The sequence below is a fragment of the Dendrobates tinctorius genome, unplaced genomic scaffold (genome assembly GCF_039654945.1).
Source record: "Dendrobates tinctorius isolate UK_male_01 unplaced genomic scaffold, ASM3965494v1 ptg000058l, whole genome shotgun sequence".
Taxonomy (NCBI): domain Eukaryota; kingdom Metazoa; phylum Chordata; class Amphibia; order Anura; family Dendrobatidae; genus Dendrobates; species Dendrobates tinctorius.
The window spans coordinates 3,505,122-3,649,300 of NW_027361726.1; positions in this window are offsets into that span (position 1 = coordinate 3,505,122).

Consider the following 144,179-nt stretch of genomic DNA (forward strand, 5'->3'; position numbering starts at 1 on the left):
TGTTATCCGGTGAAACTGTACCCTTTATCAACTTTCTACAATGTTGTTGAATCCATACTGGGCCTGAGAACAGCTGCCAAGCTGTTAAGCAAGCTACAGCACCTGTGGTTTGGACACGTAATTAACTCCGGAATTGCGGTTGACCTGAACTTACTGGGAAATCATCGTTCGCGGGGAATAATCTGAATCCCAGATCCCCATCACTAACGGAGTTCAGCAGGTTATCTGCACCTGTAAGCGACAAAAGCTGGTCCTTTCAGTGTAGCGTGCATGCAGCCCCGGACATGTACTGGAATGCTAGACCTGTTATTGCTCGATCTCACGTGCCACAGCCTCGCGTATCCCTCTAGTAAGCTTGACGCATACCGCGGGGCCATGCCGGAGTCTCGGTCGTTAACGGAATAAAGCTGAGAAATCGCTAGCACAACTACAAACGGACATACCACACCACACACAGACAAAGCTTGCAATCTGTCCATCTTTTCTGTAGCTTGTATGGTATTGGTTTCCCGGGTGCAGTCCAATTAAGCCACAGGCTCCACTCCTGGTGGTGCCCTTTTGGACATTCCTTTAAGGTTCAGCTTTGCAATCATACTGCCCCAGGAAACCAAAAACTTTGCCTTCAGGGACGCTGTTTGGAGGTTCGTGGGAATAACGCCGCCCGATCAGCAGTCGGCATATGTGTCGCCCTCCCAGGGCTGTGGGGTACTCAGTACCGGGCCGGTGTCAGTGGGATGTGTCACAGCAGCGGTGACCCGGACGGTGGCCCTGGGCGCCCATGTAAATGGCGTGGTATAATGGTAAAGAGTTTATATAGATAGTTTGACGCCAACTGTGGTGTTCGGCAACATAGATGTTAGGCCGACGCTGCATGCAGATCCTCTGGGACTGATGGTGTTGTGCAGCAAAGATGGTGAAGCTCCCCACAGGTGGAGCTGGAGTCTCAGGGAAGTGTAGATGTAGTGATGGGGGAAAGGCACAGGCGGTGTAGGTGCTGGTACCCAGATGTAGCGGTGCTGGAATAACTGTAGGACACCAGAGCGTGCAGTTCCAAAGCTTTACTCATAGTCTGCAGGTTACACAGATGCCTGCCTCCGTGCTGTGTCCTCCGGGTCAGGACCTCTGCCAACCTCCGGGACCAGAATGGAAAGCTCCCTTCCAACACTCCGCCAACATGTACCTTCCTGAATGTCTCCTTTCTAGCGCTTGTGGGGAAAGCACTCACAGGACCGTGGTTCACTGAAACGCCTCCTGTCTAACAGATGTTCCTCAGACTTTACTTGTATGGCAGACAGCTGTAGCCTTTTCCTTCTGCCTCGCACACGTCGATGCTGGGGCCTCCGAGCCTTAGTTGGGTACAGAGCATTTATAGCTGCTACTTACCCCGGTTTCTGCTGCAGGAACGTCAGTGTCCCTACAAACTCGGAGACCGGAATCCGGACCATGCGCTCCAGCTAGGAGTGAGCCTTAACTCTGCTCATCCTCCAGCACCCCTTCTCACGTCCACACACTTCCCCTTCCCTGCACAGAGTGCCCTAACTTACCTCCTCCCAACCACAGAGAGCAGCTCCTCAGCAGTCAGGTTCAGAGGTCTCCCTGCTGGCCTGGAGTGGGAAATGTGTTGTGTGTTGGTTTCACTGCTAGAGAGATCCTTCGTTGCTCCCAAGCTTGACAACACACTCCCTAGGAGGAAGGCAATGCCACAGTGGCAACCGTACTCTTGGGGATGCCACAAGTGCACTGAGGCCCAGCCACTGCTGGTTGATGCTGCTGGTACATTGACCCAGACCACTACATTCCCCTCGCACTCTACACAGCCAGAATCTGACCCAGAGGAAACCCAGGCTCCCCTTCCCGCATACTATACCACCTTACACGGTGACAAAGAGGAAGGTGCTGATGAAAGTGCAGGTTTCTTGAGCAGGTGGGGGGGCATACTCATGGGCGATGGCACTGGCACAGGGCACCGCATAGTACGCAAAAGTGTCTCTGCCGGTGGGAGGGCCTAAGCAGCCAAGTGCAGTGAGATGGAAGATGGGGACGACAAGGAGTTCAGAATAGTGCAGGGATTCCCTAGCAAGGAGACTTATGTAATTGTTTTCAATGTTGGGACAGCAATTTTTGGGGAGCACTATACTCTGGTGAATGATATATGGGGCCCACCATACACTGGAGCATTCCAAAGGTGGACATCAGACACTGGAGCAGCATTTACAGGGCCCATTATACACTAGAGCAGTAGAAATGGGGCCCATTATATATGGAGCATTATTTGGGCCCATAAGACAGTGGAGCTTCATCCATTGGGACCAACATATACTGTAGCATTATGTGGAGCTCATCATATACGGTTTGAAACATTATATGGGAATAATGATTCCGTATGGAGAAATATATGGGCCTTATTACTCTGTATAGCGCACTAAGCGCTGGCCATAATACTGTATGGAGTTATATACTGTCCGTTTTTGGAGGTATTGGAGAATTTAAAATGGATATCAGTCATGAGATGTAAGAAGTGAAGTATTTTTCATTGTACTATACTGCTATTTCTCTGCCGTATCGGAGCATCATGAGTTGTGGTATGTGTTAAAGGGGCGCTCTTTGGCCCTGGGCCCACGAAAACCTGGAGCCAGCCCTCCCCCCCACAACTGTAGCCAAATAACCCCCATTTTTCAGTGCATAACTAGTATTATGAAGTTAATTAAGGTTGACAAGCTTCAGTAACAAGAATTTATGCTTTTGGCATTCAAATGGGCACTGTTGGTGTGTTTCCTGTCCTCCTCTCACTGCCGACTTTAATTCTCCATTGACTTACATTGGGTTTCGTGTTTCGGGACGACCCCGACTTTTCCCTATAGTCGGCCAATTTTGCTCGACCCGACTTTTGGAAAAGTCTGGTTTCATGAAACGAAACTCGACCCTAAAAAAACAAAAGTCGCTCAACACTACCAGTGGCATGAGGACTGCAGGGACATAGATTTTGCAAGCAATCTGTCCAGCTTTAGAACTGTGCTTGCAAGTGCGATTATAAAAAGCTTGTAAGCACTATGTAGGCTTGGCCACACTGCTGGACTGTAGAGGTGGCTGGTAGACAACTTGCATTAAATAATGAAATTAAAAATCCCTCTGTTCTTGAGAATTAATTTAAGATTAAAATTGTAAAGTTGCTTGCTTTTACAAATTGTTGGAAATTTTAAAGGGAAACTTCTCATTTTTGCTGTCTGATCAATGGGCAACATGAATCAAAGTTTGGCTCTGTCATTTCAGCCAGATATGTTTTACTCTGAAACACCACATTGTACGAAAGAAAACATCCATGTAAAAGCCAGCTGGGGATTGTGCGGATCACTGTCTAGTCCGAGGGCCAGGGGGTTCTCCTCATCCCGCTTCCCGTGAGTGACAGCTCTTCCCTTAAAGACACATGTAGGGAAAGACTGTTACCCAAAGCTGCATGGTCCCTGGTTGGCTTCAAATTAATGTTATTTCTTATGAAATGCTGCAACGTTTCAGAGTAAAACATACCTGTCTGAAATGACGGAGCGAGTGTTGATTCATGCTGCCTGAATCAGTTGTCAGGTGAACCATCATTGATGCTGAGACAACTTCTTTTAATTTCCATAATTTCTAGAAGTAATGATGAAGAGGTGAAAATGAAGATGTATAATGTTATGAGCATGATACATCATTGTTTCATTCATGGATTTTGGATGTAAACAGTCTCTCAACAGAAGGAAATATGGCCAAAATCACATGCCAGAAAAAACATGTGCAGGATATCTATACATTTATTGGCAAGTTTCATTAAACAGAGATTATTTTCAAATAATCATTAACAACCATCAGCTAAATGTTACATTTTTTACAAGTCCTACACCTGACATGGAAGCCTGGGTGGTCGCGTGAGCTGGCAGTCTTTGGAACATCAAGGCGTGCTATGTTGATACATAGTTTAATGGTGCTTTGCTCTTGTCGTAATCTTGTGCATAAATTTAGCATGTACCGCACCTGAAACTCGGGACAGGACATTTCTTTCTTTGGCCAGCACTCTTGTGAACTCGCCATCAAAGCATTGCTAACGTTTTATTATCAGCCTGTAGTGGTTTGCATACAAGTGGGTGGCAGGGAGCCAGCTCAATAAGTTGCAACTGAATGCCGATAAGACACAGTGGTCTCATGGTTGCTCTATGTATCCTGGAAGAGGCTGATTGCTTTGACAAATGACAAACTACAGTGAGGATGATTTTAACTTGAATTTCACATTCTTTCAAGAGTAACTCCACTTAAAAACAATATCCCCTAATTAAAATCATTTTGCTGGTTACTGCAATAATTCCTTTTGCTTTAAACAGAACCTCAGACTAAAATTGCCTGTGGAAACCTTAGAAACCTGTGGTGTAATAAAAAGGACCTTTCACTGGAGTTTTTCTTTTATTTAATTTGAGTACCTCCTCCAATTACTGCTGCTCTACTGATTCTGGAACAATTTTTAGTTTTTTGTGTCCTTCCACTCCATAGTTATGCCCCCTAGTAATGTTGATGCAAATTTTCGCAAAACCTAACTGGATCTGAACTACAGAACCTCTCCATGGACAAAGCTGGGTTTGGATTTGCCAGCATCAGAAGAGATAAAGAAAAGCCCTCACAGAGGGGGTTGATGGGAAAATTTGCATAATTACTACAAGGGGGTACAACTTTTGCAATGGAGGGGTGCAGAAGAAAAAGAATAACTCTTCTAGAAATTGTGGAGCAGTAACAATTGAAGTTTTAAGGGAAGAAATCCTCTTTAAAGGGAATCTGTCACCTCATTTTTGCCTATGAGATGTGGCCACCTCCATCAGGGGCTTGTCTACAGCATTCTGTAATGCTGTAGACAAGCCTCAGATGTAACCTGAAAGATAAGAAAAACAAGTTAGATTATACTCACCCGGGGGTCTGGTCCGGTCCGATAGGTGTCATGGTCCAGTCTGGCAACTCTCATCTTCTAGCGATGACGTCCTCCTCCTTATTCTGTCGTGGCTCCTGCACAGGCGTATTTTATCTGCCCTGTTGAGGGCAGAGTAAAGTAATGCAGTGCACAGGCGCCGGACCTCTCTGATCTTTCCCAGAGCTTTCACACTGCAGTACTTTATTCTGCCCTCAACAGGGCAGATAAAGTATGCCTGCGCAGGAGCCGCGGCAGAAGTAAGAAGGAGGACGTAATCGCTAGAAGATGGGAGGGGCCAAACCGCACCGTGCCCCTCGGTGAGTATAATCTAACTAATTTTTCTTATCTTTCGGGTTCCATCGGGGGCTTATCTACAGCATTACAGAATGCTGTAGATAAGCTCTTGATGGCGGTGGCTGCATCTCATAGGCCAAAAATGAGGTGACAGATTCCCTTTAAATGCTGTAGAATGAATGTTGCAGAAAACAACATGGACTTAATGATTTTGAAACTTAGGAGCAATTACATAAAAAGATAATAGCAAGTTCAGGTAAATGTGTTTTTTTTTTAGATTTATGCACATATAGCTTAGTAGACTTTGTATTTTATGAATTCCTCACTTTTTGCAAACTTTCTACTTGTGTAGGGAAGGTGACCTGATGGATGGATGGACTTGTCAGTTATGATAGATGGGAAACAGCTGAACAGTGTAGACGAAGTACAGTACCCTGGATTACCACAAGATGGCAGGGGGAGTGCGAGTTCAGGATTTAACAGCAGCCTAGGGCTTTAGAAACCGTTGGTCATGGGGGGCGGAGTTACTGGGCCTTCGGGAAAGTTATAAATTTGACAGGAGGGTTCCAGAAAGTTCCAGTCCCCGGGAGGAGCTCAAGAGACGAGAAGTCTGTGACAAATTGTGTGTTGTGAGGAGAGCTAAACCAGGGGACTGAGGAGGAAAGAAGTGAGGGGGTGGTCCTGACACGGAGTACCGCAGTACAGACGAGGTCCCGAGGGAAGGCATACCAGATTTGATGACGACAGCTGACCAGTAAAATTGCTGTTGGTGTACAGGTCTAAGGCGGCCACAGTGACTAAACTGGCAGGAACGTCACTAAGCTGAAAAAGGGACAGTGTGTGTATCTACATCCCAAGTGAAAGTACGGTGTGTGTGTACCGGGGCCTGTAAATGGAGGGCCGTGAAGGAATTGCGGTGTATTGCTGGGGCCGTCAGATGGACGGCTGGAAATAATCTTGGACCTGTTGTACCCGAAATCGGCCTCTATCTGGTGTCTGTAACATCTTTGCACGGTATAAAGAGGGACCACCCCCAGTCCGGTCCACCATCCTACACTTGCTATCCGTAAGGGTATGTGCACATGGTCAGTAATTGGCAGCACTTTGGACGCAGCAAATGTCTGCTGACGGCTATTGATAGAAGGTGATTCCGCATGTGTTCATTGAATCACGTGGATTCACTGCATCCAATACCTTGCACCGGTGAAATTTATCTTGCGGAGGCTCGCTTCGCTGCAAGATAAACAGACAAGCTGTGATCTGGAAAGACGCACCACATGTACGTCTCCGCGGATGTGCAGCGGGCATCTGTGCACACATACTGGACATGGGATTTCTTGAAAGGACGCTGTGGAAGTATGCAGAGACCAACCGTAGAATTTAATGACCGTGGGAACTGACCCTTAATGGAAATGGTCTTATTTACCAGAACCAGAATGTAGCAACACTTGGCCACCTCAACGATCCTGATAATCAAGAGGCTGAAGTGAAAGAATGGGGCAGTGCTGCAATTCGCCTGCACAATGGGTGGCTGGGGCATTGCTTTAGCATAAAACTTAGAAGCGTAGATGAACACCTCCTTATTTTAAAGGGGTTAACTTTTGGCATAATGATTACGATAGTATTAAAGGCAAGGGTGGGCCTCAAGCTTCTTTTGCACATCATGCCCCCTTTGTAAATCATGACTCTTTTACAGGCTAGGCCCGTTTACACACCCCTTCCTCAGATTAGATCCAGGAATGGAACTGGACAGACATTCTGTGTCTGCATGTGTCATGTAGCTAACAACTGATTCAGGAAAAATAGTCTGAAACTAATGGCCACGTGTCCTTGCCACCATCGTAATAAACTGTATTGGCTAGAGTGTGGCAGACATGTAGTAATTTTTCTGCACAGCATTGAATAGAGGATGATGCCTTGTTCTGAGCAACCTTGGAAGAATATGTTCAAGTCAGAGTAAAAGTAGCAATCCCTCCTGCATGATCTTTATGCAATGCTTCCATCAGAACTCCATACCTGTCTCACCTTACTAATGCCACTGTCACTGAGCCAGAGGAACAACAGCTTGGCATTGTAAAGCGTTATGGCTTTTTTTTTAAACATGATAAGCTGATGATTAATGATTTATTGCATCGTAATGCAAATTTAATTTACAATGAAAAAAAGTAGCATTCTTTTGTAATAGTTTTGGCATGTTATTTTCTGTCACTAAATCCGCTGGTACTTGGATCCAATGCATAAAGTGAATTAGACTGTCATAATTTCCACTGTTCTGTGCTATGTACTTTGTATTAGGAAACACCATTTACTTGTCAGAGGAATCTTCCAAATCATCTGAAAATGATTATCGTGTAGTGGGAAGTATTCAGAACATTTTACAAATATATCCGCACAAATCCCACTCTGTTTATCTTGTGACAGACTTCAGGAACATTTTGGGAAATTACACTATTTTGAACCAACCTAAAATTAGGAGAGCTTTGCTGCTGTATTGTAGTATGTGACAAAGAAAATATGGTGTAATTAAAGCGTTTGTCCACCATTTTTATTTTAATAATGGACCCAAGCTAATCTGAAGATAAAAAAAATGCTTATTTTTCAGACACGGCCATTCCTCTTGCTGCTGTGGTCTTCACGTGATCACTGTAGCCTATAATCAACCTCTAAGAGGTTGCTTCAGTCACATGCCATAAAAACCTGATATGCTTAGCTACTTACCAGTAGCGGTGTTTTTCAGGAGCACACGACAGCACCATGAGAGAGGGGATCCGCCCTTTAGGGACAGGAAACCTACAGACATAAAAAGGGCAGCCCTCTCCCTCGCCTCAGTTGGATTACAGAGCATGAGAGGACCTCTCTGGTTAGTAGCAATTTATATATATACATCCAATTAAATATTCTTCACACCCGTGGCTAAGGCCTAACTCCTGAAATAAAATGAAGAAAGAGATGGAATGGAAAGGTGCTGTCGTGTGCTCCTAAAAAACACCGCTACAGGTAAGTAGCTAAGCATTTATTCAGTCGCCACAACAGCACCACAAGAGAATTACAGAGATGTAAAGAACCTAGGGAGGGACAGCTGCCTCCAGCACCTTTCTCCCAAACGTGAGATCGGAGGAGTCACCCAAATCCAATCTATAGTGTTTAAAAAACATAGATGGAGAGGACCACGTAGCTGCCCTTACAAATGTCCTCGATGGATACTGCCGACGTTTCTGCCCATGATGTCGCCGCAGCTCGAGTGGGGTGTGCTCTTATGCCTTCCGGAATTTCTGCGCCACCTCCCTAATCCACCCGCTAAAGTGTTCTTGGACACCCTAAGCCCTTTCCTAACTCCCTGGAAGGATACGAATAAGGAATTGTCCCTTTTCCAAGAATCTGTGGCCGTAATATAAGTAAGGAGACACCTTCTTATGTCTAAGGAATGAAGTTTTTCCTCTGACTGGTTAGCAGGATTCAGGCAGAAGGAGGGAAGGACTATCTCTTGTAATCTGTGAAACTTTGAAGAAACCTTGGGCAGATACAAGGGGTCTGGTTTTAGTACGACTCTGTCTTCCCTAAACTGAGTATATGGGGAAGTCTAGAGAGAGCCTGCAGATCACTAACCCTCCTGGCAGATGTCAGTGCGACCAGTAAGGCAGTTTTGAAGGATAGGATTCTAATAGGGGCAGAATCAATAGGCTCAAACAGGGGCTTCTGTTAAAGCTGATAGCACCAAGTTCAGATCCCATGGAACTAGCTTCTTCTGGATACCCAGTAATTGCCCGTTAGGTTACAGTTGTATAGTACCCCTAGGGCCGAAACCTGGACTCTGAGCGTGTTCATGGCTAGACCCATCTCTAACCCCTTCTGCAGAAATTCCAAAATCTGGTTAATACGAATTTTCTGACCAAATTCCAAATTCGGACATAGATGTTTGTCGTGGAAGGTTTTCTGCTTTTCAATAGAGTGTTGACTGGGAGAAGTCCTTCCCACTCAGTAGTGCCCCTTCAAATTCCAAGCCGCTAGGGACCCTGGGAGAGGAAATCTGGGAGCTCCGGGAGAATCCATTGCTGGGTCACAGACATCTTCCTCAGCCAAGGAAACCACGGTCTCCTGGGCCAAAATGGAGCTATCAGGATTATGCGAGCCCTGTCTTCTCGAATCTTCCTCAGCACTACAGCACTATCGGTATTAGATTCAGTGGGGGGAAGGCGTAAGCCAGGCTGAAGTTCCACGAGATCAGGAGAGCGTCCACTACGTGCGGGTTTTCTCAGGGATCCAAAGAACAAAACTGATGTAGTTGTCTGTTCTTTCTGTTGGTGACAAGTCTATTTCTGGGGACTCCCACATGTGAATGATCTGCTCCAAGATGGCCCTGTTTAGTACCCACTCTCCTTGTTTGAGCTTGTTGCGGCTAAGGAAATCGACCGTAATATTGTGTTTCCCTTTTATATGGAGGGATGTAAGGGATAGTAGGTGAAACTCAGCTATCTGAAAGATACGATTTGCCACCTCCATTAATGCCCTAGAGCGCGTTCCCCCTTAATGGTTAACGTAGGCTATGGTTACCTGATTGAGAGAAGCCTGACGTGTCGGCCCTGTAGGGACGTAAGGAAACCACTTAGGACCCGCTCCACAGCTAGTAACTCTTTTAGATTACATGAGTAATCTTGCTCAGGTGGTGACCATACCCCCTGGACCCACATATCCCCCATATGCGCCCCACAGCCCTTGAGACTAGCATCTGTGGTTATAACTCGGGAGATATAATTTACCCAGGGAACCCCTCTACGCAGGTTTGGTATGTGAGTCCACCATTGTAGTGATTGTACTGGCTCATAGGATAATGTAAATTTTTTCTCTAGGTGACCTTCTAGCCGACAAGTGTTGTACAACACGTCCCACTGCAGGGCCCAGAGAACCGCAGGTATACATGAAGTGAGTGAGCCCAATAGCGACATTGTCCCCCATAGACCCCCATAGAGTGACCGAAAGGTTATGTATTGCTCTGAGTTTTTGTCGCTGAATACGGTCTACTTTTGACTCTGGTAACCGACATTCTTGTAACTTGGAATCTAGAAGAAGGCCGAGGAACTGCTGCACTTCCAAGGGCTGCAACCGTGATTTTTTTAAATTAATAATCCATCCCAACTCCTGAAGGCTGGATACTACTTTCCCTAATTGTGCGGTGCAATGTGATTCCGAGTGTCCTACAATTAGCAGATCATCTAAATAAGGGATCATGAGAATATCCTGCTCTTGTAAATGTGCCATAACTTCCGCCATTATTTTAGTGAAAACTCGGGGTGCAACAGCAACTCCGAAGGGAAGTGCTCTGAATTGGAAATGGCTTACTATTCCCCTAATGAAAACCGCTACTCTTAGAAACGGCTGGTGGTCTGCGTGTATCGGGATTTGATAATAAGCATCTTTAAGGTCTAAGATCACTATGAAACATCCGTTAAATAACAGCTTTATGGCAGATTTAACTAACTCCATCTTGAAGGTGCAAATTAAAATAAATTTATTGAGGCCTTTGAGATTTATGACAGTATGGAAGGAGCCATCTGGCTTCTTGACCAAGAAGAGGGGGGAGTAGAATCTCTTACCTCTTTGTACCTCTGGAACTTTCACCAGGACTCCCTTCTGCTGAAGTTCCCGGACCTCAGACTCTAGCGCAAGTTGTTCTGTAGATGAAGAACGAATGGGAGTCAAAGAGTCAAAAAAAATCTGTTATTAGGTGTTTTCCAGAACTCAAATTTTAGCCCTGTCTTAATGACGCTCCAGATCCAATGGCTATTTGAAATGCTTGTCTAGGCCGGATAGAAGTGTGAAAGCCTGCCTCCAATCTGGTCCGTCAGTCATTGCGGCTTTCTGCGGTCACGGGAGGAATTGAACATATATCCTCTACCTTTCCTCCTGCTGCTGTCGTATCTTGTTCTCTCTTTATCCGATCTTCTTTGGTCAAACCACCTTCTATTACAGTCCCACCTGTATGGAGGTCTTCCCAAGTAAGGGAACCGTTTTTTGCTGTCGCCCGATTTCTCCAATAACTTGTATAGCACTGAGCCAAATAGATGGCACATGGGCTATTGCACAGTTTTGACCTGGCCTGCGTGTCACCTGGCCAACACTTCAGCCATATGGCTCTGCGGGCAGCATAGACAAGGCCGCTGATCTGGCCGCTAGTTTTACAGAGTCCGCTGACGCGTCTGAAAGAAACGCCGCTGCACCCTGGATCATGGGAAGGGAGGATAGGATCTCTTCTCTAGGGACCTTGTCCTTGAGTTGTTCCTCTAGGCAGTCTAGCCACACCATCAGAGACCGGGCTGTACACGTGGTTGCAATAGCTGGCCTAAGAGATCCTGCCGAAGTCTCCCAAGACCCCTTAAGGAACACATCAGACCTTCTGTCTAGCGGATCTTTTAAACTACCCAAGTCCTCAAATGGTAGGGAGGTTCTTTCACAGGCCTTGGCCACCGCCACGTCAAGTTTTGGGGCTTTATTCCTTGTGGCTGACGCTGTTACCTCGAATGGGTACCTCCTTTTAAATGCTGGCGGTAAGGAACCCTTTCTTTCGGGTTTTTTCACTCCCAAGTAATCAGGGAATTTATCTTATCAATGACTGGGAAGTATCTTCGAGACTTCCTGTCTAGTCCTTTAAACATAAGATCCTGCATGGATCTTTCCAACTGGGGCTCCTCAATCCCCAAAGTGGTGTTTACCGCTTTCACGCGCCAGTTTATCTGGTCAAGCGGGAAACATGAGCAACCTGCACTGGCCTCTGAAGATGATGAGGATGAAGGGGACGAATCTGATTTTAGTTCCCCTGAGTTGCTCCCTGAATCTGAAATTGAGAACCCGGGTTCTACCTCCCTAACCCGTCTTTCCTGTGATAGAGCTTAAACTGAACCCCTGACCTCCTTCCTGACCAACTCCCTCAGAGTGGTGGTCAGGTCTGGAGTCTCTTCTACGTTCTGGATCGCAGGTATGTCTGAAGAGGTTCGCCTGTCAGGGACAGGAAACCAAACTGTGGCGAGTGAGAGGGCCGCCCTTTTTATGTCTGTAGGTTTCCTGTCCCTGAAGGGCGGATCCCCTCTTTCGTGGTGCTGTCGTGGCGACTGAATAAAAGGTCTCATTCACATATCAGCATTTTTGAATAGTACGGAATTTCATCAGTATTTCTTTGCCAAGAACAGAAGTGTCTCCAAAACACAGAACGTGTCAATCTTTCAATTTTAGTTTTTCTCTGTAAGTTCCACTCCTGGCTTTGGCATCCAAACACTGATGTAAAATGCTGACCAAATACTGATGTGTGAATGAGACCTAAGACAGAGAGAAAAAAATGGATTATTCTGACTCATATGGCACTTGATCGCTGTAGCCAATCAGTAGACACACGCAGCAGTGCAGATCAACGGGAATCCAGTGGATGTGTGTATAGTTTTTTTTCCAGAGCATCATGCTTGTTTTTAAAATAGAAAAAGTATACAAGTATACACTACCCCTTCAAAATCTTTACATTCATAGTCTATAGAGATAAGTGAATCGGTTTGCAAGACCATAGTGCAGCGGCCATATCAATATTCCCAGTAGACAGGAGCCCTATGAGTTGCTTCCTAGCTATTGGCATCCCTGATATACCTTCTAATTAGCAGGCCTGGCATGATCTCATGACTTCCATCACAATGAAGACATTGCACCAGGCCCACAAATCACAACATTAATTACAATTTGCCAATGAAGCGAACTAATCCCTAACTAAAGATGGATAATAATAACACAGACTGACTGAAGCTAGTAAAACCTAAAGCCTCCGCAACATGTTTCACTAGGAATCTGGCATCATCAGGGGACAGAATCTTAATTAACCATATTCCTGGTGAAATATGTTGGGCAGGCTTTAGGTTTTACTAGCTTCAGTCAGTCTGTGTTATAGGCAACAATATTAGAGAGCAGTTGGTAGCAGCTGCACCAAGCTAATACTTATCAACTCTCACTAGTGGGGAATATAGGGAGTTACTATATTATGAGCATAGCGAAAAAATGGGGTTACATCCCGATGTCCCCTCATATACACTGACTGTCGTATCTTTTAATCTGATTCTTTAAATAATTTATTAAAAGTTGATTTTTAACCTTCTTCAGTTAGAGATCAGTTGCCTTCATTGGCAAATTGTAATTAATGTTAATTCCCTACGCTGACTGGGTGGTGTAGTGAAATATGTATATGCATGTATAACCAGCAGTAAATTAATATCTGTCCTTACACTGCAGCTCTCTACACAGGTCATGACCTCATGTTATCCTAAGAAGGCAGTCTCCTGTCTCCAATCTCACCAGGGGGCTTTACTGAGAACCACAAGTGGAAACATTTCACACCTCTTAGTGTCTTTGATGAAGAGATGCCAATTGGAAAATGACACTATCTATCTATGAGAAAGGTTACACAAAAGATTCAGAGAAAAATAATGTATTCATTGGTAAAATAGCCATGATCCAGTCACAAACCAGCAACTAGAATATTAACATGAGAGGCTGGTCTAGAATTTGGATTCCCCCTCCCTCGGGGACAGAGAATCAGGATGCAAAGTTCGATATTCCTGTACGTTTTCTCCCTTTTATTTTATCTCTTTTTTGCATATTTGTATGTCACTTTTTATTTCCATTTTTATATCCTTTTTATTGTAAGCACTGTACCTTTTCTATTAAAGCTTAAAACTTTAATAAGTCTGAACCTTGTTGCTCTAAAGAATCCATAGCCTTAGAGTGTGTGCTGCTGGAGATTGGCACATAGTAGTAGTAGCATTTCCGGGACTCATCGCCCATGTGTTCGGTGAGTGGTGGCAGAGTTTGAATGCTGGACTGAGGGAGAGGAGATAGATTAACCCTTGCAGACGCAACCCCAAGTCACGTGCTGAGAAGCGGGTACGTGACAAATTGGTGGCAGCAGTGGGATATACGAATACGGTGTATCCTCCCTGGTAATTCGTGACAGGTGGACAGCAATTTTGTCTGTTTACAAATCAGAAGAGGCACTGAGGATGCCGGTCCAAAGGGTTCTCATCTGGGGGCCATGATATACTGATGTGGCCGCTAAACCAAGGTCCAGTGTATCAATATGCTCATCTTTAACAATGTATTTAACTAATATCAGATTTACAATTCTCTGAAAGCTATTTAGTAGCAGTAAGAAGTGTCTGTAACTTCAGGGCCTTTGTATGGACCCTGACTGTAGGCACAGTCTCTTTGGATGTGTATTATAGAGTCATAAGAACACCTGATATTCCCTTGGTACTGCACTGCCTTTGATAATACAGTATCCAATGTGTCTTTATTAGTTCCATACATAACACTGAAAAAAAACAGTATCTGTATATATCATCCCAAACACACAAGGCAGCCTACGCCAGACAAACCTTCTTAGTCCCTTCAATGTGACAAACAAAGGTGTAGGGAATCGACCTACTGATCCTAAAAACATTGGAACCAAACAATCATAAAGACTTCCTGTAACAGATAGGTATTTTGTGGTGTCCATCTACATCAGAAAGGATGAGGGGACCTTGCCTCGTTTGAAAACCTATGGTATGGACATAGTATTACACATCAGTACAAGGCACATATGTAATAAGCTATTGACATTGGTTGGTCCTTACCAGGCAGTGAGGGAAAACCTGGCTAAAATGCAGTATTTTACTTTTGTACTGAAATATCATCTCTTGTGGAGCAAAGGATCATCCATGCAGAAATCCAACATGGCCAACCCTACTTCACACTTCACAATTTGCCATCAGCTGAGTTGAGAGACCCTGCGCACATTAGATAAGTGGAAAACCCACATAGGCAGCACTAAGTTGCGTCTATAACGTGTGGGTCATAGAACGAAAAACGCCTCCACTAAAGAAATAATGAAATAATATGTAAGTAGTAAACCATCTGCCTTACTTGGTCGCTAATGTGAGATTTCTATATGCGTGTTACCTTAAGGTACTTAATACAGTCAAATTGTAAAATACTTCTGCAGATAGGCTGTGGAATAATGGAATAATCACATCGGAGAAAGATGTCAGATGTAATTATTTGAAATAATGTGGTTCAGAACATTTTCTGTAAGCCCTTCTTAGACTAATTCTAAATGTGCGTAACTGTGGAAGTCCTAATTCCTTAGGTCACTTGCGGTAAGCGTTCACTAAATTCCAGTCCCCTTACAGCATGAGAAAACTTCCTGTTTAGTCGTGATTTTTAGTACAACAGCCCTCGTCATACATCACAATCTACTTTGGTTTATAGCTTGTTTCCTTGTGTAGTGAAAAATACTTTCAACGACCCATCCACAAGTTTCCCTATTCATTGTTTTCCAAGGTTTTTGGTCATGAAAGTGAGGAATTATGGGGAGGTGCAATAATCCTTTGAAATGCTAGATCATGTCCTGGAGAAACAGATTTACTGATTACCTTTAAACTAATTCAAGATTGTATAGGTTATGCAGAATGCATCTTCTAGCCATAACTTCTACCGTAATTGTGATAGCATTTACATCAAGTGCTGGCAAAATACAAAGTCTCCACGGCCTGAAAGAAGAATCCTTACGTCCAACACATTAAAATGATCTCTTCCCCACCAGAGGACTGGAATGTAATGGCTACCAACAGCGTCGGACTGCAGCACCTTGGGCCCACCAGAGAAAATCATTCTTGGGGCCAACTATGTAGTTACATAGAAATATATAGAAGATCACCAATTGTGCAATATAACACGCTAATATCAGGGCGTAACATAAGGTAGTACATGTCTTAATTATATACCAGGGGTTGGTGTCCACATTTTGGTGCAAACTCAATGATAAATGTTCCCTGGTGTTTATTAACCACTAGGCCAATGTGTTTTAGCACCAGGTTTGTGGAGGGGGTTTAATGACATCTCATCTATACTCTGAGAAACTCCACGGCAGGAATTGACCGATGCAGATTTAACATGAACAATGTGTCAATTTATGCTGTGCGTATTCACCACCGATTCATCCTTTGCAATACAAAGAATCAGGTCAGTGGTAAAGGTGCGACATTACATAGTAGTAAATGCAGCAATATCTGCAAAATATCTGCACAATATCTGTGTGGATATTTCCGCTGTTAATTTTTTGTTTGATTTCTGAAGCAAATACATTATGTGAATGTCCCCTCTTATAGTCGTGGGGGTCCTAAATCACTTATGTATGACATTGGAGTAATATTGAAAGAGTTTTCCCTCACATTCCCCCATACACTTTTTGCAAAAATCTCTCTACCACCTATAAGGCAATAACTTTTTATGAAGTGCCTCATTTTGTTAGTATTAGGGAAAGAAAAGTTTTAGTCAGGGGTGATAAAGGGGAGAGGGGCACAGTAGAGGGTGATACAGGGGGAGAGGGGCTCAGTCAGGGGTGACACAGAGGGAGGTGGCATAGCCAAGGATGACACAGGGGGAAGGAACACAGTCAGTCAGGGGTAATACAGGAGTACAGGAGTAGTGGGGATCAGTGAGGGTGATTCCATGGTGAGGGGATTCAGCAGGGATCATACAGGGGGAGGTGTTGTGAATTCCCTGGCTCAGACTTCTGAGCCGAAGCTCCCCCTGCTCCCTCCGGTGGTTACTGGAGGTAGTGGAGCTGGCCAGATTGGCAGAGGTCTGCCACCTGATGATGATCATGATGACGATTGGAGATCTGGGGTTACTGATTGGAGTATTTAAGTCTGCAGACTTCCTTCAATCCCTGCTGGTGATTGCTTTCCTGTGCATTCTGAGGTCTGATGTCTCCTGCCCTGATCCTGCATTGTTCAGCTAAGTGGTTCATTTGCTAATCCTTTGCATCTAATCTGGTTTTGTCTCTCTCTGCTTGTTGTGCGGGTTCAGCTTGCTCCTCTGGGGGCTGTGCTGGACCACCACTCCATATGTTACAGCCTGTGTCTGTTTGTTCAGTCCCCTGTTATATTGGTCTCCTTTGCTTTGCTTCCAGTTCCTACCGGAGTGCTGATATAGTGGGGGAGAAGTCATGTGACTTCAGTATTTTTTTGCACATCAGACATGTTGGATTTTTCAGGGTTTTTGCGTGATTGCAGACAGTGTCTTTTCTTTCCTATCCTATCTAGACAGTTTGGGCCCCATCATTTGCTCAGTCTATTTTTCTGCCTGCGTTTGTGTTTCATCTTGTCTCAACGACAATATATGTATGGGGGCTATCTATTCCTTTTGGGGTCTGCTCCGGGGCAGTTTAGATTTCACCTTTCTTGCTTTAGGCTTAGTTAGCTCTCCGGCTGTGCCGAGGCGTCTAGGGCATCGTAGGTACGCTTCACGGCAACTGCTAGTTGTGTGGATAGGATCAGGGGTCTGCAAAACGCTTAGTTACCAACCTCTCTGGTTTTCTGGTGGCTTAGCTTGCTCCTGCCATCCTCCTCGGTGACCCATTCATAACAGAATCACCAGCCCTACTGTAGACTCTAGGGTACTCCAAAGAAGGAAAGAATTGTAAAAAAAAAGAAAAGTGTCACAATTTTTTTTTTGTATATTTTTTCTTCTTTAATCTCTGGTACCAAAAATACCTGGATGACCAGCCAATGCGGAGCAATGAACTTCAGACATCACTCTCTTCATCCACTGGTCAGGAACATACAATTTTCCCATAGGACAATGCTCAGGTTTGTCCTCCTGGAATTCTTCCAGAGCACGTCTCAAATCGGGCTAGATGGCAGAAAGAACTACCCCCTCACCTAGGATGGTAGTAGGCTTGGTCACAAGAGGAGAATCAGCCAAGAAACTCCTAGAAAGTGCGTCTGCCTTAACATTCTTAGTGCCTGGAAGAAAGGAGACCACAAAATCAAAACGCGTAAAAAACAAGGCCCACCTAGCCTGTCTAGGATTCAAGCATTTGGCCGACTCAAGGTAAATCAAATTCTTGTGGTCAGTGAGGACCACAACTTGATGTCTAGCTCCCTCCAACCAATGTCTCCACTCCTCAAATGCCCATTTCATGGCTAACAATTCCCGATTCCCCACATCATAGTTGCGTTCAGATGGGGAGATGTTATGATGAGTCACCGAAGGAGGAAAAAACAAAATACCAGCTAAGTCCAGAAAAACCAGAGAGGTTGGCAGCTATCGGATTGCAGACCCCTGAACCTATCCACAACAACTAGCAGTAGCCGTGGGGGGTTCCTACGGTGCCCTAGACCCCTCAATCACAGCCGGAGAGCTACACAGCCTAAAGACAGAAAGGGGAAAAACTAAACTGCCCCAGAGCAGACCCCAAAGCAATAGGCAGCCCCCAACATATGACGGTGAAGCAAGATGAAAACACTAACACAGATAGAAAGATAGGTTTGAGCAAATGATGGGGCCCAAGCTAACTACATAGGACAGGATAGGAAAGCTGCTGTCTGCCATCCGCAAAAACCCTATCAAAATGAGCCAACCGACTGATAGGAAAAACAGGCCCTGAAGTCGCTAGGTTTCAAAAGACTATATCAGCACTCAGGTATATTCTGAAGACAGAGCAAAAGATCAACAGATCAGAGACAAAAATGGAATTCAGCTCACCCCCGGCCGGGGATGGCAGAACTCCCAAAAAAACAAGGCAAAACAAAAACAAAACTGAAGAGTACAAAGCAGAGAAGAAAAACTTAGCTTTGAGATGCAGGAATCAGACTGGTCTCCAAGAATCCAGCAGGAAAATCACCAGCCAGGAAGAAGGGCGTCAGCAGCCTTATATCCAGTCCTCAATTCCAGCCACCCAGTCATCATCTAGCTGCCCAGGTGTTTGATAATCAGCCTCACTACCTTCCTTTACCAGAGGAGGGAGTTCATCAGACCTCAATGGTGAAGGGAAAAATGAACTCACAACAGGGAGAACTTTCGGGAAAAGAAGGCACAGAGATTCATTTTAGACGTCACCGAATCTTTTTGGGACAAAACAGCTCCTGCACCAGTCTCTGAAGCGTCTACCTCCACCTGAAAAGGAAGTGAGACATTAGGTTGCCACAAAACCAGAGCAGAAGTGAACCTCCGCTTCAGCTCCTGAAAGGCCGAAACAGCCTCTGAAGACCAATTCAGCACATCAGCACCCTTCTTAGTTAAATCAGTCAGTGGTTTAGCAATACCAGAAGAATTAGCTATAAATTTACGATAAAAATTAGCAAAACCCAAAAACTTCTGGAGAGCCTTCAAAGAAGTGGGTTGAACCCAATCATAAATGACCTGTACCTTGGCCGGGTCCATTTCAACAGTTGACGGAGACAAAATAAATCCCAAAAATGAAATCCTCTGTACACCAAAAAGGCACTTCGATCCCTTAGCATACAAGGAATTCTCCCTCAAAATCTAGAACACAGTCCGAACATGTTCCACATGAGAATCCCAGTCCCTAGAAAAGATCAAAATAACATCCAGATAGATGATCAAAAACTTATCCACAAAGTCCCGGAAAATATCATTCATGAAGGATTGGAAGACAGAAGGGGCATTAGAGAGTCCAAAAGGCATCACCAGTTACTCAAAATGTCCCTCCGGAGTATTAAACGCCGTCTTCCATTCATCCCCATGCTTGATGCGAATAAGATTATATGCCCCCCTGAAATCAAGCTTAGTAAACCAGCAAGCACCTTTAACTCTGGAGAATAAATCAGAAATCAGGGGTAACGGATACTGAAAATTAACCGTAATTTTGTTGAGGGAACGATAGTCAATACAAGGCCTTAATGAACCATCTTCCTTGGCCACGGAAAAAAACCCAGCACCTAAGTGCGAAGAGGATGGTCTAATATGACCCTTCTCCAACGACTCCTTAAAATAAAATCGCATAGCCTCGTGTTCGGGTACAGATAAATTGAAAAGTTGACCCTTGGGAAATTTACACCCAGGTCTCCACTCAATTGCACAGTCATAACTCCTATGAGGAGGCAATGATGCAGACTTGCTCTCACTAAATACATCATAAAAATCAGCCAAATAGTCAGGAACATCATGCGACTGGGGAGAGGTGGAGAAAACAGGAGTGTCACCAAGAGCACACCGACAACCCCAACTCACCACAGACACAGATTTCCAATCCAAAACCAGATTATGGATTTGCAACCAGGGAAAACCCAGAACAATGGTATCATGTAAATTATGCAACACCAAAAATCTGCAATTTTCTTGGTGGTCTGGGGCGACCCGCATTATCACCTGGGTCCAAAACTGAGGTTTATTCTTTGCCAAAGGAGTAGCATCAAATACCCCTCAAAGGAATAGGCGTCCGCAGAGGTGTCATAGGAAAACCACAACGTTTAGCAAAATCCAAGTCCATTAGATTCAAGGCCGCTCCTGAATCCACAAAAGCCTTCGTGGAAAATGTGGATAAGGAGCAGATCAGAGTAATTGCCAAAAGAAACTTAGGTTGTACACCCCCCACAGCAAATGTGTGTGCAAAACGTTTCTCTCGTTTAGGGCAGACAGAAATAACATGAGAGGCATCTCCACAGAAAAAACACAGCTTATTACGCCTTCTAAACTCCTGACGTTGCACCCTAGACAAAACTCCATCACATTGCATAGGTTCAGACATTTGTTCAAAATGTGGCAGCGCCTCCTGTGTAGTCTTGCGTTCACGTAAACGCCGATCAACTTGAATGGCTACTGACATAGAATCATCAAGACCGAGGGAACAGGAAATCCCACCATAGTATCTTTTAAAGTCTCAGACAAACCCTTCCAAAAGAGAGCTGCCAATGCACTATCATTCCATGTAGTAAGGACTGCCCACTTTCGGAATTTCTGACAGTATAACTCTGTAGGATCCAGACCCTGGTTCAATGCCAATAGGGCTCTCTCAGCTTGATCAATAGCATTAGGTTCATCATATAACAACCCCAAGGCTTGAAAAAATGCATCCACATTAGTCAAAACAGGATCTTCAGGTGTCAAAGAAAATGCCCAATCCTGGGGATCGCCGCGCAGCAAGGAGATGACAATTTTAACCTGCTGCGCAGAGCTCCCCGATGAGTTAGCCTTCAAGGCAAGAAATAATTTACAATTATTCTTAAAATTCAAAAATTTAGACCGATCCCCAGAAAACCCATCAGGAGCACGGATCCTTGGTTCAACAGCATGTGAATGAGTGAGATAGGTGGAAATTCCCCGCACTTCAGCAGCGAGCTGCTCCACACGATCAGACAATTGCTTAATCTCCATCAAGGAGAAAAAAAAAAAGAATCCTCCTACGGCCCCAGAAAAAAGAGGAGAAAATATACATATAAAAAAAAAAATTCTGACACTTTTTTTTTTTTACAATTCTCTCCTGCTTTTGAGTACCCTAGAATCTGCGGTATGGCTGATGATTCTGTTATGAATGAGTCACCGAGGAGGAAAAAACAAAAAGCAAGCTGAGCCCAGAAAACCGGAGAGGTTGGTAACTAGCGGATTGCAGACCCCTAATCCTATCCAAAACAACTAGCAGTAGCCGTGGAGCATGCCTACGGTGGTCCTAGATGCCTCATCACGGCTGGAGAACTAAATAAGCCTAAAGAAAGAAAGAGAAAATCTAAACTGCCCCAGAGCAGACCCCAAAGCAATAGACAGCCCCCAACATGTATTGTCGGTGAAACAAGATGAAAACACAGACACAGGTAGAAAGATAGGCTGAGCAAACGATGGGGCCCTTGCTAACTAGAAAGGACAGGAAAGAAAAGCTGCTGTCTGCAATCAAGCAAAAAACCCTGCCAAAAAAATGTCCAACAAGTCTGATAGAAAAAGTGTTGTGAGTTCATTTTCCCCTTCACCATTGAGGTCTGATGAACTCCCTCTTCTGGTGAAGGAAGGTAGTGAGGCTGATTACCAAGCACCTGAGCAGGATGATGATGACTGAGTGACTGGAATTGCTTACTGGATATAAGGCAGCCGACGCCCTTCTGCCTTGCTGGTGATTTCTCAGAGGGATTCTAGGAGACCAGTCTGATTCCTGCTCCTCAAAAGCTAAGTTTTCTGCTCTGCTTTTTGCATTTGTGTTTTGGTTTTGTTTTGCCTTGTTTTTCTGGATTTCTGCCATTCCCTGCTGGGGTGAGCTGAACTCCTTTTTGCTCTGTCTTCAGAAAATACCTGAGTACTGATATAGTCTTTTTGAAGCCTAGCGTCTTCAGGGCTTTTTTCCCTATCAGTCTGTTGGCTCTTGTTTTGATAGGGTTTTGGCGGATTGCAGACAGCAGCTTTCTGTCCTGTCCTATTTAGTTAGCTTGGGCCCCATCATTTGCTCAGCCTATCTTTCTATCTGTGTGAGTGTTTTTTCATCTTGCTTGACCGTCATTATATGTTGGGGGCTGCCTATTGCTTTGGGGTCTGCTCTGAGGCAGTTTAGATTTCCCTTTCTGTCTTTAGGCTATTTAGTTCTCCGGCTGTGATCGAGGGGTCTAGGGCACCGTAGGAACCCCCCACGGCTACTGCTAGTTGTTGTTGATAGGTTCAGGGGTCTGCAATCCGATAGCTGCCAACTTCTCTGGTTTTCTGGACTTAGCTAGTATTTCTGTTTTTGCCTCCTACGGTGACTCATTCATAACAGAATCACCAGCCATACCGCAGATCTTAGCGTACTCAATAGCAGGAAAGAATTGTAAAAAAAAAAAAAGGTGTGTATATTTTTTCCTCTATATCTCTGAGGCCGTAGGGGGAATTTTTTTTTCTCTCAATGGAGATAAAGCAATTGTCTGATCATGTGGAGCAGCTCGCTGCGGAAGTGCGGGGAATTTCCGCCTACCTTGCTCATTCACATGCTGCTGAACCAAGGATCCGTGCTCCTGATGGGTTTTCTGGGGATCGGTCTAAATTTTTGAATTTTAAGAATAATTGTAAATTATTTCTTGCCTTGAAGCCTAACTCATCGGGGAGCTCTGCGCAGCAGGTTAAAATTGTCATCTCCTTGCTGCGCGGCGATCCCCAGGATTGGGCATTTTCTTTGACACCTGAAGATCCTGTTTTGACTAATGTGGATGCATTTTTTCAAGCCTTGGGGTTGTTATATGATGAACCTAATGCTATTGATCAAGCTGAGAGAGCCCTATTGGCATTGAACCAGGGTCTGGATCCTACAGAGTTATACTGTCAGAAATTCCGAAAGTGGGCAGTCCTTACTACATGGAATGATAGTGCATTGGCAGCTCTCTTTTGGAAGGGTTTGTCTGAGACTTTAAAAGATACTATGGTGGGATTTCCTGTTCCCTCGGTCTTGATGATTCTATGTCAGTAGCCATTCAAGTTGATCGGCGTTTACGTGAACGCAAGACTACACAGGAGGCGCTGCCACATTTTGAACAAATGTCTGAACCTATGCAATGTGATAGAGTTTTGTCCAGGGAGCAACGTCAGGAGTTCAGAAGGCGTAATAAGCTGTGTTTTTTTTTGTGGAGATGCCTCGCATATTATTTCTGTCTGTCCTAAACGAGAGAAACGTTTTGCACACACGTTTTCTGTTGGTGGTGTTCAACCTAAGTTTCTTCTGGCAATTACTCTGATCTGCTCCCTGTCCACATTTTCCACCAAGGTTTTTGTGGATTCGGGAGCAGCCCTGAACCTAATGGACTTGGATTTTGCTAAACGTTGTCGATTTCCGATGACACCTCTGCGGACGCCTATCCCTTTGAGGGGAATTGATGCTACTCCTTTGGTGAAAAATAAACCTCAGTTTTGGACTCAGGTGGTAATGCAAAACGCCCCAGACTATCAAGAAAATTGCAGATTTTTGGTGTTGCATAATTTGCATGATACCATTGTTCTGGGGTTTCCCTGGTTGCAAATTCATAATCCAGTTTTGGATTGGAAATCTGTGTCTGTGGTGAGTTGGGGTTGTCAGTGTGCCCTTAGTGAGGCTCCGGTTTTTTCCACCTCTCCTCAGTCGCATGATGTTCCTGACTATTTGGCGGACTTTTATGATGTATTTAGTGAGAATGAGTCTGCGTCTTTGCCTCCTCATAGGAGTTATGACTGTGCAATTGAACTGAGCCCGGAGTGTAAATTTCCCAAGGGTTGGCTATTCAATTTATCTGTACCCGAGCACGAGGCTATGCGATCCTATATTAAGGAGGCGTTGGAGAAGGGTCATATTAGACTATCCTGAATGGGAGGAGACACAGATTAGATATTAGAAAAAACTTTTTGACAGTTAGAGTGATCAATGAGTGGAACAGGCTGCCACGAGAAGTGGTGAGTTCTCCTTCAATGGAAGTCTTCAAACAGAGGCTGGACAGACATCTGACTGGGATGATTTAGCGAATCCTGCTTTGAGCAGGGGGTTGGACCAGATGGCCCAGGAGGTCCCTTCCAACTCTACGATTCTATGATTCTATGATCCTCTTCACCCTTAGGTGCCGGTTTTTTTTCGTGGCCAAAAAGGATGGTTCATTAAGGCCTTGTATTGATCGTGCCCTCAACAAAATTACTATTAAATATCAGTATCCGTTACCCCTGATTTCGGATCTATTCTCCAGAGTTAAAGGTGCTTGCTGGTTTACCAAGCTTGACCTCAGGGGGGCGTATAATCTTATCCGCATTAAGCATGGGGATGAATGGAAGACGGCGTTTAATACTCCGAAGGGACATTTTGAGTACCTGGTGATGCCTTTTGGGCTCACTAATGCCCCTTCTGTCTTCCAGTGCTTCATGAACGACATTTTCCGGGACTTTGTGGATAAATTTTTGATTATCTATCTGGATGATATTTTGATCTTCTCCAAGGATTGGGATTCTCATGTGGAACATGTTCGGACTGTGTTCCGGATCTTGAGGGAGAATTCCCTGTATGTTAAAGGATCGAAATGCCTTTTTGGGGTACAGAGGATTTCATTTTTGGGATTTATTTTGTCTCCGTCAACTATTGAAATGGACCCGGCCAAGGTACAGGCCATTTATGATTAGGTTCAGCCCACTTCTTTGAAGGCCCTCCAGAAGTTTTTGGGTTTTGCTAATTTTTATCGGAAATTTATAGCAAAACTTTCTAGTATTGCCAAGCCATTGACTGATCTGACTAGGAAGGGTGCTGATGTGTTGAATTGGTCTCCGGAGGCTGTTTCTTCCTTTCAGGAGCTGAAGCGAAGATTCACTTCTGCCCCGGTTTTGCGGCAACCTGATGTCTCACTCCCGTTCCAGGTAGAGGTGGACGCTTCTGAGATTGGTGCAGGAGCTGTTTTGTCCCAAAAGGATCCTGTAACATCTAAAATGAATCCCTGTGCTTTCTTTTCCCGTAAGTTCTCTCCATCTGAACGTAACTATGATGTGGGGAATCGGGAACTGTTAGCCATGAAATGGGCATTTGAGGAGTGGAGACATTGGTTGGTGGGAGCTAAACATCAAGTCGTGGTCCTCACTGACCACAAGAATTTGATTTACCTGGAGTCGACCAAACGCTTGATCCCTAGACAGGCTAGGTGGGCCTTGTTTTTTACACGTTTTGATTTTGTGGTCTCTTTTCTTCCTGGCACTAAGAATGTCAAGGCTGACGCTCTCTCTAGGAGCTTCCTTGCTGATTCTCCTGTGGTGACCAAACCTGCTACCATCTTAGGCGAAGGGGTAGTTCTTTCTGCCATCTCGCCCGATTTGAGACGTGCTCTGGAAGAGTTCCAGGAGGACAATCCTGAGCGTTGTCCCAGTGGAAAGTTGTATGTTCCTGACCAGTGGAAGAAGAGAGTGATGTCTGAAGTTCATTGCTCTGCATTGGCTGGTCATCCAGGTATTTTTGGTACTAGAGATCTGGTGAGTCGGTCTTTTTGGTGGCCCGCCTTGTCTCATGATGTCAGGAATTTTGTGCAGTCCTGTGGGACTTGCTCCCGCTCTAAACCTTGTTCTCGCTCTAGTGGGTTGTTGATGCCTTTGCCAGTCCCCAGGAGGCCATGGACCCATATTTCAATGGATTTCATCTCTGATATGCCTGTCTCTCAGAGAATGACTGTTATTTGGGTGATTTGTGATAGGTTCTCTAAGATGGTTCATCTTGTACCACTCCCTAAGTTGCCATCTTCCTCTGAGTTGGTGCCCCTGTTTTTGCAACAGGTGGTTCGCTTGCACGGGATTCCTGAGAACATTGTATCTGACAGAGGAGTTCAGTTTGTGTCTAGATTTTGGAGGACTTTTTGTTCCAAGCTGGGAATTCAGTTGTCCATCTCCTCTGCTTTTCACCCTCAGACCAATGGGCAGACGGAGAGAACAAACCAGACCTTGGAGTCGTGTTTGAGATGTTTTATTTCCGCTGATCAGGATGATTGGGTTTCATTTTTGCCCTTGGCCGAATTTGCTTTAAATTATAGAGCTAGTTCTGCCACTTTGATGTCACCTTTTTTTTGTAGCTTTGGGTTTCATCCTCGATTTTCTTCAGGGCAGGTGGAGCCTTCTGCCTGCCCAGGTGTTGACACTGTGGTGGAGAGAATGCACCAGATCTGGGACCAAGTGGTGGATAAGTTATCTCTCTCCCAGGAAAAGGCCCAGCGGTTTTCCAACCGACATAGGACCATTGGTCCCCAGTTTAAGGTTGTTGATATGGTTTGGTTATCATCAAAAAATATCGCTATGAAGGTGGCTTCTCCTAAGTTTAAGCCTAGATTTATTGGACCTTACAAGATTTTGGAGATTATTAATCCGGTCTCTTTTCGTTTGGCTCTTCCTGTCACATTTAAAATCCTTAATGTGTTTCATAAGTCCTTGTTGAAGAGGTTTGTTGAACCAGTTGTTCCTGGGGTGGCACCTCCGGAACCCTGTATTGGTTGAAGGTAACATGGAATATGAGGTAGAGAAGATACTGAATTCCCGTCTGGCTAGACGGAGACTCCAGTATTTGGTTAAGTGGAAGGGTTATGGTCAGGAGGATAATTCCTGGGTCTCTGCCTCTGATATTCATGCCAAAAGATTGGTGCGTGCCTTTCATCGGGCTCACCCTGATCGCCCTGGTGGAGTGGATGAGGGTTCGGTGACCCCTCCTCAAGGTGGAGGTACTGTTGTGAGTTCATTTTCCCCTTCACCATTGAGGTCTGATGAACTCCCTCTTCTGGTGAAGGAAGGTAGTGAGGCTGATTACCAAGCACCTGAGCAGGATGATGATGACTGGGTGACTGGAATTGCTGACTGGATATAAGGCAGCCGACGCCCTTCTGCCTTGCTGGTGATTTCTCAGAGGGATTCTAGGAGACCAGTCTGATTCCTGCTCCTCAAAAGCTAAGTTTTCTGCTCTGCTTTTTGCATTTGTGTTTTGGTTTTGTTTTGCCTCGTTTTTCTGGATTTCTGCCATTCCCTGCTGGGGTGAGCTGAACTCCTTTTTGCTCTGTCTTCAGAAAATACCTGAGTACTGATATAGTCTTTTTGAAGCCTAGCGTCTTCAGGGCTTTTTTCCCTATCAGTCTGTTGGCTCTTGTTTTGATAGGGTTTTGGCGGATTGCAGACAGCAGCTTTTCTATCCTGTCCTATTTAGTTAGCTTGGGCCCCATCATTTGCTCAGCCTATCTTTCTATCTGTGTGAGTGTTTTTTCATCTTGCTTGACCGTCATTATATGTTGGGGGCTGCCTATTGCTTTGGGGTCTGCTCTGGGGCAGTTTAGATTTCCCTTTCTGTCTTTAGGCTATTTAGTTCTCCGGCTGTGATCGAGGGGTCTAGGGCACAGTAGGACCCCCCCATGGCTACTGCTAGTTGTTGTTGATAGGTTCAGGGGTCTGCAATCCGATAGCTGCCAACTTCTCTGGTTTTCTGGACTTAGCTAGTACTTCTGTTTTTGCCTCCTACGGTGACTCATTCATAACAAAAAGGCCCTGAAGTCGCTAGACTTCAATTCACTATATCAGCACTCAGGTATATTCTGAAGACAGAGCAAAAGAAATCAACTGATCAGAGACAAAATGGGGAATCAGCCCAGTCCCAGCCAGGGCTGGCTGGACACAAAAACTAAGTAAACCAGACAAAAACTCATATGAACAATAGCAGAGAAAACTTAGCTTTAGGAAGGCAGGAACCAAACTGGAAACCAGGAGCCATAGTCAGGAAAAATCACCAGCAAGAAACTAGGGAGTCGGCTGCCTTTAATGCAATCAGAAACTCCTGATGTCCAATCGCAGTCCTCTTCCTCAGGTGGCCGGTCTCTGCAATTTAGATCAGCTTCATTACCTCCCTTCACCAACAGAAGGCGTCCAGATAGAGAACTCACTACTCCTCTGTCAGCACAGCCAGCTCCATAACCCTCACCAGAAGCCAGAGGCCAACCCGAAAATGAGCTCACAACAGGGCCCTCATTCTCCACTAAGTAACTTAGCCCCTCCCCCTCTATTACCCCAGACTAAAGGCCCCCATTTACACTTGCTCACTATTAGGCTGGCAGGTGGACCCTTCTTCAACCTTTTTAGCTGTAGCAGGGAATCATCTACCTCCCTCTGCTGCTTACACTGTGGGTGAGGGGAGCGCGTGCTATGGATGACAGCACAGCTCATTACCTGAGCTGTGCTGTACAGCTGGGGAGAAGTGGCCAGAAACAAAGCTAACACTGATTGGCTGTGTTGTGGCCAGTCGGTGTTAGCCTTACCAAGAGCTGCACCGCTCTCCTTGCTTGTTCAACGCAGGGAAGAGCGGTGACATAAAAAGCCATCAGGTCACAAGAGCGCTCTGTTACTTACCAATCATGAGCCGCAGTCTGCAGCAGGTGAGCATGTCAGCTGTATTATCAGTGACGTCTGCACTGCTCTATGACTAGCTCTGAGCGGAGCCGCAAGGAGTAGTCATGTACACGCTGGGAGGACGTCCTGCTCGCAGCTCCTCTCAGAGTTAGTCAGATAGCAATGCAGGCATCACTGATAACACAACTGACACGATTGCCTGCGGTTGACTGCGGTGCACAATTTGTAAGTAACAGAGCGCTCTTGCATTCTGATGACTTTTTCTGTCACAGCTGGCACACATGACTTATGTTCACTGTGCAGCCTGCGGCAAACACTGCCCTTAATTAAAGTGAAATTAATATTGACCCCTCTCCATGCCCATGGGGGCATGGGGAAGAGTGAATATTATTTTCTCTTTAGAAGTAGGGACGGGCTTTAGCCACAGCAGCCGGCTTCTGCCTCCTGTCAACCGCTGCTGCTCCGCTGGCATCGGGGACCCCCATAGTAGCTGCGTGGTGTGCTGCTATTAGCTACACGCCACTGGCTGGGAGCCCCTGGATTAGTAGGGGCCCTAGGCAGCTGCTGTCCAGTGTGCCTGCAGGTGTCAGTGCATGGGCACACTGGAGAATCTACTGGATGGCCATGGAACAAGGAGGTGTAATAGGATTCTGCAGGTGAACAACTGGCTATGTCGATGGTGCCGTCAGCAAGGATTTGGATTTCTGGGTCACGGCGTGAATTACTTATACGATGGACTACTTCCTAGAGATGGAGTGCACCTTACGAAGACTGGAAAACATGTATTTGGAAGTTGCCTTGCTACACTTATAAGGAGAGTTTTAAACTAGAACAATGTGGGAAGGGAAGCAAAAGGCCAGAAAAAGCCATACAACTGACAAATACTATTGAGAATTCTGCTATTAGAAGTGGAAGGGAAGATCACAAACAAAAAAAATCTAAATAATAAAAATATTGGAGAAAGAGAAACTAATCACAAACTAAAATGTTTCTATACTAATGCACAAAGTATGGGCAACAGACTAGGAGAATTGGAACTACTAACGCAGGAAAAGAAATATGATGTCATTGGAATCACTGAAACTTAGTGGGACGATACACATGATTGGAATACAAGGCTGGAAGGATACAACTTATTTGCAAGAAACAGACTTGATAAACGAGGAGAAGGTGTCGCATTGTATGTTAGAAACGCGTATATCTGCACAGAGGTTGAAGCTTCAGAGACTGGGAGTTCTGTGGAAACTAGGTAAGAATACAAGGACAGAACAATGGAAAGGACATCATTGTAGGCATTTACTGCAGGCCACCTGTGCAAGCTGAAGATATGGATGAACTCTTTATGCATCAAATGGCCAAGTTCTCCAAAAAAATATGGCATAGTTGTCAAGGAAGATTTCAACTATCCAGACATTTGTTGGAAATCTCTCTCATGAAAAACTAACAGGTCAAGGAAATTCTTATCCTCTCTTGCTGACAACTTTATCTTCCAAAAGGTAGTGGAGAAAACAAGGGGATCTGCTACCTTGGATCTAATCCTTATAAAAAGGGAGAAAATGGTTGAGGAGTAAAAGTGGCTAGGACCCTAGGGGGTAGCGACCATGCTATTTTAGAATTTTGGATAACTAGAGGAGGAAGACCTGTGAAGACTCAAACGTCAAGGTTACATTTCAGAAAGGCAGATTTTAAGGGACTCAGAAAGAGAATTGGAAGCATCCAATGGCTGGATATCCTTAAAGACAAATATGGGAAATCTTGAAAAATGAAATTCTCAAAGAACAATCGTTAACAGTTCCGAAAAGAGGGAAGAATAGGAAGCATTTAAGGAAACCAGGATGGATGAACACAGAACTTAAACACATGCTAAAAAGGAAGAAAGAAATTATCAAATGGAAAAAGGGAGGCATATCTAAAGAAGAATATAATGCTGTCTGCAGAACTTGCAGGGCACGAATCAGATTATCTGACAATGAATTAAGGCTTGCAAGAAATGTCAAAAGCAATAAAAAGGATTTTGGGGATATGTCAAAAGTAAAAGAAAAGTCATAGATGCTATAGGATTTTTACAGGATGAAAATGATGAATTAGTAAGACAGGATGTTGAGAAGGCTGAACTTTTAAATTCCTATTTTGCCTCTGTTTACTCTCAGAAAGGAAATGTAACATCAACTGATCTTCACTGTCCTATTGAAGGAATAGAAGAATCCAGGATATCTATAAACAGAAAGATAGTGAGGAAACACTTAGCTAACCTAAATGAATTCAAGTCTTCAGGTTCAGATAAATTACACCCCAGAGTATTGAAGAAGATAGCAGAAGAAATTTTTGAACCACTCTCCATAATCTTTGAAAATTCTTGGAGAACCGGAGAAGTCCCAGAAGACTGGAGAAGAGCAAATGTTGTTCCTATCTTCAAAAAGGGGAAGAAGATGAACTCAGGGAACTATAGGCCGGTGAGCCTGACTTCTATACCATGAAGATTTTTAAACAAATTATTAAACAACATTTATGTAAGTACCTGGATAAGAATGAAGTTATTAAACAGAGTCAGCATGGGTTTGTAACTAATTAGTCATGTCAGACTAAGTTAATTTCCTTCTATGACAGAATCATTGACTGGATGGATCAGGGAAATAATGTAGATATAGTATATCTTGACTTCAGCAAAGCATTTGACAACGTATCTCACCCAGTTGGAAGAATGTCTCAAGTGGGCTACCACAGGGCTCTGTCCTGGGCCCTGTATTATTCAACATCTTTATCAATGATATAGATGAAGGAATTGAGGGAAAACTGATTACATTTGCTGATGACACAAAGCTACAAGGGATAGCTAATACTAGAGAGAGATCATGTGAAATCATTATTGCCCTCTACTCCTCTTTGGTCAGACCTCATCTGGAATACTGTGTCCAGTTTTGGGCACCACATTTTAAAAAATACATCAACAAACTGGAGCAAGTTCAGAGAAGAGTGACCAGAATGGTGACCGGACTGCAAACCATGTCCTATGAGGAACGGTTGCAGGATTTGGGAATGTTTAGCTTGCAAAAGACAAGACTGAGAGACTTAATAGCTGTGTACAAATATCTCAAGGGCTGTCACATTGTAGAAGGATCATCTTTATTCTCATTTGCACAAGGAAAGACTAAAAGCAATGGGATGAAACTGATTGCGAGGAGACACAGATTAGATATTAGAAAAACTTTTTGACAGTGAGGGTGATCAGTGAGTGGAACAGGCTGCCACAAGAGGTGGTGAGTTCTTCTTAAATAGAAGTCTTCAAACAGAGTGTGGACAGTCATCTGTCTGGGATGATTTAGTGAATTCTGCTTTGAGCAGGTGGTTGGACCAGATGGCCAAGGAGGTCCCTTCCAGCTGTACCATTCTATGATTCTATGACACCCATTCTCATGATGGGCTGTTTTCCCAGCAGTTAAAGCGATCGTAGAGTTATCGCCAATCCTATAAATATATTTTAAATGTGTTAAGTGGGAAATCTTCTTTAACAGTAATGGCTGATTCACACATCTGATTTTTCCACGTAAGAGAAAAATAGACCAATCAAAGTTTGATTAAATTGTGTTCTGAGTGTCACCAGTCCTCAGTTTTCTCATATGTGGAGAAGTAAAAAATAAGACAGACCATGTAAATCGCACCACACTCGCATGTCATCCAAGTGCAGTTCGATTTTTCCACCTTCTTACCGACTTGCATTGCCGATTTTGGTCTGACCTTCGAATCAAAAACGGTTTTGTCTCCATGATTTTGTGTGGTCCTCTTGGTCTGTGAAAAATCATGGCCATTTGAATGGCCTCAAACTATCACAGGCACAGGTGCTATCCATGAAAATGAAAACACAGAGAGCCCTCGAAATGTGAAAATCGGACGGATGTGGATACCTTTGGAGCAATTTTTTTGTGTGCTTAAATGCATATACGTTTTGGGCTTAGAAAATGTGGTCATGTAAGGATCGGCCAGGACTATAGTTGTGGCCAGAGACACTAAGGCATCAGTGTCCCGGCCTTCCTTCATGGAAAATTGCAATCCACTGTTCGGCGTACCTGCGACTTCAGGTTCAGGTTCCCCTGGGCACTTCCCAAGCGGCGATGGCCCCACTCCGAGGCGACTCTGTTGTGAACACTCTTGACCTGACTTCAGAGTTTGGGCTCCCTCTGGTGGTTGCTGCGGGTAGTGGAGCTGGTTGGGTTGACAGAAGTCGATCACCTGAAGACGATGCGTGGAAGTCAGGTGTTACAGACTGGGAAGATGTAAGTGAGCAAGCTTCCCTCAGTTGCTGCTGGTGATTTGGTTTTCTTCCTGTGCATCTTGAAGTCCGCTTGTCCCATGCTTGGTCCTGCATCGTTCAGATAAGTTATTTGTTTGCTGGAGTCTTTTTGCATTTGATCCAGTTTTGCCTTTCTTTGCTTTCTGCTTTGCTGTGTAGGTTCAGCATTGTTCCCTGCTGGGACCGGGGCTGGACCCTGTTCCATATACCACAGCTTATGTCAGTCTGTTCAGTATTGCTAATCCCCTGTTATAGCAGTGTCTTTGGTTTTGCTTCCAGTTCACACCAGAATGCTGATCTAGTGGGGAAGATGTCGTGTGGCCTCAGTATTTTTACATATCAGACATGTTGGATTTTTTAGGGTTTTTGCGTGATTGCAGACAGTATCTTTTCTGTTCTGTGCTATCTAGACAGTTTGGGCCCCATCATTTGCTTACTCTATTTTCTGCCTGTCTTTGTGTCTCATCTTGTCTCACCGGAAATATATGTTTGGAGGCTAGCTATCCTTTGGGGTTCTGCTCCGAGGAAGTTTAGCTTTCTTCTTTCTTGCTTTAGGCTTAGTTAACTCTTTGGCTGTGCTGAGGTGTCTAGAGCATCGTAGGTATGTCCCACAACTAATTCTAGTTGTGTTGCTAGGCTTAGGGGTCTGCAATCCGCTAAGTTACCAACCTTTATGGTGTTCTGGTTGCCTAGCTTAGTTCCCGGCTATCCTCCTTGGTGACCTAATCATAACACGACTCCCAGTAACTGAGACACATTCCATGGTAACTTGAACGGTTTCTTTACTCATGACTTCACACAATATATCCACAGTTGGCGCATCATAGGTTACAAATTCGTCTTTACTTGCTTCCTCAGCTTTCCCTACTTTGCTGACGCTTCTATATGGCACATGCCAGGACCGGACCGTCTTAGGCTGGTTTCACATTTGCGTTTTTTAGCGCTGGAAAAAAACGCATACCTGCGCATGCGTTTTTTCCCCTATATTTAACATGGGTGCGCATACCTGCGCGCTGGTAAGCGCATGTATGCGATTTTCATGCGCTGCGTTTTTTTGGGGTGTGCGTTTGGATTTTCCAGACGCAGCATGTTGCATTTTTTGGCCCTGCAAAAAAGCGCATGCGCACATATGCGCACGTTTTGCGATAAAAATGGCCATTATAGCCTATGGATGCGCATACATGCGCACTGGCATGCTCATGTATGCGTTTTTTTGCACATGCGTTTTTTTTTTTTAACCATGGAATTTAGGGGTTTGGGTTAGAGTTAGGGTTAGTTAAGGGGGTTTAGGGTTAGGGTTAGGGTCAGGGTCAGGGTTAGGGTTGGGGTTAGGGTCAGGGTTAGGGTTAAGTATGGTTTGGTTAAGGGTCAGGGTCAGGGTTAGGGTTGGGGTTAGGGTCAGGGTTAGGGTTAAGTATGGTTTGGTTAAGGGTTAGGGTCAGGGTTAGGGTTAGGGTTAGGGTCAGGGTTAAGTATGGTTTGGTTAAGGGTCAGGGTCAGGGTTAGGGTTGGGGTTAGGGTCAGGGTTAGGGTTAAGTATGGTTTGGTTAAGGGTTAGGGTCAGGGTTAGGGTTAGGGTTAGGGTTAAGTATGGTTTGGTTAAGGGTTAGGGTCAGGGTTAGGGTTAGGGTCAGGGTTAGGGTTAGGGTTAGGGTCAGGGTTAGGGTTAGGGTTAGGGTCAGGGTTAGGGTTAGGGTCAGGGTTAGGGTTAGGGTTAGGGTTAGTTAGGGTTTAGGGTTTGGGTTAGGGTTAAGTATGGTTTGGTTAAGGGTTAGGGTCAGGGTTAGGGTTAGGGTTAGAGTCAGGGTTAGGGTTAGGGTTAGGGTCAGGGTTAGGGTTAGTAAAGTCATGGTTTGGGTTAGTGTGAGGGGCCACCTAATGTTGGAAAAACACGCAAACGCGGTAAAAACGCACTAAAAACGCATACAAACGCATAAAAACGCTGCGTTTTTTTCATGCATGCTTATAAAAATGCTTGAAAAAAACGCAGCAGTTGTATGCTTTTGTATGCGTTTTTTCAAAGCGTTTTTTTGCGGGAAAAACGCGCTGCAAAAAAAAGCAAGTGTGAAACTAGCCTTAGACTGCTTCCCAGTCTCTTCCTGCCCTAACCTCGCCATGACGACAATTCCTTCTGCCTGTTTCGCCCCAGACCTGAAATCAACCGCCACCTGGTTTGGTTGCCTCTGGAAAAGCATCTGACTCTTCTGCACCGCTCCCTGTGAAGCTTCAGCATCCTTCTGTTCCTCACTCCATCCAACTCCTGCCCTAAGAGCGTCCGCCCAGGCTACGAGTCGCCATATCTTCTCTGCTGCTTTGGTCCAATAACCCCTTTCTGACATCAGACGTACTATCCCGTCCATGGGACCCGGGCCCCTATGCCCATGGACGGGATAGTATGTCTAGCGCGATCAGCGGCGCCCACGTGATTTTTTAATTGTACCGCTGTACGAAATAAACTTCTGTGAAGCCCTTGTGGGTTCAAAGTTCTCACCACATATCTAGATAAGTTCCTTGGGGGGTCTAGTTTCCAAAATGGGGTCACTTGTTGGGGGTTTCCACTGTTTAGGTACATCAGGGGCTCTCCAAACGTGACATGGCATCCGATCTGATTTCCAGCCAATTTTGCATTGAAAAAGTCATATGGCGCTCCTTCCCTTCTAAGCTCTGCCATGCGCCGAAACAGTGGTTCCCCCCCACATATCAGGTATCAGCGTACTCAGGACAAATTGCACAATAACTTTTCCAGTCCAATTTCTCCTGTTACCCTTGGTAAAATAAAAAAAATTGAACCTGAAGTATTTTTTTTGTGAAAAAAAGTTAGATGTTCATTTTTTTTAAATATTCAAAAAATTCCTGTGATGCACCTAAAGGGTTAATAAACTTCTTGAATGTGGTTTTGAGCACCTTAAGGGGTGCAGTTTTTAGAATGGTGTCACTTTTGGGTATTTTCTATCATATAGACCCCTCAAAGTGGCTTCAAATGTGATGTGGTCCGTAAAAATAAAATGGTGTTGCAAAAATGAGAAATTGCTGGTCAATTTTTAACCCTTATAACTTCCTAACAAAAAAAAATTTTGGTTCCAAAATTGTGCTAATGTAAAGCAAACATGTGGGAAATGTTACTTATCAAGTTTTTTGTGTGCCGTATCTCTGTGATTTAAGGGCATAAAATTTCAAAGTTGGAAAATTGCAACATTTTCAAAATTTTTGCCAAATTTCCGTTTTTTCACAAATAAACGCAAGTTATTTGAATGAAATTTTACCACTATCATGAAGTGCAATATGTCACGAGAAAAGAATGTCAGAATCACCGGATTCCATTGAAGCGTTCCAGAGTTATGACCTCATAAAGGGACAGTGGTCAGAATTGTAAAAATTGGCCAGGTCATGAACATGCAAACCACCCTTGGGGGTGAAGGGGTTAAACTGATGTCCAATGGACGTGGATAAATTTAACTGTCACTGCTTAACGTTGCGTGGCTGCCGAGCCATCCTGTGCCTGTAGCCCATGTGGACACTTCAGGCACCCTGGCCCCATCTGTACTATCTTCCTTCTCATCTAACTCTTACACTTAACCCTATCCAGTTCTATATACTAGAGTGCCCCCCTGTAGTGTCAAAAGGAAGCACTATGCTTTCCCTATTCTGTAAATGGCAAACCTTGCAATGCACTAAACAATATCACAACTAAGTGCAAATAAAAGCAACAATAACAATAAAACATAAAGACAAACAATGGTAATACCCAGAAAGGAGTAGCAGTACCATTCCATCTGTGTGGTAATACATGTGAATATGTAGCAGTACCATTTAGCAATGGATAATAAATACAACATTGAACATCTTACTTAACCCCTTTAGAGTCACACATCAGCTGAGGAGAATTGTGAAAAAGATAGGTAAGAGTTACAAACCCTGGGATGATTGATGAATGTTTTATTTAACTCATTCAGCAAAATGTTAATGAAACTAAACTGCAAAAATTATTTAGCCAAAATTACCAGCACTGAATAACTAGAAAAGGGCCATTCCTTTCTACACAGAACCTGAGTTGTGGCATTGGACCCCGGAGGGTCGTTATTATGTAACTGTTCTGATGTGCTCTCTCTGATAGATAAGATATTATCCCTATAAATAATGCAAGGGTAGAGTACAATGTCAGCCATGCTATGTAAATAATATGTCTGGCATTGGACTATGCCACATTTTTTCTTTTCAATTTCTCACAGAAAGTTTGTTCTTTTCTAAGATGAGAAGCTATGATCAACTATATGGCCTTGTGTTGTGCTGTCCTTATTTTCTATTACGTTCGACACTACAAGTGACCAGAGTAGACTAAAGTTATGGAAGATTTAATATTTCAACACTATGTCCAATAATGCAAGAATGGCACTTCAAAATAAATCAGAAAACACACTGTGGTAGCCACAAACTGAGCTCACCACAAAGAAGCGATCCACAAAGTTATATAAAAAATTATTTTTATTAGCAAAATCATGTACATTAAACGGGCCACATACCCATAATTACAAGAATATCCAAGAAGGGGACTACAGCATTATTTCACTAAATATATTGCTTAGGTAAAAATATATGATGACGTTATGAGGGTACGTCCCATAACAATCCATAGTACAACATCTTATATCCATATATAAAATAAATCCACTAGTGCTAAAAGTTAGCATCTATTACACATAATATTATCATCCTTATTTGCACAATGGAACACCCTCAGAACATCACCATACACGATTAGACCCATAATCTCTCATAACATCAAATTGAATCTATGATGGCAAAAAAGGAGATATAATTAATCAGTGCTAGATGAACCTACAGCATTGTCTCCCATACCCCACTATACAGTGTATGAGTAGAGCGACCCATATGTTAATGGCAACCATCAATGAAAGCTTTTAAGGAGATGGAGACATAATATAGATACCTTATGGTGTGCCAAGTGAAATCCAGCCGCTGTCCCCAGCGCCCCGACGCGCGTTTCACCCTGCTGCTTCTTCCGGAAGAAGCAGCAGGGTGAAACGCACGTCGGGGCGCTGGGGACAGCGGCTGGATTTCACTTGGCACACCATAAGGTATCTATATTATGTCTCCATCTCCTTAAAAGCTTTCATTGATGGTTGCCATTAACATATGGGTCGCTCTACTCATACACTGTATAGTGGGGTATGGGAGACAATGCTGTAGGTTCATCTAGCATTGATTAATTATATCTCCTTTTTTGCCATCATAGATTCAATTTGATGTTATGAGAGATTATGGGTCTAATCGTGTATGGTGATGTTCTGAGGGTGTTCCATTGTGCAAATAAGGATGATAATATTATGTGTAATAGATGCTAACTTTTAGCACTAGTGGATTTATTTTATATATGGATATAAGATGTTGTACTATGGATTGTTATGGGACGTACCCTCATAACGTCATCATATATTTTTACCTAAGCAATATATTTAGTGAAATAATGCTGTAGTCCCCTTCTTGGATATTCTTGTAATTATGGGTATGTGGCCCGTGATTTTGCTAATAAAAATAATTTTTTATATAACTTTGTGGATCGCTTCTTTGTGGTGAGCTCAGTTTGTGGCTACCACAGTGTGTTTTCTAAAGTTATGGAAGGTCAAAAATTAGTTAATGGAAAATGGACAAAAAAAATATATATACCGAATATATACGTACTTTTCCTGTATTACAGGATTCCCAAAGGGAAACACTTTTATTTCTGGGAAATCCTGCTACAGAGCAGAGCACTATTCTGTAAGAGGAGAGGTTTCTGTGCATGGACAAAAATAGAGTAATCTTTCATCAGAAGCGGCAGGGATTCGCTGTTTCCAGACACGAACTACAGAAACATCTATATCTTAATGTAGCTTCCAGCCTACTCCACTTGTCAATGAATCTATCATAACAGACCTATTAATATGTAGGTACCTGATGACAGCCAGGAAGCCATCTGCAGAACAACTTCTGCTAATTGTCTTGGAAGGCAGCTCAACACTAAAGAACTCGCATTAATGACCTTTCCTCGGTGGCAGAATCTGTTTTCAGAGTAGACGAGAGTGGCTGGAATCCAAGTACTAATGGTTAGTGTTGGCACAAAGAAACTAGTGCCGAGTAGTCTTCCTTTGGTGGAAAAAATATTTTAAGAATTTAAAGAATAAATCTTCCTAAGCACCTGCATCCAAAGAGCTTCCAAGATATTTAAGCGAGGAATTGCAAGGAATTCTCAGTGTTAGTTATCTATTTCGGCTCGCTCCTATTATTTTTTCCTAATCTAAAATGTAGCTTTAGATTGAAGAGGTGGATTTGCACTCATGGTAAAACAATTTATAATGTATTTAAGTTGAAGCACATATGTCCGTAGTAACTGTGTATGTACGGACTATTTCCAAAGCTGGAAGTTATGGCTCTTCACAGTCTCTCCTAGCCAATCTTCTAACAGTACTAGCAATAAAAACATCTACCTTTTTAAAAGACACAATCACATAATACTTTACAATCATTAAAAAAGATATTTCTTACACCTGATGTTTTAAAACTTGCAAGTTGCTGTCTAGAAGTTGGGCGGCACGGTGGCTCAGTGATTAGTGTTGCAGCCTTTTCAGTGCTGGGGTCTTGGGTTCAAATCCCACCAAGATCAACATCTGCAAGGAGTTTTTGTGGGTTTCCTCTCACACTCCAAAGACATACTGATAGGGAATTTAGATTGTGAGCCCCATTGGGGACAGTGATGATAATGTATGTAAAGTGCTGTGGAATTAATGGTGTAAAATAAATAAGATGACCCATCAGCTCCCAACATGTCAGTTTGAGCAAACATCTGGACAAGTTTTTTTAATTTAGTGTTGTTACTTTGTTGTTTCACCTAAAATTTATTAATAATTGACTACCTTGCTTGTCTGACTCGGTCGCCACTAATTGGGCAATGGCACACTCTGTAGGGATTTACCTCAAACTGGTAACACTGATATCAATTTATTAATATATTTTTAGGCAGAGGAATAACTTACAAACAGTACAATCCACTGTTAGGCCTCATTCAGAAGTCAGCTTTTTATTATTCATGCACTCGGAAATTTGTTTCATCAGTGATTTTGGTCACGCTTGTATAAGAGTTTGATCAGAGTGTCATCAGTTTTTCCTCATACGTAATAAAAAGAAAAAACTTCTCTATTCTTTTCCTCTCTAACAGTCTGTGAAAATCGGACCGCACTTCGATAGCATTGTTGATTTTGATCTGACACTCGTATCAATATCTGATAAGTCTCCACGATTTTGCTGGGACCACTCAGTCTGCAGGAAATCACGGACATGTGAATGACCCCATTCGCTAGTTTAGGTACAAGTGTGATCTATGAAAAACACAGAGAGCACTTGTACACAAAAAATGAATGAGGACTTACAAGAAAAGACGTCCCAGAATTGGGGCATGTGGAATACAACCGAACAAACATGGTGTGAGATACAACAGATCCTCTGTAAATGCCAATTCATGTAGACCTAAAATAATTGCCGGCCAGATGATGTTTGTCTGAAATGGTTGTTCACCAAAGGTTCCATGCAGACGGCAGCTCAGATTGTAATTCTTTGCTCTTGTTTTGTAATTGCTACTTATTTTACCTTTTTACATGGCAACAAATCCTTGGCTAACATTTTAAACATTAAACTATCTAGTTGGATATGCTTCTAGAAAAGCTGACTTGGATTTCTCAGAACATATGTAGTAGATATATTCATGTTGAAATGCTGATTTCTGTCAGCCATGCCATTACTGTACTGATTAGCGCCATTGTAATTCACTAGAGCAAATCTGCAGCTTTTCAATGCAAATTCTGTAGAAAAAATTAACATGGGGTTCCATATTTACATGCTGATTTTTGTGCACAGCATGAATGGGATATAAAATACACTATTCCAGTTGCACACGTTGCAGAGGTGGCACTCTGAGCCCTCTCTGTGGGCACACTCAACGTCACCCCAGCACTATGACGTTTTCTCTGACAGTTCACTGAGACGGCTTTCATTGCCCAATCCAGAGCCCAGGACTCATCTATTCTGTCACGACGTCTCCAATCGCAACAATGCATGGAATCACGCCCACCAATCACGCGCCCCAATACCGTGTGCTGTTACATTGGAGGTGTGTCCTCTTAACAGTGTGCTGTGACATTGGAGGTGTGTCCTCTTAACGGTGTGCTGTCACATTGGCGGGGTGTCCTCTTAACGGTATGCTGTCACATTGGAGGTGTGTCCTCTTAACGGTGTGCTGTCACATTGGAGGTGTGTCCTCTTAACGGTGTGCTGTCACATTGGAGGTGTGTCCTCTTAACGGCAATCCAATCACAGGCAGTTTAACTATTAACATAGAAAGGCCTCCGATGACCAATCCAGACCGGCATCAGCTTTGGAGGCATGTCTTTAGTGAACAAAATAGTCATTACATCCCTCAGGATCACAACCAGCATGTGTCTGAAGGTATGTATAATTACCACTTCACATTACTGAAGACTGTGACGGGAACCTCAGACTATATAAAAACGAACAGCAATGAAGAATATATCTGCATAAATATTGTAGAATAATGTATTCTATTGTTCTCCCTATGACATGATAATGAGTGAAATAAGATTTAGAATAGTAAATAGATAAACTGTCTCCATGGCCAATCTAGCCATATAAAAATAGTAAATTAGCAATCCTTCTCATTGATTCCAAATTATGTACATAGACAATCACAACTTGCTGTGTTACCTTGCTGTGATTGATGGACCCACAGGAATTGGCCAATTTATGCGCTAAGAACCTTCAATGTAAGTATTTCTTTTTATAAGTATATTTTATTCAGCAACAATGTAGTTTAGATCTCATGTTTGCATATATATTGGTCCTTACAGAGTGCTGCTGTGTCCCCTTTTTTTGTATGCTTTGCTCTCATTGCAGCTTGCACCTGTTCACACTATATGGAGGTGCTGGTCAGGTTTTTTGTTTTTTTGCAATCACAACTAGCTGGTCCCCAAAAATTTTTTTACAACTTAGTTTGGTTCTCGGACTAGAGGGATTTAATGTAAATCATGTATATTCATGGCCAAAGGTGTTGTATTTCTTCCAAAAAAATATTGAAATGACACATGCTCTGTTCTACACATGTCCAATGTGCCTTTTTTGCTCTGTTTTTTTTTTGTGTTGTTTCCATACACACAAAGGAAATAAACGTCTAATTGCAATAATTTTCTGTGAGAAATACTTGATTTTCTGGAACAATTTCAAGGGTATGAACACTTTTGCCCATGACTGTATATGAAGAGTGATATCTTGATTCATAGGATACTGCTTCAATACGATATTCCACTATATAGTGTTTATGAAGAATATAAAGCACAGTTATCAAAAGTGTTCGAGGACAGTGTAAAGAGGGGGCCCAGTATGGAAGAGAAAGGGCAGTGAGTGACAATTATTTATTGAGGGGCAAGATGCGACCATCCAGACTGAAAAAACTATCCCAGATATGGATTACGGCGTGGAACAGAACGTCGGACAGGTGGGGGATATGTTTGGGGTTTTTTTTGTTTTATTACAGGAGACCACGGCTTCAGTGGAATAGGTGATAACGTGAGCATGATTTAATTTAGATTAATTAAAGGAGTCTGTGCCATTATTTCAATTAAAGGACTTTATGCAGCATCTGTTTTCTTATACAATATGACTATAGGGTTAGTAAAGGGGACGTCTTATAGACCCGTCTCCATTACTAACCTCTGGGCTTGATGTCACCTAACAATAAAAATGTGACGTCAACCTGCACGAAACAAGGGTTGGGGCTGCCAGCTGTTGTGGATTCCCACACGTGTTGTGACCTTTTAATTATGCATCTTTTTCATCCCTCCTATTTTTGCAGGAGGCGTTACTCTTGCACTCCACTGCATAGGACTCATTGTTCTTGCCACCTGCTATTTTTTACTTACATACTGCTATTTACTTTATGTTGGGAAATATGACTATGAACGTGTGGTTTATTTTACACAGTGATCAGAGACTTATACACTCTTTTTGTGAGATCTCTGACCCTTCTATTACCCTAATGTACATGTCTCTGTACTGTGGATGCCATATGTTTTGTATATGCATGTATAGGTCTCAGTCCTTATTTGTACCTATTACATCATTGTGGATTTGCAGCATTGCGACATCCTGTGTCATCACTATTAACTGTTTTATTTTATTATTTCTTATCTGTCATTGTTTTTGTAATTTTTTCCATAATAAACTATTTGATAATTTTTTATACATAATTTCTCTGGACTCTAACTCTTAGTCTCTTATAGGTCCATCATTATTTGCCTTATTTGGCTACTGATTGACATATTGTGATTAGATTATAATTTATCCTTAAAATAGGCTTTTGGTTTGGATGATATTGATTATACAATTTAGATCAGATATTGCACTTGGCCTCAAAGATTTCCTGTTATTAGTATTTTAGGAGCAAATTCTTCCTTTCTTTTACTGGAATAGCCAATCTAAAACTGCTCTTTTCTTGGCTCCGGATTAAACCATTAACTAAGCTAAAAGCAGCTGATCAGTGGCTGCCTGCCTAGATACACTGTATACGTTTCTAGCTGCTTATCATGATCGGGGGTTGGATGAAATACTCCCTACATCTATTCAGCTGTAGCCTACACCTCGACATGTTTCAGCCTCTTGTTTTTATGGGTACATCAGAAGGTTTATTCTATTCATATTATTGCACAGGAGCTATTTCTCCCGGCCTCGATGGCGTGCCACTAAAAGAAAGGAAGAATCTGATCCTAAAATACTAATAACAGGAAATCTTTGGGACCAAGTGCAATATAATAAAATTAATAGGCAAAGTGCAATAAACCTCTAATAGTACCTGCAGACTAGACTAAGCTAGTATCTGATAGCCTTGCGGTGCTATTACTATAGGCCAGCGTTCCCCAACCCCAGTCTTCAAGAGCCACCAATGGTTCGTGTTTTCAGGATTTCCTTAGAATCATAGAATCGTAGAGTTGGAAGGGACCTCCTGGGCCATCTGGTCCAACCCCCTGCTCAAAGCAGGATTCGCTAAATCATCCCAGTCAGATGTCTGTCCAGCCTCTGTTTGAAGACTTCCATGGAAGGAGAACTCACCACTTCTCGTGGCAGCCTGTTCCACTCATTGATCACTCTAACTGTCAAAAAGTTTTTTCTAATATCTAATCTGTGTCTCCTCCCATTCAGTTTCATCCCATTGCTTCTAGTCTTTCCTTGTGCAAATGAGAATAAAGTTGATCCTTCTACAATGTGACAGCCCTTTAGATATTTGTAGACAGCTATTAAGTCTCCTCTCAGTCTTCTCTTTTGCAAACTAAACATTCCCAAATCCTGCAACCTTTCCTCATAAGACAGGGTTTGCAGACCGGTCACCATTCTGGTCGCTCTTTTCTGAACTTGCTCCAGTTTGTTGATGTCTTTTTTAAAATGTGGTGCCCAAAACTGGACACAATATTCCAGATGAGGTCTGACCAAAGAGGAGTAGAGGGAAATAATGACTTCACGTGATCTAGACTGTATGCTTCTGTTAATACATCCTAGAATTGCATTTGCCTTTTTTGCTGCTGCATCACACTGTTGACTCATATTCAGTCTGTGATCTATTAGTATACCCAAGTCTTTTTCACATGTGCTGTCACTTAGCCCTATTCCTCCTATTCTATATATGCTTTTTTCATTTTTATTGCTCAGATGTAGTACTTTGCATTTCTCCCTGTTAAAAACCATTCTGTTAGTTTCTGCCCACTTCTCCAGTTTATTTAAATCTTTTTGAATCCTCTCTCTCTCTTCTCTAGTATTAGCTATCCCTCCTAGCTTTGTGTCATCAGCAAATTTAATCAGTTTACCCTCAATTCCTTCATCTAAATAGTTGATAAAGATGTTGAACAATACAGGGCCCAGGACAGAGCCCTGTGGTACCCCACTTGAGACATTCTTCCAACTGGATGTGCAGCCATTTACAACCACTCTTTGGGTCCGATCACTAAGCCAGTTATGAATCCACCTAACAGTTGCCTTGTCCATTCCATACTTAGTCATTTTTTCAATAAGGATTGTATGAGAGACTTTGTCAAATGCTTTGCTGAAGTCAAGATATACTATATCTACAGCATTTCCTTGATCCACCCAATCAGTGATTCTGTCATAGAAGGAAATTAAGTTAGTCTGACATGACTTATTAGTTACAAACCCATGCTGACTCTGTTTAATCACTTCATTCTTATCCAGGTATTGACATACATGTTGTTTAATAATTTGTTCAAAGATCTTTCCTGGTATAGAAGTCAGACTCACCGGCCTATAGTTGCCTGGGTCCACCTTCTTCCCCTTTTTGAAGATAGGAACAACATTTGCTCTTCTCCAGTCTTCTGGCACTTCTCCTGTTCTCCAAGAATTTTCAAAGATTATGGAGAGGGGTTCAAAAATTTCTTCTGCTATCTCCTTCAGTACTCTGGGGTGTAATTCATCTGGACCTAGAGACTTGAATTCATTTAGGTTAGCTAAGTGTTTCCTCACTATCTTTCTGTTTATAGATATCCTGGATTCTTCTATTCCCTTAATAGGACAGTGAATAACAGTTGATGTTACATTTCCTTTCTGAGAGAAAACAGATGCAAAATAGGAATTTAAAAGTTCAGCCTTCTCAACATCCTGTCTTATCATTTCATCATTTTCATCCTGTAAAAATCCTATAGCATCTTTGACTTTTCTTTTACTTTTGACATATCCCCAAAATCCTTTATTATTGCTTTTGACATCTCTTGCAAGCCTCAATTCATTTTCAGCTTTAGATAATCTGATTTGTGCCCTGCAGGTTCTGCAGACAGCATTATATTCTTCTTTAGATATGCCTCCCTCTTTCCATTTTATAAACATTTTTTTCTTTCTTTTTAGCATGTGCTTAAGTTCTGTGTTCATCCATCCTGGTTTCCCTAAATGCTTCCTATTCTTCCCTCTTTTCGGAATTGTTAACAACTGTGCTTTGAGAATTTCATTTTTCAAGATTTCCCATCCTTCCTGGACATTTTTGTCTTTAAGGATATCCAGCTATTGGATCCCTCCAATTCTCTTTCTGAATCCCTTAAAATCTGCCTTTCTGAAATCTAACCTTGACGTCTGAGTCTTCACAGGTCTTCCGCCTCTAGTTATCCAAAATTCTAAAATAGCATGGTCGCTACCTCCTAGGGTCCCAGCCACTTTTACCTCCTCAACCATTTCCTCCCTGTTTATAAGGATTAGATCCAAGGTAGCAGTTCCCCTTGTTTTCTCCCTTACCTTTTGGAAGATAAAGTTGTCAGCAAGAGAGGATAAGAATTTCCTTGACCTGTTAGTTTTGCCTGAGAGAGATTCCCAACAAATGTCTGGATAGTTGAAATCTCCCATGACAACTATGTCATATTTTTTGGAGAACTTGGCCATTTGATGCATAAAGAGTTCATCCAAATCTTCAGCTTGCACAGGCGGCCTGTAGTAAATGCCTACAATGGTGTCCATTCCATTGTTCTGTCCTTGTATTCTTACCCAAACAGTTTCCACAGAACTCCCAGTCTCTGAAGCTTTAATCTCTGTGCAGATATACGCGTTTCTAACATACAATGCGACACCCCCTCCTCGTTTATCAAGTCTGTTTCTTGCAAATAAGTTGTATCCTTCTAATCTTGTATTCCAATCATGTGTATTGTCCCACCAAGTTTCAGTGATTCCAATGACATCATATTTCTTTTCCTGTGTTAGTAGTTCCAATTCTCCTTGTTTGTTGCCCATGCTTTGTGCATTAGTATAGAAACATTTTAGGTTGTGATTGGTTTCTGTTTCTCCAATATTTTTATTAATTAGATTATTTCGTCTTTGTTCTTCCTTTCCACTTCTAATAGCAGAGTTCTCAATAGCATTTTTCAGGTGTATGGCTTTTTCTGGTCTTTTGCTTCCCTTCCCATGTTGTTCTAGTTTAAAGCTCTCCTTACAAGTGTAGCAAGGCGACTTCCAAATACATGCTTTCCAGTCTTCGTAAGGTGCACCCCATCTCTAGCAAGTAGTCCATCGTATAAGTAGTTCACTCCGTGATCCAGAAATCCAAATCGTTGCTGACGGCACCATTGACGTAGCCAGTTGTTCACCTGCAGAATCTTATTCCACCTCCTTGCTCCATGGCCATCCACTGGGAGGATGGAAGAGAAGACCACCTGCGCTCCCAGTTCTTTCACTTTCTTGCCTAAGTCTTCAAAGTCTCTGCAGATGGTTTCCAGGTCGTTTCTTGCGGTGTCATTTGTCCCCACATGTAGTAGAAGGAATGGGTAGTCATCTGTAGGTCTGAAGAGTCCTGATATCCTGTCAGACACATCTTTAATTTTTGCACCTGGAAGACAGCACATTTCTCTTGAAGTTATATCCGGTCTGCAGATAGCGGCCTCTGTTCCTCTCAACAGGGAATCCCCCATGACCACCACTCTCCGTTTCTTCTTCACAACATTTTTCTTTCTCCATCCAGGAGGACTCTGAAGGCGTACAAGGTTGCTGTTTGTTGGAAAAGTCTTATCCTGATGTATTTCTTCATCATTTTCCTGCGTGAGAGCCTGGTACTGGTTTCTGAGCAGTATGGGTGCTGACTGCCTCCTGATCCTCCTGCTTCTCTGGGTCACATGTCTCCATTCCTCTGTTTCTTCAGGTGCACTTCGAATTTCTTCTCTTTCTGTAATATGAAGAGATAATTCTGCTCTGTCCAAGAACTCTTCACCTTCCTTAATGATCTTCAACGTAGCTAACCTCTCTTCGAGATTTTGCAACTTTTCCTCCAACAGAGACACAAGCTTGCATTTGTGGCATGTGAAGTTTGGCTTTTCCACTGGTAAATCTGTGAACATGTAGCAAGAAATGCAACTCACCAAATGGCTCCTGGCCTCTTCCATCTTGAGATTTCTTAAAAACGATGAAAGATGAGCCAAAATCGGCACGCGGTATTTCCGATTTCCTCTTTTCAGATGCAACGGCCAAAACCAAGTGATCGTTGAGCTCGCGGAGACTCTTCACTTATCCCAGAAGGCACTGGGAATATGCAAATGATCTCCTCAAGACTCTTCCCCTGGTTTTCCGATTTCCTCTTTTCAGATGCAACGGCCAAAACCCAGTGATCGTTGAGCTCGCGGAGACTCTTCACTTATCCCAGAAGGCACTGGGAATATGCAAATGATCTCCTCAAGACTCTTCCCCTGGTTTTCCGATTTCCTCTTTTCAGATGCAACGGCCAAAACCCAGTGATCGTTGAGCTCGCGGAGACTCTTCACTTATCCCAGAAGGCACTGGGAATATGCAAATGATCTCCTCAAGACTCTTCCCCTGCAATTATCACCCTTAGTATGGCCCAGGTGATAATTGCAGTACCTGCACAGACAATAATTCCATCACCTGGGAAATACTAAGGAAATCCTGAAAACATGACCTCTTGGTGGCTCTTGAGGAATGGAGTTGGGGAACACTGATATAGGCAATATTAGTGAGCCAATTCTGAGCACCGTCAATATTATTATTTCATTACTAGTATCCACATCTGATCTAAATTAGTCGGATTGGATAAGACTGCCAAGTTAGTATGGTGGAAACAATATTTTTATAGGGTTTATAATAAAATTTATATTTCAGTTTATTTATTCCACCTATGTCAGTGATTTTTAATCTGTACCATCAGCTTGAATAAGGCAATAAGTATGCACTATGCAAAAATTTATAAGATGGCTCTGAAGGTTAAGTTTTTATCTATTAAGAAATGTATATTTTTATTATACACCTTGTATAATTCCATATTGATTGGATATAACTATGCAAATGCAACATGTGGACTTCTATTGCATTTCTCTGTTGAACGTACATGTATTTTATATTGTTCAATTTTTCAAGAAAGTTTAAAGAAATATTTTTTTTAAAGAGACTATATGCACTTATTTTTCTTTGGGTATTCATACTATTGTCTATGTTGCTGTATGTATGTAATATATGTGTATTTATTACTGTTTATTTCCCTTTTTGCAACATTTTTCTCAATCCATCTAAAACAGTGAATAATGTATTCTACACTAAACTAAAATGAAAACAAATCACACTTGTAATATGCATGTAAATAGTTTTGATATATAAAAAGATATATTGATGACAAACATCGCCTAATAGGCAAACATGTAGCATTGAGGCTAATGTATCCAACCAACCTAGGTCATGAAAAAACAGTGGGGAAAATAAAATCACAAACCAAACTGTGACTAAGGGAACCTATATGTGACCCTAAAAACAGTGTTTGAAATATTTTCCAGAGCAGAGCATCTGGGACGTGAAGCAAACAAACTATTTGGAAGGAAGATTGATTTTTGGCCGTATATATGGTCCACCTACAGGCAGTGGGTTAAAAGGGAGAAGTTTGTAAGCTGTCATCAGCAACAGTATGTAGCCAAATTTGTTAGGCCAAGTAATGTGTGAGAACCTCAGCTCTTTAAGAGAGACAGTCACATTATTCTGTTTCATGGACTTTCATTTAGTATCTTTTCATATAGGTTGTGACAATCCAGTTTATGCAACTTAGAAATGAGATTGAAGTTTTAAAAACTTTTGATAAATGTACAAATCCCGTACATTAATTATTTTTACTTTCTGTAGAGAAAAATTGACAATTAGATAAAAATTTCATTTAAAATCCTGTTCAAAAGGGTGTGTGAATATGATTTACAGTTGTTTCGCAGAGACTTCAAGGATTTCTAAGTATAAGGTCTCATGTACTCAGCAATGGGATATGTAGTAGGTAGAGCTAAGATAAAACCTCAAATCAGTACAGTGGCCATAATCCAAACCTGGCTGAGACTGCTCTCAAGGAAGCAGGTTAGGCCTGTTTCACATTTCTGTTTGTTGCCATCAGTCAAAATCCGCCGTTTTGCAAAAATAACGGATTCGCCATTTTTTTTGGCGGATCCGTTTTTTTCCCATTGACTTGCATTAGCGGTGGATTTTGACGGATGGTCATCCGTTGGATCCATTTTTTGATGGATCCGCCAAAATTTTGGCGTCCGCTGACTTCAGTGGATGGACAATGAAACGTTTTTTGTCTGCGTCAAAATAGCGGATAGCAATGGATCCGCCACTATTCGCCATTCGTTATAATGGTTGCCTATGGGCGGCGGATCCGTTGCCAACCATTTTTGACGGAATCCGGCAACAGATCCGCTTTTTGACACTGAGCTTGCCCGGAAGAATTTCCATGCCAATTTCTGGTGGCAGAAAAATCTCTCTCTCTCTCTCTTTTTCCAGGCTCGTGTTCCTTTAAATTTCCACCACTAGCTGATAATGCGGATCTGTCAAAAAAACGGATCCGGTGGCCTCCGTTTGTGCCACAACGGAAACGGATCCGTTTTTTCACATTTTGGCGGCTATACACTGACGTCAAAAAACGGAAATGTGAAAAAGGCCTTAGAGCCTTTCTAGGAATCGTGGGATACTACAGGAGATTCATCCAAAACTTTGTCATGATGGCAGCACCCCTGAGTGACCTCCTTTAAAGGGAATCTGTCACCCTTTTTTTTGGCTTGCAGCTGGCGGCATAGACATCGGGGGCTTATCTACAGCATTCTGTAATGCTGTAGATAAGTCCCCGATGTAACTTGAAAGATAAGAAAAACGACTTAGATTATACTCACTGTGGTGGGCGGTCCGGTCAGGTGGGTGTTGCGGTCCAGTCCGATGCCTCCCTTCTTCATGCGATGACGTCCTCTTCTCCCGTCCTGTAATGGCTGCGGTGCAAGCACACTGCTCTGCCCTGTTGAGGGCAGAGCAGAATTCTGCAGTGCAGAGGCGCCGAAACTCTCCCAAAACTCTCTGGCAGCTGCAAGCCAAAAAAAGGGTGACAGATTCCCTTTAAGGGAACAAAATCAGCTATTGCCGAAAAGACTGCAGAAATGGAGACGGCGTTTCTGGAACTAAAAGTGGCTCTGTGTAAGCAAACGATGCTGGTTGCCCCCGACTTCAAGAAGAACTTTGTACTTTAGACAGACACCTCAGAAATCGGTTTAGGAGCATTTCCTTTCTCAGGAGATACACAGGAAGGAGCACACTGTTCTCTACCTGAGTAGGAAGCTATTTGCATGTGAAAAGAATTATTCTGTTATGGACGGCGGAACGCACCAAATATAAATAATAGGAGGTGCGTTCGCCGCCAGGGGTCCACCGTGCGGTAGGTGACAAGACCGCTGCTGGACAATGGCAGACGAGCTAGGAGGCGGAGCACTACACTCGGGTTAGCATCACCCGAGGTGCTAGGCGCGGCTTTGTTACAGGCACAGAGATGCCCTAGAGGAAATAAGGCGTAAGCGCCGACCTGTTAACCTCACAGGCTGCTGGCGTGTGGCGTCGCAGCCGCGAACACCAAGAGATGCTGCTGACTGCAGCGCGGCGTAAACTGAGGCCGCTTAACGTCAGTGCCGGGGAAGCAGTCACTGACGGACGCTAGTGTATGGTATGGTAGCTCAGTGGCGCATAGCTAGCCACTACCTGGCGCTGACTAAACCAACACTCTGTCACCATTTGTAATATCTAAGGGTAGGGGTTTCAAATAAGTCAGTCACCAGACACACGCATCCATCACCATTCACACATAGCATAATAAGTCTACACTAGCGCATGGCCGAGCCGCCATGCGGGCTTTTTATAGCCATGAGCTTCCGGGACCTTCCAGTACTTTGGGAAGGACCAATCAGATCCGACGCAGGAGCTGAGCATGTGACCCTTGCTCTCCACTGAGAGGTCATCTTGCGGGCATGCCCAGTAGCACGGCGAGAGGACTTAGACTCTGGAGCGGTTCCCTGCAAAGCAGGTTGCGTTACCTTTGCTGCACCAGAGGTGGCAACAACATCCAGACTCACAGAGCGGGTCTGAGCAGGATGCCTGGATCGCCGAGATTGCTGAGCAGAACCCTGAGTGGTCGGAGGGGAATGGGAGACCGCTGGATGTACGGCTCTGGATTCCTGCTGTGCAGAGTCAGAAATCCGACGCCTAACATTACCCTCCCTCCTAGGGCCCCCCCCCCTCTGAGCCTCACTACGCTCAAAGGCCACGATCAGAAGTGGAGCATGGATATTCTCCAGCAGCTCCCAGGTCCGAGCCTCCGGTCCATGACCCTTCCAATCCACCAAATAAAATTTTTTGCCACGGACAATCCTGCGTCCCATGATGGCGCTAACCTCGAATTCGTCAGATGACAAGTCTGACGACCTGGCAGATGACTCGGTGAACAGGGCCATATGAACTGGTTTGAGGGGGACACATGGAAAACGTCCGAAATGGCAAAGTGTGGAGGAAGAGCCAGGCGATAGACCACCGAGCTGATACCCTCGAGAACCTTAAAAGGCCCAATGTATCGCGTCGCGAACTTGGGGGACTCGACTCGTAGTTTGATGTTTCGAGTAGAGAGCCACACCATGTCGCCGGGGGAGAAACTTGGAGTGGGTCGCCGACGTGTGTCGGCAGTCGCCCTCATCCTTTCTTTAGAGGCCCGGATAGCATCCTGAGTGCGATCCCAAATGTCACGAGCCTCCACTGCCCAGTCTGCCACCCTGGAATCAGTGGAGGACACTGGCATCAGGACAGGAATGTATAGATGTTGGCCGTAGTTTAAAAGAAAGGGAGTCTGACCAGTGGAATCGGCCACTGCATTATTCAGGGAAAACTCAGCCCATGGCAGCAAGGATGCCCAGTCATCCTGCCTGGCAGAGACAAAATGCCGCAAGTACGTGACCAAGGTTTGGTTGGCTCTCTCAACCAAGTCGTTCGTCTCGGGATGGTAAGCGGAGGACAGATTTAGTTCGATGCTGAGTAGACTGCAGAGCTCCCTCCAAAACCGAGAAGCGAACTGGGGGCCTCGATCACTAACGATTTTGTCCGGCATGCCATGTAAATGGAATACATGCTTTATGAACAGATTGGCAAGACAACGAGCGGAAGGCAACCGTGCGAGTGGCACAAGATGCACCATTTTGGAAAAATGGTCGGTGACCACCCAGATGACCGTACTGCTGCCAGACTTGGGCAGGCCAACCATGAAGTCCATGCCAACCATCTCCCAAAGTCTATCCACCACTGGCAGAGGATACAAAAGCCCCTCCGGCCTGTCTAGAGGGTGTGTTCCGTGCACACGAGATGCATGCTTGTACGTATTCCTTAACATCTCGAGCCATATGTGGCCACCAATATGACCTTGCCAGGAGTTCAGTGGTCCGCTTATTGCCAAAGTGACCACCTACCCTGGAGGCATGTGCCCAAGCGAGAACCTCCGGGAGGCACCAAGGTCTTGCCCGATGGCACAGACTCGAGAGCAACTGGAGCCACGGTCGTAAAACTCTCCGGCGGGAGAATTAGCCGAGGCTCAGCCTCTCCTTTTTCCGCAGAAACTACCGAGCGTTAGAGAGCATCCGCACGGACGTTCTTTTCCCCTGAGAGATAATGCAGGGTGAAGCGGAAGCGGGAAAAGAAGGGCGACCACCTAGCCTGACGAGAGTTCAGGCGCTGGGCCATCTGTAAATAGACCAGATTTTTATTGTCCGTATATACCTGGAAGGGAAACCAAGCTCCCTCCAGGAGATGTCTCCACTCGGAAAAGGCCAACTTCATGGCTAGCAAACTCCCTGTCACCGATGGAGTAATTCTTCTCCGCCGGTGAGAAGGTCTTTGAGAAAAAGAAGCAGGGATGTTTCCGACCTTGAGCATCCTTCTGGAAAAGGACTGCTCCTGCACCGACGGAAGAGGCATCAACCTCCAGAATAAATGGCTTATCTACATCGGGACGATGTAAGATGGGAGAGCCAGCAAAATGAGATTTTATAGACGTGAAGGCCTTGGAGACCTGTTCAGACCAAGCGTTGGGGTTAGCTCCTTTTTTAGTGAGAGCAACCAAAGGAGCCACCAGTGTGGAAAAGTGCGGTATAAACTGGCGGTAATAATTCACGAACCCTAAAAAGCGCTGCACCGCTTTGAGTGAATGGGGTTCCGGATCCATAGCCAACCCCTGGGCCGAGATGATATAGCCCAGGAACGGCAAGGACTCCTGCTCAAACTGGCACTTCTCCAGCTTGGCAAAGTGGGAGTTCGCCCGCAAACAGTCAAAGACCCTGCAGACGTCTCTCCGGTGGGTGGTCAAATCTGGCGAGAAGATGAATATGTCATCCAGATAGACCACCACCAAGGTAGAGAGCATGTCGTGGAAGACGTCGTTAACGAAATCCTGGAAGACAGCAGGCGCATTACAAAGGCCAAAGGGCATGACCAAATATTTGTAATGGCCATCCCTGGTATTAAAAGCTGTTGTACGTCCCCCGTAGATCTAATATTTTAAAGATCCGGGCCCCTCGCAACCTGTCAAATAACTCAGAGATCAACAGGAGACGGTATTTGTTTTTGACCGTGATAGCGTTGAGACCTCTGTACGAAGAAGAACCCTGCACCTGCCGGCGACACCGATTTTCTGATAAAACCTCTAGCCAGGTTCTCCCGGATATATTGCGACATAGCCTCTGTCTCAGGGAGTGATAGCGGATACATACAGCCTCTAGGAGTTTCTGTGCCTGGCAGGAGATCTATTGGGCAATCGTAAGGACGGTGCGGCGGGAGCGTCTCCGCAGACTTCTTAGAGAAGATGTCCGCGTACTGGTGGTAGGGCTTCGGAAGCATGGAAAGATCCGCAGGCACTTCCGTGGAAGCTATCTGAACACTGCCCCCCAGACACCTTCCCTCACAGTCCTTGCTCCAACCCAGTATACTGCCCGAAGCCCAATCAATATGAGGGGAGTGGCAATGGAGCCAGGGAACCCAGAGAAGCACCTGGTCGATGCCATCAGGCAAGATGAGCAGGGACAGGACCTCACGATGAGAGGGTGAGATAGAGAGCCCGAGTGGTGCTGTCTGGTGGGTCACCTGAGATGGTAAAGGTGCACCGTTAACCACCCTAATGGTCAGAGGTTGAGGCAGTAACACTAGTGGAATAGCATGTTTCTGGGCGAAGGTCGAGGACATAAAGTTCCCTTCGGCCCCGGAATCCACGGTAACCTCTGCCTCCCAGGTGGACGCCCCACTATCTAAAGTACCCCGGAATACCGGTTTTGGGGGAAAAGGGTTGCCTATTGGACTGAACACCACCTATGGCCACTGGACACGGTCGTATTTTCGAGCGCCGTGGACACGTGCTAACCGAATGACCAAACTGTCGGCATTGATAGCAACGTACGGAGCTTCGCATCGGACGTGGCTTGGGGCCGGTGCGAGACACCTCCTTAGGTTCGGATGATGAGAGCTCCAGTGCGAGATCTCTTAGTGGCTCATAGAAGGTGGGAGCCAAATTAACCCTACATCTGGATTATGCACGTTCCAGCCCGTGCTCCGTAAACCAGAGGTCAATGCGAGTGGAGGCGGCAATTAGTTCCTCCAGACTTGTGGGAACCTCTCTGGTAGCTAGAGCATCTTTGACGTACTCATCCAACCCACTCCAAAACACCGGGACTAATGCTTTGTCCGGCCACTCTAATTCGGAAGCCAATGTCCGGAACTGGACGGCATAATGGCTATCCGAGAGCGACCCCTGTGTTAGGGATAATAATTGGAGTGAGGTATCGTGCGTGATCCGTGGTCCCAAAAAGACCTGCTTCAGGGCCGCGAGGAACTGAGCAGCACCCTGAACCACGGGATCATCACGTTCCCACAATGGTGTAGCCCACTGTAATGCCCTGCCAGACAGCAATGAGACGATAAACCCCACCTTAGCCCGCTCTGTAGGGAACCACGCAGCCAGTAACTCAAGCTGAATAGAGCACTGGCTCACGAATCCCCTACAGGTGGCGCTGTCACCCGAGAACTTGTCGGGAAGCGGGAGGCGAGAGATTGTCAGCGTGGGCAAAAGTGCGGGCACACGTGAGACAGCCTCAGCAACTGTGTGGGCAGCAGCTAGCGCAGCATTCGAAGCTGAGTTGGCGCTCTCAATAGCCGCCAACCTGCTCTCCAGCTGCCGAATGTAGCGCTACAGCTGCTGCAGGTCTGCCATTTCCAGCCAGACCCTGGCACTAGTGTAATGTTATGTACGGCGGAACACACCAAATATAAATAATAGGAGGTGCGTTCACCGCCCGGGGTCCACTGTGCGGTAGGTGACAAGACGGCTGCTGGACAATGGCAGACTAGCTAGGAGGCAGAGCACTACACTCGGGTTAGCGTCACCCGAGGTGCTAGGCGCAGCTCTGTTACAGGCACAGAGACGCCCTAGAGGAAATAAGGCGTAAGACCCGAACCTGTTAACCTCACAGGCTTCCGGCGTGTGGCGTCGCAGCCGCGAACACCAAGAGATGCTGCTGACTGCAGCGAGGTGTAAACTGAGGCTGCTTAACGTCAGTGCCGGGGAAGCGGTCACTGACGGACGCTAGTGTATGGTATGGTAGCTCAGTGGCGCATAGCTAGCCACTACCTGGCGCTGACTAAACCAACACTCTGTCACCATTCGTAATATCTGAGGGTAGGGGTTTCAAATAAGTCAGTCACCAGACACATGCATCCATCACCATTCACACATAGCATAATAAGTCTACACTAGCGCATGGCCGAGCCGCCATGCGGGCTTTTTATAGCCATGAGCTTCCGGGACCTTCCAGTACTTTGGGAAAGACCAATCAGATCCGACGCAGGAGCTGAGCATGTGACCCTTGCTCTCCACTGAGAGGTCATCTTGCGGGCATGCCCAGTAGCACGGCGAGAGGACTTAGCCTCTGGAGCGGTTCCCTGCAAAGCAGGTTGCGTTACCTTTGCTGCACCAGAGGTGGCAACAACTTCCAGACTCACAGAGCGGGTCTGAGCAGGACGCCTGGATCACCGAGATTGCTGAGCAGAACCCGGAGGGGAATGGGAGACCGCTGGATGTACAGCTCTGGATTCCTGCTGTGCAGAGTCTGAAATCTGACGCCTAACATATTCCATCATAAAAAAGAAATGTTTGGCCATAAAGTGTGCAGTGGACACATTGCAGCACTATGAGTCAGGGTGAAAATTTAAATTAGAATCAAACCCCCTGAATCAGGTGGATGAGTGAGATAAAAGGGAAAAATTCTAGGGTCACCCACTGGTTTTTAGACCTCCAGGATTTCAGCTTCCATGTGGAACATAGAGCAGGGAAGCTACATGGTAATGCCGATGCCCTCTCAAGAATCCCCTGTCTAGTAGTAGAAGGTGTCAAGCCCCACAGGTTTAGGCAGAGGGGGAGGTATGTAAGGCAGCTACTGGACATATAGTTGATGGGAGGTATGTTTTATAGAAATAGCATCATCTGTGATGTAATCCTGGAGTATTTCTCTAGTGCACTTAGCACTAAGAGGATTGTTTGGTACATCTGGGCAAGGTTTTATGAGCAGCCCATATACCTCACCTCTGGGTGTGGTTAACATGTTACAATGGAGTCTGTTGTTTGGCACATGTCTGTCTGTGGAGGGAGAAGGCCTCCTGTGTGTGATATCCAGACTGAGCCAGGGTACTGGCTGGTACCCAGCCGGTGTGACCAGAACTGGCTGACAAGTGACTTTGTCCAAAGAACTCTTTTCTTTGCTTTGCATGCACTTGCAGTCTGTTTATATTTCCTTTGTTTATGGATCGTTTATCATGCAGCAATAAACCAACATAGACGTTTAAATGGAAACAATTCATGTTTTGCCTCCTGACGCACCCAAGTGAGTAGCAGTCCCTACAAGAGGTTATGAAAAATAGCTGGTGGGAAAAAAATGCATGTTATTACTTTAAAGAGACTCCTGAAGGAAACTTCCCCAAACTAGGCATTGTCCAATGCAAAACCTGCAAAGAACAGATAAGGAAAAAACTCTTCCAAATCCTCATGAATACCGCTTTGGTAAACACGTCATGAAAAGAAAAACATATACTGTTTATGAACCTATTAGCAATTTTATTTGAGAAGATGTCAGGGATGTTTGTGCTGCTGTGTGTTTATATGTTGATATTATGTAGTGTCGAGCTGTATATTACTAAGTGTAAATCTCAGTATGTGTTAGAGTGTGTGTGTATATGTATATACTGTACATATCAGTGCACAGTACCACTTCTACTGTCCTGTAAGGCTAGTTTCACATTTGCGGTTGAATCCGCAGCGTATCTTCCGCAACCTCAAGCGCACAAAAAACCGCATGCAAACGCGTGCAAACACAGCAGTTTTTAGAAGCATCAGCTTACGCATGCGGTCAAAAAAACACAGCGTTTGTATGCTTTTTTATGCGTTTAGCATGCACTTGCTCTTCTTGTGTGCAAGGTGAAAAATTTTCCAAGAGAAAGATCTGGAAAAACAGACTCCACCAATGGGCGTGTCTTATGGGATATCTTTATATAGACCTTTGGACAGCTGAAATCTTCAGATTTTGCTCCTGTATCCTGTGTCACGAAGGATCTTCGCATGGAGAGCTTTTATTTCAACATGGATTTAAGCATAAAGCTGTTTCTTTCCTATGCGTTTGCTTGTGAGCAACAAAGAAATAGAGAAAGATGGAGAAGATGGCGTCAGCGTTATTGGAGACACCCCATTATTGAAGTCCGGGAGAGCCGTGAAGCCTACCACACTCTATACAGCGAGCTCAATGCCAACCCGGAGAAATTTCCAGAATATACCAGGATGTCTCAAGAGACCTTCTGGGATTTGCTTGGTCATGTTCAAGGAGCCATCCGGAGACAGAACACTCAGCTCTGTAGAGCGATTCTCTCGAGTACTGAGAGAGGGTCATAAGCCACATCCAGCTCCCACCCCCTTCAAAGTAGTGTCAACCAAAGCCCCCATTACAGCTATAATGATAACCAATGCTTTTCCACAGAAATCTCTCCAAAGCAGTACACCGAGATCCAGGGTTTCCCACAATACCCCTATTCAGTATTCTCCCATCAAGGACTCCCTACACACTGTCGCATCCAGCTTTGAGCACCTCCTCTGACAGGTAGTATCATCCTCCAGCGTACCATACCTAAAACATCTCTAAACACCTAAGACAAGTAAATGTGCATCCAGATCTGCACTTCTGTGCAGGGCTACTCACAAAATTCACCATTTTGAGATGTAGTCTTCATACCTGTTTGCTAGACCTGGACATAATGCACCAAGCTGGCAGGCAGTCGCGAGCCACAATTCCTGGGACCGCGAGCCACAAGTGGCTTCTGAGCTACAGGTTGGGGACCCCTGCTGCAGAGGAACGTCCAGGCCCGGATTGGCAATATAACCAACTGGGCATTTTCCCGCTGGGCCGCTGTCACGTGGGCCGCTTGCCAGCTGCTGCGGCCACTGTTGCTCCTGCCGCCGGCCCTCTGCGGGCACGGCAGTGATAGTTTCCAAGTTCCTCCCGCACTGCAGGGAGATAAGCCGCCACGCCCCCCCCTCGCACCCCATCCTCGCACCCCATCCTCGCCCCCCCATCCTCGCCTTAGCATGAGACCCCCTCCCCCCCCCGCAGCCACTCACAGCGTCGCACTCGCTTGCCTGCTCGCTCTGTTCGCAGGACCTGTGATGAGGTCACAGGAGAGGAGGAGTCAGGGGGGTCACATGATCAGGAGCCTTTGTCCAGACCCCGATCATGTCACCCCTGACTCCGCCCCTCCTGTGACCTCATCACAGGTGCTGTGCGCACAGCCTTGCCTCTACCGTCTGCAAGACTCTGCTTGTCTGTTGTCATGGTGCTGGTTGAGGTAAGTATGTGTGGGGTCAGGATCTACAGTGTTGATGTAGCAGAGCTGTGTGTGTACGAGGTGTACGGAGCGGAGCCGTGTGTGTACGAGGTGTACGGAGCGGAGCCGTGTGTGTACGAGGTGTACAGAGAGGAGCCATGTGTACGAGGTGTACGGAGCGGAGCCGCGTGTGTACGAGGTGTACGGAGAGGAGCCGCGCGTGTACGAGGTGTACGGAGAGGAGCCGTGCGTGTACGAAGTGTACGGAGAGGAGCCGTGCGTGTACGAGGTGTACGGAGAGGAACCGTGCGTGTACGAGGTGTACGGAGAGGAGCCGTGCGTGTACGAGGTGTACGGAGAGGAGCCGTGCGTGTACGAGGTGTACGGAGAGGAGCCGTGCGTGTACGAGGTGTACGGAGAGGAGCCGTGCGTGTACGAGGTCTACGGAGAGGAGCCGTGCGTGTACGAGGTGTACGGAGAGGAGCCGTGCGTGTACGAGGTGTACGGAGAGGAGCTGTGCGTGTACGAGGTGTACGGAGAGGAGCCGCGCGTGTACGAGGTGTACGGAGAGGAGCCGCGCGTGTACGAGGTGTACGGAGAGGAGCCGTGTGTGTACGAGGTGTACGGAGCGGAGCCGTGTGTACGAGGTGTACGGAGAGGAGCCGTGTGTACGAGGTGTACGGAGAGGAGCCGCGCGTGTGCGAGGTGTACGTAGAGGAGCCGTGTGTACGAGATGTACGGAGCGGAGCCGTGTGTGTGTACGAGGTGTACGGAGAGGAGCCGTGTGTGTACGAGGTGTACGGAGAGGAGCCGTGTGTACGAGGTGGACGGAGTGGAGCCGCGCGTGTACGAGGTTTACGGAGAGGAGCCGCGCGTGTACGAGGTGTACGGAGAGGAGCCGTGCGTGTACGAAGTGTACGGAGAGGAGCCGTGCGTGTACGAGGTGTACGGAGAGGAACCGTGCGTGTACGAGGTGTACGGAGAGGAGCCGTGCGTGTACGAGGTGTACGGAGAGGAGCCGTGCGTGTACGAGGTGTACGGAGAGGAGCCGTGCATGTACGAGGTGTACGGAGAGGAGCCGTGCGTGTACGAGGTCTACGGAGAGGAGCCGTGCGTGTACGAGGTGTACGGAGAGGAGCCGTGCGTGTACGAGGTGTACGGAGAGGAGCTGTGCGTGTACGAGGTGTACGGAGAGGAGCCGCGCGTGTACGAGGTGTACGGAGAGGAGCCGCGCGTGTACGAGGTGTACGGAGAGGAGCCGTGTGTGTACGAGGTGTACGGAGCGGAGCCGTGTGTACGAGGTGTACGGAGAGGAGCCGTGTGTACGAGGTGTACGGAAAGGAGCCGCGCGTGTGCGAGGTGTACGTAGAGGAGCCGTGTGTACGAGATGTACGGAGCGGAGCCGTGTGTGTGTACGAGGTGTACGGAGAGGAGCCGTGCATGTACGAGGTGTACGGAGAGGAGCCGTGCGTGTACGAGGTCTACGGAGAGGAGCCGTGCGTGTACGAGGTGTACGGAGAGGAGCCGCGCGTGTACGAGGTGTACGGAGAGGAGCCGCGCGTGTACGAGGTGTACGGAGAGGAGCCGTGTGTGTACGAGGTGTACGGAGAGGAGCCGTGTGTACGAGGTGTACGGAGAGGAGCCGTGTGTACGAGGTGTACGGAGAGGAGCCGCGCGTGTGCGAGGTGTACGTAGAGGAGCCGTGTGTACGAGATGTACGGAGCGGAGCCGTGTGTGTGTACGAGGTGTACGGAGAGGAGCCGTGTGTGTACGAGGTGTACGGAGAGGAGCCGTGTGTACGAGGTGGACGGAGTGGAGCCGCGCGTGTACGAGGTTTACGGAGCGGAGCCGCGCGTGTACGAGGTGTACGGAGAGGAGCCGCGCGTGTACGAGGTGTACGGAGAGGAGCCGCGCGTGTACGAGGTGTACGGAGAGGAGCCGCGCGTGTACGAGGTGTACGGAGAGGAGCCGCGCGTGTACGAGGTGTACGGAGAGGAGCCGCGCGTGTACGAGGTGGACGGAGCAGAGCCGCACGTGTACGAGGTGGACGGAGTGGAGCCAAGTGTGTACAAAGCATACAAAGCGGGCTTTTCCCACGGACACAGGAGTACATGGCGGAGCCCCGAGGAGCATTTTAAAACACACACATGACGTTCCACCTGAAGTGATGTGCTGGAAGCTGACCGGAAATGAGATAATTTCTTGAGGAGATTGTGACGGAACCAGGAATGCTTCAGATCCATCACCGTGTCCTCATCCGACAGCGCAGTCAGCAGGATCACCTTGGAATCGGGGATGCCGGCCATGTGAGCGGATCATGATAGGTCCTGCACCGGGAGGCTCAGGTGGGCATTACAATGGGAGCCGGGCTACTATAGTATCTTTGTAGAATCTTTCTTTATTTCTTTCTCTCTTTTTCTTTCTTTCTCTGTTGTTTCATTCTCTGTTCTGTCTTTCCCTCATTTTCTTTCTCTCTCTGTTCTTTCTTTCTCTCTCTGTTCTTTCTTTCTCTCTCTAATCTTTCTTTTTTCTCTCTCTGTTCTTTCTTCCCCTCTTTCATTCTTTTTCTTTCCTCTCTTTCTCTCTGTTCTTTCTTTCTTTCCCCTCTTTCTTTCTCTCTGTTCTTTCTCTGTCTCTCACTGTTCTTTCTTTCTTTCCCCTTTCTTTCTCGCTCTCTCTGTTTTCTTTTTTCTCTCTCTCTCTGTTTTCTCTCTTCCTTAGTGCCAGTCAGTGTGCCCATAATGCCAGCCACTGTGCCCTCAGTACCAGTCAGTGTGATCAGCAGTGCTAAATGGGTGCGATTAGGTGTGGACATGGGTGTGACTAGTTGTGAAATGGGTGTGGCTGGGCGTGGCCAAAATTTGCAGCGGCGTCTTTGTCCATCTTTCCCTTCTTCAAAAGTTGGGAGGTATGATAGGGACAGCTATGACCAGGGGGTCTGGTTGCCCAATAGAGAGCAGTTCTGCCAGGAATTCTGTCACCGTGCGTACAAAAGGGGACAGAGATTTGGGAGGAGTACTGCAACTAAAATCAATAAATAGCACTGAGCTGAAATACTGGGCACAGCTATGACTACATGTTATATAGTCGTGTTAATCTCCTCTCACCGTGTGACTAGTGGGCCTGTGTAACTTCAAATGCCAGGGCTGAATTTTAGTCCCAGTCCGGCCCTGGGAACGTCTCCTGGTCATATTAAGGTACGTAATAATTCTAAACAAACGCCTGTCATAATTATTATTGTTCTGCCTTGTATTAATTTTTTTCTCCTTTATCTGTTTAGCTTCTTAATTTTTTCTTTCTCTGTTTGGCAGATTCCTGCTACCGGAGAGACCCTATCATCGCTCCATTTTCAGAACCGGCTAGGAATTTCCACCCTGTCTGGAATTGTTGCGTATTCCTGCCGGGCTTTGTGGAACGTTCTCCGGGATGAATTTATCCCCCTACCCACCTCAGAAATGTGGCTTGAAACTGTCGAAAATTTCTGGCGAGTGTGTAATTTCCCCAACTGTTTGGGAGCAGTGGATGGAAAGCACATACAGATTACCAAACCCACCAGATCTGGATCAGAGTACTTTAACTACAAGAAATATTTTTCTGTAGTGCTCATGACAAAAGCAGATGCGGACTGTCACTTTATTTCCATGGACATTGGAGCTTTTGGCCATGGCAATGACTCCCAGAGTTTTAAAAACTCTGATATGGGCAGACGCTTGTATGGAAAAAATTTTAATTTATCCCTGCCACGACCTCTCCCCAACACTGAAGGCCCACCGATGCCATTTGTTATGGTCGGGGATGAGGCCTTTCAGATGTGTGAAAACCTACTGAAGCCAATGTGTTCTAACTTTGAGCACGGTAAAAAAAAAAAAATGGTTAGACAATGCACTTTTATAATAATCTTTATTTTTATATAGCGCTAACATATTCCGCAGCGCTTTACAGTTTGCACATATTATCATCACTGTCCCCGATGGGGCTCACATTCTAAATTCCCTATCAGTATGTCTTTAGAATGTGGGAGGAAACCGGAGTACCCGGAGGAAACCCACGCAAACACGGGGAGAACATACAAACTCCTTGCAGATGTTGTCCTTGGTGGGTTTCGAACCCAGGACCTCAGCGGTGCAAGGCTGCAGCGCTAACCACTGAGCCACCGTGCTGCCCTTGGCCGGGATCACACAACTGTGTGTGATGGGAGAAACTCTCAGGAGTTTCTCGCATCACACGTAGTCATGTGATCCTGACCAAGGTGACTGCTGCATCACACAGTATTGCAATACTTACGAAGAAATGCCTTGCGGACCCGAGTCGGGGCGTCGTCCCATATATCCATCATCGCTTGGGCCACCTCATTCCATAGTTAACGGATCACCACGCTGTCCGAGTGCTACGGAATCTGGGTGTCCCACCAAGGGACTCGCTCATGGACCAGGGATATGAGGATGTCGTTGTCAATGAGGTCTTCATCCCGTTCTGGAACCTAGAAAAGAAAGAAAGACATTAATGTTGGAGAGATTAAAAAAAGGAAAAGAAAGAAAACAACAGAGACAGAAAACAGGCAAGAATAAGTATAGTCAAGAAAAAAAGAACAACAGTAGTCAAGACCAAAAAGGTAAAGAAATAAGCAAAGCGAAGAAATGAACAGACAAGAATAGTACAGTCAGGATACAATAAACAGTACAATCAGTCAGGTATATTTACACGCCGCCTTGCCACCCGAACTTGTCCTTGCTGCTCCTGCTCGGCCTCTGCTGCAGTTGAAGAACTGTTCTGAAAAAGAAAAAAAAATTTTGCCACATGTGTAGATGTAACAGAGTATACTTACCAATCTGTAGAGGTAAGTACTCACGTCACTTTCCTGTCCAGCATGTTCAGGGCCAGGGCGCTCCTCTGAAGAAGAAGTAGACATTCTGATAAATGCGGCAAGAAAAGAGACAGAAATTATTAGTACATATAAAGAGAGAAAAAAGAAAAGACAGACATTGGCTTTTATACTCACATTGTCCCAAGTGGAGATTCTTCAAATATTCAGAGCTTCTTCTTTTCTTGTTCCCAGTCTGAAGAGTTGTGGACTGCCAATGCCCACTCCCTCTTTTTATCTATCTTTGTGTGGGGGGTGGCTAATTAGTGTCTAGAAAGGTTTATTCAGGAAAAACACATGTTTTCACAAACGCAAACAAACGCATGTGCTTGGGAACGCATGCGTTCTCCCAGACTGCAATGCATTGTTTCAACGCATTCATTCCACAAACAACCACATAAGTTTCTAGGCGGCCAATTGACGGCTCCAAAATTGCAACATGTTGCATTTACCGCGCCCAGCCGCAGACGATGAAACGACGCATGCGTCGTCAAACGCGGCAAAAAGCATACAAACGCATGTAACTGCGTCCCCAATATTAAAGATAGGAAAACACGATGCATGCGGATGTATGCAGCAGAAACGCAAATGTGAAAACAGCCTAATGTAATTGTAAGTATCTCCTCTGGCTCCTGTTCTGGTCATTTTGGGTCGTGGTCTTTAGGGGCATGTCAAATGTCTGTAAAATTTTAGGTCGTCCTTGAATTTGAGTCCAGTTGTCCAGAAAATGTTTTTAGGAGCTTGGCAACCCTGGTTGGAAGCTAAAGGGGGATTTACAAAGTAATAAAAATAAAAATTTTGATTTTTAGGAGCAAAACCGTAACAATGCAGTGACATGACAAGAATCTGCATAACTTATATGCAAAATAATTGCAAGTCGAATTTTTGCATGAGATAGCCAAGAGGATTGTATAGAAAATAATGGCTAGTGTTGAGCATTCCGATATTCGCAGTGTCGGAGTTCCGATACTGAGTTCCGATATTTTTAGAATATCGAATACCGGAATCGGAAGTTCCCATAATGCAATGAGCCAGTTTGATTTTATTCAGCCAAAGAGGAATCCTAAAAAGTGTGGGCACATCCTGTTATGCATGTTAGGCATGTTATCTAATGGCATGGCTGTGATTGGCTGCTGAAATGATGTCATGATGCACTATAAAAGCCGCCGCCGCCATTTTGGGTTCACTCTGCTGTGAATTTACTTAGGGACAGGACGCTGCTGTTCTGACTCTGAGGGACAGTTTGAGCTAGCGATTTGCTTTATTGTGCTTTACCCAGGCTACTTTAGCAACCTTCTGTGTGAGTAGCTTTCTTTTGCCTTGCAGCGCTGTTCACGGCTGTCTGCGAGGTCTCTGTGTGTGAGTGCAGCTCACGCTGTAGTGTGTTCTGCAGCCACCTCCGGTTGTAGTCTGCTCAGCGTGTGTCACTGCCTCATACATTGTCCTTTTTTGCATTAGTGCTGCTAATTTTTCCAGATTTCTCCTATTAGTGTGGTTCCATCCGTATCCAGCTAGATTGCTTGAAAACACTATATAGGAGTAGATAGAGGAGCTTTTCTGCAGCCTTGCAGCGCTGTTCACGGCTATCTGCGAGGTCTCTGTGTGTGAGTGCAGCTCACGCTGTAGTATGTGCTGCAGCCACCTCCGGTTGTAGTCCACTCAGCGTGCGTCACTGCCTCATACATTGTCCTTTTTTGCATTAGTGCTGCACATTTTTCCAGATTTCTCCTATTAGTGTGGTTCCATCCGTATCCAGCTAGAATATTTGCAAACACTATATAGGAGTAGATAGAGGAGCCTTTCTGTTGGCTTGTGCCCTGCAGCCCTAGCCAGATTAGTATTAGCCTATTTTTTGGAGCCTCATCTATTGCATTGTAGGTTACCTTCCTGCATTGTAATAGCTACAAAAAGTTTGTGATACTATCAGCTTTACATCTTTGGGCACATCCAGTGTCTTTTTGTGAAGAAAAAAAGTTAATAAAGTTCACCAAACACTCCACTTTACAGTTGTGTAGGCCACATTAGCTCATATTAAAGTCTAGTCCACACTTTATAAAATTAGAGTTTCTTATACCTGTTAGCAGCTGTTCCGGAATAAGCACACAAAGCCCTTAGTACTTTTCTGCCTATCTTTATCAGTCTACCAAGATGAAGAAGGCATGGAGTAAGGCACGTGGTCGTGGAGTTTCTGCAGGGAGAGGATGTGGGGATTCTGTGCCTGCTGCGGGCACCAGTGACTCAGCATCCCCCAGTTTTGGCAGGGAACAGTCCTTTATGCGCAGCTTTGTAGGAGCTCGCCGTACCCCACTGCTGCGGGACAAACAAATTGAAGCCGTTGTCGGATGGATGACAGCTAACGCATCGACTTCAATTAGTTCCAGATCCTCTCAGGTCCAGAGCACTGAAGAGCACCCATCTGTCTCTTCACCACCTGCCAAATTGCCCAGGCAGTCAGAGAGCCCTGGACAGGAGCCATCTCTACTTCTGTTCTCTGAAACTGTTGGCTTGGAAAGAGGGGGCCAGCCAAGCAGCATTCGAGAATTTGAAGAAGAAGTAGTATGCAGTGATGCGCAACAGCTTTGTCTCTCTGAATCTGAAGAGGCGGGTGGGCCAGTGCCTATGGTCAGCACACCTCAGTACGCATCTGATGATGAGACTCAGGTGCCACTTTCTGGTGCGTACTGTGCTGTCGAGACTACCCAGGAGAAGCAGTCATTTGAAGAGGGTAGTGTAGATGATGAGGTCCTTGACCCATCATGGCGTGAGGTACAGGAAGGTGGTGGGAGCAGCTCTGAGGAAGAGATTCCCCGAACGGCCAAAAAAGGAGGGAGAGGGAGGGGGCAGACTCGGTTGCCTGTAGCCTCCACTTCGGCATCCATTAGGAGCATGCCTCTTCCAAAACCCAAAACAGGTGCTCCCAAGACTTGCAATGCCTGGTCCTTTTTTGACACAGTTGCAGATGACATTTGCTTTGTCAAATGCAAGCTGTGTAATCAGAAAGTTAAAAGCGGAAAAGTGTCAGCAACCTCAATACCACAAATATGTGGAAACGTGCGGACCAAGCACGTGGTGGAGTTACAAAGACACACTGAAGACCTAGGCCAACCTACAGCACCACCTACTTCCTCTTCAGTTCGTGTTGTAGCCTCTTCCTCCAGCTCACACACAGCAGGTTCGGCTTCCTTACAGGATCGCCATGGAAGAACCTCTGGCACTGTTGTACAGAGACACAGTGTCATTCCACCCACAGCCCCATGTTCCCTGTCATCCTCACACTCCCAGGCCAGTCTACAGCCATCGGTAGCACAGGCATGGGAGAAAAGGCGCCCATACTCGGCAAACCACCCCCGAGCACAGGCTCTGAATGCTGGCATTGCAAAACTACTGTCCCTTGAAATGCTCTCATTCAGGCTGGTGGAGACTGACACTGTCATGGTTTGAACAGGGTTCTTGCCCTGCACTCACGGGGTTAAGTGTTCGTGGCCTCTTTTTGGATCTGGGAGGGGTATTTATACTCACTCTTTACCAGGGTTCTCTGTCAGCTATACTGTTTTTCTGGTGTGTCTGACCCCTGGTGTGCGTGTATTCTGCGTTGCTTGTTTGCTTCCTGTGTATGACCCGGTCCGTTCCCTCACTCTGTACTCCGTCTCTCGTTTTGGTACTATTGTTTTTTCTGGTTCTGACCTCCTGGCTTGGCTATCGTTACTCCATTACAGTTTGTCCCTATTGTACTTCTATTGCCCGTTCTGGTTTTCTGATCTATTGCTACATCCTGACTTCCATTCTGTCTAACCCTTTGGTACTGTATTGCTATCTCGTGCTTTGACCCAGCTTGATCTGGTTTCTGTCTCTGTCTATGCCCCTTGGTAACACTGCCCTGTAGTTACCTTTCTAGGAATTTCCCTGCAGCTCCTGGCTCTATGGCGCTGAGGCCACGCCCCCAACAGTCGCGTGCTTCAGGTCCTGTGAGCTTGGAGCATGCATCGTCATCACTGAGACCCCGCTCTGCAGGTATCTTTGTGCACAGTCTTTGTACTCAGGACACGCGCACTGGCCCAGTGAGCAAGTGCAGTGCGGTGCTATTGACAGACACCTTCTGTAACTTCATGGCATTGGCAGTCCCACAATACAACATGCCCAGCCACTTTTATTTCAGCAGGCAAGCCGTCCCTGCCCTGCAAAAGCATGTGGAGGGAAAAATTAAACATGCGCTACTAAGCGCCGTCAGTAGCAAGGTCCACCTGACTACCGATGCGTGGACCAGTAACCATGGACAGGGATGATATCTTTCCCTCACTGCCCATTAGTTAAATGTTGTGGAGCCGGGTACAGATCTTGAGAGTGGCGCTGTACGTGTTCTGCCAACTCCAAGGATTGCAGGAATACAGTCTGTACACATTGACTCCTCCTCATACTCCAGTTCCTCTGAATCAGCGCTGCAGGAGCCTGTTACAACCAATATGAGCACAGCTGTGGCCAAACGTCAACAGGCCGTATTGAAATTAATTTCTTTGGGGAATCGAAGCCACACAGCGCAGGAGCTCTGGAATTCCATCAAGCAGGAGAGTGACGTGTGGTTTGCGCCAGCGAATTTCCAGCCAGACATGGTAGTGTGTGACAATGGCCAAAATCTGGTAGCAACTCTGGGCCTAGGCAACCTCACTTACATCCCATGTAGGCACATGTGCTCATCTTGCTCGTGCAGAGTTTTTTGAGGGACTATCCGGATTCTGATGCACTGCTGCACAAGGTCCGCATAGAGTACGCTCACTTGCGGCGTTCCAGCATGGCAAGATCGTGCATTGCAGCTCTGCAGCGCCGATTCTGCCTTCCGGAACATCCCATCATATGTGACCTACCCAACAGGTGGAATTCAACGTTACATATGTTGGAGAAGTTGTGTGAGCAGCAGGCAGCAGTAATGGAGTACCAGCTGCATCAGGCGCATACAAGTCGCACTGCGCGCCGTTCACACTTCACCACCACTGAGTGGGCCTCTATGAAGGACATCTGCCACGTTTTGCGTGCCTTCGATGATTCCACGTGGATGGCGAGTGCAGGTGATGCACTAGTCAGCATGACTATCCCCCTTATCTGCCTGCTTGAAAAAACACTGCAAGCACTAAGGGAGGAGGTTGTGGAAGAGGTGGAGGATGAGGAGTCACAAATGCCATCTGCTTCTGGACAGTCTGCGCAACGTGGTTCCTCACAAAGGCCTAGGCAGGGGACACTTTGTGAGGAGGATGAGGAGGAGTCAATGGAGGAGGAAGACATCTGTCCAGAGGAGGGAGGTACACAATGCTCTAGTAGTCAGTATGTAGAGCGAGGGTGGGGTGATGCAGAGCAGGCAGAGATGATGCCTCAAGCAGGGGACAGCGTTTCTTGGCCAGTTGGCAGTCTGCAGCACATGGTTGATTTCATGCTGCAGTGCCTGAGAAACGACCGCCGCATCGCCCACATTCTCAACACGGCTGATTATTGGGTGTACACCCTCCTAGATCCTCGCTACCGGGACAACTTACAAAGCCTCATAACACCGTTGAACCGGGAGAGTAAAATGTGGGAGTCCCAAGACACACTGGTGCATTCCATCATGTTCTCCATTCCACCCGAGAGCAGTGCTGCTAGTGCTTTACAAAGCAGCTCAGTGCGTCGAGACAGTGGAGGAAGCTCTGCACAAAGAGGGAGCAGAAGCAGTGCCTCAGCACAAGGCAAGACCAGTATGGCCCACATGTGGCAAAGTTTTGTGTCCCCGCCACAAATGTCTACACCATCACAGACGGCTCCATTCAGCAGGAGGCAACGTTTCAGATGGTGACAGACTACATGTCTTGCCCTCTCAGTGTTCTCCCACATGGCTCTTCCCCATTCAAGTTTTGGGTCTCTAAGCTGGATACATGGCCAGAGCTTAGCCAATATGCATTGGAGGTGCTGGCTTGCCCTGCTGCTAGTGTATTATTGGAACGCGTCTTTAGTGCCGCAGGTGGTGTACTAACAGACCGTCGCATGCGACTATCCTCCGATAACGTTGACCGGCTTACTTTTATGAAAATGAACAAGGCCTGGATCTCGCAGGAATTTGCCAGTCCTCTTCCAGATTAAATAATTGGTTGGCAACAGTATCCAGGTCTCCTATTGTGTTCATGTTTCTACCACCTGAACTGTAATCCCTGGGCTCCAACACCGCCAGTTGCTGCTCAGAAGTGCCGTCTGCACAGTCAACACATGCTCCAGTGCTATTGGGGTTCAGTAACGTCAGCTGATTCCCTGCTGTGTGTCCGGCAATTTCGCCTGCTCTGTCCACATTCACACTACTACAGATATGAAACTTGCTCCAATTAGGCCTCTGGCTACACTCTGTTTCTACTGTAATCCCTGGGCTCCAACAATGCCAGTTGCTGCTCAGAAGTGTCTTTGGCACGGGTACTCCCTCCTGCCCAGCCTGGTTCCAGCACGCCAGCGGGTAGTGTCAACGTCACTTTGCTTCCAATGCGTTGTCCTGTCGTGTTGCGGTCGGGTTAGCCGACTCTATGGTGCCTGCAGTTTAGGTGCTTCCTATGTGGGCTGCGGGATCTGGTAATGAAGGCTGGTTCCGTAGTGCCAATAGGACAAGCTCCCCCTGTAGGACTGTGGGTTTCGGTAACTCTGGCCGGCTCGCGGCCTTGCAGCTTTTTTGTTCATTTGTACCTTCTGCTGCTTAGCTGGTTCTTTGGAAGTCAATCTTGAATATGTCCCCCTGGGTTCCAGTAACGTCAGCTGGTTCCAGGCAGAGCCTTTGGCTTATCATAGAATCATAGATTCATAGAATCATAGAATCGTAGACTTGGAAGGGACCTCCTGGGTCATCTGGTCCAACCCCCTGCTCAAAGCAGGATTCGCTAAATCATCCCAGTCAGATGTCTGTCCAGCCTCTGTTTGAAGACTTCCATTGAAGGAGAACTCACCACTTCACGTGGCAGCTTGTTTCACTCATTGATCACTCTAACTGTCAAAAAGTTTTTTCTAATATCTAATCTGTGTCTCCTCCCATTCAGTTTCATCCCATTGCTTCTAGTCTTTCCTTGTGCAAATGAAAATAAAGTTGATCCTTCTACAATGTGACAGCCCTTTAGATATTTGTAGACAGCTATTAAGTCTCCTCTCAGTCTTCTCTTTTGCAAACTAAACATTCCCAAATCCTGCAACCTTTCCTCATAAGACAGGGTTTGCAGACCGGTCACCATTCTGGTCGCTCTTTTCTGAACTTGCTCCAGTTTGTTGATGTCTTTTTTAAAATGTGGTGCTCAAAACTGGACACAATATTCCAGATGAGGTCTGACCAAAGAGGAGTAGAGGGAAATAATGACTTCACGTGATCTAGACTGTATGCTTCTGTTAACACATCCTAGAATCACATTTGCCTTTTTTGCTGCTGCATCACACTGTTGACTCATATTCAGTCTGTGATCTATTAGTATACCCAAGTCTTTTTCACATGTGCTGTTGCTTAGCCCTATTCCTCCCATTCTGTATATGCTTTTTTCATTTTTATTGCCCAGATGTAGTACTTTGCATTTTTCCCTGTTAAAAACCATTCTGTTAGTTGCTGCCCACTTCTCCAGTTTATTTATATCTTTTTGAATCCTCTCTCTCTCTTCTCTAGTATTAGCTATCCCTCCTAGCTTTGTGTCATCAGCAAATTTAATCAGTTTACCCGCAATTCCTTCATCTAAATCATTGATAAAGATGTTGAACAATACAGGGCCCAGGACAGAGCCCTGTGGTACCCCACTTGAGACATTCATCCAACTGGATGTGCAGCCATTTACGACCACTCTTTGGGTCCGATCACTAAGCCAGTTATGAATCCACCTAACAGTTGCCTTGTCCATTCCATACTTAGTCATTTTTTCAATAAGGATTGTATGAGATACTTTGTCAAATGCTTTGCTGAAGTCAAGATATACTATATCTACAGCATTTCCTTGATCCACCCAATCAGTGATTCCGTCATAAAAGGAAATTAAGTTAGTCTAACATGACTTATTAGTTACAAACCCATGCTGACTCTGTTTAATCACTTCATTCTTATCCAGGTACTGACATACATGTTGTTTAATAATTTGTTCAAAGATCTTTCCTGGTATAGAAGTCAGACTCACCGGCCTGTAGTTGCCTGGGTCCACCTTCTTCCCCTTTTTGAAGATAGGAACAACATTTGCTCTTCTCCAGTCTTCTGGGACTTCTCCTGTTCTCCAAGAATTTTCAAAGATTATGGAGAGGGGTTCAAAAATTTCTTCTGCTATCTCCTTCAGTACTCTGGGGTGTAAATCATCTGGACCTGGAGACTTGAATTCATTTAGGTTAGCTAAGTGTTTCCTCACTATCTTTCTATTTATAGATATCCTGGATTCTTCTATACCCTTAATAGGACAGTGAAGAACAGTTGATGTTACGTTTCCTTTCTGAGAGAAAACAGATGCAAAATAGGAATTTAAAAGTTCAGCCTTCTCAACATCCTGTCTTACCATTTCATCATTTTCATCCTGTAAAAATCCTATAGCATCTTTGACTTTTCTTTTACTTTTGACATATCCCCAAAATCCTTTATTATTGCTTTTGACATCTCTTGCAAGCCTCAATTCATTGTCAGCTTTAGTAATCTGATTTGTGCCCTGCAGGTTCTGCAGACAGCATTATATTCTTCTTTAGATATGCCTCCCTCTTTCCATTTTATAAACATTTTTTTCTTCCTTTTTAGCATGTGCTTAAGTTCTGTGTTCATCCATCCTGGTTTCCTTAAATGCTTCCTATTCTTCCCTCTTTTCGGAATTGTTAACAATTGTGCTTTGAGAATTTCATTTTTCAAGATTTCCCATCCTTCCTGGACATTTTTGTCTTTAAGGATATCCAGCCATTGGATCCCTCCAATTCTCTTTCTGAATCCCTTAAAATCTGCCTTTCTGAAATCTAACCTTGACGTCTGAGTCTTCACAGGTCTTCCTCCTCTAGTTATCCAGAATTCTAAAATAGCATGGTCGCTACCTCCTAGGGTCCCAGCCACTTTTACCTCCTCAACCATTTTCTCCCTGTTTATAAGGATTAGATCCAAGGTAGCAGTTCCCCTTGTTTTCTCCCCTACCTTTTGGAAGATAAAGTTGTCAGCAAGAGAGGATAAGAATTTCCTTGACCTGTTAGTTTTGCCTGAGAGAGATTCCCAACAAATGTCTGGATAGTTGAAATCTCCCATGACAACTATGTCATATTTTTTGGAGAACTTGGCCATTTGATGCATAAAGAGTTCATCCATATCTTCAGCTTGCACAGGCGGCCTGTAGTAAATGCCTACAATGGTGTCCTTTCCATTGTTCTGTCCTTGTATTCTTACCCAAACAGTTTCCACAGAACTCCCAGTCTCTGAAGCTTCAATCTCTGTGCAGATATACGCGTTTCTAACATATAATGCAACACCTCCTCCTCGTTTATCAAGTCTGTTTCTTGCAAATAAGTTGTATCCTTCTAGTCTTGTATTCCAATCATGTGTATCGTCCCACCAAGTTTCAGTGATTCCAATGACATCATATTTCTTTTCCTGTGTTAGTAGTTCCAATTCTCCTTGTTTTTTGCCCATGCTTTGTGCATTAGTATAGAAACATTTTAGTTTGTGATTGGTTTCTCTTTCTCCAATTTTTTTATTAATTAGATTCTTTTGTCTTTGTTCTTCCTTTCCACTTCTAATAGCATAGTTCTCAATAGCATTTGTCAGGTGTATGGCTTTTTCTGGTCTTTTGCTTCCCTTCCCACGTTGTTCTAGTTTAAAGCTCTCCTTACAAGTGTAGCAAGGCGACTTCCAAATACATGTTTTCCAGTCTTCGTAAGGTGCACCCCATCTCTAGCAAGCAGTCCATCGTAAAGGTAATTCACTCCGTGATCCATGAATCCAAATAGTTGCTGACGGCACCATCGACGTAGCCAGTTGTTCACCTGCAGAATCTTATTCCACCTCCTTGTTCCATGGCCATCCACTGGGAGGATGGAAGAGAAGACCACCTGCGCTCCCAGTTCTTTCATTTTCTTGCCTAAGTCTTCAAAGTCTCTGCAGATGGTTTCCAGGTCGTTTCTTGCGGTGTCATTTGTCCCCACATGTAGTAGCAGGAATGGGTAGTCATCTGTAGGTCTGAAGAGTCCTGATATCCTGTCAGACACATCTTTAATTTTTGCACCTGGAAGACAGCACATTTCTCTTGAAGTTATATCCGATCTGCAGATAGCAGCCTCTGTTCCTCTCAACAGGGAATCCCCCATGACCACCACTCTCCGTTTCTTCTTCACAACATTTTTCTTTCTCCATCCAGGAGGACTCTGAAGGCGTACAAGGTTGCTGTTTGTGGGCAAAGTCTTATCCTGATGTATTTCTTTATCGTTTTCCTGCGTGAGAGCCTGGTACTGGTTCCTGAGCAGTATGGGTGCTGACTGCCTCCTGATCCTCCTGCTTCTCTGGGTCACATGTCTCCATTCATCTGTTTCTTCAGGTGCACTTCGAATTTCTTCTCTTTCTGTAGCATGAAGAGATAATTCTGCTCTGTCTAAGAACTCTTCCCCTTCCTTAATGATCTTCAACGTAGCTAACCTCTCTTCGAGATTTTGCAACTTTTCCTCCAACAGGGTCACAAGCTTGCATTTGTGGCATGTGAAGTTTGGCTTTTCCACTGGTAAGTCTGTGAACATGTAGCAAGAAATGCAGCTCACCAAATGGCTCCTGGCCTCTTCCATATTGAGATTTCTTAAAAACGATGAAAGATGAGCCAAAACCCAGTGATCGTTGAGCTCGCGGAGACTCTTCACTTATCCCAGAAGGCACTGGGAATATGCAAATGATCTCCTCAAGACTCTTCCCCTGGTTTTCCGATTTCCTCTTTTCAGCTGCAACAGCCAAAACCCAGTGATCGTTGAGCTCGCGGAGACTCTTCACTTATCCCAGAAGGCACTGGGAATATGCAAATGATCTCCTCAAGACTCTTCCCCTGATTTTAGGCTTAGGTGCCTCCTTCTCGGTATCCGAGTTCCACTAACGTCTGCTAGTCCCTGGTAGTGCTTTCTGGCACAGGTACCTCCTGCTTAGTAACCGAGTTCCAGTACCATTTTCTGGTCCTCGGTAGTTCCATTGGCTAGTACCTTCGGATACACATCCAGGTTCCAGTACCGTCAGCTGGTTCTCAGCAGTTCCTCAGCCTTCTTGTACCTTCTGCTACATTTCCAAGTTCAAGCTTTTTGAAGTGGTTTTTGGTAATCACTCTGGATCTCCCTGACAACGACCCTAAAGATGACGACCCTGAAGACCACCCCGAAGAAGACCAAGAAGATGACCCTGAAGAAGATGACCAAGAGGACAAAGAACAAAAAGACAACCACCAAGATACCGAAGAACAAGAGACAGAAGACCAAGAAGCAGAAGAACAAGAAGCTGCAGAACAAAAAGCAGGAGAACATTAAGCATAAGACTAAAAATCAGAGCTAAAGATATTATCTAAATTCTAAGCAGAAGAAGACTAAGCAGTGTATGGGGGTGAGTCCATTCCTCCTCGTGGTGCCCCTGGAAAATACCTGCTGCTGCAGGCAAAACTGATCGCGGACAAATCCTGTTGTAAATCTTTTGTGACAGGCAGAACGGAAGGTGTAATTTTCAAACTTTTATAGATAACAACTACAGGAATGCCTGTCACAAATAAGAATATGATGAAGAAGAAGAATATGAAGAAGAAGAAGAAGTAGAATATGAAAAAGAATAATAGTTGAATAAGAAGAATATGAAGAATGTAAAAAGAAGAATAATAGGAAGAAGGTGAAGAAGAAGAAGATGAATAAGGTGAAGAAGTTGATGAAAAAGATGCTGCTGCTGAGGATGATGAAGGAGAAAGCGTGGGAGAAGTAAAAAAGAAGGTGAAGAGCATGGAAGTAGTGAAACATAAATATCTGACAAAATATAAAAAAGCTTAACATAGTCAGTATCTTTCTAACTCCGAACGTCTTAAAAAAAAATTAATTCCTGCTATTCCATTTGATTGGGCTAAACCTCTATGCCATTAATGTCTCCTCAACCTCCCCCAATACATTCTACATTATTCTTAGTTGTTTTCCTTCATGTAGAATTAACCTACAAGGAAAGTAAGGGTTTATTTTCATTCCGATATTTGTGTCCCATTGACTTGCATTGGTTTTCAGTATCGGAATCGGCGATATCCGATATTTTTGGGGTATCGGTCCGATCCAATCCGATCCGATATTTCCCGATATCGGAAGGTATCGCTCAACACGTTTCACGTTAGAAGCTGTAGTGGATGGTGAGATAAGGAGCCTGAAAGTTAAAACTTCAACACATTGTTTCCTTTTGCTTATCAGTGTAATAATTATAGCTGCATAGTATGGGGGCTGTGGGTGCTCTATTGGGTGCTAAATGGCCCCTTCCTGTTACCCCACATTCCGCCCTAGGAACAATACATTATATAGCATGCAATACAACATGTCATCATTTTTCATTTTCCTCTGAAATTGGAGAAACTTGTAGGTATAGAATAGTATATAGTTTTTTATGGGCATCGTATTATGTATCCATACAGGTTATATCCATTACACAACCATGCAAACAAGGCCTAAGAGTGATTAGGGAATGTAAAATTTCCAGACATTATTATTTAACTATGGTATAACAAAGTCTCAAGTGACTATCTTCATTATGTCTACTCACTATGAGGCAACATTGGAAGTTAGCACGGATTACCAATAGATAGGACCATCCTGAGTGGGTACATCTTGTTGTGTTGGGATAAGTTTAAGGCTGTATGCACATGTTGCATTCTTGCTGCGTTTTTTCCGTGCGGATTTCTCACAAAACCTGATGCCAGCAAAGTTATTTGTGACTTGCAGATTTAAATCTGCAATGTCAATTCTTTCAGATGCAGATTTTACCCATACTAATGAGTGTGGAAAAATCTGCACCAAAAACGCATGTAAAAAAGCAGCAAACAAGTGGCAAAAACGCGCCTTTTTCCTGCTTCATTATACCTACCAAGTGTGAGGCAATGACTGGTGTTACATGTAAGGGTCATTGTATGTTCCCCCCAGGATGCACACGGAGGCTTATTGAGGCCATGAGAGTGCATTGCAGTAGCTGTGGTTGTAATGCAGACTAAAGTGAGTATAGGTCTTGGACATGCTGGTTGTCCAAGGCAGATTTAGGGAAAACCTGCTCTGGGCTTTTGTACATTGAAACAGACTACAGATGGTAGTGGTGCAGTCCGTTTCATTCCTGGCCTGGCTTTCCATGTGGCTGAAGGCTACAGATTCTAGTTAAAAACCCTGCAGTATAGAGTTTGGGTGTGTCAGGTTCAGAGTCAGTGTCAGTCTGGTGTTTGGTGGAGTACAGAGCAGAAGGCTCTGCAGAGCTCCACCTGTGTGAGGCAACACAGGCCAGCAGAGCCAAACAGCCAAGGCAGCTGAATAGCCTGGCACCCACAGCACACAGAGTAGTGCAGTCACCGACGGCAATGAGTCAGAGGTAAACTTGCGTGTTTAGCTATTGTGAACTGGAGGATATGGTTCCCGGCTGCGATCCGGAGGATATCGTGTACTGTGTAGTGCTGTGAATTGGACTTTAACATGGAAGTGCAGTCGCTCATGGCGACTGGTCAGAGGTGGACTGGTGTGTTTATTGACTGTAATCCAGAAGATATGTGCCCGGCTGTGAACAGGAGGTGGACTGTCTTGTTCCCGGCTGCGATTCAGAGGTGGACTGTCCTGTTTCCCGGCTGCGATATCGTGTGCTGTGTTTTGCTGAGTTGAACATTAAAGAGACATTTTGCTTTGAACTTTGCTGGGTCACTGCCTCATCACTGCATAGTGTGCTACCGCTGCACCACATAAAACATTTATAAATGCTGCAAAAATTTCTGTACCAAACACTTAAAATGTGGTCATAACCTTACTCTTTTTTGATCAAAATAGTGTTAACTACGTACCCTATGTTTTTTACTTGTATTGCTACTATTAACTTGTTTACTTACGGCAGGACATTTGCTTATTTTGTTTTTATCCTAGTTTCTGTCTCTTAAATGGTGACAGTGTGAATGTGCACCTACACGTTGCACTTATACCAACGTGTTCCAGGTCATATCTTTGGTTTTGATTACCAAAAGAGAACTTGCTGAGGCTTTTTGCTTTTGTTAACTACTAGGTGCTGGATTCACAAATGTTTCACCACGTGTAAGGGAGGAAGGAAGTAAAAGTCATCCAAGCCCATGCCTACACAGGCCTCTCATTGGCTCATGATGATTGTGAGTAGCAGTCCTGCTAGCACCCGTGTTCCTCAGACTTCAATGCTTTGTGTGTGTATATATCATTATGGTCAATTCATTGATCCTACAGACTGCTTTCTTGTATTGCGATTAGAAAGCATTGAAAGAGACTAAACAGCTGTTCTATCTTTGGTCTGGTCTAGCTCTCCACATCATTTTATAAATGATATTGGATTGTCCAGAACGATTATGGTCCCGCTTGGAAACACAATCATTTTTCAAGTTGGCTAATTCATTTTACACAATTTGGCAAAAGGTATTCCTGCATATATAATTACACTTCCACCAGATTGTTTCCGCAAAAAACTTTTACTCTTGCATGAAACATTGGTTACTTGGAGGATTGGTATGCCAATATCCTTCCCCTGGTGATCAAGACCGCCTAGCTTCTCACCACTATGAGGATCTCATTACAAACAGTCCCACATTATTAAAACAGTACAAGGATGTTATATATTTGAGCCCTTTATTCCTGACTGTGTTTTCTTCCTGGAAAATGTGATTGAGTGGGATAGAAGGTTGGCTTAATGGAACTCAGAAAGCCAGACAGACAAACATCCCCACCAACTTCCCGTATGTTAAGAACCATGGAAAATCTGTTATTCAAGGGTTCTTAACTTAATCCATATTTCTTTTACCTAATTGTTCCTTTTCACTGTACTTTAAGCCTTACACAATGTTGTTAGTCCATGAACAGCAAACAGATTAAACATCTTCGCCATAATCATCATCTCACTAACTTGTGATTTTCGTTTGTATTAAATTATGTGACAGACAGAGGAAGTGCCTGGCTGAAGCACACATGACTTCCTTGCGATATAAATGCTTTCTATACATGTCAATTAGAATTACCTGCAAAATATTGATATGATTTTAACAGGACTAGCCTATTACATTCATTATTAAAGTCAGTGGGGTCAGAAAAAGTACATATGTTCATCAACATGACCCATTTTCCTTGACGAGAGTGTAAAAGTTCCTTATTGACCCCAACTGACAATCAGAGAATCTGATTTACTCCAGCATGTCTTCATTGCTTAGAAACCAGCGTTTGGGACTAAGTACTTTTACTTTACTGCTGACTTCAATGTTTTAATATTGACTTATTCTAATATTTGAAACGTGACGTTGATATTACTGTTTTCATAAAGACAAAACATTGACGAGAAGAAACAAAGAATAAATACTGCTGCAATCCAAATTACGGTATTCGACCCCCAATGCAAGTTTGGTTTATTAGCAAAACGTGAAATTTTTCTGCGGTTTGCAATTAACAAATCAAACAAAAATTATCTAAATAGATCAATCCATCTAATATAACAAGTGGTTTCTTCCAAATCAACATAAAATGCATAGCTGTGCCAGAGGTGGCAGCAGCAAGCAAACCCATGGAGCTGGTCTGGGCAGAGCGCCGGGACCGACGAGTTTGCTGAGCAACCTCCTCTGCAGCTGGAGAGGAATGGGAGACCGCCGGAAGTAAGGCTCGGGATTCCCGCTGTGCAGCGACAGGAACCCGATGCCTAACACTGCTGTTGAGAATGCTGCACACTGCAGCCAGGGAACTCAGAGCAGAACGACAGGAAGCACACCAGGTGCAAACAGGACCTGAACCATGTGACAGAGTAGGAGGTGGTTGGGGGCAGAGCCAGATGCCAGGTGCAGAGGAGACGATAAACACAGGAGAGTAGTCCAACCAGCTGAGATCAAAACTAGGAAATCACGAGGTGCCAAAGGGGGAAGGCCAAGGATTGTCAGAGGGGAAGCCAGGGGTCAGAAAACCAAGATATCAAACAAGCAGTGTCCTGTACAGACAGCAAGTAAACTGAAACAACCGTACACACACACTCAAGGGTTCAGACACACAGACTAAACAGAAAGTATAGCTGACAGGGATCCTAGTCTGAAGGGAGTATAAATACCCCTCCCAGATCCAAAGAGAGGCCAGCAAAGGTTTAACTCTGAGAGAGCAGGACATTTACATGTCCTGACCATGACATCCAGTGCCCTGTTATTTAGGTGAGCTGTCTGGTTCAGATCATTGCCAGTGAAAAGCTAATGCTTTCTGGTGTGTGTTCGCCTGATTCCTGTGCTGTAAGTTCTGATCTTCTGCTGCTGCTTCTGTAGTCTGAACACGGTCCAATGGTCAGCAACGGAATATCAGATGCAAAGGGGCAATGACAAACGGGCATGGCCACCTGACCAGGCAGCTGCCTAGGGGCCCCCAGCCAGTGTCACATCACACAGCCACTATGGGGCACCTGTGAGGCAGGGGGGCCCGCCTTCCCCCAGCACCGACCCCTGCCGCCACCGCATTGAAGGAGGCAGTGATGGAGGAGAGAGCGTCAGCTGATGCCCGCTCTGCCTCTGACACAGCGGGGGCGTGATGATGTCATCGCGCTCTCACTGTGTGCCAGACAGAGCAGGAGGAGACAGGAGCAGCCAGCAGCGCAGGCACTAGGAGAAGGTGAGGAGTGTTTTTTTTTTTTTAAATCAGTGTTGAGTACTGGACTGTGGGGCCACTCTGGGGGGACTATAAACCATGCTCGGCTGTATCATACCATGCTGGGGGGGGCTATATACTATGCTGGGCTGTATTACATCATTCTGGGGGGCTATATACCATGTTGGGGGGCTATATACCATGCTGGGCTGTATTACACCATTCTGGGGGGGCTATATACCATGCTGGGCTGTATTATACCTTGCTTGGCTGTATCATACCATGCTGGGGGGCTACATACCATGCTGGGCTGTATTATACCATGCTGGGCTGTATTACACCATTCTGGGGGGCTATATACCATGCTGGGCTGTATTATACCATGCTTGGCTGTATCATACCATGCTGGGGGGGCTATATACCATGCTGGGCTGTATTATACCATGCTGGGCTGTATCATACCATGCTGGAGGGGCTATATACCATGCTGGGCTGTATTAAACCTTGTTGGGCTGTATTATACCATTCTGGGGGGGCTATATACCATGCTGGGCTGTATTATAGAATGCTGGGCTGTATTATACCATTCTTGGAGGGCTATATACCATGCTGGGCTGTATTATACCATGCTGGGCTCTATTATACCATTCTGGGGGGCTATATACCGTGCGGGGCTGTATTACACCATGCTGTGCTGTATTATACCGTGCTGGGCTGTATTATACCATGCTGGGGGGGCTATATACCTTGCTGGGCTGTATTATACCATACTGGGCTGTATTATTCAATTCTTGGGGGCTATATATCATGCTGGGCTGTATTATACCATGCTGGGCTGTATTATACCATTCTCGGGGGGGCTATATACCATGCTGGAATGTATTATACCATGCTGGGGTGGGCTATATACCATGCTGGGCTGTATTATACCATGCTGAGCTGTACTATTCCATTCTGGGGGGCTATATACCATGCTGGGCTGTATTATACCATTCTGGGGGCTATATACCATGCTGGGCTGTATTATACCAAGCTGGACTGTATTATTCAACCCACCATGGTATACAGCCCAGCATGGTATACAGCCTGTATACCATGGTGGGCTGTATTATACCATGCTGGGCTGTATTATACCATGGTGGGCTATATACCATGCTGTGCTGTATACCATGGTGGGCTGGGCTGCATACCATGGTGGGCTGGGCTGTATACCATGTGATGCTGGGCTATATACTATGCGACTGTGTTATATACCATGGGGGGTACATTTTACATTATATTCTATAGAGGAGGTGGGCTGTATTATATTCTATTTGGGGCTACATTATATTCAATGGGGGCTGCATTATATCCTATGAGGGGGTTGCCATATATTCTATGGAGGGGCTGCATTATACTATATGGGGGGTGGGACTGCATTATATTCTATGGGGGGTTACATTATATTCTGTGGAATTGCTGCATTATACTCTGGTGTTATGATGAGTCACCGAAGGAGGAAAAAGCAAAATACTAGCTAAGTCCAGAAAAACCAGAGAGGTTGGCAGCTATCGGATTGCAGACCCCTGAACCTATCCACAACAACTAGCAGTAGCCGTGGGGGGTTCCTACGGTGCCCTAGACCCCTCGATCACAGTCGGAGAACTACATAGCCTAAAGACAGAAAGGGGAAAAACTAAACTGCCCCAGAGCAGACCCCAAAGCAATAGGCAGCCCCCAACATATAATGACGGTGAAGCAAGATGAAAACACTAACACAGATAGAAAGATAGGTTGAGCAAATGATGGGGCCCAAGCTAACTAAAATAGGACAGGATAGGAAAGCTGCTGTCTGCCATCCGCAAAAACCCTATCCAAAATGTGCCAACCGACTGATAGGAAAAACAGGCCCTGACGTCGCTAGGCTTCAAAAGACTATATCAGCACTCAGGTATATTCTGAAGACAGAGCAAAAGATCAACAGATCAGAGACAAAAATGGAATTCAGCTCACCCCCGGCCGGGGATGGCCGAACTCCAAAAAAACAAGGCAAAACGAAAACAAAACTGAAGTGTACAAAGCAGAGCAGAAAAACTTTGAGATTCAGGAATCAGACTGGTCTCCAAGAATCCAGCAGGATCACCAGCAAGGCAGAAGGACGTTGGCTGCCTTATATCCAGTCCTCAATTCTAGCCACCCAGTCATCATCTAGCTGCCCAGGTGTTTGGTAATCAGCCTCACTACCTTCCTTCACCAGAGGAGGGAGTTCATCAGACCTCAACGGTGAAGGGAAAAATGAACTCACAACAGAACCTCCCCCTTGAGGAGGGGTCACCGAACCCTCATCCATGCCACCAGGGCGATCCGGGTGAGCCCGATGAAAGGCACGCACCAATCTTTCGGCATGAATATCAGAGGCAGAGACCCAGGAATTATCCTCCTGACTAGAGTTGAGCGACTTTTGGTTTTTTAGGGTCGAGTTTCGTTTCGTGAAACCTGACTTTTCCAAAAGTCGGGTCGAGCAAGATCGTCCGATTATAGGGAAAAGTCGGGGTCGTCCCGAAACACGAAACCCAATGTAAGTCAATGGGGAATAAAAGTCGGCAGTGAGAGGAGGACAGGAAACACACCTACAGTGCCCATTTGAATGCCAAAAGCATCAATTCTTCTTACTTAAGCTTGTCAACCTTAATTAACTTCATAATACAAGTTACGCACTGAAAAATGGGGGTTATTTGGCTAAAGTTGTGGGGGGGGAGGGCTGGCTCCAGGTTTTCATGTGCCCTGAGCGAAAGAGCGCCCCTTTAACACATACCACAACTCATCATGCTCCGATACGGCAGAGAAATAGCGGTATAGTACAATGAAAAATACCTCACTTTTTACATCTCATGACGAGGCCCATCTATTTCTCCATACAGAATCATTGGTCCCATATAATGTTTGAAACAGTATATGATGAGCTCCACATAATGCTACAGTATATGTTGGTCCCCATGGATGAAGCTCCACTGTCTTATGGGCCCAAATAATGCTCCAAACATAATGGGCCCATTTCTAATGCTGTAGTGTATAATGGGCCCTGTAAATGCTGCTCCAGTGTCTGATGTCCACCTTTGGAATGTTCCAGTGTATGGTGGGCCCCATCTATCATTCTCCAGAGTATAGTGCTCCCCAAAAATTGCTGTCCCAACATTGAAAACAATCAAATAAGTCTCCTCGCTAGGGAATCCCTGTACTAGTCTAGACTCCTCGTCGTCCCCATCTTCCATCTCACTGCACAGTATTTCAACTTTGCAAGTGCTGTGATCCTGGGCAAGCAGGGGGGGCCCACTCGTTGGCGACGGCACTGGCACAGGGCCCCTGATAGTACGGTGGTGTGTCTGATGGCGGGTGGGCCGAACCTGCACTTTCATCTGCAGCTTCCTCTTTGTCACCGTGTAAGATGGAACTGTATATGGGAAGGGTAACCTGAGTTTCATCAGGGTTAGATTCAGGCCGGGTAGCGTGCAAGGGGAATGTAGTGGTCTGGGTCAATGTACCAGCAGATTCATCGAGCAGTGGCTGGGTATCAGTGCACTTGTGTCGCCCCCAGGAGTACGGTCGCCACAGTGGCATTACCTTCTTCCTAGGGAGTGTGATGTCATGCTTGGGAGCAACGAAGGATCTCTCTAGCAGGTTAACTGATTGGGCGGCATTATTCCCACGAGTCATGACCCTCCAAACAGCGTTCATGAAGGCAAAGTGTTTCTTTTACGTGGGCAGTATGGTTGCAAAGCTGAACCTTAAAGGAATGTCCAGAAGGGCACCACCAGGAGTGGAGCCTACGGTTAAATTCGACTCCACCTGGGAAACCTCAACCATGCCAGCTACAGAACAGATGCACACATTGCAAGCTTAATTCCGTTAACGAACGAGAATCCGTCATGCCCCGCGGTCCGAGTCCGGCTTACTAGAGGGACACGTGAGGCTCTGGCACATGAGATTGGCCAATAACTGGTGTGTCATGCCCTTACATGTCCGTGGCTGCATGTGCGCTACACTGAAAAGGCCAGCGTTTGTCGCTTACAGGTGCAGATAACCCGCTGAACAACGTTAGTGATGGGGATCACTGATTACAATTATTACCCGCGAACAATGATTTCCCAGTAAGTGCAGGTCAACCGCAGTTCCGGAATTAGGCCTAACCGTCATTCCTGAAAAAATGAAAAACTTACGTGTGCAAACCACAGGTGCTGTAGCTTGCTTAACAGCTCGCCAGCCGTTCTCACGCCCAGTATGGATTACACGTGATTGCACAAAGGTGAGAAAGGGTACCGTATTACCAGATAACATGTATGGATAGCGTACACATTCAAAATATATGTCTATACATCAGGAGGCAGGCTCAGACGGTGTCAGGCCCAGTATGGATTGCACGTGATTGCACAAAGGTTAGAAAGGGTACCGTATCCCCGGATAACATGTATGGATAGCGTACACATTCAAAATATATGTCTATACATCAGGAGGCAGGCTCAGACGGTGTCAGGCACAGTATGGATTGCACGTGATTGCACAAAGGTTAGAAAGGGTACCGTATCCCTGGATAACATGTATGGATAGCGTACACATTCAAAATATATGTCTCAGGAGGCAGGCTCAGACGGTGTTAGGCCCAGTATGGATTGCACGTGATTGCACAAAGGTTAGAAAGGGTACCGTATCCCCAGATAACATTTATGGATAGCGTACACATTCAAAATATATGTCTATACATCAGGAGGCAGGCTCAGACGGTGTCTGGCCCAGTATGGATTGCACGTGATTGCACAAAGGTTAGAAAGGGTACCGTATCCCCGGATAACATGTATGGATAGCGTACACATTCAAAATATATGTCTCAGGAGGCAGGCATAGACGGTGTTAGGCCCAGTATGGATTGCACGTGATTGCACAAAGGTTAGAAAGGGTACCGTTTCCCCGGATAACATGTATGGATAGCGTACACATTCAAAATATATGTCTATACATCAGGAGGCAGGCTCAGACGGTGTCAGGCCCAGTATGGATTGCACGTGATTGCACAAAGGTTAGAAAGGGTACCGTATCCCCGGATAACATGTATGGATAGCATACACATTCAAAATATATGTCTCAGGAGGCAGGCTCAGATGGTGTCAGGCACAGTATGGATTGCACGTGATTGCACAAAGGTTAGAAAGGGTACCGTATCCCTGGATAACATGTATGGATAGCGTACACATTCAAAATATATGTCTCAGGAGGCAGGCTCAGACAGTGTTAGGCCCAGTATGGATTGCACGTGATTGCACAAAGGTTAGAAAGGGTACCGTATCCCCAGATAACATGTATGGATAGCGTACACATTCAAAATATATGTCTATACATCAGGAGGCAGGCTCAGACGGTGTCAGGCCCAGTATGGATTGCACGTGATTGCACAAAGGTTAGAAAGGGTACCGTATCCCCGGATAACATGTATGGATAGCGTACACATTCAAAATATATGTCTATACATCAGGAGGCAGGCTCAGACGGTGTCAGGCACAGTATGGATTGCACGTGATTGCACAAAGGTTAGAAAGGGTACCGTATCCCTGGATAACATGTATGGATAGTGTACACATTTCAAAATATATGTCTCAGGAGGCAGGCTCAGACGGTGTTAGGCCCAGTATGGATTGCACGTGATTGCACAAAGGTTAGAAAGGGTACCGTATCCCCAGATAACATGTATGGATAGCGTACACATTCAAAATATATTTCTATACATCAGGAGGCAGGCTCAGACGGTGTCTGGCCCAGTATGGATTGCACGTGATTGCACAAAGGTTAGAAAGGGTACCGTATCCCCGGATAACATGTATGGATAGCGTACACATTCAAAATATATGTCTCAGGAGGCAGGCTCAGACGGTGTTAGGCCCAGTATGGATTGCACGTGATTGCACAAAGGTTAGAAAGGGTACCGTTTCCCCGGATAACATGTATGGATAGCGTACACATTCAAAATATATGTCTATACATTAGGAGGCAGGCTCAGACGGTGTCAGGCCCAGTATGGATTGCACGTGATTGCACAAAGGTTAGAAAGGGTACCGTATCCCCGGATAACATGTATGGATAGCATACACATTCAAAATATATGTCTCAGGAGGCAGGCTCAGACGGTGTCAGGCACAGTATGGATTGCACGTGATTGCACAAAGGTTAGAAAGGGTACCGTATCCCTGGATAACATGTATGGATAGCGTACACATTCAAAATATATGTCTCAGGAGGCAGGCTCAGACGGTGTTAGGCCCAGTATGGGTTGCGCGTGATTGCACAAAGGTTAGAAAGGGTACCGTATCCCCGGATAACATGTATGGATAGCGTACACATTCAAAATATATGTCTCAGGAGGCAGGCTCAGACGGTGTTAGGCCCAGTATGGATTGCACGTGATTGCACAAAGGTTAGAAAGAGTACCGTATCCCCGGATAACATGTATGGATAGCGTACACATTCAAAATATATGTCTATACATCAGGAGGCAGGCTCAGACGGTGTCAGGCACAGTATGGATTGCACGTGATTGCACAAAAGTTAGAAAGGGTACCGTATCCCTGGATAACATGTATGGATAGCGTACACATTCAAAATATATGTCTCAGGAGGCAGGCTCAGACGGTGTTAGGCCCAGTATGGATTGCACGTGATTGCACAAAGGTTAGAAAGGGTACCGTATCCCTGGATAACATGTATGGATAGCGTACACATTCAAAATATATGTCTCAGGAGGCAGGCTCAGACGGTGTTAGGCCCAGTATGGATTGCACGTGATTGCACAAAGGTTAGAAAGAGTACCGTATCCCCGGATAACATGTATGGATAGCGTACACATTCAAAATATATGTCTATACATCAGGAGGCAGGCTCAGACGGTGTTAGGCCCAGTATGGATTGCACGTGATTGCACAAAGGTTAGAAAGGGTACCGTATCCCTGGATAACATGTATGGATAGCGTACACATTCAAAATATATGTCTCAGGAGGCAAGCTCAGACAGTGTCAGGCCCAGTATGGATTGCACGTGATTGCACAAAGGTTAGAAAGGGTACCGTATTCCCGGATAACATGTATGGATAGCGTACACATTCAAAATATATGTCTATACATCAGGAGGCAGGCTCAGATGGTGTCAGGCCCAGTATGGATTGCACGTGATTGCACAAAGGTTAGAAAGGGTACCGTATCCCCAGATAACATGTATGGATAGCGTACACATTCAAAATATATGTCTATACATCAGGAGGCAGGCTCAGACGGTGTCAGGCCCAGTATGGATTGCACGTGATTGCACAAAGGTTAGAAAGGGTACCGTATCCCCGGATAACATGTATGGATAGCGTACACATTCAAAATATATGTCTCAGGAGGCAGGCTCAGACGGTGTTAGGCCCAGTATGGATTGCACGTGATTGCACAAAGGTTAGAAAGGGTACCGTATCCCCGGATAACATGTATGGATAGCGTACACATTCAAAATATATGTCTCAGGAGGCAGGCTCAGACGGTGTCAGGCACAGTATGGATTGCACGTGATTGCACAAAGGTTAGAAAGGGTACCGTATCCTGGATATCATGCATGGATAGCGTACACATTCAAAATATATGTCTCAGGAGGCAGGCTCAGACGGTGTTAGGCCCAGTATGGATTGCACTTGATTGCACAAAGGTTAGAAAGGGTACCGTTTCCCCGGATAACATGTATGGATAGCGTACACATTCAAAATATATGTCTATACATCAGGAGGCAGGCTCAGACGGTGTCAGGCACAGTATGGATTTGACGGCCCAGATTACACAGCGGAGGAGCAGGGAGAGGTAAAGATTGCAAATGCTGGGGCCCTGCCCAAGCAAGGGGGGCCCACTCGTAGGCGTCGGTACTGGCACTGGGCCCCTCATAGTACAGCGGTGTGTCTGACGGCGGGTGTGCACCACCACCGTCAGAGACACTTGATTGCACTATGAGGGACCCTGTGCCAGTGCCCGCGCCCAAGAGTCGGCCTACCCACCTGTCCAGGGCAACGGCACTCGCACGGTGTCGTGCGCTAGGTGGTGACCCCGGCCATGGGGGGGGGAGGCAGCACAGTTAGGGAGTTTTAGAAAGTGGCATATGTTGATGTTGGACATTCAGCTGATGCAAAAGGCGAAATAGGTGAAGTCCCAGGAAGAGGTGGACCAAAGCAAGCCATTTTTCTGTCACCCTATGTGTCATCAGGGGAAGGTGGGACAAAATCCTTGGAAACCCATGCATGGTTCATTTTAATGAAGGTTAGATCATCCACATTTTGGGTTGACAGACGGATCCTTTTTTCTGTCAGGATTGATCCAGCTGCACTGAAGACTCTTTCCGATAGCACACTTGCAGCTGGGCAAGCGAGCTCCTGTAAGGTATATTGGGCCAATTCAGGCCAGGTGTCCAGTTTAGCGGCCCAATAGTCAAAGGGGAATGACCTGTGTGGGAGAACATCGATATGGGAGGAAAAGTAGTTTGTAACCATAGTTGACAACTGCTGTCTCCTGTCACTTTCCATCGATGCAGTATTACCAGTTGTGTGAGCGGTATTTGGAAAATCAGTCCACAACATTGTCATGAAACCCCTGTCTCCAACGCCACTTCTGCTGTGTGCACCACGAACACCTCTGCCAAGCTGCCCCCGGCCCGTACGGCTCGTGTGAGAACCATCACCGCTGCTGTGTGCTGGGAATGCCTCAAGCAACCGATTTACCAGAGTTGCTTGTTTATTAGCCAATATTAGGTCAAGGTTCTCCTGTGGCATGATGTTTTGTAATTGGCCTTTATAGCGTGGATCCAGGATGCTGGCCAACCAGTAGTCGTCATCGTTCATCATTTTGGCAATGCGGGGGTCCCTTTTTAGGATCTGCAAGGCATAATCTGACATGTGGGCCAATGTTCCCGGTGTCAATGATGCACTGCGAGTGCTGGGTGGAGGAGCACTTTCTGGCAAATCCACATCCCTCCAGTCACGCACAAACCCTGTACCAGACCTTGCCACGCCAACATTTTCACTTGCCCCACGAGATGCATCCTCCTCCCCTAAGTAATCATCCCCATCATCATCCTCCTCCTCCTCTTCTTCCTCCACCTCGTCCAGGAGAGGTCCCTGAGCAGACAATGGCTGAATGTCATCAAGGATTCCCTCCTCCTCTTCCTCCTCATCAACATTGGCTGCAGACGCCTGCTCCTTAAGGTGCGTCAAAGTTTGCATGAGCAGACGCATAAGTGGGATGCTCATGCTTAGGATGGCGTCGTCTGCGCTTACCAGCCGTGTGCATTCCTCAAAACACTGAAGGACTTTACAGAGGTCTTTCAGCTTCGACCACTGCACACCTGTCAACTCCATGTCTGCTCTCAAAGTGCCTGGCCGTGTATCCTCCCACAAATGCATTATGGCCTGCCTCTGCTCGCACAGCCGCTCCACCATGTGCAGGGTGGAGTTCCACCTTGTTGCAATGTCGATAATGAGGCGGTGGTTGGGAAGGTGGAGCAATCGCTGCAGCTTCTGCATACGAACGGAGTGTACAGGCGACCGGCGGATGTGCGCGCACAGTCTTCGCACCTTCCGGAGCAGGGCTGTTAACTCCGGATAATTTTTGAGGAAGCACTGCACCACCAGGTTCAAGGTGTGAGCCAAGCAAGGTATGTGGCTGAGTTTTGAAAGGGCTATGGCTGCCACAAAATTACGGCCGTTATCACTAACTACCTTGCCTGCCTCAAGATGTACACTGCCCAGCCATGACTCAGTTTGTCGCTTCAAGTACTCGGCCAGCACCTCGGCGGTGTGTCTGTTGCCCAAACACATCATCTGCAACACAGCCTGCTGACGCTTTCCACTAGCTGCTCGATAGGGGGACACATCGTGTGCAACAGTGGCAGCTGCAGATGGAGTGCTCGTACGACTGCGCTCTGTGGACGAGCTTTCGCTTCTGGAGGAGGAGGAGAAGGAGGAGGGTCGAACGCCTACAGCCAACTGTTTCCTATACCGTGGGCTAGGCAGCACTGTCCCACCACCGCTGTCCCCTGTGGACCCTGCATCCACCACATTAACCCAGTGCGCAGTGATGGACACGTAACGGCCCTGGCCATGCCGACTGGACCATGCATCAGTTGTGAGGTGCACCTTTCCGCTCACTGACTGCTTGAGTGCATGGACAATGCGGTCTTTCACATGATGGTGGAGGGCTGGGATGGCTTTGCGAGAGAAGAAGTGGCGACTGGGTAGGTCATAGCGTGGTACTGCATAGGCCATGAGTTCGCGGAAAGCTGTGCTTTCCACCAACCGAAAGGGCATCATCTCAAACGAGATTAGTTTGGCAATGTGGGCGTTCAAGCCCAGTGTACGCGGATGAGAGACTGAGTACTTTCTTGACCTTCTCATAGTGTCTGGGAGGGTGAGCTGGACTTGAGAGCTGCATATGGTGGAAGTAGCGGTGGACAGGGCGGACTGAGAGAGGGTTGATGATGGTGATGGAGTTGGTGTTCTTTCTGATGGCCTAGAATCAGTCTTTCGTTGATATAACAGTGGGATTCCCTGACTGCTGTGGCCTTGCAACGACACCTCAACATTTGCTGCTGTGCTAACCGGTGGGCTTACAGTGGGGGAAACAATGTAGCGTTGCTGACTACCTTCGTTGTGATCAGTTGCACATGTGGCACTTGAGGTTTGGTGTTGTGTCCATGCTTGCAAGTGCATGCTGGTTAAATGTCTAAGCATGCAACTGGTATTCAAATTTTTCAGATTTTTCCCTCGGCTAAAGGTCTTTGCGCACTTCTTACAGATAACCTTGGCCTGATCATGAGGATTTTGTTCAAAAAAGTGCCACACTGCACTCTTCCTACTTTGGCAGACATTTTGCGGCCTAGCACGCTGTGATCTTTTGACCCTCTGGACAAGCTGTCCAGCAACTCTTTTGATGTTTGGAACCTGTCTTTGGAGTGCTACGGGCCTGCCAGATAACAGCTGTTGTGATGTCGATGTCTGCTGTGGATGCTCCTCATCTGAGCTATTGGAAGCAGCACCCTCTTCCCCCAATGGATGCCAATCTGGGTCAACAACTGGGTCATCCATCACCTCCTCTTCTATGTCATGTGCACCTTCCTCTGTGTCACCGTGTATGGTGGTATAGTGTGCGGGAAGGGGCACCTTAGTCTCATCAGGGTCAGAATCTGGCTCTGTACACTGCGAGGACAATGTAGTGCTCTGAGTGAATGTACCAGCAGAATCATCCATCAGCGGCTGTGCATCAGTGCACTCCATGTCAGATTCATCTTGGCCTGGGTAATTCACCATTTGACTTGATAATCCAGGCATGGTATGTGAAAACAGCCCCATGGAGTAATCAGTAGTATGGCCTGCGTCATCCTTCAATCTTGGTTGGGGTGAAGGACACAAGGAAAGGTGTGGTTCATGAACATGAGCCTCCAATGACGACTCAGTGCTTTTACTTTTTACAACTGAAGAAGAGGAGGCGATAGAGCTGGAGGCTGAGTCAGCAATGTAAGACAAAACTTTTTCCTGATGCTCTGGCTTTAAAAGCGGTTTGCCAACTCCTAGAAAACTAAGCGTTCGAGGCCTTTTGTAGCCAGACGATGACGCAGGCTCAACACCTCCTGCATTCGGTCCTATTTTGCTCTTGCCAATACCATCAGATCCACCACCAACACCATCATTACCAGCTGCCAACCCCCGCGCAATTCCACGGCCTCTTCCACCAGCCTTACTCATTTTTGGTAGAAATGTAGACAAAATCCAACAAACTATATAGTAATGTAAAACAAGGTACAAGGTGTCTATAGGACAGGGGAGATTTTGAATTTCTGCAGACACTTGTGGACACTGGACACTTTTGGATTGTGTGAGGCCCACTGATATCTGAGCACTATGTGACAGGCTCGATGGCACAGCTGTGACCAAAGTGACTAGAGGATAAGGGAGATTTTGAATCTCTGCACACACTTTTGGACACTGGACACTTTTGTATTGTGTGAGGCCCACTGATATCTGAGCGCTATGTCACAGGCTCGATGGCACAGCTGTGACCAAAGTGACTAGAGGATAAGGGAGATTTTGAATCTCTGCACACACTTTTGGACACTGGACACTTTTGGATTGTGTGAGGCCAAATGATATCTGAGCGCTATGTGACAGGCTCGATGGCACAGCTGTGACCAAAGTGACTAGAGGATAAGGGAGATTTTGAATCTCTGCACACACTTTTGGACACTGGACACTTTTGGATTGTGTGAGGCCCAATGAATATCTGAGCGCTATGTGACAGGCTCGATGGCACAGCTGTGACCAAAGTGACTAGAGGATAAGGGAGATTTTGAATCTCTGCACACACTTTTGGACACTGGACACTTTTGGATTGTGTGAGGCCCAATGAATATCTGAGCGCTATGTGACAGGCTCGATGGCACAGCTGTGACCAAAGTGACTAGAGGATAAGGGAGATTTTGAATCTCTGCACACACTTTTGGACACTGGACACTTTTGGATTGTGTGAGGCCCACTGATATCTGAGCGCTATGTGACAGGCTCGATGGCACAGCTGTGACCAAAGTGACTAGAGGATAAGGGAGATTTTGAATCTCTGCACACACTTTTGGACACTGGACACTTTTGGATTGTGTGAGGCCCACTGATATCTGAGCGCTATGTGACAAGCTCGATGGCACAGCTGTGACCAAAGTGACTAGAGGATAAGGGAGATTTTGAATCTCTGCACACACTTTTGGACACTGGACACTTTTGGATTGTGTGAGGCCCACTGATATCTGAGCGCTATGTCACAGGCTCGATGGCACAGCTGTGACCAAAGTGACTAGAGGATAAGGGAGATTTTGAATCTCTGCACACACTTTTGGACACTGGACACTTTTGGATTGTGTGAGGCCCAATGAACATCAGAGCGCTATGTGACAGGCTCGATGGCACAGCTGTGACCAAAGTGACTAGAGGATAAGGGAGATTTTGAATCTCTGCACACACTTTTGGACACTGGACACTTTTGGATTGTGTGAAGCCCACTGATATCTGAGCGCTATGTCACAGGCTGGATGGCACAGCTGTGACCAAAGTGACTAGAGGATAAGGGAGATTTTGAATCTCTGCACACACTTTTGGACACTGGACACTTTTGGATTGTGTGAAGCCCAATGAATATCTGAGCGCTATGTGACAGGCTCGATGGCACAGCTGTGACCAAAGTGACTAGAGGATAAGGGAGATTTTGAATCTCTGCACACACTTTTGGACACTGGACACTTTTGGATTGTGTGAGGCCCAATGAATATCTGAGCGCTATGTGACAGGCTCGATGGCACAGCTGTGACCAAAGTGACTAGAGGATAAGGGAGATTTTGAATCTCTGCACATACTCTTGGACACTGGACACTTTTGGATTGTGTGAGGCCCACTGATATCTGAGCGCTATGTGACAGGCTCGATGGCACAGCTGTGACCAAAGTGACTAGAGGATAAGGGAGATTTTGAATCTCTGCACATACTTTTGGACACTGGACACTTTTGGATTGTGTGAGGCCCACTGATATCTGAGCGCTATGTGACAGGCTCGATGGCACAGCTGTGACCAAAGTGACTAGAGGATAAGGGAGATTTTGAATCTCTGCACACACTTTTGGACACTGGACACTTTTGGATTGTGTGAGGCCCAATGAATATCTAAGCGCTATGTGACAGGCTCGATGGCACAGCTGTGACCAAAGTGACTAGAGGATAAGGGAGATTTTGAATCTCTGCACACACTTTTGGACACTGGACACTTTTGGATTGTGTGAGGCCCAATGAATATCTGAGCGCTATGTGACAGGCTCGATGGCACAGCTGTGACCAAAGTGACTAGAGGATAAGGGAGATTTTGAATCTCTGCACACACTTTTGGACACTGGACACTTTTGGATTGTGTGAGGCCCACTGATATCTGAGCGCTATGTGACAGGCTCGATGGCACAGCTGTGACCAAAGTGACTAGAGGATAAGGGAGATTGGATTGCTTTTAAAAAAGCAGTTTGCGGAGCAGTGGGTAAACAGCAATGCAGGAATGTCAGGAAGCCTTAGAAGGCAGCCCAACAACCAACACCACTGATACACCACTATATAGCCTCCCCTTGCACTGCATACACAGTGACTGGTGTGTTGTGCAGGCCAAATCGCTAGCAGCAGGAGCAGTTTTTTTGTCTTCTTCCCTGCCTAACGCTCTCCCTACAGAATCAGCAACCTCTCCCTATACTGAGATCGGCAGAAGTAAGATGGCGGTCGGCGTGCACGCCCTTTTATACCCCCTGTGACGCCCACCAAAGCAAGCCAATCACTTGCATGCCCTTCTGAAAGATGGTGGTGACCCCTGCCTATGTCATCACGTTGCCCACAGTGTCCGTGGATCCTGATTGGCTGAAAAAGAGCGCAAAACAAACTTTTGAAACGCGACTTTGGCGCGTAAGTCGCCGACCTCGTGGCCGACCTCATCCTAGGGTCGGGTTTCGTTTCATGAAACCCGACTTTGCCAAAAGTCGGCGACTTTTGAATTTTTTCGACCCGTTTCGCTCAACTCTACTCCTGACCATAGCCCTTCCACTTAACCAAATACTGGAGTCTCCGTCTAGCCAGACGGGAATCCAGTATCTTCTCTACCTCATATTCCATGTTACCTTCAACCAATACAGGGTCAGGAGGTGCCACCACAGGAACTACTGGTTCAACAAACCTTTTCAACAAGGACTTATGAAACTGTCATGTCGGACACTGTTCACACCAGGGTGTCCGGCAGACAGCGGTAATACCCTGTTGGGTATTCTGTTCCAGTCGGGATAGGGTTAACCAGGTTGTCATGCTGGCTGAGGGCTGGGCCACGCCCTTGGTCTTTAAATAGTTCGTCCTGACTATGGGCGTCGCCGACTATAGCTTTAGCCTAGTGCTAGCAATACCGGTCAGCAGTGGTGGTGTTGGAGCGTCTGATATCTGGTGCAGTATATCCCTCAGTGGTTCTTTCTCCAATCTGTTATATATATATTTGGTTGCCCTTGCACATTATTGTATTCCCTTGTGTATTAACTGTGTGGTGTTTCTTTTACCCCTGTCCATACGTATTTGTGGGGTCTGGTGTCTGGTCCCCTCACTGGGTGGAGGGAGGTGGGTTCAGCTTAGGGCTGGACAGGAGACAGGGACAGGGTGGAGGCTCAGGCAGGCACACCTTCAGTGTAAACCCTGGGTAGAGGGACAGACAGGGTTCCCCTAGTCTGAGGGACATCGCAGGGGTCCCGGGGTTTTTGCCTAAAGTAACCTAGGCATACCATGACATTATAGTCGGCCCAAATAATAAAGTGAAAAAAAAAAAAAAAAAAAAAAGTTATAGATAGGGAATATAGGGGTTACTTACTATGGATCCTATACTTTCCCTAACCAAGCAGCTGGAGGCTCTATCCATACAGGTTACTGAACTTAGGGGGGCGGTCCAGCAACAAGGCCTGTCAGCTCCTGCAGTACCTGCTGAGGCTGCAGCCAGGGCAGCTGAGCCCAAGTTTCCCCTTCCTGAACGATTTGCTGGTGATCGTGGTAAGTTCACGGTGTTTCGTGAATCATGCAAATTGTATTTCCGTATGCGTCCACATTCCTCAGGTAATGAGGCTCAACGCGTGGGCTTGGTGATTTCTTTGCTGAGTGGTGACCCACAGGCCTGGGCCTTTTCACTCCCTTCAGACTCACCGGCATTTGAATCTGTAGATTTTTTTTTCTCTGCTCTGGGTTTGATCTATGACGATCCGGATAGATTAAACTTAGCAGAGTCTAAGATACGCTCACTGCTACAGGGTGATCGACCAGCTGAGGATTACTGCACGGAGTTCCGGCACTGGGCGGTGGACACGCAGTGGAATGACCCTGCGCTTAGAAGTCAATTTTTGCATGGGGTTTCTGGAAGGGTTAAACAGACTCTCCTAATGTACGAGACTCCCGCCTCTCTGGAGGCTGCGATGGCACTTGTAGTACGCATAGACCGACGTCTCCGTCAGGGGGCGCTGGTTTCGTTGCCTCCGGGAGGTGGGGGAGTGGTCGGTGAGGTTGCCGCGGGTGAATCCGTGGAACCCATGCAGATCGCTGGTATAGCACAGTCACCGAGTAACAAGCCTAAACGTCCTTGGCACAGAAGGCAGGGGCTCTGTTTTTTTTGTGGCAAAGGAGGACATTTTATTAACGCTTGCCCCCTGGTACCTAAGAAGGGCGCGCCGGCGGAAAACTGATAGGCTCAGAGGGTTTGGAGGAGTCTAGTCTGAGCCTTTGTGTATCCTCTGTCATGGTTTCCCAGTGTATGCTCCCTGCTAGGGTGGTACTTGGGGGGCAAATGCTCTCTATTACAGTATTTATTGATAGTGGCTCAGCTGCCAATCTCATTGATGAGAGGTTCGCGCATACAGCGGGATTTCCGGTGGAGAAATTGCCGAACCCCATCCGGGTGGTTACCATCAATGCTTCCCCGTTGTCTCAAGGGGAGATCACAGAGTGTGTGTTGGATATACAACTCCACATCGGAGTATTACACTCAGAGCGGGTAACTTGTAAGGTGCTTAGTAACTTACCGGCTCAGATGGTTCTGGGCTTTCCATGGTTGTCAATGCATAATCCTGTTATTGATTGGAAGACCCAGGACATCATTCAGTGGAGCAGGGAGTGTCAGGAGAGGTGCCTGGCTACATGTATTTCCGCTTTGACCCCCAGTATCCCGGAGCCGTTGCTGGATTATGCGGATGTATTTTCTGAGAAGGGTTGTTCGGAACTACCACCGCATCGCCCCTATGACTGTGCTATTAGGTTGAAACCAGGGGCCAAGTTACCTAAAGCTAGAATGTTTAATATCTCAGGTCCCGAGAGGCTAGCTCTCAAGGAATACATTGCGGATAGCCTGAGCAAGGGTCATATTAGACCTTCCTCTTCTCCTCTGGCTGCTGGCTTCTTCTTTGTTAAAAAGAAGGATGGCGGTTTACGCCCGTGTCTGGATTTCAGAGAACTCAACCAGATTACGGTCCGTGATCCTTACCCTATGCCACTTATACCCGATTTATTCAACCAAGTGGTTGGTGCCAGGTGGTTCTCCAAACTGGACCTCAGGGGGGCGTACAATCTTATAAGAGTCCGTCAGGGGGATGAGTGGAAGACAGCGTTCAATACCCCTGAGGGTCACTTTGAGAGTTTGGTAATGCCGTTTGGGTTGACTATGGCACCGGCGGTCTTTCAACACTTCATTAATGATGTCTTCTCTCAGTTGTTGGGGAGGTTCGTTATAATTTATCTTGACGACATCCTCATTTTCTCTCGCGACCATGATACACATATAGAGCATGTTAGACAGGTTCTGCAGTTGCTCAGAGAGAACAGGCTCTATGTCAAGCTTGAAAAATGTGTGTTTTTCGTACAGGAGCTACCGTTCTTGGGTTATATAATCTCCGCCTCAGGTTTTAAGATGGACACCGCAAAGGTGCAGGCGGTACTACATTGGGATCGGCCTGATAATCTTAAGGCGCTTCAGCGATTTCTTGGCTTCTCCAATTACTATAGGAAATTTATTAAGAACTTCTCTATGATTGCCAAACCACTGACTGACATGACTAAGAAGGGTACCGACTTTTCTGACTGGTCTGAGCCTGCGGTACAGGCGTTTGAATTCCTCAAGAATAGTTTTGCCTCAGCGCCCATTCTGGTGCAGCCCGATGTCTCCTTACCGTTTGTCGTGGAGGTGGATGCGTCGGAGGTTGGAGTGAGGGCTGTACTGTCTCAGGGCCCTTCTTGGGCCAAGTTGCATCCGTGTGCCTTCTTCTCCAAGAAGCTGTCGCCTGCGGAGCGTAATTATGATATTGGCAACAGGGAACTATTGGCCATCAAATTGGCATTTGAGGAGTGGCGACACTTCTTGGAGGGGGCTGTTCATCAGATTACTGTGATAACTGACCATAAGAATTTGCTTTATTTAGAATCTGCTAAGCGCCTGTCCTCCAGACAGGCTCGCTGGGCATTATTCTTCACCCGGTTCAACTTCATTGTTACCTATCGACCTGGGTCGAAAAATGTTAAGGCAGACGCTTTATCCAGGTGTTTTCCTGGTGGAGAGTTATGTGAAGAGCCGGTGCCTATTCTCCAAAAGGGTGTGGTGGTATCTGCCATCACGACAGAGATTGAGGCAGAGATTGCGGAGGCTCAGGAGGTGGTACCGCCGGGGTTGCCTGCTAATAAATCTTTTGTGCCGCTACATCTACGCTCTAGAGTGTTGGGCGAACATCACGACACGGTACTGGCAGGTCATCCAGGGGTTAAGAGCACTCTGGAACTGGTATCACGTCGTTTTTGGTGGCCTAAAATCCGGCAGGATGTGGCCTCATATGTGGCTGCCTGTACCACGTGCGCACGGGCCAAGACTCCTCGTTCCCGTCCCGCTGGTAGCTTGCAGCCTCTCGGGGTGCCCAGTAAGCCATGGACTGAGATTTCCATGGATTTTATTACTGACTTGCCCGCTTCGGCAGGGAACTCGGTCATTTTGGTAATTGTTGATAGGTTCTCCAAAATGTCACATTTCGTTGCTTTACCGTCTTTGCCCAATGCTAAGACTCTTGCTCAGATATTTATTCGCGAGGTGGTCAGACTTCATGGTGTCCCGTCTGACATTGTGTCTGATCGAGGTACGCAATTTGTGGCAAAGTTTTGGAGAGCTTTTTGTTCTCGCCTTGGAATCAAATTATCTCATTCATCGGCTTTCCACCCTCAGTCGAATGGACAGACTGAGCGGATGAACCAAAACCTAGAGCAATACTTGCGCTGCTTTATTTCCGACAATCAGGAAGAGTGGTCAGCGTTTCTTCCTCTGGCAGAATTCGCAATAAACAACCATTGCCAGGAATCGTCTGGGGAATCTCCTTTTTTTTTGTGTGTATGGTCAACATCCTCAATTTTGCACCTTGCGTCAGGGGTGCTCAGTTGGCGTCCCTGAGGAGGACCAGTTGGGAGCTCAATTGTCGTCTGTTTGGAGGAGAGTCAAGCAGCGCTTGTTGAAGGTGGGTTCCAGGTACAAACGGGTGGCTGACTGCAGACGTGTGCCAGGTCCGGACCTGTGTGTGGGTGATTGGGTGTGGTTATCTACTAGGAACATTAAGCTCAAGATACCGTCACTTAAGTTGGGTCCCAGGTTCATTGGCCCATTTAGAATCTCCGCAGTGATCAACTCTGTGGCATTTCGTTTGGAGTTGCCGGCTGTGTATAAGATTCATAATGTATTTCACAAAGCATTGCTAAAGAAGGTCGTGGGTTTGGTGGATGGTTCCCCCGGGCCACCACCTCCCGTCTTGGTGGATGGCGCGTTGGAATTTGAGGTGTCCAAAGTGGTGGACTCTAGGGTTGTGCGTCGCACTCTACAGTACCTGGTCCACTGGCGTGGCTATGGTCCTGAGGAGAGGACATGGGTGCCGGCCTCTGACATTCATGCTGATCAACTGGTTACTATGTTCCATCGTCGCCATCCGGACAAGCCAGGTCCTCGACATGGTGAGGTTCCGGAGGTCCCTCGTAGAAGGCGGGGTACTGTCATGTCGGACACTGTTCACACCAGGGTGTCCGGCAGACAGCGGTAATACCCTGTTGGGTATTCTGTTCCAGTCGGGATAGGGTTAACCAGGTTGTCATGCTGGCTGAGGGCTGGGCCACGCCCTTGGTCTTTAAATAGTTCGTCCTGACTATGGGCGTCGCCGACTATAGCTTTAGCCTAGTGCTAGCATAGTAATACCGGTCAGCAGTGGTGGTGTTGGAGCGTCTGATATCTGGTTCAGTATATCCCTCAGTGGTTCTTTCTCCAATCTGTTATATATATATTTGGTTGCCCTTGCACATTATTGTATTCCCTTGTGTATTAACTGTGTGGTGTTTCTTTTACCCCTGTCCATACGTATTTGTGGGGTCTGGTGTCTGGTCCCCTCACTGGGTGGAGGGAGGTGGGTTCAGCTTAGGGCTGGACAGGAGACAGGGACAGGGTGGAGGCTCAGGCAGGCACACCTTCAGTGTAAACCCTGGGTAGAGGGACAGACAGGGTTCCCCTAGTCTGAGGGACATCGCAGGGGTCCCGGGGTTTTTGCCTAAAGTAACCTAGGCATACCATGACAGAAACACATTATGAATTTTAAATGTGACAGGAAGAGCCAACTGAAAAGAGACCGGATTAATAATCTCCAAAATCTTGTAAGGTCCAATAAATCTAGGCTTAAACTTAGGAGAAGCCACCTTCATAGCGATATTTTTTGATGACAACCAAACCATATCACCCATTAGAGTTGAGCGACTTTGGTCGGATCGGGTTTCGTGAAACCCGAATGAAACAAAATAAGTTTCAGATGAAACTCGTCCGACTAGAGCAAAACAAAGTCAATGGGAAATAAAAGTCGGACGAAACTCCGACTTTTTTTGCTCTAGTCGGACGAGTTTCATCTGAAACTTATTTTGTTTCATTCGGGTTTCACGAAACCCGATCCGACCAAAGTCGCTCAACTCTATCACCCATCTTAAACTGGGGACTAACGGTCCTACGCCGGTTGGAAAACCGCTGGGCCTTTTCCTGGGAGAGAGACAACTTATCCACCACTTGGTCCCAGATCTGGTGCATTCTCTCCACCACAGTGTCAACACCTGGGCAGGCAGAAGGCTCCACCTGCCCTGAAGAAAATCGAGGGTGAAACCCAAAGTTACAAAAAAAAGGTGACATCAAAGTGGCAGAACTAGCTCTATTATTTAAAGCAAATTCGGCCAAGGGCAAAAATGAAACCCAATCATCCTGATCGGCAGAAATAAAACATCTCAAATACGACTCCAAAGTCTGGTTTGTTCTCTCCGTCTGCCCATTGGTCTGAGGGTGAAACGCAGAGGAGAAGGACAACTGAATTCCCAGCTTGGAACAGAAAGTCCTCCAAAATCTAGACACAAACTGAACTCCTCTGTCAGATACAATGTTCTCAGGAATCCCGTGCAAGCGAACCACCTGTTGCAAAAACAAGGGCACCAACTCAGAGGAAGATGGCAACTTAGGGAGTGGTACAAGATGGACCATCTTAGAGAATCTATCACAAATCACCCAAATAACAGTCATTCTCTGAGAGACAGGCATATCAGAGATAAAATCCATTGAAATATGGGTCCATGGCCTCCTGGGCACCGTCAAAGGCATCAACAAGCCACTAGAGCGAGAACAAGGTTTAGACCGGGAGCAAGTCCCACAGGACTGCACAAAATTCCTGACATCATGAGACAAGGCGGGCCACCAAAAAGACCGACTCACCAGATCTCTAGTACCAAAAATACCTGGATGACCAGCCAATGCAGAGCAATGAACTTCAGACAGCACTCTCTTCCTCCACTGGTCAGGAACATACAACTTTCCACTGGGACAATGCTCAGGTTTGTCCTCCTGAAACTCTTCCAGAGCACATCTCAAATCAGGCGAGATGGCAGAAAGAACTACCCCCTCGCCTAAGATGGTATCAGGCTTAGTCACAACAGGAGAATCAGCAAGGAAACTCCTAGAGAGGGCATCTGCCTTCACATTCTTAGTGCCCGGAAGAAAAGAGACCACAAAATCAAAACGTGTAAAAAACAAGGCCCACCTAGCCTGTCTAGGATTCAAGCGCTTGGCCGACTCCATGTAAATCAAATTCTTGTGGTCAGTAAGGACCACGATTTGGTGTTTGGCTTCCTCCAACCAATGTCTCCACTCCTCAAATGCCCATTTCATGGCCAACAGTTCACGATTCCCCACATCATAGTTACGTTCAGATGGGGAGAACTTTCGGGAAAAGAAAGCACAAGGATTCATTTTAGATGTCACAGGATCTTTTTGGGACAACACCGCTCCTGCACCAATCTCAGAAGCGTCCACCTCCACCTGAAACGGTAGTGAGACATCAGGTTGCCGCAAAACCGGAGCAGAAGTGAATCTTCGCTTCAGCTCCTGAAAGGAAGAAACAGCCTCCGGAGACCAATTCATCACATCAGCACCCTTCCTAGTCAAATCAGTCAATGGCTTGGCAATACCAGTAAAATTAGCTATAAACTTTCGATAAAAATTAGCAAAATCCAAAAACTTCTGGAGAGCCTTCAAAGAAGTGGGCTGAACCCAATCATAAATGGCCTGTACCTTGGCCGGGTCCATTTCAATAGTTGACGGAGACAAAACAAATCCCAAAAATGAAATCCTCTGTACCCCAAAAAGGTATTTCGATCCCTTGACATACAGGGAATTCTCCCTCAAAATCCGGAACACAGTCCGAACATGTTCCACATGAGAGTCCCAATTCTTGGAGAAGATCAAAATATCATCCAGATAATCAAAAATTTATCCACAAAGTCTCGGAATATATCATTCATGAAGCACTGGAAGACAGAAGGGGCATTAGTGAGCCCAAAAGGCATCACCAGGTACTCAAAATGTCCCTCCGGAGTATTAAACGCCGTCTTCCATTCATCCCCATGCTTAATGCGAATAAGATTATACGCCCCCCTGAGGTCAAGCTTGGTAACCCAGCAAGCTCCTTTAACTCTGGAGAATAGATCAGAAATCAGGGGTAACGGATACTGATATTTAACAGTAATTTTGTTGAGGGCACGATAGTCAATACAAGGCCTTAATGAACCATCCTTTTTAGCCACGAAAAAAAACCCAGCTAATATGGGTCTAATATGACCCTTCTCCAACGACTCCTTAATATAGGATCGCATAGCCTCGTGCTCGGGTACAGATAAATTGAAAAGCCGACCCTTGGGGAATTTACACCCCGGGTTCAGCTCAATTGCACAGTCATAACTCCTATGAGGAGGCAAAGACGCAGACTCATTCTCACTAAATACATCATGCGACTGGGGAGAGGTGGAGAAAACAGGAGCAACACTAAGGGCACACCGACAACCCCAACTCACCACAGACAAAGATTTCCAATCCAGAACTGGATTATGGATTTGCAACCAGGGAAACCACAGAACAATGGTATCATGCAAATTATGCAACACCAAAAATCTGCAATTTTCTTGATGGTCTGGGGCGACCCGCATTACCACCTGGGTCCAAAACTGAGGTTTATTCTTCGCCAAAGGAGTAGCATCAATACCCCTCAAAGGGATAGGCGTCCGCAGAGGTGTCATAGGAAATCCACAACGTTTAGCAAAATCCAAGTCCATCAGGTTCAGAGCTGCTCCCGAATCCACAAAAGCCAGACAGAAATAATATGCGAGGCATCTCCACAAAAAAAACACAGCTTATTACACCTTCTGAACTCCTGACGTTGCGCCCTAGACAAAACTCTATCACATTGCATAGGTTCAGACATTTGTTCAACAGGTGGCAACATCTCTTGTGTAGTTTTGCGTTCACATAAACACCGATCCACCTGAATGGCTAATGACATAGAATCGTCAAGACCAGAGGGAACAGGAAATCCCACCATAGTATCTTTTACAGTCTCTAACAAACCCTTCCGAAAGAGGGCTGCCAAGGCACCATCATTCCAAGTAGTAAGGACCGCCCACTTTCGGAATTTTTGACAGTACAACTCTGCCAAATCCCGATCCTGGCTTAATGCCAACAGGGTCTTTTCAGCCTGATCAATAGCATTAGGTTCATCATACAACAACCCCAAGGCTTGAAAAATGCATTCACATTATTCAGAATAGGATCATCAGGTTTCAAAGAAAACGCCCAATCCTGGGGATCGCCGCGCAGCAAAGAGATGACAATTTTAACCTGCTGCACGGAGTTCCCCGACGAGTTAGGCTTCAAGGCAAAAAATAATTTACAATTATTCTTGAAATTCAAGAATTTAGACCGATCCCCAAAAAACACATCAGGAGTAGGAATCTTTGGTTCAGCAGCATGTGAATGAGCAAGATAGGCGGAAATTCCCCGCACCTCAGCAATGAGCTGCTCCACACGATCAGACAATTGCTTCATCTCCATTGAGAGAAAAATTCCCCCTACGGCCTCAGAGATATAGAGGAAAAAATATGCACAAAAAAAAAAATTCTGACACACTTTTTTTTTTTTTTTTTTACAATTCTCTCCTGCTATTGAGTACACCCTAGGATCTGCGGTATGGCTGGTGATTCTGTTATGATGAGTCACCGAAGGAGGAAAAAACAAAGTACTAGCTAAGTCCAGAAAAACCAGAGAGGTTGGCAGCTATCGGATTGCAGACCCCTGAACCTATCCACAACATCTAGCAGTAGCCTTGGGGGGTTCCTATGGTGTCCTAGACCCCTCAATCACAGTCGGAGAACTACATAGCCTAAAGACAGAAAGGGGAAAAACTAAACTGCCCCAGAGCAGACCCCAAAGCAATAGGCAGCCCCCAACATATAATGACGGTGAAGCAAGATGAAAACACTAACACAGATAGAAAGATAGGTTGAGCAAATGATGGGGCCCAAGCTAACTAAAATAGGACAGGATAGGAAAGCTGCTGTCTGCCATCCGCAAAAACCTTATCCAAAATGTGCCAACCGACTGATAGGAAAAACAGGCCCTGAAGTCGCTAGGCTTCAAAAGACTATATCAGCACTCAGGTATATTCTGAAGACAGAGCAAAAGATCAACAGATCAGAGACAAAAATGGAATTCAGCTCACCCCCGGCCGGGGATGGCAGAACTCCCAAAAAAAAAGGCAAAACAAAAACAAAAATGAAGTGTACAAAGCAGAGCAGAAAAACTTAGCTTTGAGATGCAGGAATCAGACTGGTCTCCAAGAATCCAGCAGGATCACCAGCAAGGCAGAAGGGCGTTGGCTGCCTTATATCCAGTCCTCAATTCTAGCCACCCAGTCATCATCTAGCTGCCCAGGTGTTTGGTAATCAGCCTCACTACCTTCCTTTTCCAGAGGAGGGAGTTCATCAGACCTCAACGGTGAAGGGAAAAATGAACTCACAACACTCTGGGGTAGCTGCATTATTCTCTAAGGGGTGGCTGCATTATACTATAAGAGGGGGGCTGCATTATATTCTATGGGGGTTACATTATATTGTATGGCGGGGCTGCATTATGCTCTGTGGGGTGGCTGCATTATGCTCTATGGGGTGGATGCATTATACTATATGTGGACTGCATTATACTGTATCGAGGACTATGGGGAATACATTATATGAAGAACTATGGGGTGCATTATGCTATGGGAAGTGAATTGTACTACATGGGTGACTAGGGCGGTGCATTATACTATATGGAGAACTATGAGGAGTGTATTATACTATATGGAGGACTGAGCAGTGTATTTTAATATATGGAGGGCTATGAGGAGTGTATTATACTATATGGAGGACTATGGGGCAGATTATATTATATGGAGCACTATGTGGTGTAAACTGTAGATGTGCTGCTGATAACATGATACTGTATGGTGATCTGTTAGGGTGTGTGCACACGTTGCGGATTAGTCTGCAGCTTTTTCTGCAGAGAATCCATATCTCTTGGCAGAAACCGCAGGGTTAAACACATGCATTTTTCCTGCGGATTCCTAGCATGTGTACAGCGGACTTGATGCAGGTTCTAGTGCAGTTTGGCAGTGCGGATGAGAGAGAGCGACTGATTGATTTGTATGTCCTGGAACGTACACTGCAGCTGCGGTTCCACAAAAAGAAGTAACATGCTGCGGAAAATAAACCGCAGCAAATCTGCGTGGAATTTTCCGCAGCATGTGCATGGCAGATTTGGTTTTCCATAGGTTTACATGGTACTGTAAACCGCATGGAAACTGCTGCGGATCCGCAGGACCAAATCTGCTGCGGATCCGCAGCAAAAACCACAACGTGTGCACACACCCTTAATGATCCATTAGTGATCGTTCTATTCCCATCATTCTTTCTCAGACGGTGGAAAGAGGCCAGGAAACAAGTGTTGAATGACTTCTTCAATTTTGTCGATCACACTCATTTAGCATCCTGAACTCAGCGCAAGTACAACCGAAAAGCTTCTGTGATGTGCACTATGTTAGCATTTGGGGCCCATTTTAAACTTTACCTAGGGCCCCACTTTGCCTAAAACCGGCCCTGCAAACGGGTAGTCTGAACACGGTCCAAAGGTCAGCAGCAGAATATCAGATGCAAAGGGACAATTACAAACGGGTAGTCTAAACATGGTCCAAAGGTCAGCAACGGAATATCAGATGCAAAGCTGCAATTACAAACGGGTAGTCTGAACACGGTCCAAATGTCAGCAGCAGAAGAAGATCAAAACTTACAGCACAGGGTACAGGCGTTCTGTACACACCAGAGAACACCAGCTTATAACAAGCTTTTGAATGGCAATGATCTGGGCCATACAACTCACATAAATAACAGAGCAAATTCCAAAATTTTACAGCGTCTGTTTAAGTCTCTGCACCTTCCAGTCAGATATGTCAACCAAGCTGTCAATCAAAGCACTGACAGCTCAGCACGCCCCAGCACAGGATAGGATGCCAAAGCTGTACATCAGAGTCCCAGACACTCTGAGCAAGGGATCATGACAGTACCCCCTCTTCAAGGGGGGCACTGGACCCCCAGTTTTTCTAGGAAACCTATGCTGAAAAGCTCTGACCAAACGATCAGCCTTCACCGAATGAGCTGGAACCCAGGCTCTCTCCTAGGCTCCGTATCTCCTCCAGTGAACCAGATATGAGAGGAAATTTCGGACCCTCTGAGAATCCACAATTCTCTGCACTTTGTACTCTAAACCTCCATCAACAGAGACAGGTGGAGGAGGGGAAGAGACAGACAACACAGACGGAACAAACTTCTTTAACAGGGATTTGTGAAAAACATTGGGGACACAAAGGGACTGTGGAAGCTTTAATCTAAAGGCAACAGGATTTACTACCTCCAAAATCTCACACAGGACAATGAATTTCGGGCCCAGCTTTGCCAAAGGTACTTTTAACCTTATATTCTTGGATGATAACCAAACTTTATTCCCAACTTTGAAAGTGAAACCCACCAAAAGTTACGCATTGGCCTAACGTTTTTGTCGAAACTGAGACACCCAAATATTCCTCTGAACCTCCCTCCAAATATTCCCAAATTTCTGAATGGTCACCTCTACTCCAGGGCATCCAGAACTCATCCTAGAGAATTCACCAAGATGAGGATGAAAACCATAGTTACAAAAGAAAGTAGAATCTCCAGTGGACTGATTAACCTGACTGTTAAAGGCGAACTCAGCAAGAGGCAAAAATGAGGACTAGTCCTCCTGCTGAGCAGCCACAAAACATCTTAAAATTTGTTCTAGCGATTGATTTGTCCTCTCTGTCTGACCGTTTGTCTCAGGGTGATAAGCAGAGGAAAAAGACAAACCTATCCCCAACTTCCTACAAAATTCCCTCCAGAATTTAGAGACAAATTTCACCCTTCATTAGATACAATGTTTCAAGAAATGCCATGCAATCTCACCATATGACTGATAAATAACTTGGACAGTGTTTCAGCATTAGGTAACCCTGATAATTGAACAAAATGAGCTGGTTTACTGAATCGGTCAACCACCACCTAAATAACCATTTTTCCACCAGATACAGGCAAATCCGTAATGAAGTCCATGGACAAATGAGTCCATGGTCTTTCAGGAATAGGCAAAGGAGCCCATTCCCCGGCCAGCCGGTTATGACAGACTTTAGCACGTGCGCAAATCTCACATCAGATACAAATTCCTTAACATCGTTAAGCATGGATGGTCATCAAAAGAGTCTAGCAATAGCTTTCTGTGTAGCAGTGACTCCTGGGTGACCACTTAAGACGGAGTCATGAAATTCTTGCTATAGATGTAATCTAAGAAACACAGGCACAAATAATTTAAATTCAGGAGTAGCAGATGCGGCCAACGACTGGACCTCATGAATTTCAGCCTCCAATTCCGAGATAAAACTGGGGAAAGAAAGAGCGCAATAGGGTCTTATCTGGGTAACAGATGAAATAAATTCAAAAGAATCTACTCACCTTTTCCAGGAAGGATAAAAGCATGTAGGTCAATGTCAGCCTGCTGCACGCCCGAGGTTCACGTCCGTGACCACAGAGAGAAATCCTTTTGGATAAATTATTTAGGCTTACTTGTGCGCTGCTGAGACCAGGATAAAGTCACCACATGAGAAACTTTTTAACTCTTTATTCCCAACGCGTTTCGAAGTGGAAAATCACTTCTTCATCAGGGGATGACATATTCCAATTCCGAGGATACCATAGAAATCACAATTCCTAGGGGAAGAATGGAGGATGGAGGTTCTGGAGGAGAGACAGAATCAAGGCTGCGTGACAAAGCGTCATCCCTAACATTCTTAGACCTCGGTCTGAACATGATGGAAAAATTGAATCTAGAGAAAAATAAGGACCATTTGGCCTGTCTAGGGGTTAAACGTTTAGCAGATTCAATATAGGCTAAATTTTTATGATCTGTCACCACAGTAACAGGATGAATAGCTCCCTCCAATAAATGTCTCCATTCTTCAAAAGCTTATTTGACTGCGAGCAACTCTCGATTCCCCACATCATAATTTCTTTCAGCAGATGAAAATTTCCTGGAGAAGAATGCACATGGACACAAGTTGGTCAGAGTTTTGGAACCTTGAGACAAAACAGCTCCTACCCCAACTTCTGAGGCATCCACCTCTACAATGAACGGTTTCTGGAGATCAGGTTGAATCAACACTGGAGCGGATATGAAGCACTCCTTTAATTTATTAAAGTCGCCAACAGCATCCAACGACCAAACCTTTCGCGTGAGGTCAGTAAGGGGTTTCACTATCTGAGAAAAACCCTTAATAAACTTTCTGTAGTAATTAGCGAACCCTAAGAATCATTGCAATGCTTTCAGATCACGAGGTTGAACACAATCAATTATTGTCTGCACCTTCCAGGGTCCATTTTAAACCCTTCAGCAGACACAATGAACCCCAGAAACGATATTTCCTGAACAGAAAAAGTTCATTTCTCCAATTTAGCAAGCAAAGAATTTTCCCTTAGTTTCTGTAAAACAAATCGAACGTGCTCACAGTGAGAATTCAGATCAGGCAAAAAAATTAGAATGTCATCCAGGTATACCACAACAAACTGTCCAATAATATCAGAGAAAATGTCATTCATAAAGTTCTGAAAGACAGCAGATGCATTGGTTAACCCAAAAGGCATGACAAGATTTTCAAATAAACTCTCCGACGTTAAAAACACCGTTTTCCACTCATCACTCTCTCGGATATGTGTTAGATTATATGCCACTCTAAGGTCAAGTTTAGAAAACCATTTAGCCCCAATAAGCTGATTATATAGGTTTGGGATAAGTGGAAGCGGGTAAGTGTTCTAAACTATAATTTTGTTCAGTTCACGAAAATCGAGGCAAGGACAGAGGCCACCATCTTTCTTTTTCACAAAAAAACGCTGCAGCTACAGGCAAGGAGGAAGGACAGATATGACCCTTCCATAAACTTTCATTAATATATTCCTTCATAGCAGTCCATTCAGGTCCCGACAAATTATACAGCCGAGCGTTAGGAAATTTGGCATTAGGAATAAGATACAATCATAATTATAAGGAAGATGGGGCGGTAATATCTCATCCCAGCCTCTTTCTCCGAGAACACATCTCCGAAGTCTATCAGGTAACCTGGCAGACCCTCCAGACTAGCGGAGCAAATTTGTACAGAGCTAAGACATTTCTTATGAAAGTAGGAACTCCATTTAACAATATCCTTCCGACACCAATCAATAACAGGATTATGGATTTGCAGCCATGGAAATCCCAACACCAACCCAGCAGGTAAAGAATCCAACACATAGCAGGAGATGGACTCAGAGTGAAGAGTTCCCATTCTCTAACTATGACTTCCACCATTACCAGCTGGACTAAGTTCTGAAGTAATGGTGTCCTGTCAATGGCGACAAATTGAATAGGTCTTTCCAATATAACTGTCCCTAATCCTAATTTAGCAGCCAGTCCAGAATCAATTAAATTGGCGGCAGAGCCACAGTCAATGAAAGCAAGAGCAGATAACAACAGGTTCTGAAAATAAAGTTCCACATTCAGCAATACTTTATCTGAGGAGTAAATGGGTACCTGGAAATCTGGGTGATCTCCCCGAACATCACCCAGACTTAGACGTTTCCCGACGGCTTGCTGGGTTCACACTAACCGACGATAAATACGGTCCATACTTTCCATGCGTAATACGGAGAAATGTCCCCTAAATAGTGATCCATATGTCATCCGTAATCAAGGTGTGGTCGCGTATTTTGCGCATGTAAGCATCCGTATGCAATCCGTATGTAATCCGTATTGCATCCGTATGGCGAGATTTTCTCGCGACCTTGCAAAATGGACATTTAATGGTTTAAAGGCCTGCAAATTTTTTAAGTCATCAGCCTACACTCTATTTATTGGCTCAGTAACAGGTGCCTGCCTCCAATCTGGCCGTTTTTTACCTTGCCTTGTCTTGGTGTGTTGTGGTTGTGTGTCGAACATGACAAACACACTTAGTTTCAACCCTACTGAGCAGGTTCTCTTCAACTGGCTTTTGTCACGCCGCTTTGGGCATCCATACCCTGTGATTGTGGATCCGAGGAGGAGGAGATGAATGCGGGTCCATCCGCTTTTGAGGCAACGCCTCACAAAAGGTCATTTCCACCTGCTCTATTCTTCTCTGCGGACTCATCCGGAAAAATTCTTCCAATATTGTCGCGTGAGCCTGGACACCTTTGATCTATTGTTGGAGACAGTGCGCCCTGGAATCACCTTTCAGGACACCAGGATGCGCAAAGCTATATCTGCTGAGGAGCGACTTCTACTTACATTACAGTATGTATTCCTCAACCACATTCTCTATATTCATGATGTATAGCTCAAAGTATGTTTCTTTTCTTCTTTGTTTTACATTTGCTGCCCTCATCTTTGGCCAGATATCTTGTACATTTCATACCCGATTAATATGTGTAGTATTAAATGTCTGGCAAATAGGCCTTATTATTTAAAAAGGTGTGTTTTTTAACAGATTTAAAGTGATACTGTGTTCTATTGATATATCTTGAATGTATCTTTTTTTATATTAATTTTGTTCACCTTTTGTGGTTATCCAGCTTCCTGTCCACAAGCCTGTCGTATGCCGCATCCATCATGAGTTTCTCATTGGAAGATCAACCATTTTGGGCGTAGTGAGGTCTACATGTAGAGAAATATGGTCAAGACTCCATCAAGTCGTCATGCCCGAGCCCAGGATGGAAGACTGGTTGAGGATCTCAAGGGACTTTGAGGAGCAATGCCAGTTTCCAAATTGAATTGGGGCTCTGGATGGGAAACGTATCTGGGTGAGTAAGCCGCCAAACTCAGGCTCACAATTCTACAATTATAAGCAATACTATTCTGTTGTTTTGTTGGCTCTGGCAGACAGTGAATACAAGTTTATTATTGTAGACATTGGGGCCTATGGAAGGACGGGAGACTCTAAGGTCTTCAATACTTCCATTAGGGGTCGCGTCTACGCACCAACCAGTTGGATCTACCCCCACCATGGCAGCTACCTGGTTTAAATCAACAATCTGTCCCTTATGTCCTTGTGGCCGATGAGGCCTTTCAATTATCGAGCCATGTAATGAGGCCATATCCCCGGCGCAACCTGGACCACTGGCGCAGGATCTTTAACTTGCGTCTCTCCTGTGCCCGGCGAGTGGTGTAGTGTGCCTTTGGCATTCTTTGTGCCAAATGGCGTGTTCTCTAGTCAGCCATTCAGCTGAGTGAACAAAATGTCAATGAGGTAATCAAAGCCTGTATGGTCCTACATAATTTCACCAGGATCCATAATTGCTCTGCCTCTGATGGTGTGGTGCGTGTGATGGACAATGTGCGCAGGGCGAGACCACATGTCAACCCTACCCATCGTCCACTCTCTGCTATCAAAGTGCGTGATATTTACACAAATTATTTTATGTCACCTGAGGGGGAAATTTCATGGCAAGAGCATGCTGTTTCTATGTTATAAATTTTTAGTTTTTGCCTTTGTGAAAATATATATATTACAACCCCTTATGTCTTTTCACTGTTTCTAAATCACTGTGTAAGCATATGGCAGCATGTCATGATGTAAGTACATAATTGATAAAGACAACAACTATTGAAAGTTTAAACTTTTTATGTATATTTTTTTTTAAGGCCTTGTGATACCATATTCTAGCCATATGGTATTTTGCAAAATGGCCTTAATTGGCCTTTGAACACCAAAAAAATGGTAAACTGTTACATTCCAGCATTAACCACCAAAAAAACTCGCAAACTTATAAACTGTGGTATGTGGGGCGGGGGAGGCGGCAGCCCAGCCTGTGTTGCCTGCTGGTTAGTTTGGCCAACTTGTCCCTCGACCTGTGTGGGGGCATACTCTTGCCCATGATGGAGGTAGTGGGCCGATTCACGGGATTGAGGTGGATACTGGGCACTATGATATTGGAGACGACTTTCCTGTTGAGGCTGGTAGGGCCGTGACTCTAAACAACCAAAATCGCCATGTCGTCCCCAACCAGATTGGGACCAGCCTCCAACACTGGCTGGGAACAAGTGGCCATATTGGTGTGCTGGGTTATACCCTGACATTTGGGAATGATATTGCCAATGTTGGGTAGGGGGGGGGAAGGGGGTGAGGTGTAGGCCTATGTGTAGGAGGATCCTCAGACCCTGATAGAGCAAGCACTTGGGGTTGGGGGTTAAGACATATGAGATTCCTGGGTGACAGCTGCCACCTCTCCAGAAACGCAAACACCTCATAAGGGGTATTGGGGGATGTGCTTGTGTCAGTTAGGATCTGAATGGATCCTCGCATACGTAGCCGCACCTCACAGGGAAGGGAACGAAGATAACGGGTGAGGCTGTGTGAGTACGCCTCCTCCCCATCATCAGTGGCAACTCTGGAAAGATAATTTAGGACCCCTATGTCCACATTGGTCCTGGTATCAGTGGCAGGGATATGGTGCCTTCGCCTACCTCGCCGGGATGCCACAGCAGGCTGCAGGGCCCTCTAGCTTAACAGTTGGGCTGCTGCTGTTGCCCTGTTCATCCTGGATGTCGGGTAGTGCTGCAGCTGACGGTCCTTGTAGTAGCTCTGTTCGTGGTGGTGTTTCTGGTGGCAGGCCAGGTTCTAGAGCAGGCTCAGGTCAAGCAGGAGAAGTCACTTGGGCCTGGCTCCTTGGAGGGTCACAAGATGGGCCAGACACCTCAACACCTCCACCCCCAGGATCGAGGATGGCCTCTGAATCAGACCCTGTCTCCCTTTCAGTGAGGTTAGACTGAGTTCTGTTACTAAATGTAAAATGGAGAAAAAAGAAAATTTGGATCGGGCCCTATAAAGCATTTGTGTCATGTGGTGTTTTTGGTATAATTGCGGTCTGAGATCCATAATTGGATGTATGTATGTATGTATGTAGTATGTATGCATGTTGTATGAATGTAGTATATATGAAGTATGTATGTAGTATGTAGTATGTATGTATGTTGTATAAATGTAGTATACACTCACTGGCCACTTTATTAGGTACACCTGTCCAACTGTGTGTTAAGACTTAATTTCTAATCAGCCAATCACATGGCGGCAACTCAGTGCATTTAGGCATGTAGACATGGTCAAGACAATCTCCTGCAGTTCAAACCGAGCATCAGTATGGGGAAGAAAGGTGATTTGAGTGCCTTTGAACGTGGCATGATTGTTGGTGCCAGAAGGGCTGGTCTGAGAATTTCAGAAACTGCTGATCTACTGGGATTTTCACGCACAACCATCTCTAGGGTTTACAGAGAATGGTCCGAAAAAGAAAAAAAATCCAGAGAGCGGCAGTTCTGTGGCCGGAAATGCCATGTTGATGCCAGAGGTCAGAGGAGAATGGGCAGACTGGTTCGAGCTGATAGAAAGGCAACAGTGACTCAAATTGCCACCCGTTACAACCAAGGTAGGCAGAAGAGCATCTCTGAACGCACAGTGCGTCGAACTTTGAGGCAGATGGGCTACAGCAGCAGAAGACCACACTGGGTACCACTCCTCTCAGCTAAGAACAGGAAACTGAGGCTACAATTTGCACAAGCTCATCGAAATTGGACAGTAGAAGATTGGAAAAACGTTGCCTGGTCTGATGAGTCTCGATTTCTGCTGCGACATTCGGATGGTAGGGTCAGAATTTGGCGTAAACAACATGAAAGCATGGATCCATCCTGCCTTGTATCAACGGTTCAGGCTGGTGGTGGTGGTGTCATGGTGTGGGGAATTTTTTCTGGGCACTCTTTGGGCCCCTTGGTACCAATTGAGCATCGTTGCAACGCCACAGCCTACCTGAGTATTGTTGCTGACCATGTCCATCCCTTTATGACCACAATGTACCCAACATCTGATGGCTACTTTCAGCAGGATAATGCGCCATGTCATAAAGCTCGAATCATCTCAGATTGGTTTCTTGAACATGACAATGAGTTTACTGTACTCAAATGGCCTCCTCAGTCACCAGATCTCAATCCAATAGAGCATCTTTGGGATGTGGTGGAGCGGGAGATTCGCATCAGGGATGTGCAGCCGACAAATCTGCGCCAACTGTGTGATGCCATCATGTCAATATGGTCCAAAATCTCTGAGGAATGCTTCCAGCACCTTGTTGAATCTCTGCCACGAAGAATTGAGGCAGTTCTGAAGGCAAAAGGGGGTCCAACCCCTTACTAGCATGGTGTACCTAATAAAGTGGCCAGTGAGTGTATATGTAGTATGTATGTAGTATATGTTTTTTTTTTTTTACATTCAACACATTAGCCGGATGATGGGACTACTACTGTCCCATCATTGGCTAATGTGCGAATCACTGTCATTGTAGCAGGCATAACCCGATGGGACTTGTAGTCCCATCGGACGATGCCTGCACACACACACACAACCCCCGGCAGGCCCCCACAGACCCCCGGCAGCCCGCACAGACCACCGGCAGGCCCGTACAGACCCCCGACAGGCCCGCACAGACCCCCGGCAGGCCCGCACAGACTCCCGGCAGGCCCGCACAGACTCCCGGCAGGCCCGCACAGACTCCCGGCAGGCCCGCACAGACCCCCGGCAGCCCGCACAGACCCCCGGCAGGCCCGTACAGACCCCCGGCAGGTCCGCACAGACCCCCGGCAGCCCGCACAGACCCCCGGCAGGCCCGCATAGACGCCCGGCAGCCCGCACAGACCCGAGGTAGGCCCGCACAGACCCCCGGCAGGCTCGCGCATCATGATGCGCACAGACCGCGCTTCATGATGACATCATTTCAGCAGCCAATCACAGCCACAACACTGGCTCATGGCATTATGGGAACTTCCGATTCCGGTATCCGATATTGTAAAAATATCGGTACTCTGTATCGGAATAACGATACAGCGAATATCGGCCGATACCCGATGTTTGCAGTATCAGAATGCTCAACACTAGTCAGGAAGTGAAACTACAGATTCAGGAGAGACCAACTGCACATCAGAAGGTAAAGGAGTCATTGCTACAGTTGATGGTGAGGAGCTTTGGGAAGCATCCATAGCTCTAGAAAACTGACCCTGCAGCTGGGACTGTGTAGATTCTAGTTTCAGGTGTTCCCTTGTGAGATCCTGAACCATCTGGGTCAAATTCGCCACCTGATCACAGAGTGTATGAATAGGATCCATTGGTGAAGGGGAAAAAAGAAAATAAGTACTTTTAAGGCAACTCAAAATGTGACGCTAGTCACAACCCACAGCTTGGAAGTGAATAAGTGCAGTCAGACGTTTCAAAGTCAATACCAAGAGATCATGCAGTAAACCAAGGGAAAATACGAAGCCGCAAGTCAGGTCACAAGCCAAGGTCAGAAAGCCAGAGAAACAGCGGATAAGCAAAGGGGCAATAACAAACGGGTAGTCTGAACACGGTCCAAAGGTCAGCAACGGAATATCAGATGCAAAGGGGCAATGACAAACGGGTGTCTGAACACGCTCCAAAAGTCAGCAGCAGAATATCAGACGCAAAGGGGAAAGGGGCAATGCCAAATGTGTAGTCTGAACACGGTCCAAAGGTCAGCAGCAGGAGAAGATCAGAACTTACAGCACAGGGTACAGGCGAACACACCAATGAGCACCAGGTTAGAACAAGCTTTTGACTGGCAATGATCTGGGCCCGACAGCTCACCTAAATAACAGGAATATGAAGCACCTGTGGAAGCCTCTGCACCTTCCAGATAGGTCAACCAAGCTGTCAAACAAAGCACCGACAGCTCAGCATACCCCAGCACAGGATAGGATGCTAGAGTTGTCTATCACAGAGTCCCAGACACTCTGAGCAGAGGAATAATGACAAAACCTAAATTTGCAATAGGAGACGAATCATTTTTATTGTAATTGTACAATAACATTAATAAAACATCAATATGAGTAAAAAAGAATCAAAGAGAGGATACAGGCAGCTATGGCTTCTGTAGAGCTTTTACATTGGCCTTTCCTCCACAAAATTTGACAGTAAGGTACTTTTCACAATAGAAAACACAGAGTGGGAAATGGCTATTTTTATTTTTTAACAATAAATTTCAACAAGTGTTGAAAGTCAGCATCCACAAATTCTTGCAAGCAAATTGCTATATTCTTAGTAATTAATAGATAGCAATACCTGGTTCCCTCATCTAATAGTGAATATACCCTTAGCTCCCATGTCAATATGCTCTTAGGGTGGCTGCAGTCTTTAATAGGTGGTATGTGGGCGCATTGGACACTGGGCAAAGAAAGCGGGGTAATGCAACAAAAGTTAAAGGGAATATGTTTAAATCAGGGGTTGTGTACATACAGTTTTGAACATTTTGGCAATTATTTTTTTCTCATATCACAATCTTTATTGAAAAAAAAACCAAAATTAGTAGTCTTGCAACTTTACCACTGATCACTGGACTATTTTAGACTCATACTGTTGTTTCAGGAAACTTTTACATGAGTTTCTATATCAGCAAAGGCAGGATTACAATGATAGGTAATACCTCTATACATGACTGATAACACAAAATCCACCAATCACATTAGGTGATCACAGCTGACTCTGCACCTCCTCCCTTGACCTTTGCACACCCACATTGGATGCTTCAATATGAGAGGTAACATCAGAGATGCTCATTGCTGCTAATGCACAATCATAGCCAAAAGTTTTGAGACTGACAAATTTTGGTTTTCACAAGCTTGCTGTGTCAACATTTTTAGAGATTTATAATGGTTGTTGAAGTACAGTTATCAGGATATCATCAGTTTTAAACTCTCATTGAGCATTAGATCAAGTTTAGGTAAAAAGTAAGACTCAATATTTGCAGTGCTGATGCTTATATTTTGAGACTTCTGTAAACCGCCCTGGCATGCTGGATGTCAGCTTCTTGTCCAAATCCTGGTTGATGGCAAGCCATGCTTGCCTAATCAGTCTTGGAGTTTACCACAATTTCTGTGTTTTGTTTGTCCTGCCACTTTTTGAGGATTGACCGTGGGTTCTCAATGTGATTGAGATCTGGGAAGTTTCCTGGCCAGGGACCCAAAATTGTACTATTTTGTTCCGTGAGCTACTTAGTTATCACTTTTACCTTGTAACATGCTGGAAAAAGCATTGTGAAGGTATGAGGTTGTGTGTTGTAATAATCACCCAGGCAGGTTAATGATACAACTATTTTTTATTGCTTACATCCAAAGTTTTACAACAACTCCTGGTAGATGGCCAAAATACATTGCTCCTAGTCCAAAAGATCCCCTCCCTGGGGCCGGTAGTCCCATTGCCCCCATACCAAGCGATACTCACTGTCTCCCAACTTTTGGCTGGCCCACAGATTTCGTATCTCCTGCCAGTTTAGTCTGTAGTCACTGTCCACGCTCCTCCAGACAATAGATAATACAGCCAAAGCCCATGTATCCAGTAGCAACGGTCCTTAAGAAAGTTTCTTAAATCCAGGCAACAGATACCTCAACCATAGCAGCGGTAACCAGCCCAGCCAGCAACTGATCTCCAAACTCCATAGGCCATCCATGGATGGGTTCCAGGAACTCAGCCTAGATCCTTGCCCCTTGACATCCCTATAGCAACTCCCTGACTAAATATGTGCCTTCTTGTTCTCCCTCCTAGGGATCAGCCCCCTGGATGGGCAGAAGTGTTCACACCCTACCCCTTAAACATTTAATTTTAGCTCAAAGAATGCTTCAGATGCCGATAACCTGGGACTGCATGTGAGACCCTCTGTGGTGATCATCCATTGGGTCTACTATCCCCATCCATATGGGCTTAGTGTCTGAGAGTACAATGGGATGAGTGTGTTCCTTGATTACTACTATTGGGTCTGGCCTTATATATGCATAAGATCCAGCCTGCTTATCTTCTTTTGCTTACTGTCACTGAATGGAAACACTGATTATTGAGGCTGAACTGATGATCAAGCAAATCTTTAATAAAACACAACAATAAGATTGATGTAACTGGTGCTCTATGCAGAAAAAAAGTCTGCATCTCTTAAAGTTACAGATTTCGCCCTAGGTCCATTGGTACAATAGTCTTTGAACAAGGTCAGCTCCTCACAAGCGTCATCACCAGATTGATACTGGATCGTTGGGAGAAGATGATTTTGGAGGATGTTTAGAAACCACTGTTTCTGATCTGGACAGTCATTCTTCTAGGAGCCCCAAACAGTTTGAATGGGGCTTCATCAAAGAAAATAACTTTATCCCAGTCCTATGGTGTCCAATCCCTGTATTTCCTACCGAATATCATTGAGAGCGTAATGTTTTTCTTGGATAGAAGTGGCTTCTTGACAATAGGCCAAACTTCAATAGCCTTCGCCTCTCTGTGCATACAGATGCACTGCTACTTGCTGCCATTCTTGAACAAGATTTAGATCTGCACTGATCCCACTTGCTTGCTGCCATTCTTGAACAAGATTTAGATCTGCACTGATCCCATAGCAACATTTTCTATAAGAGATGGTCCTGGCACTTGCAGGGCTTTTTTGAGCACCCCAAGTCCTTCTTCACAGCAAATGAACCTCTCTCTTTGAAGTTCTTGATGATCTTATAAATGGTTGATTTAGTTGCAATCTCACAAACATCAATGTTCTCGTCTATAGAACACTTGATGCAAAGCAATGTTGACTGCATGTGTTTGCTTTGAGGTATTCATGGTTAACAGAAGTAGAGAATAATTTAAAGTAATCAGTCTGCGCTTATAAAACAATCGTTGTAGCAGAATGGTATCAGCTGCCTTGTCCTAGTTAACACTTTCTCCTGAGCTAATGAGAAGATCCCTGAATTAATGTTAGGAGATGATTTTGTGGCAGGGCTAAAATTCAGTATAAATGGGCTTTTTGTGATTAAATTAATTTTCATGGCAAGGGAGAATAACTTTGCAATTGTTACGATCTCCACTCTGTTCCTGCGTGATATGTTACTTTGTGTAGGGGTTGTGCTGGGTTTGTGCTGCATCATCTGTGTTCACCTTCCTTGATTAGTCTTCTACTTAAGCGTGCTAGCGCCTTCACTCTGTGTCAATTGCACACTTGCTGTTGCCTGTGTAAGTCTGATCACTCTGTGCTCTGCGCCTGACCCAGCCTGACTTTATTCCCTTCATGTACTTAGACTATTTGCTTGTGACCTGACTTTTCTTTTGCCTGCTCCCTGTAAACTATATTGCCTTACTGGTTTTCTTGACCCCGGCTCGTGAATTGGATTTCGTCTCTGACTACCCCTTGTTGTACTGCTCCAGTTCCTGAACCTGACCCCTGATCGTTTGACCTCCCTTTACTTATCCAGTAAGTAGTATTACATTACTATCTGTTATAGTAGTCTTTCTCTCCATTTTTTGGACTTATTATTACTATAGTGACTTGCGTCACAGCAATATTTTGTAATTAATCTGATCGCCTTTCATAACAATCTAGAGTTAATGCAAAATTATCACTATAAAAATTTAAGCAACCAAGTTTGTGAAAACTAAAATTTGTGTCAGTCTCAAATGTTTTCACCATGACTGTACAACATGTTGATTCCCTGAAACAGAAAGTTAAAATCTAAGAAAGAGCCAGTGTGAAAATTTCTAATTTTTATTCTTAAAAATATTGTGATATGGAGGAAAAAAAACATTGCCAATCAAAAAATAAATATATAACACTAAAAACAGATTTAAATTAAATAGTTCAGTCTAAAGTGGACTTACACAGTGCAACCTTCATTTACCCTGCTAAAGTACATGTTGCCCCAAGGCTCATACTCATAATTTGGGAGGCAATTCATTTGGTACAACTAGAATTTACCCATTCAGATCACCTCAAATGAAAGCAGATTGGGGCAGGTCTAGATGTTGAAACCAATGAAAATCTGTTGACATCGCCAGGAAAATGGCGCTGTATAATAAATATAGAATCAAATATGTGGGTGGCCAGTTAATGGCTACAGTAAGTTATAAACAACTCTGGATTTTTGTAGATGGAGGGACCTCATTTATGAAATTCTTATGCTCAATTATTGCATATGAAAATGCAAATTACTGCCTGTAGTTAATATAGAACCAACATCTTATAAATGTAGATATACTGTATGTGCATATAGGCACCTGAATCCTATGAAGTAACCCACAGGATAAAAGTATTGTAGATGAAAAAAAATCTTTTCTGCAGTCCCTTTAAGAGACTTCGTTTTTAGACTTTGCATTACATAAAAGAAGTTAACCCCAGGTAAATGTTGATATATGTGGGAAGGTTCAGATCTTAAATAATTTTGCTTTTGGTAAGACTATCACTTCTGCCAGAGCAAGATTTCAATTGCGGGTTCAAAAGTGAAGCAAATAAGACATAACCTTTCCTTTACTTTATTAATAAAGCAACATTGTGCCGAAATGAATTTGGAATCTATTCATTACGTGGCTGTCGAAAAGGATTAAAATGACAAGCTCAACTTCTGTCATGGCTTCACCTGGTGGCTTTCATTTTCTTCGACATTAAGTCAGGATAAGGTAATAGTGAAATCGAAAACATCTTTTGGAGGAAAAGGAGATTGCAGCTGTGTAAGCGGAGCACAACCCATAAATCAGAATGTCAAATCTAAAACACATGCTTTTATGCAAGTTCTCCATGTGCTCTATAATGTGATTACAGCCTGGTTACTATTATGATTTAAAACAAAGTCTTTCATGCAGAGAACAAAATGCTCAGTGTGACCAGCCGAGGGAAAGGAGGCTGATGTGAGCCGCACACTCGACATCCCGGAGATGGACTACAGTCAGGTGTGAGGGGGACCGCTGTGAGTTGCTATGGCTGGGTTCTACATGAATTTCACATATTGGACCTGTTAGCTAGCTTGTGTTGCTAGACATTGCATGACAATCAAAAATTAGTTCCCTTTTTCTCCCTTCAAGAATCTTAAAGCCAAAAGAGCAAAGATTACAGAAGTAATTTTTTTCCTGTCCATCACATAAACAAATAGCCCAGCTGTTCTTGCTAAGATTCCAGTTTTAAACTTGGACTTTGTAGTATAAACTTAGTTGTAATGGTATTTAGAGTGTCATAGGCAATAAGCATCTAAGACTAGTCGATACATTGTCGACTGGTTACATGTATTTCTAAAGCTTGTTAAAGACAGCTGTGCTTTTCTAGCAGCTTAAATCATTTCTGGAACCGGGCAGCTGTCCAGGTATATTTTCAGACAAACAGCTAGAGAGACAGGGGGTTTATCAAAACGTTAAAGTCATATTTGCACACTGGCAGCTGTTTTGATAATGGAAACCAAGTTCTATTCAAGTTAAGCTGGAGGAGAAATATAAAAAAAATAAAAAATCTGATTGTGCAATTGTAATTATAAACCCAAAGTAATGTCTTTTTTCTCTTATTCACCAGACAAATAAAAACATGTGTTGATCTGACATCAGTAAAACAGTGATTGAATAAAGGAGGCCTAGGGTTTATTTTTAGTACAAAGAGATTTGTGAGATCTGAGAAAAAAATGTTTTAATGCGTGTTCTACGCAAAAATATTTACGTGGGACTCTCTTGATAGCCTTGGTGTCACAGAGGACTTATTTACACTGCGCCTATTTAAGAAGCATCTGAAATATACAAACCCTGTGTGATCCTCCACAGTGGCGTTCTCAGACATCTCAACTGACAAACTAGAAGCTCTTTATAAATAGATAATACATTCTTGTCTCTTTTCTGTTGGTTTAGGGCATAAAGGGTAAATCATTTTGACTAGGTCTTGCTGACTCTCTCAAAATAGTCCCAAACCAGACATTTATATCTATTATATATGAAAGTGTTGTCTCCGCTCCCTAGGACACATACAACAGCACCACAATTTTCCATGGCGGTGTCTGGTAGTGCACTATAATCTCATATAAGGAGAATGGGCTGAGCTGCAACCGAAAACCATGCCCAGAAATGGTGCAATTTCAGAAACAAAAGCAGATCCTCACTTTTAATCCCAGACAACACATTAAAAGGGTGTTTAACTACAAAACAACAATGCAATTCCACAAGAAGATGCAATCACTGTCACATTTTTAAGTAATATACCAACCTCTTTCAGAGATTATTCAAGAGAGAAACTGGAGAGGAGATAAAGCACAAGAAGGGTGTTATCTGGGTAACAATATACAGTAGAAGGATAGGCACGACTGCGCTCACCTGGATGGGTTGTGTTCACACAACCATTTATAAGGCTTAAGTCTTCTGCAGACTCATGAAGAGATAAATGCACAGAACTGGAGAAACAAACGGGTTATTCTGTGCTGCCGTGGGGAAAAAAATGAAGGATGCCAATCCAAATTCAGGTGGTTTTATTCGTCATCGCGTTTCCAAGGTTTGTCCTGATGAAGAAGTTACATACTTCGGAACGTCTTGACAAATAAAACCACCTGAAATTGGATTGGCATCCTTCATTATTTTTCCCACGGCAACACAGAATAACCCGTTTCTCCAGTTCCGTGTATTTCAGAGATTATTGACATACCAGGTGGTGCTCAACTTAAAAATACGCATAAACAAGTTAAAAGTGGAAATGGGTACTCTCCACTGACAAAACCAATATTATTTATTCATCATGTATGGTCATAAGATGGGATACCTAGACAAACAGACAGATGGGTGATGCCATCCATGTCATGTTTCATGCGTATAGTATGGTATAATCGTGAGAAGAAACATGACAACAATATGTCCCATCTGGGACCTCCAGGGGCGAAGACATCCTGAAAGTTGGAAATCTTATAAACTTCTGAAAGTCCCAGCACATCTCATAACCAGCCCCCCATATGAGCTCATCAAGGGGAGGTATATGGGTATAACCTTGGTCTAACAAAAACCAGAGTTTGGGCTTTTGTATTTTGTCAGTCCTGCAAGGTACAGCTTGCTGTGGCTCTGCCAATTTTCCTAAAAAGGAGTACCTCCCTCCGCTAAGCTCTAAAGGCCCTTTTACATTTAGCGATGCACCAGCGATCCAACCAGCGATCCCACCCGGTCAGGATCGCTGGTGCATCGCTAAATGATCGCTAGTGAGCTTTCATACAGAAAGATCTCACAGCGATGCAGCAGCGATGCAGCGCACGATACTTACCATTCACACACAGCGATCCTGCGTCCTCCGGCCCGCCTCCACGCGTCGCTGGACGTCACAGCAGGAAGTCTCAGCAGGAAGCGCCCGACGAGAAATGGAGCCAGACATTCTCGCGCGATCAGCGATGGACAGCGGGGGAGCCGGTCGTTGGTATCACACATAGCGATATCGCTAGCAATATCGCTATAACGTCACAAAACCAGTGACGTTTTAGCGATATTGCTAGCGATATCGCTTAGTGTAAAACCCCCTTTAGTCACTTCTGTAACACAGGTTTAGTACTTCTTTTGTTAACTCTTTTATGCTATGTGATTGTTTACACCATATTGTTTTGTTCTCACTTTGTAACATCTTTGTATATTTTTTAAAAACACTACCTACCTGTCATGGGTTTACTGCAACAGAGAGGAGCCAAAAGACCACAGTGTCTGATTTCTCCTTCTCCAGCACTGATTAGAAGCACTTCATCTTTATATTAAACGGTGTCAATTTCTTTTAGCAGTGCAGGGGTTAATCAACTCAGTTGAGAGCTCCTAGAAGCTTATGCTGCATGGCTGGAGGTTGTTGGTGGTTGTTGTTGGAGTAGGCGTTTGGTGGATTTATCGGTGACTGTTGCTAGGTTTTAACTGTGTGATAATTCCCTTTCTTCTCCTACTCTGGTTTAACCCCACCCTCCATTCTTTGGTGTTTACCTTTATTGTTTATGTGTGCTTATTTGTATGATTGGTATTTTTCTTTATCCCTGATCGTATTACCTTGTTAGGCTACTTTCACATTTGCGTTTTTTTGCACTGCGCTTTTTGCGCACACAAGCGCATTAAAAAAACGGATACAAACGCTGCGTTTTTTTTGCAGCATTTTCGTGTGCATGAAGCAAAAAAAGCAGCGTTTGTATGCGTTTGCATGCGTTTGCGTTTTTTTGCACATTGTTTGTCTTCACCAAAAAAAAATAGATAACAATCTTGCAACACACACCACCAATGGGACATCAGTGGCGGTGTGGTATGGTAATATATAGACCCTGTCTTTTGCCGTATTCTTCACATTTGCTTGATTTTTCTCATGTCAACATGGATCTGCGCTGGAAGAGTTTTCACTTCAACTTGGATTTGGACATCGCGATGGCTAGGGCATATGCAGTTGCTTGCCATGAACAAAGGAAGAGAGAGAGACAGTGAAGACGGCAGCGGCGGCGTTTGTGGATACATCCAATTGTTGAACTCCGGGAGAGCCGTGGGGCGTACCACACCCTCTACAGCGAGCTACAGGCAAACCCGGATAAATTTACAGATTATATCCGGATTCCCAAGAAAGCTTCAGGGATTTGCTTGCTTGTGTCCAAGAATCCATCCAGAGCCAGGACATACAGCTCCTTCATGCGATTCCTCCTGAGGAACGGCTCCTAGTGACATTACGGTACGTAATATTTAAAAACCAAGGGGGGGTGTCTGCTTTTTTTTTTGTGACATGTACTATTCAAAACCTGGCCTAATTATTTTTTGTGAATGTACTAATTTTTTATTTTATTGTTTTAAAAAACCATATACCGAAATATTAATTTTACTTCTTTGTCTGTTTCGCAGATTCCTGGCGACTGGAGAGACCCTATCTTCACTACACTTCCAGTACCGTATTCGAATCTCCACCTTGTCTGGAATTGTTGCAGACACCTGCCGGGCTCTCTGGAATGTTCTTTGTCCAGAATTTATGCCCCTGTCCACCCCTGAAAAGTGGATAGAAATTGCTGACAAATTCTGGACAGTCTGCAATTTCCCCAACTGTTTGGGAGCTGTTGATGGTAAACACATACGGATCATCAAACCCAAAATAACTGGATCGGAGTACTATAATTGCAAAAAGTACTTTTCAACAGTACTCGGATGCCAGATGTATGTTTGTAGCAGTGGACATTGGAGCATTTGGCCGTGGTAATGACTCCCAGGCTTTTAAAAACTCAGACATGGGCCGGAGGTTGTATGGCAACCAATTTAATTTCCCTATGCCACGGCCTCTTCCCCACACCGAAGCTCCACCACTGCCCTTTGTAATGGTTGGGGATGAGGCTTTTCAAATGTGCACAAACCTACTGAAACCCTACTCCAGCCGTGACTTGGACCACACCAAAAAAATCTTTAATTACAAGCTGACCAGGGCCAGAAGAACTGTAGAGTGTGCTTTTGGGATTCTTGTCTCCAGATGTCGAATTCTCGGCACAGCCATTAATCTTAAACTTGAAACAGTGGATGAGGTGGTGAAGGCGTGTGTGGTTCTTCATAATTTTGTGATGGCTAAAGAGCACCCGACCTTTGAACTCGATGATGCTGCTCCTAACCTATTGCCTGAATTCACTCAGCACCCTCTCCGGTCATCCGTTGAAGTTGGACAAATGAGGGACCAATTTGCGGCCTACTTTATCTCAGATGTAGGACGGGTGCACTGGCAAGATGAAATAGTGTAAAAATGTTTTTGTGTGTGTGTGTTAATAAAAAACCTGTTTTGATACCTGTACTGAGTGCACTATGTCTTTTTACACTCCAATAAAATAAACAACTTCCCATGTATACCTGTGAATTCATGATGTTCTCACACCTGGGCAGGTAAATACACATACGAGTTAAACTGCAGCATCGCTAGTCTGCGTGAAATATATTGGTACGTAAGCGACGCTGCAGGTTAAACATCATATGTGTATTCACCTGCCCATGATTGATAAATAGTTCTGATACTAGGACTGGGTATTGGCCATAGGCCTGGTTATTGGCCATATGACGTGTATTTTACCCATCAGTTGATTCAACACACACTTAGTAAGAGTATGTTGTTAATTACAAGGTATATCTATAATCCAGGATACAAATCCAGCTCACCAGACATAGCATTCCAACATCGGAGCACGAGACCACTGTGTCAAAGCGCACAATCCGAGGCAATGAGAAAAAACTTTGTCCAGCTCCACGATGTAGTGAAAAATATTCTTTATTCACTCAATAGAAATGAGGTTTAAAAGCCAGCATGAGTTACAAGGCATGCGATCGATCTACGCGTTTCGAGTGGCTAAGCACTCTTAATCATCATGAGTGAATAAAGAATATTTTTCACTACATCGTGGAGCTGGACAAAGTTTTTTCTCATATCTATAATCCCCCTGGCCTAGTATCACAATATGTGAAATTAGGATGGTAAAAATAGCCCATCCTCAAAACACTTTTTATGACACCTTGCAAAGTTTAAGGCGCATTGTGTGTACGGCGCAGTGTGTGTAGGTGGCGCAAAAAATATTAATCAAACTTTGCTATGTTAAACCAGAAATTTAAACCAAAAAAATTATAAAAAACTTTATTTTTTTCTGTGTTTGGTGGCAGATGGTTGCAAGTTGGGGGTGTGCAGTGAAGATGAACAGCTTATAGTAAAGGTGTTCTAGGGGAAGGGGCAACAAAACTTGTGGGGGAAGGGAGGCCAGTGATGGGAATGGAGCTAGACACACTAGGAGGAGAGGACAGAGGTTCAGCGACAGTGGTTCTAACTGTTTTTTTGTCTCCTTAAACTGTTCTGCCTGGAGCTCCTTGGGCCCAATGCCCGCCTTGATTGTTGGCCCCGCCTGGAACTTGGGGCAAATAAGGAATGTGGGTCCCCCGTCTGCTGCTGTGGCTGCTGCTGCTGTGCCTGCTGCTGTTGCTGTGGCTGCTGCTGCTGTGCCTGCTGCTGTTGCTGTGGCTGCTGCTGATGCTCTGTGGTGGCGGTGGCAGTGCTCGTCCTTGCAGGAGGACTGGTGGTGGCAGTGATGGTCCAGGTTTGCGGAGGGGTGGTGGCAGGGCTAGTACATGCTATAGTGTTGGCAGCAGGGCTGTTCCACGTTTGAGGAGTGGTCACGGTGGCTGTGCTCCAAGCATTCATGGGGGGTGGCGGTGGTGCTCCAGACAGGAGGAGCGCTTGCCATGGTGGTGTCGGTGAAGTGACCAGCAGCACTCAGACTTGTGGTGGTGTAACGGTGGGTGTCCTGGCTTTGAATAGAGGTGTCCGTGCAGTGGTATGCAGCACAAGTCGGTAGTGAGGTGAAGCGAGTCAATGGTGGCACAGTTGGAAATGACACCACTGACTGCTGCCCGTACCGATTCTGCTGCATAGCCTGCAAGAAAGCATTGTTGCAGGCCTGCAGCACACTCAGCTGTTGCTCAGGACTAAGGTGTTCGGCTGGTCCTGTTGAGGTCGGCCTCCAGACAGTCAAGGCACTGTTCGACAAAGTGGAAGCGGTGTTCCATGTGGTTAAAACCACGTTCCATGAGTGAAAAACCGCTTTCCTCTCTGTCTGACAGCGACTTGAGGTTGGCATTAAAGGCCTCGCTCAAGTGCATAAACTCGGGCAAGACATTCCTGTCCAAGGCCCTCTGCCGCTGGCGGGTAGTGCCCGCATAACCAGTGGCAGAGACCTGGGACAGGGAAACACCTGATTGACCAGCTTCCTGGTCAGCAGCTGTCCGTGTTGCAGACGTGCAAGGTGCTTCCTGGCTGTCGGATGACTGAGACGGGTCCGAGGTTGTCTGATGAAGGACCGCTCCAGGGCCAGGTTGCAGGGTGCTGCTCCAGGTGCTGTGGAAGAAAGGAAAAACATTACTATCATGCATTTACAAGAAGAATCAGCTGTGGAATAGAAAAACACAGATTAATAAAAATAAAAACCAAAAAATTATAATACTCTCTGGTGGCAAGGACTGGTCTTAGGAACTGCAAAGCTTGATAGTACCAGTATTTTGTTCTGGTCCTTAACGCTGAACCACTGCAAACCTGCCCCTCAGCACGAACATCAGTGTTGAAGTGGTCCTTGATCGAGCGCCAACGTGTTCGGACTTTGTTCACTGTTGGAAAAGCAAACAAACAACATTTAACAATTGTGCATGATGCACGATATATGCTATCATTAAACCCAACAGTGCCATCAGGAACAAGAGTCAATGCGGCACAATACAGCAATACAATACCCAAAGCAGTCACTGTTGAGCCAGATGATACTGTTGGGTTTCCTGCTAGAATATATCTAGCAGGAAACACAATAGTGCCATCAAGGACAATAGTCCCCCGGCATAACAGAGCAGGGAAATACTTACTAAACGCCTTTTTGGAGGTTGCAGGGGCGCTGTCCCAGCCATCCATCAATGCTGCGGCCACCTCATTCCATAGTCACCGGGTCACCACATTGTCCTTGTACAGCTGGTCACGGCTGTCCCACAACGGGGCACGCTCCTGGACCAGGCGGATAAGGTGCTCATTATCCAGGTAGACGTCTTCATCCCGTTGTGGAACCTAGTGAAAAAACATTCATTAGAATATTTGAATTTTGTGTGAATAAAAAGTTTAAAAAAATCCAGAAAAGAGGAAAGATAGAAGATAAAAAATAAAGGACATTACAAATCATTTGATACTTACATTCTGTATCACCACCGGGACTTGGCTTAGCTGCTCATGCTGTTCGCCCTCACTAGTCGCATCCAATGCGCACATATGCACACCCATAGACTATAATGTTAATTTTTTGCGCAAAACGTGCGCATATGTGCGCATGCGTTTTTTTTTTTTAAGCGGTTGGGCGGACCAAAAAATGCAACATGCAGCGTCTGGAAATTATGGACGCACACTGGAAAAAAACGCAGCGCACATAAAACACATACAAATGCATACCAATGCGCACCCATGTTAAATATAGGAAAAAAACGCATACATGCGCAAAAATGCAGCGCAAAAAAACGAAAGTGTGAAACCAGCCTTAGTCTGGTTTGTGTATTACGGCACACTACTACTCCCCTCTTCCCTGGGTGGGGGAAGGGTATAGACTGAGGGTCGATTCAGGAGCTAAGGCAAGGTACGTTGCCCCACCCAATCATCTTCACCATCAGTAGTAATCCGGGGAACAGGGTGAGTTAGAGTGCCTCAAGTGTTAGGGACAGGAAAGAAGCTGTGGTCCTGGGACACCCGACAACAGAGTCATGACACTACCTTCCTGGAATAAATATATAAAATATAATAGCTCCATTCCTCTTGCTCTGTAAACCGCATCGCTGAAGCCAAACGCTACCTGTAGCGGGTGTCCAATTTGCCTGTATAAGTGATTTGTAGTTGCAGCTAGTAGTTCCTTTTGCAAATGTGGAGTTGGCAGCGACCAATCCTGGGTATATATGTATATCACATGCATTGGAATCGGAGGTGTATATACCATACATCACTGTGACTTCCCCAATAACCAATAACTGGCCTAGTAGGAGAAACAGCAGCTGATTCGTCCATCAGTCAGTCAACTGCGTAATTGTCCTGCCAATTGGAAGGAGCAGAGTTGCATCCTCTGACAAATTGGTGGCAGTTGTGGGATACAAATTATCTTTCTGGTGTTCTCCATGACAAATTGATGGCACGTGGTGGGATCACTGAGTATTTGTGATCTAGGGTGAGTAATCATCCCTGTCACTGAAAACTTCAACGGTCCCTGCTAGGATTCTGTGCAGAGTTTTGAGGATCGGACACAGTGTGTAGTTACACCAGGGACAATACTATACGTGTAGCAATTACATCCCTCCCCCTCTCTTGTTTTTCTTTTCTAACTTTTATTTGACAAGTGAGTTCTAAGATGGCAACTGTTTATAAAAAGAACAATAAATATGTGCTGACACTTTTCTGTGAGGCATAAGGTGTCAATGGGTAAGGCAAAACCAAAGAAATGATGATCCGTGTCTTGAGGATGAGACCAGGCACCAACACAATGTGAAAACAGAGCTCTGGATCAGTGGAGCACCAGTGCGACAAGCCGAGCAAGAGGTTGACAGAGAGCACCAGCTGAAGTTAATCCAACTCCAGGAGTAGCAATCTACTTCACTGAACAGTGATTCCAGTAATGTCAACACCTTTAAACCCTATCCCGAGCATTTTCCGGTCATAGACAAGGACGCGATTTGGACACATTTTTAGAGGGTTTGAAACTGCCTGCAGCTAGTACCAGGTGCCTGATGACCAGTGGGCTCAATACTTAACACCAGGGCTACTAGCAAAGTTCTGGAGGTTTTTTCCGCTCTACTTTGCAAACAAGATGGAAACTTTGAGGCCATCAAACAATCCCTGATAAGGGAATATCAGCTGACTCCTGAAGTGTACCAAAAAAGTTCGGATCCTCCACCGTAGACCTGACAAGAGATACGGTGATGTGATGGAGGGGCTCATAGCTAACTTTGAGCTGTGGGTCCAGGGACTATCAGTGACCATCAAGAAGTTGAAGGATCTGATGGTGAAGGACGAATTTCTTTATCTCTGCACTGTGTAGGTACAGCAATTTGTGATGGACCAACAGCCAAAGGAGCCAGCCCAGGTTGCACAGATTGCAGATACCTATGAGGCCTAACCTACACCTGAGTTGCAGAAGTCAGACATTGCCAGCCAGAAAGGGGGTAAGTGGACACCCAATGCCCCTGCCTGCCGGTCCTTGGGGTGTTTCGCTCCATCTTCCATGACCCGACCTGCATCTGACTTCCACCAGTGCTCTTCCGGCAAACAGACTGGCCACATCAGCATCACCTGATTTGAGAGGCAGAAGAAGAACCCCACATCCGAGGCCCAGGGGCCTAATGCAGCAGTCCTTTTTCTGAATGGGCTGGTTGGGAGGGCCTGTGGAAATTTGGAACCGGTTACTCTAGGCAACACCGTCACTGTGAGGATCAAGGGCAATGGTGAAGAATGAACTCTTATCCAATCTAAATTTGTGTTCCCTGAAGAACTTATCCCTGGGAAGACGTTCACTGTAACCGGCATTGAGGGACTTCACCGACTTTTACCAATGGCCTGGATTTTTCTGGACCGGAGTGGAGGGACGGGAATAAGGGAAGTGTGGGTATTGAAGAACCTATCCACAAATGTTTTATTGGGGACCGATCTGGGACAGTTGGTTGCTCAATACGTTCCCAACAACCCTCCCAGATCTTGTAGTTTCTGTGATTCAAATATCGATGATAACTTGAATATCAATGTTATACATGATGATAATGTGTTTCATTGTACAGGAGAACTCAGCCTAAAAGGAGCGAGCATCGGTGCTAAGAGTGATGGGAACAGGCATGTGGATCATAAAGAAAGTGTTCGCGTGCAGCTGGCCAGTGTCATCGTACTGTGACATGGCCAGTGATAGCGGCCCCATGATCAGTACTGCTCTTGAGGTATTAGGGAAGGATGGAGACGGGCAAAGGGATGATAAAGAAGATGGTTGTATGCAGCTGACCACTGGATGGATGGACTGTTATATGGCAGGTCGTAGCTGCCCAATGATTAACACTGCTCCTGAGGTATCAGAGGAGTTGAGGAAAGTTTTATCCCCAGCTTGTCAGGATGGTGAGGAAGTGTGTCCCACAGCTTGTCAGGGTGAGGGAAAAGTGTTAACCACAGCCTGTCAAGTTGATAGTAAAGCAGTCCCCTTAGCCTATCAGGGTTATGGGAAAGGATTATCCACAGACTGACAGGATGGTGGAAAAGTGTGTTCCAAAGTCTGTAAGTGTGGTGGGAGAGTGTTACCCACAGCCTGTCAGGATGGTGGGAAAGCAGTACCCAGAAAGTAGTATCCCCAGTCTGTCAGGCTGAGGTGAAAGGGCTACTTACAGCCTATCAGGCTGATGGGAAAGTGTTACTATCCCCCAGGGAGACAGCAGGTAATGTTCTGCCTTCTGGACCCTCATAATCAAGCAGGATAACAGAAACCGTTACTGAACTACAGCAGGTTCCAGATGGTCCCTGTGAGGTTGGGGCTGCAAGATAAATAGACATGCTGCGGTCTGGAGAGACGCGCCGCATGTCCGTCTCTGCGGGTGAGGTGCGGGCGTCTGTGGATGCATAGTGGACATTGATTTCCTGAAATCCCATACACTATGCTGTAACATCTGGATGCTGCACAGGTATGCAGCGTCCAACCCACAGTGTTACTGATTGTCTGCACATACATTCATAAAGGCTGGGTTTACATTTTTAGTTGTGTCCATAGCGTTTCTGACGCATACATCCGCATGAGACGTGTTTTCCTATCTTTAATGTTGTGGACACAGGTACATGCGTTTGTATGCGTTCGACCGCATTTGCTTACGCATGTGTCATTTCGTGTTGTGCGGTGTGGCGTGGCTAACGCAACATGTTGCAATTTTGGAGGTGGCAAATTGCCGCCTCCAAACGCATGCGGACTCTTGCGGAAGGAATGTGTCTAAATAGCGCATTACAGTCTAAGGGAACACATGCGTACGCAAGCACATGCGTACGCTTTGCGTTTGCATATGCAAGAATTTCCATAAGAATTTCCATTGGGTGTGGCTTGTGTACATTCAAAAATTCGCCAGGAAAATAGCACTTGCCAATCGTCCGCAAACGCATGCAAACCGCGTTTTTGCATGCGTTTGCAGACGCTAGGCTGCGTACTCAACCGCAAATGTGAACCAAGCCTTACCAATGCAGATGATCCTCTTTAATAGGCGGTCGCTAACAGTATAGGCATAATACACATCATTTGGTTGATAGCTATGGAGATATGCTGTATTAAAAGGAAATGCGAGGAAGACTATGAGCAATTACTGAATGATGGTGCAGAATCTATCGGCTTTAATTTATCTATTTACGCCAGTAATCTGCAATGCATCACTTGCTCTTGGATTTAGGAAGCGGCTTATTGTCAATGTAAATAAGTAGCTTGCTGCTCGATATAACAGCACAGAAATATCATGGACCACTGGAGGTCAATGCACTGAAACACAAAAGCAAACAATCTCTTCTTCCCAATTGTTTGTCCTCACATACTCATCTCTGCATTTTGCAATAAAAGCTGTGATTTGGTCCATGCAATACCTGAAAAAAAAAATGTCCCCATCTCCTTCCCCATGAGAGAATGCATGTGTTGTAAGGATACTTTGTTTATCAGGACATTATTTTGGTGGAGATTTTGTACTTGATACCGAAAACCACCTGCTTACTTTGTCTTAGTTCTTTAGAAAAATATTAGTTGGTATGTACCTGGAACGCACTTTCAAGTAATTTCTTGCAGACTTGTTTTTTTTGGAGGATAAATACACTCAGGAGAATAGAATACATCTGGTTGAATGAGAGAAAAAGATTTAGACGCTGTTGGTTAGTTATTAGCATTTAAGTGTCCAAAATCCAACAAAACTCAAAAAAACACCCAAGGCACACCTGCAGATGCATCTCTTCTATTATCATCACAACTATTGAAATACAGTAGCTTGTTTTCCATCCCAAGTGTGTGTGTGTGTTTTTTTATTTTATTTTTGCCATCTGTCAATTTTGCATATATCAAATATCCTCTTCAATGTCAGTGGTGTGAAGAAAACTGGCAGTACTTAATGAAAATGGAAAATCCAGTACTTAAACATGCTGTTGGAGGACCTCAGAGCATCATGGGTGGTGGTGGTGTCTTAGTAGTGACCAGGAGACACACAGATGAAGATTAAAAAAAAAAATAACAAATGACTTTCTGAAAGGAAAGGAAATCTGCTTTTTCCCTAATAACACTGGGATGGTTTGTGCGCTCCCTGCTACGGATTGGAACATGGCTTTGGAATTGCGTCTAATCCTGAAATTGAAACATAACCACAATCTGACCTCCAGTTAAAAAAAAAAAAAAAAACTTAAAAAAATAATAAAGTTTATAAACTACTTTTGGGATGGTCCTTTACTTTTGGATTGTCTCTCTGATGAACAAAAGCTCTGAGTTAAGGCAAGAAAATTCACAAAGAGAACAAGCGGTAAAACTTCTTCCAAGCACATGAGATAGAACTAGTGTAGCCTTATTATACAGAGTTATACAGAGCATTGACGCTAAAATCACATCCGTGCACATTGACTATCAACAGTCTCTTTCTCTGACCCCGGTCAGTATCACACAGTTTTCACGACCGTTACCTGATGGCCACACAGGTTCTCAGATCCCTCTACCGCAGAGGTAACCTGTACACATTTCTCTCACTGACCCCGGTCAGCATAACTCACGGTTTTCAAGACCGTCTGCTCTCCTGGCTCAGAGTCGCCAGCACTGCAACATGTGCTTCTTAGAACCGTTGCTACTAGCAACCGAATTTGTAGACATCGTCCGTTGCCCCTAGCAACAAGGCTACAACAGTGCCTGCATTCTTCACTAATTGTAAGGTAGCGCTTACTGAGTGTATTGGGGGATACTCGCTTGGCAGCCGATTAACCAGGTCCGGCACTGGTTTTTCAACATAAACAATCCATGCGGTTTATTAATCAGCATAAACCATATACTGCAACAGGCTTAAATCCAGCAACAGAAAGTTCATAATAAAGCTCTGCTCTCTCAGATCTTTGGTCACACAGGTTGTGCAATGTCCAGCAATCAGGCTTTATAGCCTCACCATTATTTCCCCCTATCCAGGGTTACCTCTTAGCTGCTTCTCATTCAGGATGTCTGTTCCCTCCTGGGGACTGTCCCACACACACAGGCCAATATACAGAGACCTCCCTGGGTCAGCGGCCTCCGCACGTGCTCTTCAGAAAGGCAGCACCTCTTCCAGCACGTCAGCCTTCCGGGACCTTCCACATGGATCAATCAGATCCAGACACTCTCTCTCATGTGACCTACCCTGGTCACCTTATATGGTCCATAGCAACGCCTACCAGATCACATGGCTATGACCTCATTGCAGGTCCTATTTCAGACACCCAGCCATACACACATATATACAGGCTTGCTATGGGCGTTTAGACACACGTCCCTGGGTGGGTTTGTAGGTGACTGGTTCCACCTGTCTCACCAGACACCTGGAAGCTCTCCCTTATACACTGTAACAAAAACCTCAGCAGTACCTCTGCTGATCAACACACGTTCAAGCTTTCATCCCAGGGTCACACCCACCCTGGGATACATAACGGTCATTTACCATCCTATCTCCATTACCACAATGGATGTGCATGACCCATACACCGCCCCCTAGCTGTCACAACAGTCACTGCACCACAAGGCATACATTATTTTTGATCAAAAAAGTGTAAAAGCCATCGCACAGAAACAAGGTATGCCGCAATTGGAATGGTCGTTCCTATGGCCAAGCTTCAACCTTAAAGGGAATCTGTCACCCTTTTTTTCAACTATGAGCTGCCGGCACCGACATCAGGGGCTTATCTACAGCATTCTGTAATGCTGTAGATAAGCCCCCGATGTAACCTGAAAGATAAGAAAAAAGAGTTAGATTATACTCACCCCGGTGTTCGGTCCGGTCCGATTGGTGTCGCAGTCCGGTCCGGCACCTCACATCTTCAAACGATGCCATCCTCTTGTTTCCTTCCCGTCGCGGCTGCTGCGCAGGCGCACTGCTCTGCCCTGTTGAGGGCAGAGCAGAGTCCTGCAGTGCGCAGGTGCTGGGAGAGGTCCGGCGCCTGCGCACTGCAGTATTCTGCTCTGCCCTCAACAGGGCAGAGCAGTGCGCCTGCGCCTGCGCCACGACAGGAAGGAAAGAAGAGGACGTCACCATTAGAAGATGGAAGGCGCCAGAACGCAACACCCATTGGACCAAGACCGGACCGCCCCACGGTAAGTATAAACTAACTTTTTTCTTATCTTTCAGGTTACATCGAGGGCTTATCTACAGCATTACAGAATGCTGTAGATAAGCCCCTGATGTCAGTGGCGGCAGCTCATAGTCGAAAAAAAGGGTGACAGATTCCCTTTAATAGAGTATTGTCAAATGCCAGCTACTTTTTGCTCAAACATATACCAGTGCCACCATAGCAGCACCCATACAGTTATATCAGCCACCTATATAAAGCAGGAAAACAAAGTTTTTATTCAATGTATAACATTTTCCCCTGAATTTACGGCATTTGAACCTGCTCAGTGTGAACTCATGCAACCTCTAGACTGGCAGAACGTCCACATATACCAGAAATATAAACCGCAGCTTTCATTCATCATGTCAGGTCAGACCTCATATGTCTGAATACTCGATATATTCTGAAAAGGTACATGAGCCATCAGTAAACCTATGGGAATAGGAAAGCACAGTGCTGGGAAATAAATAATCCTAAGGGCAAGTTAAGAACATTTCTTTTGCAAGCAATAAAGTTTAGCAAGTCCCATTCCTTTGCATTTGTTCTCCCAGGGAATGGAAAATACATCACATAAAACACCATATTTCAGTTTGTGAACGTCCTTTGAAAACTTGTCATGACCAGGAATGACCGCCTCAGGACTGATAAAAAAGAACAGTGGCAGGGGAGCGACCTTAGAAATAAACAATTGGCTACCTTCTGATAAATTGTAGCATGCTGTTTTCCATCAATATTTGCATTTACGTTGGAAACCAGCGTGCACGCTGGTATCTAGGGTAAACAGTGGGTATCCAAGAGCCGTGCAGCTCTAAGATACCCGCTGTTTACATTGGAAACCAGCTTGCTCGCTGGTCCTGATCGCTGGAGGGGCTGTCTATGTGACAACTAACCAGCGATCAGCCTAACGATGTCCCAGCGATCCCATCCATGTCGGATCGTTGGTGGGATCGCTGGGACATTGCTATGTCTAACGGGGCCTTTAGGCAGTAGAATACTGCTGTTACAGAAAGTGTGGTGGGTATCTATATTTAGAGTGTCTAGCACTTTAATTTTATCTTTTGGACACATTTTATATATAATGTATACAGCTCTGGCAAAAATTAAGAGACCACTGCAACATTTTCAATTTGTCTGATTTTTTCTCTTTACAGGTATATTTTTGAGTAAAATGTAAATTGCTATTTTATTCTATAAACTACTGACAACATGTCTTCAAATTTCCAAGCACTAAATTTTGTATTTATTTTCATAAAATGAGGAATGGTCAAAATAACAAAAAAAATGCAGTGCTTGCAGACCTCAAATAATGCTAAGAAAACAAGTTCATAATCATTTAGAAACAATACTAATGTTTTAACTCAGGAAGAGTTCAGAAATCAATATTTTGTGGACTAACCATGATTTTTATTTACAGCTTTCATGCGTCTAGGCATGCTTTCCACCAGTTTTTCCACGCTGCTTTGGGTGACCTTATGCCACTCCTGGTACAAAAATTTAAGCAGTTCTTGTTTGTTTGATGGCTTGTGACTATCCATCTTCCTCTTGATTACATTCCAGAGGTTTTCAATGGGGTTCAGGTCTGGAGATTGGGCTGCCCATGACAGGGATTTGATGTGGTGGTCCTTCATCCACACATTGATTGGCCTAGCTGTGTGGCATGGGGCATTGTCCTGCTGGAAAAACCAGTCCTCAAGAGTTGGGGAACATTGCCTGAGCAGAAGGAATCAACTCTTTTTCCAGGATAGCCTTGTATGCAGCTTGATTCATACGTCCTTCGCAAAGATTAACCTGCCAAATTCCAGCCTTGCTGAAGCATCCCCAGAACATCACTGATCCTCCACCAAATTTCATAGTGGGTGCAAGACACTGTGGCTTGTACGCCTCTCCAGGTCTCCGTCTAACCATTAGATGACCAGGTGTTGGGCAAACTGAAAATTAGACTCATCAGAGAAGATTACCTTATTCCAGTCCTCTATGGTCCAATCCTTATGGTCTTTGGCAAACTTCATCCTGGCTCTCCTTTGCTTCTCATTGATGAAAGGTTTTTTATCTAGCTTTACATGACTTGAGCCCTGCCTCTAGGAGCCTGATATGAACTGTTCTTGCCGTGCACTTTACCCCAGATTTCATTTGCCATTCCTTTTGTAGGTCACCTGATGTTATCCTGTGGCTGCTGAGTGACATTTGAATAAGATGACGATCATCCCGGTCAGTGAAGAGTTGTTGTTTTCGCCCTCTGCTGGTCTGTAGCTTTGTTGTCCCCAATGTCTGCTGCTTGACCTTGTTGTAATGGACTGCCATCTTAGAAATTTTAAGGATGAAGGCAACATGATGCTCACTGTAACCCTCTGCTAGTAAAGCCAGAATTGAGCCCTTCTTTTCCTCACTCAAGACTTTTCTTTTCAACTCATTTGGCATGCTTAACCCCTTCACCCCCAAGGCTGGTTTGCACGTTCATGACCAGGCCAATTTTTACAATTCTGACCACTGGTACAGTGGTCATAACTCTGGAACGCTTCCATGGATCCCGGTGATTCTGACATTGTTTTATCGTGACATATTGTACTTCATGATAGTGGTAAAATTTCATTCAAATAACTTGCATTTATATGTGAGAAAAACGGAAATTTGGCGAAAATTTTGAAAATTTCACAATTTTCCAACTTTTAATTTTTATGCCCTTAAATCACAGAGATACGGCACACAAAAAACTTGATAACTAACAATTCCCACATGTTTACTTTACATCAGCACAATTTTGGAACCAAAATTTTTTTTGTTAGGAAATTATAAGGGTTAAAAGTTGACCAGCGATTTCTCATTTTTACAACACCATTTTATTTTTACGGACCACATCACATTTGAAGCCACTTTGAGGGGTCTATATGATAGAAAATACCCAAAAGTGACACCATTCTAAAAACTGCATCCCTTAAGGTGCTCAAAACCACATTCAAGAAGTTTATTAACCCTTTAGGTGCGTTACAGGAATTTTTTTGAATATTTAAAAAAAAAATGAACATCTAACTTTTTTTCACAAAAAAAATATTTCAGGTTCAATTTTTTTTATTTTACCAAGGGTAACAGGATAAAAGGGACTGCAAAAGTTATTGTGCAATTTGTCCTGAGTACGCTGATACCTGATATGTGGGGGGGAACGACTGTTTCGACGCATGGCAGAGCTCAGAATGGAAGGAGCGCCGTTTGACTTTTTCAATGCAAAATTGGCTGGAATTCAGATCGGACGCCATGTCACGTTTGGAGAGTCCCTGATGTACCTAAACAGTGGAAACCCCCAACAAGTGACCCCATTTTAGAAACTAGACCCCCAAGGAACTTATCTAGATATGTGGTGAGAACTTTGAACCCACAAGGGCTTTACAGAAGTTTATAACGTACAGCAGTACAATTAAAAAATCATATTTTTTCCACAAAAATGATCTTTTCACCCCAATTTTTATTTTCCCAAGGGTAACAGGACCCTAAAAGTTATTGTGCAATTTGTCCTGAGTACGCTGATACCCCACATGTGGGGGTAAACCACTATTTGGGCGCATGGCAGAGCTCGGAAGGGAAGCAGCGTCATTTGACGTTTTTGGCTGGAATTGAGATCGGACACCATGTCGCGATTGGAAAACCCCTGATGTACCAAAACAGTGGAAACCCCCCACAAATGACACCATTTTGGAAACTAGACCCCCTAAGGAACTTATCTAGATGTGTGGTGAGATCTTTGAACCCCCAAGGGCTTCACAGAAGTTTATAACATACAGCCGTACAATTAAAAAATCATATTTTTTCCACAAAAATGATCTTTTCACACTCAATTCTTATTTTTCCAAGGGTAACAGGACCCTAAAAGTTATTGTGCAATTTGTCCTGAGTACGCTGATACCCCACATGTGGGGGTAAACCACTATTTGGGCACATGGCAGAGCTCGGAAGGGAAGCAGCGCCATTTGACGTTTTTGGCTGGAATTGAGATCAGACACCATGTCGCGATTGGAGAACCCCTGATGTACCTAAACAGTGGAAACCCCCCACAAATGACACGATTTTGTAAACTAGACCCCCCAAGGAACTTATCTAGATGTGTGGTGAGCACTTTGAACCCCCCAGTGCTTCACAGAAGTTTATAACGCCCGGGCATGAAAATAAAAAATTCGTATTTTTTCCACAATCATGATCTTTTAGTCACCATTTTTTTTATTTTCCCAAGGGTACCAGGAGAAATTGGACCCCAAAAGTTGTTGTCCAATTTGTTCTGAGTATGCTGATACCCCATATGTGGGAGAAAACTACTATATGGGCACACGTCGGGGCTCGGAAGGGAAGTAGTGACGTTTTGGAATGTAGACTTTGATGGAATGGTCTGCGGGTGTCATGTTGCCTTTGGAGAGCCCCTAATGTACCTAAACAGTGGAAACCCCCCACAAATGACCCCATTTTGGAAACGAGACCCCCTAAGGAACTTATCTAGATGTGTGGTGAGCACTTTGAACCCCCAAGGGCTTCACAGAAGTTTATAATGCCCAGGCATGAAAATAAAAAAATCGTATTTTTTCCACAAACATGATCAATTAGTCCCCAATTTTTTCATTTTCCCAAGGGTAACAGGAGAAATTGGACCCCAAAAGTTGTTGTCCAATTTGTCATGAGTATGCTGACACCCCATATGTGGGAGAAAACTACTGTATGGACACACGTCGGGGCTCGGAAGGGAAGTAGTGACGTTTTGGAATGCAGACTTTGATGGAATGGTCTACGGGTGTCATGTGCGTTTGGAGAGCCCCTGATGTACCTAAACTATTGATACTCCCTACAAGTGACCCCATTTTGGACACTAGACCCCCCGCGGAACTTATCTAAATGTGTGGTGAGCACTTTGAACCCCCAAGTGCTTCACAGAAGTTTATAACGCTCGGACGTGAAAATAAAAAAATCATTTTTTTCCACAAAAATGATATTTTTGCCCCCAATTTTTTATTTTCCTAAGGGTAACAGGAGAAATTGGACCCCAAAAATTGTTTTGCAATTTGTCCTGAGTAGGCTGATACCCTACATGTGGGGGTAAAACACTGTTTGAGCGCATGGCAGAGCTTGGAAAGGAAGGAGCACCATTTGACTTTTTCAACTCAGAATTGGCTGGAATTGAGATCAGACGCCATGTTGCATTTGGAGAGCCCCTGATGTGCCGAAACAGTGGAAACCCCCAATTTTAACTCCAACCCGAACCCCAACACACCCCTAACCCTAATCTCAGCCCTAACCGTAACCCTAACCCTAGCCCTAACCCTAGCCCTAACCCTAACCCTAACCCTAACAGCCCTAACCCTAATGGAAATAAATACATTTTTTTTATTTTATTATTTTTCCCTAACTAAGGGGGTGATAACGGGGGGTTTGATTTACTATTTATGGCGGTTTTTATGCTTGGCAGCTGTCGCACGCTAAAATGCGCTTTTTATTGTAAAGATAGTTTTTGCATCACCACATATTGAGAGCTATAATTTTTCCGTATTTTGACCCACCGAGTCATGTGAGGTCTTATTTTTTGCGGGACAAGTTGACGTTTTTATTGGTACCATTTTTGGGCACGTGACATTTTTTGATCGCTTTTTATTCCGATTTTTGGGACACAGAATGAACAAAAACCAGCGTTTCATGAATTTCTTTTGGGGGGGTGCATTTACACCGTTCCACGTGCGGTAAAATTGATAAAGCGGTTTTATTCTTCGGGTCAGTACGGTTACAGCGATACCTCATTTAGGTCGTTTTTTTATGTTTTGTCGGTTTTATGCAATGAAAACTATTTTATATAAAAAATAATTATTTTTGCATCGCTTTATTCTGTGAGCTATAACTTTTTTATTTTTTCGCTGATGATGCTGTATGGCAGCTCGTTTTTTGTGGGACAAGATGACGTTTTCAGCGGTACCATGGATATTTATATGCGTCTTTTTGATCGCGCGTTATTACACTTTTTGTTTGGCAGTATGATAATAAATCATTATTTTTTGCTTCGTTTTTTATTTTTATTTTTTAAGGGGTTCGCTAAAGGGGTTAATTAATGGGACAGTTTTATAGGGCGGGTCGTTACGGACGCGGCGATACCTAATATATGTACTTTTATTGTTTTGTTTTTTTGTTTCCAAAAAATGGATTTATTGGGGGAATATTTTTTTTTTTTTCTAATTTATTTGGCGATTTTTTTAAAATGATTTTAACACTTTTTTTTAACTTTTTTTTAACTTTATTACATAGTCCCAGGTGGGACATCACTGTCCTGTGACAGATCGCTGATCTGTCACATCACAGATCACTGTGACAGATCAGCGATCTGTCACAGGCAGTGCAGAAGGCTTCCTCATGCCTGCGCTTTGCAGGCACTGAGGAAGCCAGCTTCCT